Source organism: Poecilia formosa, unplaced genomic scaffold, assembly GCF_000485575.1.
Source record: "Poecilia formosa unplaced genomic scaffold, Poecilia_formosa-5.1.2 Scaffold133, whole genome shotgun sequence".
Classification (NCBI taxonomy): domain Eukaryota; kingdom Metazoa; phylum Chordata; class Actinopteri; order Cyprinodontiformes; family Poeciliidae; genus Poecilia; species Poecilia formosa.
The window spans coordinates 571,347-709,889 of NW_006800072.1; the positions used below are offsets into that span (position 1 = coordinate 571,347).

The 138,543-nt window shown below is 37.7% G+C and overlaps 4 protein-coding genes and 2 long non-coding RNA genes across 10 annotated transcripts; 4 read left to right on the top strand and 2 right to left on the bottom strand.

Annotated features, from left to right (window-relative positions):
• Positions 1-2,014: 2,014 nt before the first annotated feature.
• On the top strand, positions 2,015-34,441 carry shroom1 (shroom family member 1). 4 transcript variants are annotated; one of them, XM_007562033.2, is made up of 9 exons: positions 2,015-2,209; positions 21,696-24,529; positions 24,611-24,797; positions 24,930-24,985; positions 25,651-26,193; positions 26,309-26,881; positions 27,350-27,458; positions 28,629-28,901; positions 31,637-34,441. In XM_007562033.2, the coding sequence occupies exons 2-9, from the start codon at positions 21,906-21,908 to the stop codon at positions 31,889-31,891; spliced, it is 4,620 nt and encodes a 1,539-aa protein (XP_007562095.1). In that variant the 5' UTR covers positions 2,015-2,209; positions 21,696-21,905; the 3' UTR covers positions 31,892-34,441. The 4 variants fall into 4 exon arrangements, with proteins under 4 accessions (XP_007562095.1, XP_007562096.1, XP_007562097.1 ...); XM_007562034.2 differs by having other exon boundaries at positions 26,312-26,881; XM_007562035.2 differs by having other exon boundaries at positions 24,933-24,985.
• Positions 34,442-35,717: 1,276 nt separating this feature from the next.
• Positions 35,718-83,636, top strand: septin8a (septin 8a). Of its 2 annotated transcripts, XM_016676371.1 has the most exons (11): positions 43,104-43,271; positions 54,164-54,278; positions 55,450-55,645; positions 58,327-58,513; positions 62,972-63,133; positions 64,318-64,414; positions 70,199-70,367; positions 70,520-70,652; positions 72,447-72,613; positions 80,787-82,996; positions 83,413-83,636. In XM_016676371.1, exons 1-10 carry the CDS (start codon positions 43,242-43,244, stop codon positions 80,956-80,958), a joined length of 1,428 nt encoding a protein of 475 aa, XP_016531857.1. In that variant the 5' UTR covers positions 43,104-43,241; the 3' UTR covers positions 80,959-82,996; positions 83,413-83,636. The 2 variants fall into 2 exon arrangements, with proteins under 2 accessions (XP_007562099.2, XP_016531857.1); XM_007562037.2 differs by lacking the exons at positions 43,104-43,271; positions 80,787-82,996; positions 83,413-83,636 and adding exons at positions 35,718-35,782; positions 74,912-75,962.
• Positions 38,594-40,756, bottom strand: sowahaa (sosondowah ankyrin repeat domain family member Aa). Its single transcript, XM_016676372.1, has one exon. The coding sequence runs from the start codon at positions 40,532-40,534 to the stop codon at positions 39,185-39,187; it is 1,350 nt and encodes a 449-aa protein (XP_016531858.1). The 5' UTR covers positions 40,535-40,756; the 3' UTR covers positions 38,594-39,184.
• LOC107837312 (uncharacterized) lies at positions 79,498-80,578 on the top strand. Its single transcript, XR_001663324.1, has 2 exons — positions 79,498-79,661; positions 79,830-80,578. It is a non-coding gene; the product is annotated as an uncharacterized LOC107837312 (long non-coding RNA).
• Positions 83,637-83,924: 288 nt separating the features above from the next.
• On the bottom strand, positions 83,925-87,114 carry ccni2 (cyclin I family, member 2). The gene is made up of 5 exons (XM_016676375.1): positions 86,716-87,114; positions 85,560-85,716; positions 84,732-84,866; positions 84,550-84,624; positions 83,925-84,460 (listed from the first exon to the last, which is right to left on the bottom strand). Exons 2-5 carry the CDS (start codon positions 85,671-85,673, stop codon positions 84,131-84,133), a joined length of 654 nt encoding a protein of 217 aa, XP_016531861.1. The 5' UTR covers positions 85,674-85,716; positions 86,716-87,114; the 3' UTR covers positions 83,925-84,130.
• Positions 87,115-100,797: 13,683 nt separating this feature from the next.
• On the top strand, positions 100,798-132,417 carry LOC103144877 (uncharacterized). Its single transcript, XR_476958.2, has 3 exons — positions 100,798-100,859; positions 130,489-130,593; positions 130,735-132,417. It is a non-coding gene; the product is annotated as an uncharacterized LOC103144877 (long non-coding RNA).
• Positions 132,418-138,543: the final 6,126 nt, after the last annotated feature.

The following is a 138,543-nucleotide window of genomic DNA, read 5'->3' on the forward strand; positions in this document are numbered from 1 at the left end:
TGAAGTTTCTGAAGATGTTAAACACTTCACATTACTAAAAATACATCTCAACTCTCCATCAAACATTCAAAACTTCTCTAAATGTCTGATGATCACTGCTTGGACTGCTGCTGTGGAGAGATGGGTTTCAGGAGCAAAATTACTACCATGTTTTCATTTCCTACCTTCCTTCCATTCATTCCTACTTTATCACTACATTCTTGCTTTTATTAGCAGGATTATTAATAATAGGAGGAGAGTTGAGCTGCATTGCATTGAAATAATCACAGCTTGGATTGAAACGGTCCAAAGCACAAATGAATGAAGCGACTGCTTGGGCCACCACACCTGCAGGGGTCCCCCAGGGGCTCCAGGACTGTCAGAGGTCACACTGATACATTTCCTGGAAAGGACTATTGTTTGACTGCGGACTAACTTTCATTTTCTGCTTAGCCAGTATTGACTTATGTGCTCTATGAATTCCTGTTGGGGCCTTTTCTCAACAAACAAATATTTAACATAAATCATGCAGTTGTACAGTCAGTTAACGCACTATAAAGTTTGCTAACTTTGTGCCTAGTTTTACACTTAAAAATTGCTAGTGGGAGGTAATTAACGCACGACATTCAAACATAGATATTAGTTGAACTATTGTGTACAACAGGAGGTGAAAATGCCTGAATCAAATTCTGTTTCTGGCCCCATCAAACCTTGTCAGGATTATTAAGCAGGTTTTAGACTTGAAATGAGTGCAAACGACTCTAAAGAATTTTTAGCTATTTTATCATAGATTGTCACATTTAATGTGGTTTAAAGGTCCATGTTAAATATTTATCAAGCTGTTCTTTTGCAAATGTACAAATTGTTCAGTTCCTAACATTGAAAACAATCCAAATATTTCAGCCTTTCTTGTTTAGTCTATTTTCAAAGAAAAATTTGTGCTCAATTAATCTTCCTATGCATGTAACCACAAAACTATTCAAAGTAGTTTATATAGCTTTGCATTGCAGAGCTTCTTATGAATGATTAGCTTATCTCAGTTCAGTGTGCTGACCTCAAAACTTTAACTCTTAATATGAACTCTAATTGTTTATAACTTTGACTTTTTCTCAGTTTTGTTTTTCTGCTTGGATTTTATTTTATTCATTTATTTTTGGAATAAGCACATTTTCTTTTAAGAGCCATAGACCATTGGTTCCATTTTTATGCTTTTGTCATACTCATTTCACCTTTCATAACAACCATAGCACTCTCTTATGTTACCATTTTGTTTTCTAACCTTGAAACCAATGACTTGGTTTCCAGCACTTCCTATTGTATAAGTACTGAAAAGAGATCTCTGGTTCTTTTCCTTCTTTTGATATATATGGCATTAAGACAACTGAAGGTAACATAGTTACTTAATTGTGCTATAAAAGGCACTTTATGGCCCTGGAAAATACATAATACTGTCGATTTGAAACTTTCTCTTTTGCTGCATAAATTTGGTAATCTTTTTTGTTGCCCTGTAGTTGTTTTGTTTACCGTATGCACCATTTGTTTAAAGATTCAAGACTAGCTTTACTATATTTTTTGTCAGATAATTAATAAAAAGAAAGCAGTGCTACTTTTAATAAATGCATTGTGATATATACTAAACCAGAAACAACAGTCTGTTAAATATGTATAGTTATTTATTTAAGGATAATTTGATGGGGTTTTTTGTCTTTTGATACTTAATCATATGTCTTTTAATGTTAGACAATGCATGCATTAAGAGTTTACTTTATCGGTTTATTGTTAGTTTAATTAAAGAAAACCTAGATGCTACATTGTATCTGGTGTTATTGAAATTTATTCTGTTGGTCTTGTTGATCATTAAAGATGATCCTGTCCTCATTAAAACAGGACAGGGGACATTTTTTTCAGTGGTCTTCCATGAATTATCAACTGACCAATGCAGCTTCCTGCTTTCCAAGGACCCGCCCACCGCGGCATCTGATTGGTCTGATCGTTTCTCCGTTACCTTCCAGCCTATTCTCTCCCCAGGGAAGGGAATAAGGTAAGCTCCCTGCTAGCAGAGGGAAAGGAAAGCTTATTACCAGCCACACCACTCATGGCGCAGGGAAAGGACTTGTTCCTGTGAGGTCATGCTGTTATATTTTCGCTGTTTCTCTCGCTAGGATAGGCGGCTCAGTCGAGGAAAACAAGAAAAGTTATAAGAACCCAAAGTGAGCGGGAATGTTGTCAGGTAAGTGAAATTTCTCGGCAGCAGCAGGTGCATGTCGGTATCGCCCTTACGTCTCAGTTTCGGTTGTCAACATTTGGCTTTTTGTTTAATAATTCACTTATTAAGGGGATATCTATGTGAATAAATATTATTTACTTTTAACACATTTTTGCAGTTATAGTTATTAAAGTTGTACTGTTGGAAAATCGCGTGTCCTTGAGGTGGATCTACAGTTGCTCTCAGTTGTTTTGTCGAATGTGGCAAAACAAATCAATATGTATTTGTCAAAGACTATTATTACTCTTCCTTTACAGTTACAGTTTTTGTTGCCTTTTCTCTCGAAACCTGCTGTGATGACTAGTCGGGCTGCGTTGATTAACTGATTAGAAAACAACAGATAAGAGGCAGGCGAAAACATCTCCACTTTTCGTGATTCATTGTTTTCAAACAACGTGAACCGTAGATAACAATTTAGCCTGATGCAATGGCTGGCGTAAAACACCGGGGACAGCTCTAAATACTGTTATAACACTTCTAATTGCTGTACAGTCTGTGTAGAAGAGGAGGCTACTTTACAAGACAGAAAGAAAGAGAAAAAAACTTCCCTTAAACTGATACCCGTCTCTTGAATTATGCACAAGAGGATCCTTTTTACCAAATGAGTGGGCTATGTTTTATTTAAAGTGGGAACAATGGGCAGCAGTGCTTTGGCCAGGGTTGCTGAGAGGAAACCAGACACTGGGGTTTTGTGCAGCGGCAGAAATTGATGCACTCATGCTGACGGTGCGTTGGTCAGATGGTGTGTGAAGGAGGAGCACACTGAGCTCTGCTGCTGCTCGGATGTGATGCTCAGCCCGCTGGCTGTGCCTCCCCACATGCTGTGATACCTGGCCTGCACAGAGACCCTTTTTATTGGATCTTGGATGTGAAATGCATGTATGTACAGCGTCTTGCAAACGTATACATACATCTTGAACTTTTGTAGCTTGTTGTGGAGATAGAACAGTACGTTTCTATATAATTTACTTGGATTTAATGTGGTAGACCAGTATAAAGCAATGCATAATTAAGAAGTGGGAGGGAAAACTGAAAAGTGTGCAGTGCGTTTGTATTCAACCTCCTTCAGACAATGCTTTAGAGTTTTTGTTAGAGTTAGAACTGCAAGTTTTGCACATCTAGAGGCCGATTGTTTCACAAGATCTTCCTTCAAAATGGCTCAAAGTGAGTCGCACTTGTTGAAGAACTTATTGGTATTGCAGAAGATTCTCAGGTGAACTTTTGTCTGAACTTTACCTGCCATTTCATCTTTGGCAGCCTGCAACAGGTGCGACCTGTTTTTCTCATTTGGCACACATAACATCTTGCATGCGGGTCAAAATGTTTAATTTTGGTTTTAATGTGGACAGGCAACCTCTCTACATGTTTGCTGTGGCTCTTACACAGCCAGCTGCAAACTTCTGGCCTCCTTTGAAACATAACAGTTACTTTCAACTGTTCAAAAAAAGTAAGATTTGTGGAGTACACAACTAATCTTGTTCTTCATGATGCTGTCTGCTCACTAATGTTCTCCAAAATACCTCTGAGGCTTTTTTGAGGGTAAAATCTCCTTATTCTGTGATTAAGCAGATTTTAGCTTTATTAACTAATTAAATTACTTCTGAAGACAGCTTATTGAGCTGGATTCATGTTTCTTTTCAGATTTCTGAGGTATTTTTTTATACAAGACAATGCATATTCAACAGGATGCAGCCAATGGTTACCACAGAAGCACCTGTTGATCCAAGTCTATTCCACAGTTAAAACAACCGATACCCCAGTAATGCAAATCCAGTTTGTGGAAGTGTATGCACATGTTTCGTAATGTCCTGTAGCTGGCGGAGGTGATTAATCCAAGCCTAAGTTGATGTTGTTTTTTTTGTGTTTGCTTTAAGATTAGAGAAGAAAGAGGCGGAAACAAAAGGTGGAAGTAAATAGAAGGTGACGGCTATAGTAAAATAACAGAAGTCTTGTAAACGTAGCCAGTGGGGTGAAACCCGACCTCTTTCGTCAGCCTTGTTTTCAACCATCTCTCTTTATCTAAGGGAAAAAAAAAAAAAAAAAACAGAAAAAATATTTGTTCTGTGTAGCCATGGTGCTAGCTTTAGGCTGAGAGGAAGGGGGACTGTGTGGTGTGGTTTTCAAGCAGTGGAAAATTACTTTTTGTGCATTTGAGTATGAGGCAGAGACTCGGATGTTTACATTCTTTATGTGACCTTTTACTCAGCCCACCTCTGCAGGGATGGCCTGGTCTGGTAATGAGGGATCAGTGGAGATGTGCTGAAATGTTCCCTGATATTTGTCAGGAGCTCTTTCCACTGACAGCTATGGCCGTTGTGTTACTCTGAGCTGAGTAGGATGTATCAGGAAGGTGTCGTAGCTTTAAATCAGTTAACAGTTCGTTAGTTTTTGTTATTCCAACCCTTATGTTGTTCACACCTTCCTGTAATGGAATCCTCTTCTTTTGTACCTGCCTGAAGTTTTCAGGAAATAAACACGTCTTTAAGGTGATAAGGAAGGAGCAGAAGCGGAGCACAACTCAAACTGCCTACAGACATTCAGAATAAATGAATCATTGATCATATTAAGTGTAAACCAGTTCAGTGGGATTAAATTCTGCTGCTGTTATTGCTGGAAGCAGGATACACTGAAATGTTAAATTAAGATTTAGTTAGTGCTTATTTGATAACGTTAAAAGTAAAGAGCTCTTGGCTGATCAAAGTCCTCCAGACACATCAGCAGCATGAAACACACGGGAAGTTTTACCTGCTCATTCTGGGAGATTATGTCATGCAGAAGTTACTCGTTTAGAGCTTTGTGATGCCATGGTGATACTGTCACCTAATAAATAAACACAAGAGAGCACGGAGGTTAGTCATCAGCTTTGATAGCCGTTCATCAGCTGATTGTTTGACGATAACGTCCTTGGAAAAGGCTGATAAAAAGATTGATGCTTGTTGTAGAAGTTAATGAATGCATACGTGTCGTTGCTACAATGTAAGGTGACATCACCTTTGCAGTTGTAACTACTGCAAAGGTCATGTCCAACACTGACAAGAAGAATAAGAGCAGCTTATTTGATTCTGTTGAGAGAGGCCACAGTCCACTGTCGGCTGGCATATTCAGGGTGTAATTTCTCTGCAGGATGAATAAATGATTAAAATACCACGGAAAAGGTTAACCAGCTGGACGAATGGAAACCGTCGTCTTTTTAAGTTTCAAAGGGTTTATTGTTGTGCACTTTGCTCACCCTGTTCTGAGTAGGTTTAAGTTTCCCCTTACTTCCTTCTTCTGCCCATTCACGTCACTAAAATGTGAACTCTCTCTTCTATACAGTCCATTTTTTGTCTTTTTTTCTACATTTCAGGGTCTGTGAAACCTGAGTTTGTTCACTCACTCGCCTGTAACTGTGATCTCTTATGAGACCCTCCCTCTTTTGTCAAGTGAGCAGAAAGGCTCCTTAAGCCCATATATAGCACAAGAATGAGGAACATAAAGAAGAAAAATGGCCGCCAGCGGTTATTTTTGGATGATACAAGAATTCCTCAGGATATTGAGTTTGGTTATGTGTCAGTGCTACCTTGGGCCTCTCCTTCCCTGTTGTTTGGCTATTTTAGGCCCCCATTGTGGTTTGGCAGGATCACACAACACAATAGTGCAAGAATGGGTTAAAAACCACACAATTTTTGATCATTTTACCTACTTTAAAATTTATATGATCTATTTGTCAAGATTTACATTTTTATCCAATTGAGGTAGTTTACATTTGTCTTTACTTTGATTTTTTCCATATATTAGAATTTTTGTCCTGTTTTTATTCGTCAAGTTACAATTTATTCAAAATTACTCTGCGTACCAATTTCCATTATGTCTTTTATTTCTGTTTGTTTTAACGTGCAGACAAATGATTGTATGAAAAGTGCTCTATAAGTAATGGTTGATATATTTATGAACATTTTTAACAGAAATTGTTGAACACAAAACTCAAGAACAGTTATTTTAGTATTGTGTATCTAAAGCAGTGGTAACAGGTATGGATATAGATTATGTTAGTTTTTGATCATGTAATGTGGAGTAAACAAAAACACTACTGCCTGAAAAACATTGCAGTGACTGGCTGACAGGTTGGAGCTTTGACCCCACATTGTTACCACATTACATCAAGGTGCTGATTGACGAGAAGGAGGAAAAAAGCCAGTGTCTTATCAGAATACTGTTTTAGATTTGAATACTCTCGATTCTGATTTTTGCTGCTGCAGCAAGCTGAGATACAAAAAACATTTTTAAAAGCTCCACTGCAGTCAGAAGAGTGTTTTTTTTATCCTAACGGTAGCAAACACGTAGTTTTCATATTAGCACTTTTTACATGCCAGTTTATTAGCTAGGCAATCTTCTTTTCTTTCGTCTGTTTTTTGCCACACCTGTTTTCAAGATGGTGAAACAGCAGGAAATTGTATCAGTTATGACTATTCTTCATAATTGTTCAAAACCAGGAGATGAAGAAAACAGGTATAAATAAGATTCCTGTGGTTTCAAAGCCATAATTTGAATTTTTTTTTAAAATGACATATGAACAACAGTTCTGAAAACTGTTGTTAATGGCAGGTATTTATTATTTTAGTTATAATGCAGAGACTCAAGTAAAAATGTAACATATCTACAAAGTTTTGTAGTAATTTCAATTCCTTATTAAACAGACAAAAAAATATCAATTTTTTTTTTAGGTTAACACAAATAGTCTGCTGCTTATCAGACTTGCTTAGCATGCATATAGCTTTAAGACAGTGCTACATTAATAAGAGTGATGGGTAATGCTCCTTTATTCACACCCAACTCTCCAGTCGTTTTGAAACCATAACTGGTTTTTTCCCTTCATCTAACTTTTCTTTTAATCACATTGTTTCCTGTATTGAATGCACTTCATGGAAAAAGACCAGCAATATATGGAGTTCAGCATTGTTTGCACACTGATGCTTCATGCCAGCAGGGTCTGTTAAAGGTTCCTCTCAGGTTTCACAGATGAAAAGACGCATGTGAGGAGTTATCACTGAAACCTGAACCAGCAGCAGACTCATTAAGTTATGTCGGTAATAAAAAGCATTTACAGCTGTTTGACTTGGCTGGACGTACCAGCTGCAGGTCTAAATGTGCAAGTAGAACCTGAGCAGTGACTCAGTTAAATTAGAGCTTTGGTTGCTTATTTTGTTATGTTGTAATGCCACACTAAACATAGTAAGCATTTTTGTTGTTTTTCAACCAAAGTTCATGTGACAATTCTGGCTTCAGCCCTTGAAAATTCTTATAGTATTTTTTTTTTTTGTAACTGTAAAGAAATTAACTAAATAAAGAATACTACTGAGTAGAATACAAAGCAAAAAGTCAGTTTATATACAAGAAAGCAAAAGTTTTGTTCTTCCCAAGTTGCAAAGTCCAGGATTTGCTTTCTTGTGATGTTTAATCTTTTGATTAATTGTATTAGACCTCCTCTTCACCAACATTACCTTTTCTCCTCCTCCTCCTCTTCCTCTTCCTCCTCCACCTTCGTCTCTCCACAGAGGTGGGAAACATTCATTGGCAGCAGTAAAATGACTCCATTGTGATCTGGTCTCCCAAAATTAACCACGGTGGCAGATGAGGTGCTGCACAATGAAGATTAGAAATCACTTGACTCCTGAATGTGATTATCGGTGCTATTAGGTTGCTGTATTAGTTTCAACAGCAAGACTGTTAAGACTGAGCACCAGGTAATTTAGGTGTCATTTCATCAGACCCAATAGATTTGTAACAAAAGGTGTGGGTGGATTTAGCAATTATTGGCCCATTAGACACACATTTGTTCTTTCTCTCCAATGTCTGTTTTATAAGATGATCTAGATAGAGGTGGGCTGAATAGGAAAAAGTCCATGCTGCAAAATATGAAAGAATGCAAGTATTCTGAATAAAACAACATATTTCTTTGATATTTTTACTTTAAACTTTGTGCAGAATAAAGAATAAACTTTTGAGCCAGATCAGAGAACACTATCTGGAACTACCGTGACTTTTGTTTTCCTAAATAATAAAATAATTTCTGCCTTTGTGCTAAGAATGTTAATGATTCCCTTCACTTGTGACAAAGTTGAAGAAAGTAGGCCATAGGATAAAGGTTATTTTTTTAATTCATCGTCAGTATGTGAGTATTAAAGTCCATTATCATACCCGCTGAGAGCTAAAATCTCTGCACTGTTTTTGCTGAAGCTAAATAATTCATAATTTAGATGTGACACGTAGGGTGAAAGCCAGCACATACCTTACATGATTGAAAATGGAAAACACTTAAGTATGAGGTAATCCTTGGGTTGTACTCTATAATTAATTTCAGATTCTGATGCTAACCTTAAGGTAAAATATACCCACTTAAGGGAGGATTTTCTAAATCTTTTCACACAAACCTAAACACTCAGGCTTTAGAAAAATAGTGAAATGAGATACATAGAGATTTTATCAGGCCACATTTTATTTTAATTGGTCTGCATTTTTCTCATCTCATATTACACTTTAACGAGTAAAAGACCATATGTGACTCCTTTAACAGCTGCTGCGTTTCTTAAAAAATGCAATCCGCAATCATGTACAACATAGCGACTAGGATAAACTCTACTTAGACAGCTGTCAGTGTTTACTTTGATTGCTGTGACGTTTCACAATGTTTTAGAAACTGCAGAAGCAGATGTGCTGCCACATCTTTTTACGCGCTGGAGAAACTTTAAGAAAACACTCGATACATTGTCTGCATCTGACTGGAGGTAACTGATCCTCCTCAGAGGAATGAGTGGGAGGCGGTGGAGATAAGGAGGAAATGGGCTCAGAAAAGTCAGATGATTGGATTTGGAAGAATGATAGGTGGACAGCAGTTTATTTGCTGTAGATCTACTCTGGAAGTAATTTCTTACTTCTAACAATTTCTATTTTTTCATGATCTATCAATCCTTCAGTTATATTCTTAGAGCACTAGAAATTGTCACCACAAATTCATTTGGATCTTTTGTATTTCTTTTTCCATAAATGGGTTTAAAAAGAACATAAGGTTCCAGAAATTTGAGTCTGAAAAGTATCGAGTCTTGATTTGAAAAATGTATAGGAATCCTGACAAGTTGATCTGAATTAATACAAAACTAAAGGGGACATTAGCTTATTTGTAGCTCATATTTTGAAATTTTCAAACTTCCTGGGAACATCTCAGAAGCTAAGCAATCTCTGATCCAATCTGACACGCCTGTTCTCCAGTCTGCTGCTGACTTCTCGGTCAGCCACGTCAGTGGGGTGTGGGAAATGTGAGTGCTAATTGTTAGCTCTTACACTATCTCTGTGTCTGCCTGGTGGATTGGTTTGCAATTCAAATCTCCCATCCAACACTGAGCAAACATTTCCTTGTTGTCCTGAAGGTGCAACCCTAAAGGGCAGCCCATTGTATATATATGGGCTCTCCACTTCCTGCTTCCTAAAGTATCATGGCTGGTGTAAGAAGGCATATTACAGAAATGTCTGATACTTATATCACACCATGTCATATAAACTGTGATTTTTCAGAGCTTATGTTCTTTTCATTCTTTGGTATTTCTCCTATTTGGGCTTTTGTCTGCAAAATACTTGGTTTTGGTTTTGCCAAGTATATCTGCATTTACAGACAATAAGTGTGTGCTGTGTTTATAGTAAAGATGTTGAGATCTGTAGTCAACAACAATCCTTTTTTTTTAACCATAATTGCCCGATGTTAGACCGGTTGAGCCGTGCGAGGAATGTGATTGGACCCCACTTCTACATCTTGTTTTGTTCTGCAAAGAACCAAACAACTCCCCCCGGGGATCCAACAATTACAAGAGGGGAAAAACACCTACTTTCAATAATGTAGAGTGTCCAAGGGGAATTGGATTGAGTGTTGATGTTGAGATTTTAAGATTGTTTCTCTGGATATAAAAAGAGTAAGGTTTCATGTTGGTGTTCTGATTAACTCAAACCTAACAGTGAAATTGTTTTCCTGAAGGGTTTTTAATTAAGGGCAGTGGCTTACAGTTGCAAGTCATGCGCTCATAATTGGTGCTTAGGCATCTGCAAAAATCGCCTGTGGCAAGTCGTTAGGTTGGCACCTCTTCCCTTGCATATTCTTCTCGCTTTGGGATTAAATATGTAATATCATTATATAAGAGGTATTGACTCTAAATCTTTGTGATATAACAACTTCAAGATGGGCTTATTTTTCCAGTCTGGTTGTGGGAGGAGAACTATTTGATGACAAAACAAAACTGAACTATGTTCAAATATGTCTGGGGAAAAGGTGGTTTAGACCAACAGCACTCTCAGGTAGCATTAGAGCTCAGCGGGAATTATTCACTGATATTTAATGCTGTGACTTCATACAGCTGGGTTTGTGCTGCATGCAAATTTTTGTTACATTTGGAAGAGTCCCACTCATTGTTCTTTCATCAGTTATCAATGTAGACTAACAGCAGGTGAGTGGTGAGAACATTGCACAGGTGTCTGTATGAGAACAGTGGTGTACACTGCAAAGGTTATTATAGTTAACTAATGAAAACTGATGGTGAGAAAATATTTTCGTTAACTGAAATAAATAAAAACAGTAATTAATGGGGAAAACCATAACTAACTGAAACTATATTTTGCGTTTATAAAACTAAATAAAACATGCACATTTATGAATATAATTAGCCTTTCAAACTGATGTGAATTTTTTTTTTTCTCCCATCAAGGAGTTTATGTCAGTCGGCAAATTACAGCACTCCATAATTCTCCTGGCTGCGCGTGCGTTGGTCTGCAAAATGGCAAAAGTTGAGAGAAAACGCCACAGTCAGTTATTGTTCAACAATAGTTGAATAAATTTTTTGAAAATGGTATCATTACTCAATTGATGCATACATAGTCACAATGCTACGCTTTGACCTTTTTGAATTCTACACCTAAAAATTACTCAAAGTATGGAAAAAACTAAAACCACTTCTATAACTTATAAAAACTAAACTCAAATCTGAACAATATTTAACTAATAAGTAATAAAAACTAGCAAACACGACTTAAAATTACAAAGAAAACGTTTCAATGAAATAAAACTAAACTAAACTCCAAAACTATTAAAACCTCGCTATCCTATTCTGTGCTTTATTAAGATTTTCTGTGGTAAATCATCATATTGTAAGATGAACATGTCAGGCAGCTCTTGAAATAGAAAGAACCACTTTAACAAATCCAGAAAAACATGGCTGTCCACCAAAAGTGGCAGACCTGATGAGGGGAGCTTTAAGAAAAGCAGACAAGAGACAGAAAGTAACTCTGGAGGAGCTGCAGAGATCCACGTGTTACAGGGGACATGGCCAACATTCAGAAGAAGTTACTTTATTTAGAAAAAACAAACAAAAAACAAGCTTTTGCTTACATGCAAAACACTTAAACATAAAGTCAAAGCTACAAGATAATGATTTAGATCAGAGAATAGACAGGAGCTGGATACACATGCTGGGCACACTTTTCTACAAAATCCCAACAAAATACACGAGTTTATGGCTTTATTGTAACAAATTATGAATTACATCAGGGTTTATGAAAACCACTGTAGGGCACTGTATGTGAGAACACGTTGTCCGACTGAGTGGGGCCATTGTGTAACTGCTAACAGCCCAAAGCTCGGCTGTGTTAGGTAAACAGCAAACACAAGTATGCGAGTGGGGGGCAGGGAGGGTTAATCTTTGAATAATATTTGCATATTTGGTTTTTACCAGTCAAATGGAGGCCTGTGTCCTGATTATGAAAACCTGTTTGCGTTGCCTGCCTTACCTGCTCCACCTGCTTATCCAGCACATTCTTTTTAATGTGCTTCTGCCAAGCCCCCAAACTTTCAGAGATAACACACTAGTCACCATGTTGCCATAAAGTGTTATGTTTGGCCTGCTGATAGATTTTGTTACTCTGTTTGCTTAGCCAGCATAGATAGCACATTGTTTGGCTTTATAGTGCTTATTGTGTCAGATTTTGAAATTGTCTAACAAGCTTATCACAGTTTTTGTCATGGACAATTGTGGAAATGAAACAAAAAAAAGTTTTGTAATGGACATACTGTTTTTGGGAAACAAGGTGTTTTCCACTGGGGGACCATGTGGTTCAGTGGTAGAAACTGAGCACCATTTAAAGAGCCCCTGGTTCTCAATGCCATTGTCCCAGTTTGATTCCCAGTTCAGTCCATTTACTGCATGTCCTAAATATTTAAGACATTGTCTGCATATTTTTAGTAACTTTTTTCGAAGCTGCTGATAATCAGGCAATAACTCAGGCCAGAAAATGGGCGTTTTTGTGTTTTTGGTATAAGATAAATAAACATATAATTTTATTCTGATCTTTATCTTCGGTCTCAAATTACTATCACAGATGTTTTTTTTTTATATGTTTTTTTATATTTTTTCTTAATTTTAAATAGAAAATGAATAGATATTCGTACTGTAACTGAAAAGTATTACATATAGATTATTACAGTTGGGAATAACAAAAACCACAAGAGATTAACGTCCGTCACCCTTTGATTGTGGAAGGATAAGATAGTACAGATTACTGATGACAACCATTATATGTTATTTCAATTTTGATACATAGATGCAGAAATCTAAAGTAAATACCCAACAAAATAATGGATTAGTATTCAGGCACATATTGCGTAGAGTAATAAACCAATTTGACACTGTGCTTTTAGAGTAAAACTGTTAAAAGAAGCTATTAGCCACCACAGTCAGTATTACAGTTATATGACAGATTCCATGTTTTTGATGGTTGGAAATGTTCCTGATTTAATTTTTCATGTCAGCTCAGAAAAACTGTGGTAGTTTTCGTTCAGCCAACTTGTCAGCAGTGTGCAGCAACTGGCTAGGGAGCCCATTGCTGCGTTACTCTATGCTCTGTTCAGCCAGAGAAAACTCCGCTTACACATTTGTTGAGTAGCTGAGCTTCACACACTCGATGAGGCCAAACAGTTACCAGTGTAACTGATGTCCTCCCTTCTTAGAACGCCTGTATGAGGAGGGTTAGCACAAACCTGCTAACCCTCCAGTAAAAATAATTTTAGAATCAGATCAGGGATTTAGTTTCATGTCCTGATTCATAACCGCTTGGGAAAATACTTTTATATGAGGGGGTGTGTATAAGGCTGACATGAAACTGTCATAAACATGACATAACACCTATCAGGAACATGGTGGAGTCTTCATGAATGTTTATGACTGTTGTCATGAAGTGTAATTTGGTAAATAATGACACATTAAGTGCAAAGTTGCATTAAAACTGCTATGTTCTGTGATTTCTGTGTAGTTATTTTTGAGGTTTTCTGTGTTTAGTCCTGTTCCTGTTCTGTCTTCCCTGTTTGCTTCCCAGGTGTGTCTAGTTACCCGTTTACTCTCCCTGTGTATTTGAGCCCACCTGTTGTCTTTGTCTCTTGTCGGGTCCTCGTCTACTGTCGTCGCATGTCAGTTGTTGTGTGTGTCGGCTCTCCAGTTGAACTGAGAAGTCCTGGTCTGCTCAGCTCTCGTTTTCAGTCGTCAGTGTGTCAGTTGCTACCGGTAATTAGCTGTGTGCTATACTCTCTGCCGTGTCACCTGTATTGGACTGTTTGAGCTCTCTTTATTAAATCATCTTCATCATCATCACCATAACCTGGGTCTCAGTGTTAATCCTCACCACCTCTCAAACCACCAAATCTTGACAAAAACTTGCATTAAAAGGGCTTTATAAGTGTCGGCTTTGCATTAAAAGTGTTATTGTCTGTTTATTACTTACATTTCCAGTTGGATTAATTTGTGTTTGAATCATGTTTTAAATCAGTTGGAACTTTTCTGAAAAGCTTTGCATGGATCCTGCAGAGTCACAGAGTCACTTCTGTCGTAGAGGGAGCACAGGGGCCTCTGTGGGTGAGTTTCTTTGTGTCTGTGGTCAGCTGGTCTGAGGGCAGTTCATTGTGCAGCAGGACAGAGATGGCTGCTGGAGCCTGAGCTGCAGCTCTCTGACAGGCAGAATCCTCAGTAGACGTCTCAGTTGATTAGCTTTCAAACTTTAAACAGGAAAATTAATTCATTAACCAGACAAGTTGTAGAAAATGGCTTTCATATCTTTAGTATGTTCTAACCTCATCACCTTTTATTTCTTAAGTTTTAATGGTAAAGATTATAGTTTTAACATCAGATGTCTGAATGAAATAAAGTTTTTAATGTAATTTAGATGTATTTTTGATACAACTATTCACTCAAAAAGAATTTATATGTCTAAAACTGATTAGACTCAAAAAAATGAAAATAAATGAAACTTCACCCCAAATGTAGAAGGATAAAGTTAGCTTATCAACCTCCCTGTTTATTCCTCAGACAAAATGTGTATCCAGCTGATTGGTCAAGGCTAACTAAAGAAAGCACTTGAAACTCTGAATCACAGGGTTTCTAAACTTTTTTCTCAATGATGGAGACTTGCCCGTTTTTAAACAGGAAGTGGGTCAGTTGTTATTATGCCTGCTGTCTCCTGGGCTTCCCTCTGGGGCAGGCTTCTCTTTGCTCTCACTCTTGTTTGTCCAATATATTTTCCATATATATACATGCACCAACCAGGCTTTTCATGATTTCCAAATCAGTGTCTTATGTATTTTAAATTGAAAAAAGAGCCTCAAGGACATGCTATTTGGCATTTAAATGGTGGAAAAAAAGAGAACTTCTTAGCTTTGATGTGTTGGACTTGTTGGGAAACCCCTCAGTTTTTTTCAGTTGACTGCTAACTGAGGCTAATTCTGGTTTCTGGCCACATTTCTAATTTGTTGTGTTTATTCATTTAATTCTGTACATTATGATGTAATTTGTTGTCATGATTTTGAAACACGAACCAAATGTAATAAATGTCACCTTTTAATTAGTATTAGATTTATTTTTTTTAACTCCAAAAGGCGTGCACGTTTACATCTAATGCCCTTCTACACACAAATAAAACCCGGCGTCCTGCAGCTGGGAGCTATTTCAGTACTGAGGAATTTCTGCAGTATCCAGTTAAACTCGCTGTGGTCGGATCAGGTTGCAAACCCCTGGGGGTCCTTAATACAAAAGTAATTGTGTTCGCAGAGGCCGGATGAATGTAATAAGTTTATCATTCACAGAGTCCTGTGCTCATTTCTCAGCAAGGGATAATGTAGTTCCTGGTTAATGGTTGACCAAAGATGATACAGAAAAATGCTATTTATACACTTTTGATTACCCTGTTGTATCGTGATTATGTTGTTATGTAACCATGCTGATGGCACTTTGCATAGCTGCAAAGACAGAAAAAAAACATATTGTCACAGTTAAAAGTTCATGCATTCTGTGAAGTTTTGTAAATATCGCTTTGTCCAGCAACCTGCAGCGACTAAATAAAGTAGAGCAAAGGTCTCTGTTGCTATTTGGGCCAGATCAGGCCAGGAATGCAGAGCTTATTAGACTGTGACAGCTTGTCTTGGTCAGCTAGAGATTTTAGACACTGATGTGAGCACTGCCCAGCAACTGGCAGCCATGGTTTCTCTCTGAAGCATACATGATGCAGACATAATTAAATAAATTTTTTCTGTGTTGACAATGACTTTGGAGGGAAAACTGTTGCAGGTGTTGGTGCCTTTCCCTTTCCACGCTGCCAGAGGCTTTGCTCTGTGAGCGCAACTTCCCACAACTTCCTGCTTTGCTTAACCGGCTTCCTCTGTTTCTGTTGGATTAGGAAAAGGAATTACGTCTTTAAGGGCTTATTGGAAACTTGATGTCAGAAGTAATGTCATAGTTGGACATTTTGAAATTTAAACTGGCTGTTCTAACAGTTTTTTAGTAGGTAAAAGTTTGTGTGAGATCAGCCTCTTATCTGCCAGCAGTCATATAAAGTTCTTTGAATTTCTTCTTTGTTGCTCTTCCTGCTATGATTGTCATCTCCAGAAACTCATGAGTCATGATGACATGATGAGGAGTGTGAGTTTAGATTTACTCTTGTTTTTTTACTTTGTTTCCTCTGCTACGCCTGGCTCCTATTTTCCTTCATGTTTTGCAATTAAGGATCTCCTTTCAGTAGATCTGAAAGGAACTCCAATCCACCCAACTGATGAAATGTATCAGTGAAAAAGAGGTAAAAGTTTCCAACAGCAAATATGACTTTTTCTTTATTCCTGTCGCCTGTCATTCAGAAATCTGATGGGGTGGGGATAATGTTAATGCTTAAAATAAAAAATGTCATTCTGTCTATTATGTTGTTCCTCCTTCCTTACGCCAACTTTGTCTTTTTATCTTTTTTCATGGATTCATTTAGGTAAATTACTCTTCTAACTGGAAACATTTCTTTGCATTATGTAGCGCTAATGACATTAAAACATAGCTGGAGATTTTAAAATGTAAATATTTCATACAGAGGAACTCTGTTTCACAAAACCCCATCTAGTTGCTGCTAGTATTAATTTATTCAACTACATACAGTTTAAAGATTCCCTCCTACTTTTATTTTTTTGTGACAGTATTTTTTGTACCTTTTAAAAAACCATTTGGTGGTAAAGAAGTGTGGTTTACACTGAGAGAGAAGAATACCATAGAGCATGAATTAATACTGCTAAAAGTTTGCATCTCATATCTGTGGTTTAAATGTAAAATTATAGCTGACCTATGATGCATCATATTTATTGCCTTGGGAAACAGAAAGTCGTAGATTACTATTTAACAATTCTCCTTAATTCATTTCCAGTTCATTCCTATTCCTTAAAGCATAAATATAAAAAAAAGATTCAGTTATTTTATTGAAATTGTTTGGGTATGTCTGATAGGTTTTGTTTTTGTAAATATTGTTAAAATCTCATCTCATTTTCACGAACCGTGTCTCATTCAGTCTTGCATCATGAGCTGAATGTGTTATCTTTAATCTTTAAGTTTCTCTCTCCTCCAGGCACCATGATGCATCACTTATCTCGGTGATGTAGTTTCTGCTCTTCTCGTCTCTTCCAAACACATTCAGCTTTCATAAATAAGCATTATGCTGGAGCGGGCCAGAGCCACAAGCAGGACGTGAATGCAGCTGGTTGTTGACACTGTCCTAACAGTAACAAAACCTCTGCATAGCTGAGTACCAGCTTCAACAGCAAGCAATAGGGAAGGCAACAAGGGTCTTTGTTGAACACTAAACGGACACAGGAGTTCAGAAAGCTCATATTGTTATCGAGAGTGGGTTTGAAGCACATTACAGACTGAACAGTGTCCTGTTTGAAGGCAGTGGTTTATGGGATGGTTTAGCTCTGAGTGTAAGAAATTCATGACATTTAAAAGACTAACTAGTGTTTGTTTCAAATGTGTCTCGAGTCAGAAGGAGGCCAGGAATATTGGCATCATTGTATTATTAATTTAAAGGTTTTTTTAAAGGTGCCTTTAAATATTATACATTAGGGATGTAATGAGCACAATATTTCTTGTCAAATTGAAATTTGTCTTGGGAAGAGCTGTATATTTTATGTCAGTCTTACTTTATTAAATGAACTAAATTGAAATTAGAGAATGTTAAGGTGAGTGGTTTTTGCTTGACACTATGTTGTATGTCGACACTTTTATTTTGAAGTATGACAAAAGGCAGCTCTTGAGTTTAGCTGATTAGTTAGCGTTGATCATCCTTATTTTAAGTTCTAAAATACTGGTCAAACCCAAAGTAGATAAATATATCCTTAACAGATCTAAAACACTTGACTGTAGTAGGCAATATTTGAAACTTTGCCAAAGAAACTGGAAGATAGAAAATATTTCTATTTTCAGAGTTTTTTATTTTCTGTCCAATAAGGGTGACGAGCCAATAAATTTGGCCTGTCAATTAAATTTGTCTTTCTACACATGGATGATAAACAATAGTTATCCCACTGTTGCCGACTCATCTTATTTTGTGACTTTTCATACAAAGTAATCGGTATTGGCACTTCAAGCTTTTTAAAGACAAATGGTCTGCCATAAGACTGCAATTTGTGCACCCTTGCTGTATAGTTCTCTAAAAGATCAATTAATTCATTCACATTCATGCATGAATTTAAAGCATGTCTGCTTCTATGTGTTTGTTTTCAACTACTGCAATTTGAGAAGTTAAGCCTGGAAAAGCACAGAATCTTAACGTAAAACGTGCATATAACTGAATTCTTCTCTTTTGTTTGGGGGGTGGGGAGGAGTTGAACCACTTTACAATTAAATAGGTGCAAAACTGCAATACTGGAGTGAATTATTAGAATCTGATTAGGGTTTTTAAAAGACAGATTTAGATCTTTCAAATATTTACTGTATTTATGTAACTCAATATTGTTTTCCATTAAATGTTGCTGAAATCTCCCCCCTCTCATTCCTGTTAACCCATTGCATTTACAAATATTTAGTTTAGATTATTAGGATATGTAAAAGTTCAGCAGTTTTTAGAAACTTTTGAGACACTAACATGAATTGTACAGGAAAACCTTGAGGAACAGAATAAATGAGGATCATTTTGAGGAACAGCTAGTTTTATGACTTTTTTCCCTATGTGGGGTGGAGACTGGAAGGTCACCCATACACCCACTCGCCGTTATCCCCCTCCTCCCTTCCTCAGTCTTCCCTCCTGCCTTGGCTAGTCTCCATGCGCCAGGCTCAGGGCCTTGGGAATGAATGGTGCCCCGGCTCTGCTCCGTCTTTGAAGCCAGCCAGGAATGCGAGGCCTCTCTTTTTTTTCACCCCTTTCTCTCTCTCTCTGTTGTTCGGGCAGCCGGCAGCACTAGCAGCTATCGGCAGCAGTGAAATATTCCCTCTGCTGCGCTCATTGTGCGTCTGAGAGCTGGACGTCATCGGCTGGCCAATCAGTGGCTCCCACTAGGCAGCCTCAGGTCTCTGTGGGGGGAGAAGGGACCCACTTAGAAGTCTTCCCTCTCACACTTGCCTCTCCTGGTAACTTGCTCCGGTCGTACTTTGGAAGAAGGCGGAAATAATTTGGTTCCTCTGGATGCAGGAACCAACAAAAGAAATCTTTCCTTTTCAGACGGTAATGAGGGAAGTCAGTGACTTAACCTTAAAGTTTTGGTGAGTTTTTGTTTCTTGTTTCCATCTTTAACTGCAGCCTGTTGTACACAAACTTTTTATGAAGTTCATTTTGCAAACTGTTGAAATCGAAGCAGCTCCCAGTACGTTTAGCAGTTTGCGTCCATCTGTCCGGTCTCCCGACTTATCTCTGCTCTCTGGCTGTCATTGTTCACTTCTCCTGTCTCTTGTTGTGGTTTGCGTGTGAGAGTATTTGTCTGGGCTGGTCACCCTTTGCCTCACCCTCCCTCCCCCACTTTGCTCCCCTCTGTACATTTTTTCAGTGCCTGTCCCCTCCATCACTTCCACTTGAGCGCTCCTCTGTTTGGTCGCCTCTCTCTGTTCTCAGAGAGGAGAGAGAAAGGCTGGAAACACTCAATCAGAGACACCGCAGATCAGAAGCCTCTTCATAAATTCTTCCAGTTCCCTTTAACACTTTTCTTGGAAGTCTCTCATTATGTGAGTTTTGTGTGTAAGCAAATTGACCACCTTGCATCATGTTTAGTGCAGGTTTGCAGCCTCCACAGAGTTGGCAGATCTTGAAGGAAATACTGATGTTGATATGCATAGCAAGAGTTTTCAGTCAGCAGTTCAGTTAAAGCATAACAGGGAAAACATTTATTTATCATAAACCAGAAAACAAACTAATTCAACTTATTCAGGATGTGAACAAGATGTCTTGTTCCCATCACTAATATAATAATAATATTGATTCTGCTAAGTCACTGTTTGATAACTAGTTGGTGTCTCTTTGTTTTACCAGCAACATTTACTTTTGTACATGCTTGATAAGCATCAAGCTTCAAACGTTTAAACAGCAAGTCATGGGAAGGCATTTGGGTCATGAGAGAGTCCTGTTATTAGAGTCTTAAACCCATCATTAGCTTGCTGGAGCTCATCTCAGTACCAACAATGAGTTCTTTGGATATCTGGTAATGACAGAAGATTTCCATGTGGTGCAATATTGCTTAAGTACTGGCAGCGTTTTAACTAAATTGTGTTTTTATTTGTAAAAATATAAACTTAGCATAGATTTTATACACAAAAAAGTAGTGTTGCCTTTTGTTGCTTTTTTTTCCAGATTAAATGATTAAATTAGACAACTTTGGGTTTTAGTTTGTAAAATTAAAAAATGAATTTTGTACCACTGATGCAATACTTTACATCAGTAAAAATATTGCATCAGTTGAATCAATCAATCAATCAATCAAATTTTATTTGTATAGCACATTTCAGCAGCAAGGCATTTCAAAGTGCTTTACATGATTTTCAAAACATCGTTTGACAAGGAAACAGTGAGAAAGAAAAATAAAAATAAAGTAAAAAGAAAGGATGAAATCATTAAAAAGATTAAAAACATCAAATACGTTGAAAGCATTAATTGCCATAAGCAACTCTAAACAGGTGGGTTTTAAGCTGAGATTTAAAGGCACCCAGTGTTTCAGCTGTTTTACAGTTTTCTGGAAGTTTGTTCCAAATCCCAACTGTTGCATGGTTTTACACTTTGAGTAACTATGACTAATTCCACATTCTCTTTTGTTTTTGCGGTCTGTTGAAATATGAACCACAAAATATTGTTTGTACCTATACTTTTTAAATTGACTCCTTAAGAAAAAAACTTTAGAAATTTGACTTTGTAAAGTTTTGATATGAAGTTTTTTATTGAAATTGTGTTAGAGCTCCATGTAAATCAGAGAAAAGCTGTTTGTGTGAGGGTTCACTAATAAGCATCATGTGCTCAGATATATTAACATTGTATTTGTAATTATTGTCGCAAATATAGATAAATATAGACATAGAAGTTTTAAAAAGCAACAATGTAGTATTTCTTAAAAAATGAGTAATTTCAGAAGTGTTTTTCATGCCACTTTGCTGTATTATATCTGTCATCTGACTAATCCCCAGATATTTCATGTGGGATTCCTGACATTTTTTCATGTTTATTCTGCAGTGTGCTCAACCAGCCTCAGAGCCCTTAATGAGAATGAGAGGCTTTAATGATGCTAAATAGCACATGCCTCCTTTAGCAGGTGGTTAAACCTTTCTGATCCTCAGATCTACATTGGAGACTCAAATATAAAATGCATATGTTTGGAAAAACTCTCAAAAATCTCTTTTAATGTAATTGAAAACATTTTAATGTAGACCAGTGGTTTAACAAAGAACAGAAACAACAGTAAAGCGTGACAACCATAACTAGCTCATGTGTTGTAATCTGATTCAACGCAAACATTTATATTAGTCAATTTTCCTCTTGCAGTTTGAGAACCCATATTTTGCCAAACTATCCCACCCTTGATCTGTGGTTTTTAAACCATATGTATGCCTGAACTGCTTTCTGAGTGAAGATATTAGACTAACAGCATGTTTTGTGTTTATGTTCTCTCCACCAGAAGCTGACTTTTTCAAGAGGCTTTAACTTAACAGAGTGAGGAACATGACCTAATTTGAAATTAATAAGACAACTGGGTGCAGTCACGTTAGTGGTAGCTCCCCAAGTTCCCCCCTCCATCCACAAGACGGACAGATGCATCACTGTACATTCTTATACGTATGATTTACAAGCCCTGCCTTTCCCTTCCTGCCTTTTACCCCAACCCTTCATGGATTCTTACAGCTTGCACTTTGAGAGAATGAGCAACGTGGACCTGCATCCTCTTAGCCTGTCTGTAAGCCGGCTTTCGCCAGCCAAGTCCAACAGCAGTATTGCTGACCATCTAAGCCACCACCAGCACGGCAAAGGAGATTCTGCATACAGCTCCTTCTCTGGTGGGTCCACTGCCCCAGACTACCCATCTCCCTTCCTCCCTGATGACCTGCAGTCCAGCTCCTTCAGCCACTATGCTGACCTTAAATATGTAAAGTCTATCTACCATCCAACCCAGATTCTGCAGTCTGACTCGAAGACCATGGATCAGCTCTACCGCTCTGTCGAAGCCATCTCACAGCAGTATCACAAAAACTCTGATTTGAACTACCATAGCCTCAATGGCAGCGAGAGTTTGCACAACAACGCACACCCTAAAAAAGAGGTGCATTCGAGGACTCCGTCCCAAAGTGGTCAGGCCCCACCGGTACCAGTACGCCTTGATAGTTTTATAGCCACTAAAAACTTGGAGAACAGCAGGGCTCACCTCCATGGTACTGAATTTAAACCCCTGCCCCAACAACCTCAACAACAGATTCGACTCCATGGCCGACCACATTCTCAGAATCTAAATTCCCCAAGGTCAGAGACGGCAATCCTAGATAAGAGCAGCTCAAACCTGAGTTCTGAGCCATTGTACTCTGTTTGGAGAGGCTCTCATGAGATGCAGCAGATCCAGCATCCACCAAGCTACCGGCTGCACCTCCAACTTCACAACCAGACCAGGGTGAACCCAGAAAACCCTTCCATTGTGGACAGCAATGCTGCCGCTGAGCTCCACAGCCAATCACCACCTCACGGTAGAAACCAGCCTGAACATCTGACACCCAAACAGACTTCTAGCATGGTTGGCTGTAATGGAGACCATAAGATTAAATCTGGTGGTCCTTTTCGAAGCGAGCACAAAAGGGCACACTCAGCTCAGGAAGCGCGTGGTTCTTCAGAACTGCAGCGAGCCGACAGTCCCTGGAACGGCAGCCAGAGTTGCCTAAGCAGCAGCATTCAACACAAGGGTCAGTTCTACTTTGTCACAGGGGTGTACAAACCATCCGAACCTGGTGTGAGGACACATTCTGCAACCATATGTGGTACAGAAGCTGCAAGGGAGGTCTCAGCTGCGTTAGAAACCCACCATCAACGAGACAAACCACGATCCCACAGCACTATGGATAACTTTTTCACACCTTTCCATGAGAGTTCGCATACGTCCATGATTCCAGAAGACGAGGAGGTTTTCACTTCTGTGGATCAGGGAATGGTCCAGATGTCCAAGAGCCTGGACCAGGAGAATTACACCCCACCCCACATTTTAAATGTCTTGGACGAAAGTCGCGAGGTTGGCCGCCACACAGCAAGTAACCCAATATTCTACTGCGGACCTGACGGAAAGAGCCCACCGCAGTCAGCCACTCATAAAAATGACGTCAATTTGGTGATGGGCAACAAGTCGCCGAGCCACAACAGAAGAGAAGATCATACCAACAGAGGGAAGTGGCAGCCTTTGGAAGACATTGCTAGTGAGAGGATAAACAAAGAGACAACACCACTGCTGTATCACCTCACTGGAGCCAGTCGAACAGCAATGCAGCCCAATCCAGATCCTGGATTCAGTGGAAGGAAGGATGGTGTCCTTAATAAATCCGTCCAGGAAGAGGTGGCAGTAAATAATAATGAGACACCTGCACAAGGTGACACTAGCCGGAACCACAGAGGAAATGTTCTGTCTGCTGCTTGCGGCACCCTGGATGACTCTTTTAAAAAGTACTACAAAGAGAAACTTAAGGACGCCCAGTGCAAAGTCTTGAGTAAGACGTCATTTAAGAGGCGAGACCTGCAGCTGCCTTGGCCAAATTGTTTGACGCAAAACTCTGAGTGCAGGCCTGCAGTGATTCACTCATTTTCCTCATCACAGGACTCTGAGATATCAACAGACACACTCACCCCATCTTTGACATCCGAGGACACAGAGAAAGGCAGCATAGCAGAGGTCGGGGACATTCAGAAGGAAATTGAAAAATCGTTTGAAATGAAAAATGCGCGGATGGCAAAAGTGGCTCAGCCTCAAGTGGCGCGTATCGGAGGCAGAAAACGACTGACCCCCGAGCAGAAGAAGATGTGCTTCTCCGAGCCAGAGAAGCTCAACGAGCTCGGCAGCACGCCCAAACACTCGGTTTGCCGCTCGTTTGGGAATGAAAGTGAAGGATTGTTTGCAGCTGAGTTTGAAGGAGAGGAGGCGACGCAGCAAGCGGAGCAGGGACTGGTCGCAGCACGGAGGGAGATGTTTGAGTCAAGAGGTCGAGCTCTGTCTGTCTCAAGCGCGTCAAAGACGAACCTAAAGCATGTTCAGCATCAGGCCCTCGTGGAATACATGGAGCGAAAGACGGGCCAGAAAGTGGCCGAGCCACAGCACCCAGCATCTCATTTACCAACTCCATCCAGACAAAGACATTCTCTCGGTGAGAAACCATTTGACTGGAATCCTCGCCCACAATCGTGGAATCATGAGAAACACACGAAGAAGAAACACCATAGACCCCACTCTGCTGGGCGTATTCTTGATTCACCCAGTAGCTCCATCAGGTACTAAAGAATCACACATTAGACTGTTTCTACCTTGACACTCAGATAAATTGAAGATTGTGTTTTAATTTCCCAAAACAGATATGCCCAGTTCTTTTCTGCCCAGTCCTGCTCAGGCCACTATCCTGGCCACCAAAACTCTTCCAGAGCGAGGGAGAGTCACGGTCCACCTCAGGGAAAATCTGCATCTGCAGACAGTCTGTTGGACCAGCGGGAGCCGGACAGTTTCCTCAGGAACAGATCCACATCCACACCACATACATTTCAGGTACATCACTAATAGATTTACTCATTACTTTCCTTATTTTGTTTCTACTTTTAAACTAAATGCATCTTCTCAAAAAGATAAAACAGTAGAAAAATCTGGTAAAATGTACATGTGTATTTTCCATTGGGACAGCAGGCGCATGACAAAGAAGAGAATCCAGAACCAGTCGGCACCATGGAAACCCAGAGGTATGTACCAGTGGCAACAAAAAGGGACATTTTAATTGGTTTTTAGGTCAGGAGAGTATTAGGTCAATGATGTGTTCACCGAGCATAAATCTCATCTTAATTCATTGTGGCACCTAAAACGTTAACACCCACCCACTCCAGTGAACAACATTCTTTTGAAAAGATTTACACAAGCGCCATAGACCAGGAATAAAAGAGCCGGGGTACAGAAGAAAACCATTTAGAGGATGCAAGAGATATGAGACTGGGCCGGTGGTTATTCTTTCAGCATGACAACATCAATAAAAATCCGGCTACAATGGAACCACTTAGATCACAGGATAATCATGTGCTGCAATGGCCCAGTTAAAGCCCAGATGTAAGTCCTATTGAGAAACTCTGATAACAGTTGCTTTTCAGACACTGTCTGTCCAGTCTGACTGACCGCAAACCATGTATCATTTTTCTTCCAATTCACAATTTTCCACTGATTAGTGTTGGTTTTTAAGATCCCACCGAAATACATTGAAGTTTGTAATTGTTATTGAGCAAAATTTGAAAAATTACAAATAGATTGGCAAGACACTTTATTTCTTTTAGTCATTCATATTTAAATCTCCACTTTTCCAGAGCTTGGTTTGAGCTTTTTCCTTCTGTTTTATTCTGAATTTTATCGTCAATTTCAGCTGCCAGAAGAATGAAGCAGAACAGCCATCAGAGAAGCGAGTCCCTGAAGGCCAGCAGCGCTCTCGGAAGGTGGGGCAGAGGGGAAAGTCCATGGAGGAGCTTGGAGCATCCAAGATAACTAAAGTATCGACCCTGAGCAAAAGCTCAGAGCACCTGGATCAGCTGCGGAGGAATTCAGCTGAGCCTGCAGGAGGGAGCAGAAATGACAGGAGTATTTCACACTTTGCTGAAGACGGAGACGCTCGACGGCAGGAAACAAGAAAAGAAGCAGAGTTTGTTGGTCAGAATAACTCTCAGGGACAGAACCAACACCAAACCCAGAAACTTCCTCCCCAGAAGCAAAGCTCTGAGCAGAGGGAGGATGCAACAGGAGAAACAGGCTCTGGTGGATCCGTCTCTCCAGTCTCCGGTGGAGAACCCAGCGAGACATTTTCCAACCCATCTTCCCCCAAAGGTCAAAAGATCAGCGAATGGGAGATCAAATCCTCCTGTTCCACACCCACCCAGACAAAGCGTCCTTGTGAAAGCACACCTGTCTCCAGGTAAGAGGAGACTTTGTCATTCTGTTTTCTGGATGCCAACTGAGGTTCCTAAGTTATTTTATTATGTACCTGGTTCTGCCTCTTCAGTTCTTAATTATGATTATTTTATTTCTAGTAGAAGTGGGACTTCCCCAAGATTAGAGGGGGAGCAAACTGTGGACAAATCAAGTGGCGAGACAAACCACGAAGTGACTCTGAGCTGCGGCGTCACCACTGATCCGTCGCTGTGGATTCTCCCACCAGAAGAAGAGCTCAAAGCGGATCTCCAGAACTCCTTTCAGACAAACAATGTTTCCGACGAGCGTGGCGGCTCCATCGCCACGAAGCAGACAAGCGACTCCTCTGTGTCTCCCTCTACGTCTGCCTCCAAAGCAGAAGTCAGTCACCAGGCAGACGAGCCGAAAGAACCGGATCTGGAAGCTGAGAAGGTGGGACAAAAGGAGGAGACGGAGATGAGGGAAATGCCAGAGGGAGAGACAGACAGCTCAGAAACGTCTGCCAGGAAACCTAAGTGGGAGGAACTTGTAAAGGCGGTGGTTAAAGCTGACCAGTCACTGGCCAGGGTGCTCTGTCCGCTGGCCAGTCGTAAGACTGGCCTGATGCTGATGGAGCAGCTTCTGTCGGAGGACACCCTGCTGATGGAGGAGCACTACAAGAAGAAGCAGGAGCAGAAAGGAGCTGGTGAAAGGTGAATTTAGGGGTATAGCCTGGTTCAAACTTGGATTTGTTTCACACACATTTTGACCTGTCATCCCTCCAAGTGACAAAAACTGAATCTAGTATCAAAAATGACTTTATTCACACATTTGGACAGAGCAGACAAGTTAATCATGACTGCTTGATGAATGTTTCCATGAAACTTTACACTGGCTCCACAGCTGAGCTTTGCCAGTGTTGCATTACATTTTGTTACGCCACATGTGCAGAGACACCTGGTTATTTGCTTAGACTGGGGTGTGTGTCTGGGTAAGCAGATGCATGGAGACAGTGTTCTTCTGTTTCTGCTTTTTGTAATGCCTCTTGGCTTTCCTCAGCGTTCCGCAACATTGACACAGCAAATATGACATTTTTGCCAAATCATGCCTGAACTGCAAAAACAGCAGAGAACGTTTGGATGAATGAAGTTGTATTGACATAAATGTATTTCTGTCTTTAGCAACGAAGCGGGTAAAGGAGCTGAACCATCTCCATGTCCGCCTGATTCAGACAGCGAGAAATCTCAGTGTATGGATGAGCAAAGCCAAGCTGATATCACTGAGATGAAGGTAATTATTAGATTAACAAGCAGCTCAAATAATGAGCTCATTATGAAGAATGAAGTATTGACATGCATAAATGTTTTTCCTGGGTTTTTAGTAAGATAAGTTTAAATATGTCCTAATGTTTTAGACTACTTCAGTGTTTCCTGAATTTGGTGTAAACAGGATGAATGTTGCACAACTGCAGCTTCCTTTGGGTTTCTACTTTTTAACCAAGTCTGGTGATTTTAAATTGATACTACCTGGTTGCTATTTGGCCTTAAGCGGATCCATTTCACTACAGATAGCCATGTCCCTTATCACATTATGTTCTGTCTGCCTCTTATCAGAGTCTCTAGCTTGTGTAATATCTGGCTTTGCAGCTAACTCTCGTTTTTCTTCCTGGCTGCCCTGCAGACTCTCTCCTGTAACTTCATATCTTCATCCTTAATCATTTTCTGTGCCTTGGAATATTATTCATGCATGTTGAACTTTTCCACATTTTATGCTCTGAGAAACACAAACTCCAGTCCATGTGATTGTTGTTTTATTTGAAAGACCAACCTGGACGGAAGAAAAATTACGCACAAATTTAAACTTTTGCAAATACAGATGCAAGTCTGTTAGTATTTCTCTCTACCTGGTTTGGACATTAAATTTGTGCCATTTTGTTTTTGCAAAACACCTCAAGCTCAGCCAGGCTAGACGAGATGATATCGAAAGCATCTGTGAATTGAGGTTCAAGTCTTGTCGGAATGGCCCAGTCAAAGTATGTTTGTAGACAAAATAGTTCCGTTTTGGTTTCATTTGGTAAGAGGTCATCCAGGTCTTTGCTATGTGAGCCAAACTGCTAATGAAGCTTCTGACTTTCTGTCAACAATGATTTTCTTATTGGTGCTTTTGTCAGATTTTTGTGGTATTGTAAAGAATAATATGTGAATTGTATTTAAGGGCAGCAGAGTAAACAAGGTTGGCTACAAATGTTTGCCACACTTTTCAGACTTTAATTGCAATTTTGAAAGTAAAGTCATGTATCTTTTTCCTTCTGTTCCACATTTATGCACTAATTTTTGTTGGTCTACTGCATATTATCTCTAGTAAATATATTAAACTTTTTGCTTGTAGCCATGGCAACAGTGAAAAGATTCAGAGGTTGTGAATTGTTTCTCAAAGCATATTTTTCCGTTGTGTTCGCAGCTTTTGTTAGTTTCTTATATCAACGAGCATCTGCGTTCTCTGGAGGAGTCGCGCGGAGCCCTGCAGACAGAGGTGGAGGAGAACGCGGCCCTCGGGGAGGCGATGAAGCTGCTGGTGGGCGAGCGCTGTCTGCCAGTGGAGCTGGAGAGGTACAACCTGTTCATCGGGGACCTGGAGAGGGTGGTCAACCTGCTGCTGTGCCTTTCTGCCCGGCTGGCCAGGGTGCAAAACGCCCTGAGTGTCGTGGACCAACACACCGACGCTGAGGAGAAGGTAGGAAGCCGGTTTGTTCTTGTTGCTGTTGGAGTTTTGCTGTTTTTAGATTTTCATTTTTGCACTGCTTTGTTGTTATACGATGGGCTAATAGGGCTACATTAATTCAGTTCAGCTCAACTGAGTTAATTTATGGTGCTAATTAACAACAAATGTCATCTCAAGGTGCTTTGCAAAAAAAAAAAAAAGTAATAATATCAATTCAATCAAACATACATTCCAATTGATCCTAGTTATTAAACAGTACAGTATGCTCAATTAATTATTCAAAGTAGATTTAAAAAGAAAAAAAAAGAAAATTGTGAGAATAAAGTCATAGTATTGCCAGAATAATGTTGAAATAATGTATGAAAAAGGTGGCGAGAATAAAGTCATAATATTTCTGGAATAAAGTCATATTTTTACAAGAATAAAATTTTAATATTATGACTATTCTGACAATATTACAACTTTATTCTTGTACTTTTAATTCTCTTGTAAATTAAAAAAAAAATTCTTGTAGCACTTTGACAATTACAAGAGTTTAAAACATATTCTTGCACGCTATGTTTCTTAACATGGCATTAATACTACATTATCTTTTTTGTTTTATTTTTACGAATCTCTAACTAGTTTCGTCTTTGCTGTCTGCATAAAATATAATATACAATAAAGTTAAAAGATTATCAATGAGCGGAAGGTTTGATAATAATCAGCTAATGTCCTCCAAAGCCTACCATCAGCGCTGCATGTTATGTTTTCTTTTACGCTTCTGCCTGTCGCTCCTAATGCTGTTTACACATACACACTAATGCGTGTGAGTAAAAGCAGACAGTCAGCAGGTGGTTCTAAGGACACATTATTTTATGTAACCATGCAGCTCATTCAGAGCGCCTGGATAAACAACAAGCACAAGCGGCTCTGATGCCGTCAGCTTTACGCTGGTTGGGTTTACTTTTGCCAAATCAAACACAGCAGCAGGGAGAAGTTGAAGGGCAGCTCTGATGAAGTCAAGGCTTCTAACTGTGTGGAATGTATAAAATGCTCCTGAGTTTATCTGTATTTAATGACCAAGTTTTCTACCTTATCTGTTTCCAGGACAAACACTTTAATAGACTTTGGAGAATCGATTAACAAATATTATATGCATACTTTTTCTAAACCTTTAGGCTGATTTTTAAAACGAAAAACAAAGACATATTGCTTTTTTTTTTTTAATTAAACTGTCAGCCTTGTTGAGAAACATGAAACTTCCTGTCCCTTATTATCCCTTGTGATGTCATGACACCCCTCCTCCCCGCCCGTTTATTTCAGCTTCAGCTCATGTTTGCATGGATGCATTTGATTTCTAGATTTATTTTGAAAGCACTCATTGTTCATGTGTCTATAAGCTGGACATGACTGCAGAGTGTGCTGCACACACAGGGCTTGTTAGAGCCTCATTTGCTCTCTTGCTGTTATCAGCAACAGTGCTATTTACACTGACTCACCGAAACTCTGGTCCAGTTTCGATGCCATTTGTATCTACCCTGCCCTCTGTTGACATACGGACACACTGCAGCTTCTGACATGTGATGCTGCAACTTCCACATCATCTAGTTCCAATGAGAAAACCGCCTCCACAGTAACATTTTTTATATGGGGTTCTTGTACTGTTATAACTAAAACTTCAGCTTGTTGTATTTTTTTAGTTTTATGTGATATAACAGTTTTTAAATTAAAGAAAAACAACCAAGTTTTAATTTTCTTAAATACATAAGAGTCACAAAAGTGTTGCATGGAATTGATTTCAAGCTCTGGGTTATTATTCTGTCCTGCAATTACAGCTGCAAGGCTTTGGTTTATGAATTTATAGGATGTGCTGTCCTCGCCCTGAGTTTTCAATCTTTTCAGCCGCTAGACAGCCAGACAACGACGCTCCAATAACCAAACTTCTTTCTTTCTTTTTAGTTGTTTATTGAAGAGTGGCCTCTAACCACTACCATCACTTTGGCCATCGTAAAGAACATCAGCGCAGCGCAGCACATAGGATCTGAACATTTTGCTCTTTTGTCTTGTCAAAAAAGCCACCACCAGGTGTTCCCCAGATCCGCTGAATTTATGAGATTAAATCACCTGAAGTTGGACTTTCCTTACTGATAAGATGACTTCTGGAGGCTTCAGAGGTTTCAGAGTAAAATGTCCTGGATACAAATGCATGTCACTCTTTTGCTGCACAGTGTTAGAAAATCTTGCAGTGGCAATATATTAGTTGCGATAATTCCACATTTACCTCACTCCTAACTTTTCTGTTTTGAGTAAGAAACAGCAAGGGACGTTTATTTATGTAGTGAGATTGATACATAACTATAAAGAAACATAAAAGCACTGCAAAAATAATACATTAAGATGTTACAATACAGGCATTAAAAGATACAAACATTCTAATAATCCCTGTAACCTTTGGCGTGTTTGACACTAATCTGTGACAGGTGTGGGTTTCTACTGCAGTGAGACTCCATCAAACAGGTGGAAATTACATATCCATACAAAGTGTGAGCTTATGGCTAGTTGCAGCATTCTGCACAATGCTTTGTGGGATTCATTTTGCATAGTGACACCCCTAAAATATTAGACAGTCTAAAATATTAAATTCCAATAAGATGACAGGATTTAAAATCATTAAACTATATAAACACCTTTACAAATCACAATATAAACCTGGGCAAGGACCTTTGACGGTTTGAAGTCTAATGAGTCTGCTGTGCTCCATGCAGGAGTCTCTGGACAGTCGCCACCGCCTGCTGTGCAAACAGAGGGAGGATGCCAAAGATCTGAAGGATAACCTGGACCGCAGAGAGAACCTGGTCTCCACCTTCCTGTCGCGCCAGCTGTCCGCCGAGCAGCTGCAGGACTACCGGCGCTTCGTCCAGACCAAGGCCTCGCTCCTCATCCGCCAGAAGGACCTGGAGGAGAAGCAGAGGCTGGGAGAGGAGCAGCTGGAGGCGCTTTCCAACAGTCTGAACATGTGAAGGAACATTCACCGTGGCTCTGGTTGTCAGGCTTTTTGGACGTAATCCAATCATGACTCTTTTTTTTTCTCTCCCTCCTTTCAAGACTTTATGGAGGACAGAAATATCTGCTGAGAGTCAAGTGAACTTTTTCCGCCCATCTCGATTTGCACAAGCAGCAGTGTGCATTAAAACATGTCTTAATGTTGTACATTTGTTTTCACTTTAAGCAGAATTGAACTGTTTCAGTGTGCCTTGATATATATTATTGTAGCTGTTGGAACTTTTTATCTTAGAGCTGCTGTGCAGAAACTTGTAGTAATTCAGATACTGTCCTTTTGTTGTCCACTGAGATAATGGCCCTGCAGCCCTGTGCCTGCATCTGTGGAAACTTACGATAAGCTTTAAGACCGTCTCTGAACAGCGACGAGGCTTCAGTGGCCTGACGGAGGGCGGTGTGCTGTTCCAGAAAAATGTACTGTAGATGTAGAAGATTTAATATTCTTCTTTTTGGTTGTCTGTGTTTCTAAATGCATTTCAAATTAAGGTTCTAAAAACCAAAAGAAATAATAAGTTCAATGGAAAAAAAGCACTTTGTAAAGATACATGTATGCACATTAGATCAAACTGGAGTCTAAATAATTTGAAGTGAAAGCCTTACTCCATCCGTTAAAATGTTTTTTTTTCCTCTTCAGTTTAAAGGGCATTTATCATCACTTTTACAACTTTTCCTTTTTAACTTCAGGCTTGTATTCCATGACAGTTGCATTCATTTTCATGTCCGCAACAAATAAGTACATTAAATGCATAGCACAATCTTCACCAGAGGCAAAATTAATGACCGCAAAGTCTCCACAGTGAATATGTTGATAAAATGGAGATAATTAATCCAGTGAGGAGAAAGCGGAAATCTTGTCTCTGTCGGGTAACGTGGAGACATAATATACCGGCACTCATTAAAAACATTCTGTGGTGAACCCAGTCTGACTGTCATTTGTCACAGTTTATGTAATTTCTGCTCCACTTCTGACCAGCATTGTTATTGATCAGCAAACCAATTTCTCCCAACTGTCACCAGTAAAGTGTATGTTAATGAACTGCTTAGTTATTGTTCAAGTCTCACTTTTTTCATATAATCATACGTTTTACTTGTGAGCGTTCAAGAACACAATCTGACACAAACGCCTCGGTGTGTGGCTGTTGACTCTGTGTTGGTTCCAGCTGCATTATTGACTGTATCATGTCCCTTTTTCTGAGCTCTGCAATTTCTTTTACCCATAATTCCAAGAGTTTAATTCCATATAATCCCAGGGAAATTAAGGTTACCAATACATAGAGGGTTAGGTAAAATCCACCCTTCATATCTGTGTTCACTGTAGGATTTTTGTATCAAAAGTTCTTATTTTTTGTGTGTTGCCAATAAGTGACCACACATGCATTTGACACATTTAAATTAAAATGGCCTTTTTGTGTCAGGGAAATAATCCTTTGTATAATTTAAAGATCATTATCCATCTGTAGTAGCACCTTCCTGTTACCCATAAGGTTCTTTTTCTCAGAGACTGACTACCTGCTCTTCACTGCTGTAAAATAATTTAATAATTTGTAGGTGTCCTGACTACAAAACATGAAGAGTCTTGAATATTTCCTTACCCTAACTCACAAAAGCAGTTATCACGGAGTATTTCCTCTTATGTCCTTTTGCAGAAGCGACATCTTATACTTGAAACACTTTAATAGGTTTAATTTACTGCAGGTGTCTTTATTCCCAGCTGTCTTTTGGTACTTGAATCAAACAACCCATCTACATGCATTCGTACTGCATTTAGTTCAGCCATATTTGTGTCTATCAGTGACATCAGAGCTGTTGGATAACTTCCTGAACTCTGTTTTGTTTTATTTTGTCTGTGAGAGATCGTGAGTGTGTTCAGAAACTGATCCCCGTGTTATTTTCCCCTCAGGACGCATACCTGCTGGCTGCATTGTCTCCAATATTTAAATGTAGGAGGAAAAAGCTGAAGCTCTTCTACACTGACAGTTTTTGATTCAGTTTTGCCACCAGAAGACAAAAAAATTCTCTGGAGATTTTTACTTGTGTCCATCAAAGTTTTCTAAACAAACACATTTGTTTTGGTTTTTCTCACAGCTGAAGGCTGAAAAGGCCTTCATGCTGTTTTCTGTAGCTGGTTGGGATTTCTAAATTATGCAAACCTCCAACATTTTGAACAACCAAACAAAAAGACTTGAGGAAAGTCTTTTTGTTTGAAAGGAGGAGCAGTTTTTTCTATATTTTCCAGGTCCAGGCTTGTCCCTTTTAATCAAAACATTTGTTGTGAATATAGTTTAATAACTACAGATCTCTGATGTCAGAATGAAATAAATCTATATAAAAGCCAACTCAGAAAAACATTTTAACCCATGGTGAGATTGATCAGCAAACAATTCAAAATCTGTTTTCTCTGCTTTGTTTCACTTCCATTTTCTCTTGAGAGTTGTTTGTTTGTGCCTGTTTGGGGTTTTAAAAAATCCATGATGTTTGTAATATTGTGAATAAATTAAGGTTTCACTGTTCATCTGTGGGTTTTCATTTTATACTCCCTTCAATTTATATATGTGCTGCTACGACATCCAAACAGAGTAGATATTTATTCCAATGATTTCCCAAACCTTTGAGATAATTTTGCTCCAAACACTAGATAAGCCTTTTTGTACAGTACAAGACGTGCAGATAAATTAACTAACCACGGGTAATATGTGGTTAGTCTGGTTGCCTTTTTGTGTAGGAGGCAGATTTTTCCATAGCAAGGGGAAATGAGACACTCTTCCTGTTACACAAATGACCTTATTAAATTAATGGTATGGCACGGGATATTTGGTTCAGTCAGTCAGCTGGGTAGGACATAGAAAAGAGACAGAGAGGCAAACAAACAACAAAAACTGGTGGTGTTTACTTAATACTGGCAATATTAATAATAAAACATAAACTACATAACTAGAAAGACACCAAATGTGTTCACTGCACCCAAAGCCACATGAGCAGCAAAGAGAGATTTGTTCTACCTGCTGCTGTATGCTTCATGTGTTTTTGTAATTGTGTGTGTTGAATATTTGTGTTTATATGCAACTGTGTATTCATGTATAAGAAAAGTTTGCAGTAAACTGATGACTTAAATCAGAGCTCGCTTCTGCCCTCTGCTGGCAAATCAACACACTGCTTTTTAAAAGAGACTCAGGAAATAAAGTTTCTCATGTACATTTTAGTATTTTATACAATAAGAGGAATCAAACAACAAAATAAAAGAGCATGAAACTTTAAAAAGTAACCATAAAGAAGATCCAGCTGCTTTCAATATATGAACATATTTATAATTGTTCCACTTTTTCACAATAAACCTGAACTTTAATGCAATTTACTCAACTCAAACTTAAGATGATAGATCAACACAAAGTAGCTGCAAAGTGGAAGGGGAATGACTTATGATTTTAAAAGGCTTCACAAATATAATCTGAATTATGTGGCAGGCTTTTTGATTCAGTTCCCTTTACCCTCGTCCCACTAAATAAAATCAACTGCAGCTGCTTTCAGAAGTGAAGCTAATGTAGGAGCTAATTATGTGTGATTTAAGTCACACTTACAGTTTGGCACAAAGAAAGTCGGTGGCATAGCAAATACATGGAAGAAAGTTCTTTCACCAAAATTGACCTTTTGGGTCAACATTTCAAACTCGATGTGTTGAAAACGGATACTCCACATCACCCTGAACATGACTATACGGTGAGGCATAGTGGTGGCAACATCATGCTGTGGGATGTTTGTTTTCAGCAAAAACTGGGATAGCTGGAAAAATGGATGCAGTTGGTCAAATATCAAATCTATTTTTTTGCAGTTATTTTCTCCAAAAGGCTTGGAAAGTAAGTGTATTTCTATAACACCATTCACACATGATGTAAGTGATTTCCATGAAAGTTAAAGGTCACTTTTGTTTCAGGAGGTAAAATGATTAAAGATTTAATGATTTAGTGAGTCAAGTTGAGGAAACTGAATGTTTGAAAACCTCAAAGGTGAAAACAAATCATAAAAAACAAGCCTGTGAACTCCTCCATAAATAGCTACCCGACTGTTTAATACAAAGAGCCGTGCATGCAGGTTAAACAGTGAGATGCAGATAAAATGTGAGGCATGTTGACAGGTATATTGTTGAACTTTGAACAGTCATGGCAGCAGCTTCCGCCTCCCGGTCTGTAAACAGGGCTAATTATCTCCAAGCCCAACCTGAGAGTTCAGTCTGCAGGTTCCATGTAAAATTTCTGTCTTTCCTGCTGCTTTTTTCTGGCCTCACCAAACTGGTAATGAAAAGGAAGAGGAAGGAGGATGAACTGCAAAAGCAACAAAACAACAAAACCTGAAATAACAGTAGCAGTAGAGAAGACAAGGAGCTTAACTGGGGGATTTTTCAAAAACAAGATATTTGTTGGAGTTACAGCCTTGAAAACAAACCACGGGATGAAACCCTAAAGCTGCAGCAGACAAAATATACACAACAGATGATTCAGGTACTCAGATCTGCTTCAAGGCTCAGGTTTCAGTCTGAACTCTGAACTCTCCACCCACAGGAATGTCAGCACACCTTGAGTGAGCCTCCCACCCCTGATAGTCAGTCATTAGTCGCCACACCCAGGAAGATTAACCGAAGATTGTACTCAGACTAAACAAATGTGAAGACGTGGATCAGCAGAAGACAAAACAGCCTGAAAATTCTTCTTTATATTTAGCTTTTGTTTAGCTCTGGTCACGTTTCTTGCCTTGTTGTTAAACTTTGCATCAATCTTTTGCTATTGTTTGTCTGTCTGGAAGTAATTGTGTCTTCTCATGCTTGCTGGATGATGATTTTAAATGATTTTTTGGAAATCCTGGTTGTTTCTGGTTTTCAGTGCCGGCTCAAGATTTAACGGGGGCTTAGGCAGAATTTGATTTTGGGCTCCAATTCTAGTTTACCTTATCTATATTAAAAAAACAAAACAAAAAAACAAACAAACCACTATTTAAGATAGTTCAGAGCAGGTTATTTTTCTGACAGATTCATTGGAAAGACCAATCAGAGTACAACATTTCAGTTGGTAGAGAAGAGCCAATTGCTATTTATGAAATCATTTTGTTCTTTTTGAGAAATCACACATTGAGTCGGCCATGGTGGTTACTTTGGGTCTCATACAGTTTTATTTTACTTCACACTGCTAGAGCCACTTGATATTTATTGTTAACAGGGAACCTTCAGCGTCTGGCTTGCTAGGATAATGGAAAAACCGCAAGCATAGGGGTTACAGTGTTTTTATTATGGCATCACAAAAGGGCAGCTGCTTTGAGCAAGTACAGATAAAATACTTTAAACCAAAAATTCCCTGTCTAAGGCTATTACTGGAAACTTAATGTTCTGGTATATCCTGGTAAAATTTAGAGAAAACACATTTTAGAACAATGTGTCCTCTCTAAATTTGGCCTGAAAAAAGACAGACAATGTTTTAACTCCACTTGCATGTGCTTTTCTATGCATCTCCAATGAAAGTTTGACCAGGAAATTGACTCCCATGAAAAACTCTCTATACCTCAAAACTGCAAATAAAACAAAACTCAAGCGGAACAAAGCAAAACAACTATAAAGCATGACTTGTTTTTCTGAAGGAAAAGCAGAAAAAACTGCTGTACTCCTTCCTGTTAGCATGTCATGAATATCTGTACATGTCCAGCATAAAAATCTGTATATGTGCTTTAGTTTGTTGTTTAGTTTCTGTTTTGGAGCCAGAAAGTTTGAACTTTCCAAAACATTGATAGTAAAATAAAATAAACATGAACTAAATTCAAAATGACCCTAAATATGCAATTATTTATATGATGTGAAATACTGATAGTACATCAGACTCAGTCTATGTTTAGCAGCATCTCTTTTCTGGAAAAAGCCATTTTGATTTTACAACATGAACTCTTTGAGATCAATAGAAAGTACTTCTAGCTCAGTGTTTCTGTGCTCGACTATATGAATTTCCTGAATGAAGCTATGTCTACTCTTCATTTCTATTCCTTAGGAAGTATTCTTGGCTCAGTGTTTCAGTTTAGCTGTGTCCCTTTCCTGATTAAAGTCACTTAAAGATTTTGCGTTCTTATAGAAAGTGTCCCTATCTCAGTGCCACCACTTTTTTTCTGAGAGGAAGCCATTATGAAAATCTTGTTAGGTGCCTTCATATGACATTTGTTGTGGATGGTGCCATTAAAAAAATAAAAAAATCTGTACTCTCAAATGTAAAAATGGTATACCTTCCTTCCCTCATTCTGCTCATCCCAGCTTATTTTTCCTCATAGCTGCCCCAGAAAAGGACATTTACGTAACAAAACCTTCGGGCGAGGAGATGACCTGTCATCTTGACGCAGGAACAATGAAGGCTGCCGGGGAAGTGACATCATAAGTCACAGAAGAGGCAGCAGGGAGGGAGAGGATTTTTCCCCCCTGCAGACTTCTCCGTAGCTCCAGGCTGCTGGCCATAAAGTATGACGATACAGTTAGCTCTGTAGCTTCCAGCTGCACATGAACACACCAAGCCCCAGTCAGCTGCTCATCAGCCTGAATCACAGCTGTCCCAACAAGCCGAACAATATTTCAGAGAAATCTTGGCACCGAGACGCACAACAGATTTGAGGAAAACCCGGGCAGCTTTTAATAAATGACCCGCTTTAAAGCGTTTAGCCAGATTTAATATACTTTACATCAAAATGCTTCAACTCAGTGACTTGGAATATCTTAAATATTATAATTATGTATTTTTTTGTTACAGAGGGAGTTAATATTTTCATGCATTTCACTGACATTTTGATTTATGAGTGAATTTTCTTGCTGATAAAGAGTTGGATTCACACATAAGTCCCACATTTTGATTCTCTCCTTTTGTAATCGCCCCGTTTGTTCATCTCTGACTAAACAATTCAAGAGGCGAAACATGTCAAGTCTTGATTTGCAAATGTTTCTCATGCAAGTAGATTCCAAACGGCAACAACAATTCTTTCTGGAGCTGAAATGATTGCAAACTGATTAAAATATCCACAAAAATAATGTAAAGAGTCTGTAAACACCACCTTAAAGGTTTCTTATTCAGTCATCTTTTGAACAGGACATCCGTTTTTCAGGATATTGCCAAAATTTAGTGATTTCATATCAATAATTGGCTATAGATTGCTTTATTATAACTGTAGTTGTCAATATGTTTCATTGTTTTAGAAGCAGCAGGCTGCTGAAAAATTAAATAAAGTGACGTTTCCATCATTCATCAGCACACAGAAGCGTTAGACGTCAGTCTGTGTCTGAAGCCAGAGGCGTCTTGCTCCTCACTGTTGTCCTCGCTCAGAGAGTAAAGTCCGGACCTCTGATTGGGTTTCTTTTTGTGGCTGATCACCGCTGGCTGGAAGAGACGGCTAATGGAGTACAGACCCCTGGAGAGGTCTGGCAGCACGTCCTGCTCCTCTCTATGGGACAGAGGGTCCGTTGCCTGAGGTTGGGTCGGTGCTTTGGGCTCCATCAGCATCTCCTTGACAATTTTAGAAATGCCCTTGTGCAGGTAGTGGCATGGCCTTTTGCCACAGTTGTCCCTGATCCTGACGTTGGCCCCGAATTCGCCCACCAGCATGGCCATGATGTACTCTTGGTCATGCTGGGCAGCTATGTGTAGAGGAGTGTAACCCCCGTGGGATTTTGCGTTGATGTCGATGGTGACCTTTCCCTCCCGGACCATGTCCAGGACCACAGAGAGCATTTTACTGTTCCCACACTTGGCTGCCCAGTGCAGGACGGTGAACCCCGAGATGAAGTCCTTCTTCTGCGCAAGGTGGCAGTCGCCGAGCAGCAGGCCGTGAACGTGGGTCCAGTGGCCCGCAGCACAGTTCACCAGCCACTCGTGCTCCGTCTGCTCCAGGGGGAACATGGAGGAAATCCTTGAGTCTTTGGGTTCCTCCGTCACCTTGGAGCTCCTTGCTGCCCTCCTCAGCTGGGGCGAACAACTCTCCACCGAGGACGGCTTCCTCTTAGTCTTCGGGGTGTCTGCTTTTTGACTGTAGGGAGGTTCTTCTGGGCTCACCCTCAGTTTTTGGATCTCCACCCTGGTAGAAACAGGTATTCTCAGAGGAAGACCATAAGGTTTGCTCTGGGCCCTGACTTCATCGTTCTCCTTCCTGTTAAAATGAAAATTCATCATCCTTTTAAGCTTGACCTCCTCACATTTGCTCCTCTGCAGAGCCAGCTCTATGGGAGATAAATATGCAGGATTTCCCCCAGAAGCAGCTAATTCTTCTGAGTTGTCAGTCTTTTCATCTTGCACATCTGGAGCCTGCTCCTGCTCCCCTGACACATCTGTATTTCTATCATCATTACCGTTTTCGGTCGTTTGGCTCTCTCCGAGAAAATGCCGGTACGTTTTTCTGAGGATAACGAACCGGGTCCCGTCGATCGCTTTGACGAAGGCGACATTGTTCACTAAAGTCTTGAAGAGCTCTCTGTTCCGATCCTTCTCGGCCGGATCGACACAGTCCACTGAGGATTTAAAGTGTGCCTCCAGATCAGATTTCTTCACTTTGCCCCCCTCAGCCGCTAGCAAAGAAATAATGGATTCCTTTGTTAAATCCATGAATAAAACTCTTAAAGCCAGAACAAAAAGAAGAAACTTGAGTTCCACAGCCGCGCCGTTCAGACACCTGGCTGCTCTGTTCTCCTCCCTCTCTACCTGGGGGAGTTTCTCTATTGGGCAAGGTGTGGACGTGGAAATGATTTGAATAATATACCCAGGTGTTTTCAAAAGAAAGTGAACCGGTAGGACGTTTAATGCTTCATGAGAAGACTAAAACATTAACTAATTTCATGTGAATAAATGTAAAAGGTGGAATTTCTCCTACATAAGAAAAGAATCGATTAAACTTTTCCGCATGGATTGAAGTCTTTTTCCCCCTTGTGTGAAAATCAGCCTACAATATGTCACATGACGGCTTAATTATCCACTGATTGGCTGTAACCAGTTGTAAGCTCAGTCTTTGAACGCATTTGTTCATTTAAACGTAACAATGCATTTCTAGAAAGAATTATTGCACATAAATTAGCCCAAAACATTTTGATAACCTCACATATTTGTGCTGTCATATCATATATCAGCTCCTGCCCTGGCTTGCACTATAATGACATTCCTGAACTGAAAGGGAGGGTCTGATAAGAAGAGGCCATATTGAAACCAATGATGTGCCGCCCGTACCCGAGCCGATTCTTTGTGCTGATTCATTTAACGAAATGAGAAAGAACTCGTGTTCTTTTCAACACAAACTTAAGTTGTACATTTAGTTTTACTGAAAATTTCAATATTCCAGGCCAATAATAATAAAATTCTCACATAGCCATGTTGGCTTAACAAAAAAGCCCACACATGAACTGTGCAATTCAACTTTATTGTTGCTATGCTTCCCCCCCTCACAGGTCTCTGCGGCTGTCTCTTTATCTTTTACATTGTTGTCTGCCAAACATTTCCTTCCACTCAATTTTACTTTCAAATTCACTTTGTGGAAATCTCTGTTTTAATTTGCACAGAGACTACAGATGGAAACTAGATTAAGCTAAATCTGGTGCAAAGTATTTTTTATTAATGTTTTTATCTACACTAAATTATATAGTTCCTATAGTTCAAAGAGCACCAGATTTAAGTAGACAGTTTTGGTGAGCTATATTTCTTTTACACTTGCAAATTACAGTTGGGTGATGTCCATCAACTTCAACGGTTTTAGTCCTTGTCTTCCAATAAAGGAAAATTTACAAAACTTATTGTCTCTAAAAATTATTATAAATCTACTAACATACCCTGAAATGTTTTTTCATTCATTCAATAAACACACATTACATTTAATAATTATGCTCAGCCATGAATGAAAGTTTATACTCTGTCTCCAGGAGGTCAGACAATCATTAGCTCAAGTAATCACATTGAAGGTCATGCAGTCAGTTTCTCTTTCAGTTCCAAGCATTCTGCAAAAGGTGTGTAAATCTTTACCAGCACAGAATTTACAAGACAAAACATGAGATTAAGCAATGTTTCTACCAAGCCATAGCTTTGACATTTAATGGATTTTAAATATCTCAGATTATTAAATAGTACAGAACTCACAGATTGCCTTATAAGGATATGGATTTATTTATTTTTTTTGGCTTAGACCATTCAAAAGTCCAATCCTGGTTCAAAGTAATATTTGTTGTAGAAACTCGTAGCAGTCTATTCTCTCTGGCATTCAACATGTCAACAAACATAGGTTGACTTGTTGCCATGGGTTTAAGAAACTCATTTGTTTTAAGCTGTCAATTTAATTTCTAGCTATATCAAACATAACACAGAATTACTGTGTTCAAATTAGTTTACCAAAGATGGCTTCCACACAAATTACAAGAATTAAATATACAGTCATTTCAATAAATTAGACTGTACATACAAGTCTCATTGTATGTCAGATTACAAGTACATTATGAAATTAACAACCTTTAAGCAGATATTAAACATACTTTTCATCTAGCTTACATTTCTGTTTTTAAAAATCTTTTTTTATTAGTCAGATGTAATATTCTAATTTTAAATGATTTCCTCAGCTGTAAGTGAAAAATCATCATAATTAATAGAAGACTTTAAAAAATACCCAGCTGTGTGTAATTAATCTGTATAATGTATACCCCACAAAAAATAGGTTTGGGAACTGAAGTCGTCTCTTTTTCAGGAGCTAAGCCAAATGATTCGGATCTCTGAACGGAACTGAAATTCCCATCACTAATTGAAACGTGTTCGTCACGAACAAAGATCTAAACTATGTCAAGATAATCACACCCTTTCTTTAAGTTAGGCACAGGTCTTCGTAAACGTTTTAATGCAAAATTAACGATACTCTGTTTTGGACGAGTCGGGGGATGTTGTTATATATATAAAAAACAGGTAAACCCTAAAGCTAATGTAACACACAATAAGCTGTAATATTTGTGACCAGAATATTACTCAAGTGCAAAGCGGATGATTTCAACAATTTGCAAACGGTTCAATTTTACCTTTATTTATCAGATTTTTTTTTATTTAATTTTTTTTAATGTTTTAAGACCGCCTCTCGGGTAAAGATGAATAAAATGACCGATCGACGATCAAACAAGGCAGCAGGGAACCATCTTGTCTCGGTTCGCCTCCGCCTTGTGTCCCTCTGTTCCCATCCCTGTCAGCTCGCCTTCAGTTAGTTTAGCAGGCTAAGTAAGGAGAGAGGAGGGCTGTTCCCTTTCGTCTCTGCTCAGTCTGCTGCTCAGCACGCCGTCAACACACATTCCACACCATGGCTGCCACGGACGTGGACATATTTTCGGTAAGCAGATGTCACTACGCTTCGTGTTTAGTCCTGTCAGAGGAGCAGAAAACAGTAAAAGTGCAGCGTTTAGGAGGAGCGCTTGGTTGGTTGTCGTAAATATACGAGTGTGAAGCTAAGCCTCCCCCGCTTATGGAGCCTGTTCATCAGCGCCTGACGAGATGGTGGAAGTGATTTCTGCGACGGTGACTCAGTGGGTTTGTCGCTGTTAAGTCTAATCAATGTGGCTGCAGTTTTCTACCCATGCATGTTTGGTTTGATGTGCGTTAGTATTATTCTAACATTAACGGTTAAATGAAGTGCCTTCAAACATAACAGCAAGGAAAGAGAGCAACCGACACTGTCAATGTGGATAGTTGCAGATGAAAGTCCTCCCTGTTTTAAATTGGAATTTATTTGCTGCTTTGAATTGTAGACTCATTGGAACCAGGTATGCTCAAAGTGCTTTCAAAAGATTCAGTTTCACCTGAAACTGAATCTTTGCACATAACTTACACAGAGATCATGTATGCAACTTAAAAAAATACTTTATATTTTTATTTAAAGTACTGGCATTAATCTCATAATGGTCAGATTAAACGCCAGTTACTTACCTTAATAGTCCCATATTTTAAGCCTAAAGGTCATGTTCATTTTTCTAGAACATTGTTTCCCAACCTAACCCTGAATGTTTTAGATGTTTCCCTGCTTTAACACACCTGACTCAAACATTGCTGTTCAGCCAAACCTCTTAATGAGCCATTAATTGAAGTCAAGTGTGACTTGAGAACCAGCATTGGGAAACACTGCTGTAGAATGTGAAATTAAATTATTTTAAACAACTTTAGGTAAAGTTTAAAATAAAGTTAATTGTGTTTTTTTTAATTAACAACAGACCTGGTTTGGGCTGGAGAAGTATGTAGTCAATCAAGTCACTTGATTTTATTTTGTATGTTTGTGTCTGAAAATATGAACACCATTTGAATAATACAAAAAAGCTATTATAGGAAGAAGTGTGAAATGTTAAGATGTGTGTGTATAAACCTTTTTTGTTGTGAGAGCTGTCTGCTGTGCTACTTTTAGTACGGACTTTGTTTCAGTTTGTTTATTTGAAGCAATTTTCTGTTTCTATTTGGCAATGTTTGCTTTCCGATACATAGACACCAAAGTTTGAAAGAACTATGGTTTCAAAACTGCTAAAAATGTCTTGTTATGCACTGGAGTTATCTTGGACTGTATGGAAGTAGAGCAGCACAACACTGCCCCTTCTCTACTGTTTGTTGTGCACTGCTGGTTAGCTGGCTTAAAGAAGACTACAAGATGGTTTTGTTGCTTACAGGAAAGACAAATTCAGCAATTACAAAATATTCTGGTTTGAAAAGTAAAGTAATCTAACTAATCCATCTTGTTGTGGCTGAGTTACTGTGCGAGTAGCGCAACAGCAAAAACATGCTCAGACCTGAACCTTCAGAATTGCATAAAGACAATTACAAAAACCCACCTGTTTAGAGTTGCCTTTGATTAGGAGTAACTGGAACATTGATCAATATTTTTAATGCCTATTAGCTTGATAATTTTGATGATGGCATTTGACACAATGTAATGTTTATTGCTTGGTTTATAATTGATGTGTACAATGTTTTTATGATGTAAAGCACTTTGAACTGCCCTGTTGCTGAAATGTGCTATACCAGTGGTCCCCAAACTACGGCCTGATCGGCCCGCCTCCACATTTGGTCCGGCCCCCTGAACAATACCAGAGAGCATTTAGATTTTCTTTTTCATATACCGTATTTTGCGGTCTATAAGCCGCTACTTTTTTCCTAAGCTTTGAATTATGCGGTTTATAGCCCGGTGCAGCTTACATGTGGATTTTTCTTCAACCACCAGGTTGAAGAAAAATCAACCTGGTGGTTGATTTTTCTTTAGCAGAAAGAATCTTCTTTCTGCTAAAGAAGATTCACTTCTTTAGCAGGAAGTGAATCATTGGAAGTTGACATTGGAAATAAAAGAAGAAAGCGCCCATTAAAACGGAATTAGGTTTTAATAGGGAATTGAAATTTGAGAATGTTGATCAGTTAAATAGCATTGAAGGGAAGAAGAAGATTATGAAATAAGAAGGGAGGGGAAGAAGATAAAATAACTAAAGCTGTATTTATCGGTATTATATGTTGTATCTAGTTCAGTTTTTCAATCTGATTTGGTGGCGATAATTTTGTTAATCTAAATAGAAGTTAGATGGCATTACAAATTCTAAATTTTTATAAACAATACAACAAACACATGATCTGTCAGTATCTTACAGAGTAATTTGTACTTATTAATCCAGCTAAATGTAATTTGCATTTAAATCTTGTTGAATAAAAGATACTGTAGTAGACATGAAAATGTTTACTGTATAATTTTTCCATGCACACTCACGCAACGGCTGCCAGTGTAACCATAGGGACTTAACACAATCCTCCAGTAACATACTATAGAACAGTGTTTCCCAACCCTGGTCCTCAAGGAACACTGTCCTACATGGTTTAGAGGTTTCCCTGCTTTAATGTGCCTAATTCAACTGATTGCAGTTCAGCAAACGCCTGTTAATCAGTCATGGATTGAAATCAGCTGGACTGAAGCAAGGAAATACCTAAAACACGCAGGACGGCGTGCCTCGAGGACCAGGGTTGGGAAACACTGCTATAGAATATGCACAGGGTCTCCCATTGGCTTATAGTAGATGCTATTGAAACTTTTCTTCAGTGACACAAAAGAGAGAAAAAATAAATTTCATTCTTTAGTTTAAATTATTACTTAGTAATTTTATGTATGTTTACAGTGTGTAGATATTCTAGTCAGATGCTGAATCACTCAGCCTTTCTCTACAGAGGACATATTTTCAGATTGGGTTGGATCTTGTTTTACGCGGATTGTAATAATGAGCGTTGCCAGTCAGGTGTGACCCAATGGAAACAGCAGCAGGGTGGGACAGTTTATAGAAAACACCAGTAACGCTGTAATAATAGTAGCAGAGAGAATTTCATAGAGTGGCTGGCGCAAACGACCGGGATTTAAACAGTGGGGATTAACTTTTTTGGCAGATGCTTGAAAAGGTTCTTGAATTGGACAGTAAGCAGCACAGAGATCCAGGGATAAAGAGATTAAGTTCACACTCCGGGCCACTCCTACTTAGTGGCTTAGTGGTGCAACACGTCGTCAAAGAAGAAAGGAGCCGATCCAAAAAAGAGAGAACCCGATATTGCTCAATCAGTACTTTTTAATTTAGGTCCAGCACTCGTTCCAGGAGATCTTGCAGACTGGTGATTTTTATAGATGTATATTTTAATGTCTCTCTTGGAATACAAAAGCAGAGGATTGATTGGAGGGAAATGCTGAGAAAGCAGGGGAACAGGCCAGAGTTTGCAGCTGCCTGACTGACTTCCTGTCTGACTTTGAACGAAGTGAGACCACATTGAACAAACTGTCATGCCCTCTTGCCTGACTGCGTAAAGCGAGGGCTGTTAATTATGTGCAGCTATTGATAGAGACATGCGGCTTGTCAGACTGTAGGTCCACATCGACCCCATCTGATGGAAATGGCAACTTTGGGATGAATTTCTGAGCAGGATGCACGGGAGGCGATTGATTGACCCCGACTGACCAGTAACTTTTACTGTTTTCATTTAGTAGCGGCATCTGATTGTGCATCGTATAAATGGTTATGTAATAAAATGCCCCACTACACATCCAGCGTGTACAGTGCTTGCTGACCATGAAGAGCCTTGCCCTGGAGTCTTGCATGCATAAAATAAAATTAGCTTCATTGAGCGCTTAAAGCAAAGAGACAAGGAACAAGGAAGTGTTCATGTGTGCTCTACTTTGAGGTCCATTCTGAAAACTCACTAGTTTTATGCACCAAAACAAGTGGGAAGAAATTTGCTGTATATTTCAGGTCCGATTGTACAACAGATACTGATGTTTGTGGGTTGTTTGTGTTCTTGGCTGCATAGGAAATATAAAATCCAGAGGTTTCCTGAGGCAAATTCATCAACCATCATAACGCTGATGGAGAGTGACAGCCCAGATGTAGCGTCTTTAGTGATGATGAGTACTTACAAATCTGAAGAAAACTCAGGAAATAAGGTCAACATACGTCTTAATATGATGTTGGGAAACATTTAGTGTTTCATGATGTTTCTTCACCTCAGAAGTGAGATTCTATCTGCTCCCATCTGACCCATCATCACTCAGCTGTTTGCATTATTGATGCTTTTATTGATTTTATCAATCAATCAATCAAATTTTATTTGTATAGCACATTTCAGCAGCAAGGCATTTCAAAGTGCTTTACATAATTTTAAACGGTGAGAAAGAAAAAGAAAGTAATAAAAAGATAAAAAGAAAAAAAGAATCTGCCTTTAAGCAGGAATAAAATCCATTTTCTTGGTTATATGAATTATTTCTATGGTGCTTTCATTAGTGTGTTTTTAATTGTGAAAAAGTAATCTTCAGGTTGATTGCTTAGACTGTAAATAATATAACCTATAGATTATTTTTAATACTCTTCCTCTTGAAGTCTTGAAGACTAGCAGTGTGTGTTTTTTATGAGGCCTTGCAGTGTGTTTTAAACTGTAAGCATGCAGGGTGTGTGGACTGTGTGATATTGGGAAAACATGATCCTAAGAATGTATTGATTGCTATAAATGTGTGTGTAATAATTTTCATTTAGTTAATAATGCATTTATTTGCACTGAGTTAGTAGCTCATGGTGATTTTGCTGATTGGAATGTTGATATTTTGGATCAAAACCAAATCATAACTGAGAAATAAATTTGTTGTCGTTGAAATGTGTAATTATTTTTAAGCAAGTACAAGAAATTCTATCACATTGGTAACAGATTTTTGAATCTTTTTTAAAAAATACATTACAATTTTTGATTTACAAGCATATAATTTTGTATAGTGGTGCATATACTGTATTTGTTGGATGGACTCTTAAACTTGAGATGCTAAAACTCCCAGTGTGGTGGATGAAGATGGAGAAAAACTTGTTTCTGTCTCTGGTTCCTTCCTTCCTACCTTCCCTGCTTTCTTCATTTCTGTCTTGTCTTTTCTTCTTCTCTTCTGTCCTAACTCCTTCAAACCGCTTGTCTTTTTTTTCCTTTCTTCATTCCTTCTCCTCTGATTCTGACTTTTCCAGGTTCCATATCAAAAGTCTTTTATTATTCACTATAAAACATTATGGGACCTCTGTAGTCTGGAAAAGGTGGAACTTTTAGGTGCAAGTAGGAACACAACATTATATTTTCCAAAAGCAAAATATATCTACCTCATGAAATCCTTCCTGTCCGTTTCATCACATCTGTGTATTTTTTTTCCTCTCTTCCTGTTGGCATGAATAAAGCGACTCTGTGGTGATACAGTTGATGTGCGTGAGTGATAAATGCCATAAAGAAACTAGTTTTCATTCCTTTGTTGTAGTTAAATTCCTGACTGGAAGCATGACGTTGAAATCTCAACCGTCAACATTTTTTGCCGTTGCAACATCACTGCCGGCCCGAGTTTGTACAGGAGGTTGACGGCATGCTACTCTGAGATGGGTAGGTGTGGTTAGGAGAAACGTCAGGGCAAATAAAAAGTGTTGCTCAATGAATTCATGATTAAAAAAAACCCTTTATCCTACTGACTGAAACTACCCAGCAGCCATCAGACAGGAAAAACCAGTCAGCAGCCACTTGATGTAAGGAGCATAGCCTGTAAGTGTTGGTTTGTTGTTGAGGTTACCATGTGGTCAGATCCCCTCACAAAACCTAAGTTGATTTATAAACCCAGCACTTAGTTCAAAAACCCTCAAACTGACATTTGCACATTCTCAACTTTCTAGACATGATTCATTCTTCAGAAACACTTAAAGGATGTGCAACACAAGTATTTATAGCTATAGAAAGGTTAGATTTTCATACTTGAGACCACTGTTTCTTTTTTTCACTATCGGGTCAACAGTCGCTTTCTGGTGGTTAATGCAGTGACTGTGTGAAATCGTGGTTTCTGCTGGTAGCATTTTCTGTCAGTCTGCAAGTCAAACAACACCAGACTTATTCAAACTTATATTCATAGAGACTGGAAGGATGAAAAAACAAACAAACGTGCACTTCAGCTACTATTGATACAAGTTTTAGAAAATTTAGTAGGAAAACATGACAACTGAGTTCAGATTGTGCAAAGAACAACCGGCATACTCGATGAGCATCAGCTGCAGTGAAGTGTAGCGATCTGTCAGATGACTCAGAGACTCTGTCTTATCAAAAACAAGACAGTCGAGGCAGGTATGGACAGAGGCCTGGAGGGTAAAAGATGACCAAAAAAAAGTAGTGACTAAAACAAAAACAAATGGCGTCTAGAGATGCTACTGTTGGTTTATATCACCTTGTCAGTTGTTATTGCAATATTTGTCACATTTCTCTTTGCTGCTCTACAAAGGCTGAATGAGTGTGGGTTAGGGATGTGTAATAAATCAGTATATAGCGATAGACGTGATCAACATCAATAGATAATATGTCTGATAGACTGTTCAATAATTTCACTGAAGTCTGATCCAGAATCCCACAGCATTCTGGGAGATATAGGCAGAGGAAAGACTTAAGCTGTTCAGTCTGTTGGTGACATCAACTCACTCACTCACTCTTTGGTCACTTAGCAACTCACTCACTCTTTGGTTACCTGGCAACAACCTGTTGAGTAACTTGCGCAGTAGCAGTTGAACTTTTCACCCCTGTTCCTCATAACTGCTTCACAACAAAAAAACAGCATAAAGTGAAAACTGTGGATAAAACAGAAAAGGTCTTACCAGCACGTTACCAGTTTTTTAGATATTTAAAACAAAAATAAATCAATAATAATCTATTATTTATACAAATCCCTTATCTTGATTTCAGTTCAGACATATTTAACAGTGACTCTCATGAACATAGATTGTCCAATGTAGCCCTTAACCAGCAGGCACAATGTGAAGCTAAATCATTGCTTTAATGGGTATTATTCACTCTTCATCAAATACCACTCAGAAAAACAGCACAAGAACTGACAGTTTATTCAGTACTAATACAAAGACGAACTTAACTGGTCAGGAAGGCCAACAGTAACATGAAAGAAGTGACTTCTACATGTCCCTATGTGTGGACTAATGAGAGATGTGTGACAGTGCCCCTTTCTTCCAAAATAATAAATAAATAAAAATTAGATGTCTGACTAAAATCTCCAAAAACCTCAACTTTTGGGATGTAATGCTACATGGCATGTTTGACCCAAAGGCATCAGTAAGATCACCAGAAGTGCATGATATCCACAGTGAAACAAGGTGGTGGCCGTATTGTGATGTAGATTTAGCAAAGGGATTTTATAGCTCAAAGTGAATCCATGCGTTCATCCAAACTTAGAAAAATTACTTTTTGGAATGGCCTAATCAAAGTCGAGAGGAAAAGCTATGCTAAAAGAATCCCACCAGAGAGGACTGAATGTCAAAACTGAATCAAAATGTGTTTCAAACTAGTATCTTTTAAAAATGTTTTATTTTCCCTTTTTAACAGTTATTTGTTTTTGCTGTTGAATTGAACAGGGTAGTTCTCACTCAAAGTTTTGAGATTATTCACAGTCTCCTTTTGTCCACTTTACCTCTTAGTAGCTGTGATCAAAAAATATATTTTTAAACTCTGCATGTTACAAGCCTCCTGTGCTGTAATAACATTGTACTAACTAACCCATAATGTTTGCGCCTCATTTGGCTTTAAAGCGTCTTGGGGCCTCTTCTGTGCATCCGTTTCCTGTTGGCCTGGTGATACGGTGGCCTGGGAGCGTTGTTGTCTCATCACTCTGGGACCTTAAACCAGAAGCTTTTCATTCCTCTCATGCTCCGCGCTGTCTCTCTGCTTTTCCTTTGTCTGTACGAACTCTGGTTTGTGGAATCAGATTCTTCATAGTTGGTCTGATTGTAACTGTTGGTTGAACATCCTGTGTTTCCTGGTGATTCTTCTTGTGGTGCTTAAGTTAAATGTATGCTTTATGTACGCAGAGCTGACAGGCTTGGTGTTTGTTTGAACTTTGTGTACATTTTGTGGGTGCAGCTGGTTCCAACTGAGGGAAGGGTTTTACAGTAGAGTAATAGATAATATACTATATAGAAATACTGGATTTTACCTTTGGAGGAAGTAATTCAGTGTTTTATTGCTATTGATATGGAAAAAGTGAAGAATCTGGGACTGTTGTGATTTAGTCCAGTCTTGACTGACGTGGTTGAGTCCCAGCTGGAGGGCTTTGTGTCCACGTCTGCACTTCTGTTCAGTCTGATCCCAAAAGATAACACTTTTGGTTTTGGTCAGCAGGCTCAGTTTGGAGCATTCAGTCACAAACCCATCTGCTTGTGTGTGTGTGTGTGTGTGTCCACAACATACACTACACAGTCGAGCTCGATGTGATTCAGCGTAGGAGGTTAACCCTAAATTATCACCTGAGTCATTTGTTGTTCTTTTCAATTGTACAGTTTCACTGTCGCACTTTGAGTTTGGAGCAGAAGCAAGATGTAAATGGTGGCTTACCTGCTCATGGCTGATTATGGCTCCTTTAAAAAGTTTCCATACCCCTTGAGCTTTACATGTTATGTTACAACAACATGCTTCAGTGCGTTTTGTTTGGATTTTATGTGACAGACCAACACACTGGGACTGAAATTGTCTCACGATATTCTCTCCCAAAAAGTTGAAGCTTGGTAGCGTATATATGAACATCAGTTATCAAATCTTGCCTCATATTGTCAGTTAAGTTTCGGTCTGGATTTTGAACAATGTTGTAACTTTTAACTTTTTTGTGTTAAATGTTAAAAGTTACAAAAATTCTAAAGTGTACAAGTACTCACCATAGTTTTGAAATGGTAGCCAATGGGCAGGTGCAGGGACAGTGTAATTGTTGCATACCGCCTTGTGCCCACTTCAGTGTGTTAACTATAAACCTAGCTTAATCTGTCTTTAATGTTATTGGTGTGTAAAACAAATCCTATTTAGGACTTAACAACATTTAGCCTGATGGGGGGCCATATAGTCTGGTGGCCCGCTAGGCTTATAACACTCTGGGGGAAACCCTGCAACAGTTCTCTAGGGCCCTTCCAAAGTTACTACTGGCATCCTTAGTAATTCCCCCATCAACTGTTTCCTTTCCTGAGCTGTTGGTTAAAGTGGACAGCCATCTCTTGAGATCGCTTGTGTGTTTTCAGATATAATTATGTGCTTTCCGCATCTTTATTCCTCACCTGTCTGCTGTGTTCCTCCATCTTCATGATGCCGTTTATTCTCTAATAAACTTTTAAGACCTTCAAAATGGCTGGATTTATTCTAATATATATGGATTTACTAATACAGTGACTTTGGAAAGCAGCTTGGTTTTATTTTGGGGTAGCAGAGTAAAGGAGACTGAATACCATGTGCAGAATAAGTGCAGCAAGTCCCAGTTACCTTAGATTTATACTTTGAGCCATCCAGATGGAGGATATGAATTAAGATGAACAAAAAAGGAAGTTTTATGTACTGCGTTTTTAAACAAATATGCTGATGGAAGCATCGTGACATCCTTCATATAGATCATTTCCTCTGTAAATAAGGACTTATGTAACTTCTCCTTTTTGAAAAGTTCCCCTCATGAAGCTTCAGTGTGATTGCACTGGTTTCCTTCCAGGCATCATAGTAGAGCCAGCAGCCTCTCTCTCATCCCTCCTCCTCCTTCTGCAGGAATCTTAGTATCTCTGTAATGTTCAGCCAACCAGCTAAATACCACAGGAAAACATAAAGACTGTAAAACAAGCTCTTAGTTTACAGTGAGCAACAAACAAGGGCTCCTCCTCATTCCTGCAGTCTTTTCCTGGGTTTTGTTTGTGTTGATGGCTGCAGTTAATTCAATTATGGAGAATTCAATAGCTTCCAGCTGACAAATTTTCCACTTAACAAATGACTGGAAAAGTATTGTAAACTTAATGTCTGTGAAGAAATTATCAGGGATTTATTAACAAAAGAGTTTAATTATTGAAACAAATCTGCTGTTAAGATTTTGCAGCATAACAATTTCTTTTGGTATTTTCTTGTGTAAAAGTAGTGCTATAAATTTTGTGCTTCTGCTCAAATTATTTTTCTGTGCTCCTTTTTTTTCTTTATTCACCCTAAAACCTGCAGATCCCTTCTCTCCCACACTGCTCATCCTTCATTGTGAACCTCAGTGAGGTCATTTAGTGATCTGGTGTGTATTGGAAGCCAGTCTCCACCCCCCAGCTGAATGCTTCGGTTGCATTCAGCTGAGCTCTCGTCTTTATTCTGCTCGTGTTGAGTGACATCAGCCTTCAAGTATGCAGCCCGTCGTGGCTGAGCCAGGCGGGATTGGGTGGCTGTATTCATCTCAAGGTGCAGTCTGCTCTCTCTCGACCGCTTCAGTTCAGATAGACGATCAAACACTTCCAGCAGTTTTGCCTGCCAGGTTTAGTTTGTTCTATATTTGAGATCTTTGTCTGTTATGTTCTGGGATGCCCCTATAGACAACAGTATATTGGTTGTGGACTCTCATTTGTTAAAAATAGCATGGGTAACTTAATAGGAACGTTAATGGATCCCATAAGTATGAAACTCTTCATTTTTGAGGATTTTTAACCATTCTCTGTTCACAAGTCTCTTGTCCCTTCATGTGGGAGATTATTCGCGCTCATCCCTGCTGCAGGTGCTGATTAACTAAATCTCGGCACATATAACTGATGGTTTTTACATCTGCACACTGAGCAGAAAATCTTTGATGTTGTATAGAAAAGTGAACGTGTCTTTTTACTTTCAGTTAATATATTTGCCATATGTTTTCCTCCTGACATGCACCAGACGTCTAATGTTTTGTCTCGTGTCGTCCAGAATGAGGAGAAACGTAACCTCAGCCTGGGCGGCCATGTTGGATTCGACAGCCTCCCTGACCAACTGGTCAGTAAATCGGTCACACAGGGTTTTTGCTTCAACATCCTCTGCGTAGGTGAGTAACAAAATGTGTTTGTGTGATGATAAAGTGTGAAATATTGCATGTGCTGCAGACATGGTAACCAGTGGAGATCTGGTGGTGGAAACAACCTGCTGTTGGAAAAACAGTCCTTAGACACAATCATGTCCAAGAGCTTTCTCATGTTTACTTTATTTAACAGGAAGTAAAGTTAAATGTATGAAAATTACAGAGAAGGAAATGAAACGGGGCGTTTAGCTAAAACTAAAACAAAATTTGAAAAAGAACCTACTGGACATAATTTATAGAATAATACATTCTTGGTAGTGAATACACTGATCAGAATTTATTGGTTGATTTCCAATCTAAGCTTTTTGTGTTGTGTTGAAATAAAACTATTATTTTAAATCAAACGTGGAGATGAATTTAATGACTTGGTTTTGATTTATCTTTACCATTTTGATTTAGCAATAGCATAGATGGCATTGCACAATAGTCTGTGTGTATCTCCTACTGAATTGTATCTTCACCTTAACTAATAAAAGGCTGCCCACATTTCCATGACGACAGGATGAAACGCAGTTCATTTCCCAGCATGGTTGATGTACAGTCATGTGGTTCTTGGATGTTCATTTTCACACGCAGCCTCCACGGTCCTTTAGATGGGACTGCTTTCTTGCAAAGCGAAAGGAACTGCAGACATGTGTTGACATGTTGCAGAAAAATAGCTTTCTTCTAAAAGGTTTCGATCAACTGTGCTCTCTTTCTTCATCTTTATTTCTAAAAATCTCATTTATATTGAAAATAACTCAGTAATGGTATCGACACTGAAGGGTGTTATTGTTACCATGGTCTGGTGAGACTTGCATATGGTGAGCTCGTATATCTAGTTTTTGTTTGACTATGAAAACTATCAGCTGTTGATTTTATTTCGCCTCCACTAATTTTGTAATTTCTCACCATCATTTGTTCATGCATTCCGAAGATCTCAGATTTTTTGTTAGCACTTTTATTGTTTTTGTTTTATTGACTTACTTTCAGGCTGCAAGAAGCTCTGGTTCTTTGAAAGTAAAGTGCCAAGAATTCACAGATTTTTGACTAGACTTTTGCACAGTGGTCTCTGCATCATCATGTTGACAAAGATACCCAAGCTATCACTGAATAATTTAGTCACCTAACTTTGTTTTATCCTTTTTTTCTTTCACAGGAGAAACTGGCATTGGCAAATCAACATTAATGAACACACTGTTTAACACCATGTTTGAAAATGAGGAGGCGAGCCACTACCAGAATGGCGTGTATCTGCGGCCGCGAACCTACGACCTCCAGGAGAGCAACGTCCACCTCAAACTAACGATTGTTGATACTGTTGGGTTTGGTGACCAGATCAACAAGGAGGACAGGTAAATTTGATAAAATAGATCGCAGCACTGAAAGATCTTAGTAAATATCAAGTTTTCTGTAAATTACAATTGTTGTAGTTGTTTTTTTTGTTTTGTTTTTTTTCTTTCAAATCCTTGCCTCATCTTTAAATTTCCACTTATAAGATGTTGCTATGCAAATGTTGATGTGGACACCAATGAGAGAAACTGAGTATATCACTCTGGAATTCCACTCATATTTCTTGTGTCTTGTGGGACTAGAAGGGGAGGAGGTGGGAAAAAATAAAGGGGAAGTAGTTTATTTTTTTTTTAAACATTTAGCTGTGGAATGAAGCGTACTCACTGCGGCTCAGCCAGCAAGCTGCACTCTCACGCTCTTTGATAGCAGCATTCTCTGTAGGCCTTATGAACCAACACGCTGAAGGACAGACCCTGCAGCGAGCTGGAAATGAACACAGGGAGCTTCAAAAGGTCAGAGCGTGTGCATACCACTGAGAAGATTGAAGAGAGATGTGAAGGTAGAGGACAGATGACTGTAAACATGGTACTTACTGAGGAAATGGAAAAGATTGTTAACCTCTGTCTCACTATGAGCAATAAAATGTTAGTGATGTGGGACATCCTGTAGTTGAGTAGGAGACAAAATGGCTTAATCGTCACTACTGCATGACACAATTAACAACATTCATCTGCTTTATTATAAGCTTTTCTTGTTAAAATCTTTTGCAACATAAGATTAAAATGATTATTTGAGATCAAACTAAGGAACCGTGTTTAAAGGCTGACTTCATACAGCAGCAGCTTTGCACTTTGGACTCGTTTCTAAGTCTAAATGCTTTGTCTAAAATAAATGTGTAAAAAAAAAAAAATGTGTCGTACATCATAGGTAGAATTTCAAATGTGGTCAAGGCTGGAAGAAATGAGACAGAAATGACTCATGGAAATAAAATAACAGAAGAGCTAATGAGTTGTCAGATGATTTTGTGAAGTTATTGCGACCATTAACAATATGTACTTTTTTAAAATTCATTTTTGATGGAAAGCGCTGTTAGTCTTGGGCTTCTAAGTTTAGCTGAATTGAGTTATTGACTGTCCTGAACTCTGTGTTCCCTTTATTTTTTCACCACAGTGCGTCAGTGTGTTATTTGAGTCTCTTTCCTGGATGGACAGAGCTTTGGCAGCTATTAACTTTTTAAAGTCTTTTTTTTCTTTTCTTAGAAAGTACTCCTGGCTTAATTCTTATTTGTATCGCTGTGTCTCTTTAATGAAGAAAGCCACTGGTTAAGCTGTTGCTGTCACCAGCTCTCTGTTCAATTGGTTTTTCCCTACTCATAGAAAATACCCCCAGCCCAGAGCTTATATTTAGCTTTGCCTCTTTTCAGGTCATTTGACAAACCTATGGCTGCCATTAGTTTTTCTCTGTACACCTACCTGCCTGCAGGTTCTTTGTCCTTAACTGTTTCTCTTTACTGACTGAAGCTATCAATTTGTCTTGCTGAGATTTGCCGGTCCCAAACTTGGGCAACCCTTTTAAAAAATCCTAATTAAAAAACAATTGGACCTTTGTTTTTCTTTCCCATAGAATTTATTAATTAACTTTTCTTCAAGAAGCCGTTAACAAAGCTGTTGCTCCCCTCAAGTCTAGCTACTCTGTGTTTCTTCTTGGTGGAAAAGACTCCTTGCTCGGGGCTTCTGTGTTTTTTCATGACAGACGCCACTTTAACTGTTTTAACTGTTCAGATTATTTGAATTAAATTTGGACCAAACTGTTTGACTTGCAGGTCTTTAAGGAGATTTAACTTGACATTTGTTTCAAATTGTTACATATAAACGTACAAAACTAAGTACATTTTACATATTTACAGGTTGTAGATTTCTACTGAATGCTCGGTGACAAGTGTTGGAGCCAGACTTGGTTTTGGAAAACACAGCATTTAGTGAGATTTGTATACGGAACAAAATGACTTGATCCGGACATCCCAAACAAAGATAGCAACAGAACATAAACAGAGAAAACCCTGGGGCTGAAAAACATCATCTGGTTTAAACAGAAATGACTTTTAATTGTGAGATGTATGCGTGATGAAAAACTGTACATATTATAAGCTGCTGTATTCAAATCAAACAGTTCAAACACATGCGCTGCACTGATTTACCATTTTTGGGGAGAATTTTTTATTTTTTTTTGTCCATGTAATCAAGCAGCTGTGAGCAAGTTGAAGTGTATTTCAGCCATTCTGTTAGTTTTTTCAGTGCCATATTTTACATTTCTCTAAATTTCTTTTGTTGATTAAAGAAACTTCTTCTATGGTGTTAAGAAACATTATGCTGTTGCTGTCTGTTTGTAATGGTGTTTGACTTTTAGAAAAACTCTGGGTTTTATCCACGTCTTTAAATTTCTCATGAGAAAAACATGACCGAAGTGAAGTTTTCATGTTTATATCCCACAGAGAACAGGCTGATTTGTAGCGTTTCAGTCAGATGTCAGTAAGATCATTTTGATCGGAACTAAGCTGTACAAAGCCGAGATCTTGGCATTGAATCAGAACACACAGTAACTGAAAACATAATTCTCCTGGTTTGTTTATTCAGCGACAAGTTCATATTTCCTTACATATTCATTATCAACACATGAATGGGAAGGAAAATATTTAGCTTTAGCAAAAAGGCATAAATCCGGTTGTCTTTGGCTCTGTCCACAGTTACAAGCCAATCGTGGACTACATCGACACCCAGTTTGAAAACTATCTGCAGGAGGAGCTGAAAATCAAACGCTCGCTGTTTAACTACCATGACACCAGGATCCACATCTGCCTTTACTTCATCGCCCCAACAGGACACTCCCTCAAGTCCCTGGACCTGGTCACAATGAAGAAACTGGACAGCAAGGTATACAAAAGTGACATGCACACACTTTTGCCCTATGGCCTAGAAACTAACTCCAGCTTACCTGAAATCCAAGCCTCTCCTTCACTTTGAATGGAGGGGATTTGAATGAACTGCTGGGATTCCTCATCTGTCACTGTCAGGGTGTGGATTCTTTGTCCTGAAAGGAAAAAATCTTAAATTTCCACTTGGTGGTAGGGTTTCAGGAAAAGCTATTTGGAGGTAACGTGAGTTGCTTTTGTTCTTTTTTTGTTTTAAAAATTGACTTTAAAAAAGTGTTTTAGTTTGAGAGCGTGCTGTCTCCAAAAGGCACAATGCAGATTCACGAACATACCAATGTTAGAATTAAACAAAGGATTAGCATCTCTGAAAATATGCAAATATAATAAATTCCTCCAAGTTTAGCTCACAATTTTTTTTTTTTTATTTAATGTACTGTCTCTCATGGTAATTTCTACAAAGTTATTAAAAGATGAAAATTGCTGCCTAAGATGTGAGAAGGAGTTTTGATTTGCTAATATAAGTTTACATGAACCATAAGAAGGTTTTTTAATTCAACCAGGTGGGTTATTATAACAGGTGTGTGACAAAGAGTAGTATGGGTTACTCAGCTCTGCAGTTAAGAAAGATTTCACTATGAATTTAAAATAAAAATGACAACATTGCAAAGCTTTTGAACTGTTGAACATCTTATGTTAGCTACTAGCACAGTTAGCTAATCACAGGGCAAGAATTAGTAGATCCTAACCTTAACTGATATTTCCAAAAGACCTCCAATATCTGCTAATCCTGCATGTTGACACAGAAATGAAATTCTGTAAAGGATAAAACGGCAACTTTTCTGGAAAACGTTGCATGCATTTTTTTCCCTATAGTTTCCTTTTCTAAACCTTCTGATACTTTTTTCCTGTCTTTGACTTCATTACCTCTTTGACTTCAAACTAAAGTTGATAACCGTTGAGTCTTTTTGACTTCATGACAGCTTCTACATGGAGTGTTCATTGATATGGAGAAGGCCGTTTTCTTCCAGTCAGGGTTGCTCAAACATAAATCTGCTTCAAGTCACTGCTGTTTTCTCAGTTCATCTTTCACTCTTTGCTTTTGTTTTGACTGTAATCCAAAAACCTTTTCATAAGAACCTTTAAAAATTGTCCTCTGAGTGGCATGTCTAATACATTTAAGTTTTACTTTGACATGGCTACAGCTGACATGTTTGCAGGTCAATAATCAGCTGTTTTCTAGTCAATAGTCACACTCAAACATATTGATTTCTGACATTTTCATTGCTCTCGTGCAAGTTTTACTACTGACAGTATTGGCATGCAACCCCTGGCATTAGTCCAGCCAGACAATATGATGAAAATATTCTTCTCAAAATAGAGAGAGCTTGAAGTAAATCAGTTTGATTTTTAAAGACATTGTTAGGATCGGAAAAGTAGAACCTGTAGTTTTTTTGCATTTTATTTTTGGTTGGAAATATTTTTACCTGAAATAAGTCAGATTATGGCTACATTGCTATAGCATAATTAATTAATGGGGTGTATATCATGAAAATCTTTTAAAAAGTAATAGGACAGATGGAGACAAAAAAAATGTATAAAAGTTCATTAAATGACTGCAATGCATTAAAACTATTTTTAATGGTTTGAAGACAAAGTTTTTGTAGTTTTATATGATTAACATAAAGTCATAAGACGGTTTCAGTAATCAAACATTTGTTGCATCATCAATTTGATGCACAGTGTCTTGCTCTGAGATGGTTTGCTTGCCACCCCCACAGTGTTTCTTTGTTATGGCTACTGACGGCTCTGCTGCACGAATGACTGAGGGAGTCTTTGAGCCGTTGGTTTTTTTTGCCGGTGCACAAATAATAAATCCTGAATAAACAGATGGAGCTCGTGTAACTAGAACCTTTACCTCTGCCAACCTTCAATTCATGCCTGCCAAATACCTGCCGATACTATTCATAGCACTGACTGCCAGCTTAGCCAAGACTCACTCTCAAGGAACAGAAACTGGATTGTGTTTAGGGAAAACATATAAAATGAATGGTTCAAAAGATAACTTCAGAATTAGTTTAGGTTTTTTATTTATTATGACTTAACCCAATTCACAAAACTTTGGCCGATGTTAAAGCCTTAAAAAGGGAAGCCAGGCTACAATTTTGAGCTAAGACTAAACCTGTTCACACTTCAGATAAAGGGAAGAATAAAGGGAAGAAATATCAGAACTCATGGTGAGTCAGTTGAGCTGACTACTGAGCTTCAGAGCTGTTTAACAGCCAATAGGATGATCAAATCCTGGCACATGACATTTGCCAGCTGTCTACTGACACAATCCAAATAATCACAGCACACATGGCCAAGTCTGTACCTGCTTTTGTGAAAAGAGGATGTCATTTACCTGAGCTAAAGTTTTCTAGATTTTCAAGTTAAAACTGGTGAGCTGTTTACAGTTTGAAGCCTCAGTGCTTTATTCTTGGCTGATTGTGTTTTTAAAAATTAAAGCTCCAACTTATGTTTGTGCTCAGCTTTTGCCTTGAAAATGATTAAAATGAGAGGTAATGTCTCAATGTATTTATATTTTCAAATTCATGAGCACAGCGGTCAGAGACATTACATACACCATCCATACTCCTATCCATCCTGCTGCTCTCGCCTCTACATGTTTACAAGATTTATCTGCTAGCAGGTGATGCAACACACTGAGCACCTTTGTTTAGGTCACTGTCGCTCTGACGGGCTGTAATATTATCATGTTGATGTCAGTTGAGGACATAAAACATGAAATGGTTAGCTTTGTTGCTTTTGTTCACGTATTTTGTATAATTTTGCATTGCTCTTGATATGGATTACCTTTGCTAGATGTACTTCACTGATTCCAACCTGCTTTTATTTTATCATTTAACTTAAAACAGGAGATTCGGTAAAATTTAGTTTTTTTTTGACAGTGCAGAATAACTTGATGGTAAAATAAATTACATTCCATACTGTGTCAGATAAAGTTTAATCTTGAAAACTAAAGAGAATTGATCTGTGTGTGTGTATGTGTGTGTGTGCATATATATATTTGTCTGCCATGTATTCATGTGACAGGTGGGAAAAAGAAAACGTATCAAACTTTTTTTCTTTAAATTTTCATGTCAAACTTGTTACATAAGCAGAAAAAATTATGATCTTATATATAACATAATTTGATATGACATTGTACAGACTGTTAAAAAAGATCAAGACTTTTAATGAAGTTTTCAATTCAAGATTTTTTTCTATATTTGATTATATTACAGTCTCAATTGAGTGAATTATAATTAGTTGTTTTATGCTTTATGACTTGTTTCCTGAATCAACTTCATTATGTTTAGAACTAAATTACACTTATTGAACTTGAGTGGATAAATAATTAATGTATTTTAGTAGCTAAAACATTACATGTAATATATAAAGAATTATTTTCTAGGTATTAAGCTGCTTTGGATGGTTCCCATTGAAAATTAGTTAAAAAGGTCCAATAAGTTCATAACAATACCAAGAATTAAATAACCAATAGCATATCCTCTAAAACTGTTACTAATATTTCCCCACGTTGCTTGTTCAGTATTTTTGTCCACTAAAGGTTCAGTGTGCTGCCATTAATATTCTGCTGGTTTAGGGAGGTCAAAATCGAAAGCGTCACTTATCATTGAATAAAACGCAAAGTGTCTCAAACTGCATCCACGGCTGTTTTTCTAGTGATTTTTCCTACATGTGAACTGAAATGTATTTACAGCTGGTGGTCCTGGTTGTTCACAGCAAGCAGAGCTATTTTGGCTTTCTGGTCAGCTGGGAAAACCCGGCTGTGGGAAGTGAACAAACATCACTGTCCGCTCCTTCCTTGGCCTACATGTCCTCCCAATCTCCTTCAGGAGACGTACAACCCCGTTATCAGTCCTGGGTAGCGATTAGAGAACACGGTTTGTTAAGTAAGTGTGAGAACATGATGCTGGGGTGCCCAGCTGCAGATTAATGATCCAGCAAAGTGTGATGAGATTGTAATTTGACTCCTAATGAGAGCTAGCTTTTGCTCAGAGGCTCACTGTGGGATTGATTTGAGTGGATCTGTGGGAGTTTTCACATCATCCCAGATAGATTTTCAGCGAACCAGCTGTATGGAGGAATGCAGACAAATTATATTTATTTCTGCACATCTGTTGCTGATTCTGCAAGGAATGCAGTTTGTTTTCATAATGGCAGCTTGTTCTATGAATGGCCATCAGTTCTAGCTGAACTTATTTACTGTTTCGCTTTCCTGCCACCTGTGGTAAATATGTGTAAGAGTAATCAAATAACCTCTTTTGCTGGAGGCTTGATGACTCCAACATGGCTCTTTTTTTAGCCCTCAGCTTTGGAGATTTTTTTATTTTTCTTTCCTACGATGCAGCTTTTTCACAGTCTATCCTTTTGGTTGTTTTCATCCTCTCTTTAGGTCAATATAATTCCTATCATTGCCAAAGCGGACACAATCTCCAAGAGCGAGCTTCATAAATTCAAAATCAAGATAATGAGTGAACTCGTGAGCAACGGTGTCCAGATCTATCAGTTCCCGACAGACGATGAAGCCGTTAGTGAGATCAACGCCTCCATGAACGTAAGTCACGTTTTGTTTTGCTTTACAGAAGTTGGATGGTAACATCTGGCAAATTCAGAGATTCTTTTAAGATTGGCATGAAATGTTACCTTAGTGGTGTCATTTTGCAAGCCAACATATTTTTATTTATTTATCTGCAGAGTGACACAGCAAAATGCTATTAGTTGTTACTATGATCCGAATGTATTTTTTTTTCTTTACACAAAAGTAGTAGGCGTAATAGTAGTAGGATAAATACAGAAAAAGGAAATGGATTGTATAAAAATATTTTTCCTACTTTCCTTCATTTATTTACCTGTGTTCCAAGTTGCCATGTCTGCCTTAAATCCATGATAAAATTAGATATTTTGGAACTGAAACTTTGGGAAACTTGAGGGTTGTGCTGTATATTACTGCTGCACTGCATACTGGAGCACCAGTTTCCACATTTAGCTGCAAATATCATTCAACAGATACGTGAGCCTTATATTTTCTATCATCTTTTAAAGGTAACTACAATTTCTGCTATGTTTTCTTTCTATAATAAAAAATGCAAGTAAAACTAATCATTTTACTCCAAAAAACATAATTTTATGACTGTGAAAAAAAAGTCACAAATAATTCCAATGAAATACTGCAAAAGTGTTGAAATAAAACTAGTGGAACTGATTTTCCTGGGAAGGTTTCCATTTTTATTTTAGTTTCTAAATGATGAGATGTTTTCAGTTTACCAACACTCACCCACTTATGTTCAGATGCACAAATGAGAGTGCATTTAATTCAGCGGTTTTATCCTCACTCTCCTGATCTATTTATAGTCCGTTGCATCAGTGCCCACGCCCACCATCTTGTCCCCCTTAGCTTCATCCCAGCTGGTTTCAGCTCGCCATCAAACTGTTGAGGAAGCATGTTGGGTCTGTTTTCCACACGGCCCCCCGCTGTCGGTCCCACAGAGACGCCGTGTCTAAAGGAACAATTAAAATACCTTCATCAGAGGCTTGTGTTTAAATTATCACCTCCAGTAAAGCTGATGCAAAAGATGTTGCATTCAGAAAACCATTTCTGTGGTGTAAATGAGGAAAAGCAAGGAGCATAAAATTGTAACATGGAAGATGTAGGCCGAGTTGGAACCCCCTGGTTATGTCTCTGGTTGCAGCTGGATCTTTTGATCTTTCTAACATTTATGGGCCTTTCTGCCTGTGCAGGCCCACCTGCCATTCGCTGTGGTTGGAAGCGTGGAAGAAGTCAAAGTGGGGAACAAAACAGTGAGGGCCAGACAGTATCCCTGGGGAGTGGTGCAAGGTAAGAGCTGCTCAGTCACAAGAAGGGTGTGTTTGTTTCACATAAGCAAACAGGACTGTGCTGAATGCTTGTCCTGTTGGAGATCATACGGATGGAGTACCAGACTAGGGTTGGTCTAAATACCAATGAGTTTAATTAACATTTCATTCATAGTTTCTTGAAGCAAAAGTTGACTAGATGCCTCAAACACCCAAAAACAACTAAACAAAAGCATTTACAATATCAACATTTATTTTTATTGTCTAGTTTTGTTTAAATTTGGGTTGTGCATTTCAGGTCAGATTTGGTAGCTTTTTCCTGTAGTTATTTCCAGTCATGAAGTTATGAACTACGTAATACTTTAAAGGAATATTTTGTCTTCACCATTACAAAGAGTAGGTCAAATTGTTATATTCAAAATATTTCATAAGTTGTTTAACATTCTGATCAACCTTAAAGTAGATGTGAATCACCAGTATGTGCAATTTATAGGAATTCCTAAGATTACAATTAACCAGTTTTTATTTTCTTTGCTGAGAAAATTAGTCACATTAAATGTTTTTTTTTTTGCTGGTGAAAATGTTTTATTCTCTAATAAGAATATGATTATTGAATAAACGGATCAGGATGCTGTAGCTACTGGTAATATTGTGAAACACTGGATGTAAAATATTAGGACAACAGCGACTCGCATGTATCCTGAAAAGAAATAAGTTCAGACATTTTGCAACTGTTTTGTAATATGTAGAATGAGTGTCACCATTTACTTGGTTTACATTTGTGAAATGTTAATTTGCTCATATTGCTGTGGGGTTCTTGTCTTTTCATGGTAAAAGCAGAACCAAAATTTAAGATTTAGTAAGTACATTAAAAGTAAGTTTTTGAGTTTGCACTCAGTTAAACTCAAAAACTGTTCTTTTTTTGAGTCTTTTGGTTTTTGAGACTTTCTTTTTCTTTCTTTTTTTTACTGTTTTTTTTTATACATTTGGCCAAGGTAAAGCAATAGATTCTTACTGGAACTTAAATAATCTTAGCATTTTCCTTTTTTATCCCTTGTTCATTTGTCTATTTTTCAAAATATCTTCGTCTTTGTTCAAAGACTAAGCAACTTTAACATTGAGTTCTGCTTTAGCTGTGTGTTTTTTAGTGTCTAGTTGCAGTTGAGCACATATCTGTGTCAACGGTGATAAACTGCCTGTGGCAAAGTGTGAACTGCACACTTTGTTGGCCGATTTATTTCTACTCGCCCTGTTAATGTTCCACGTGTGATTTCCTGTGGGGGAAAACATAGTGAAAGGGCAGAAGGGTAAATGGCTTCCTTTATGAAGTTGCTAATATTTGCTGGTATCTGTTAGTTTTCGATCTGTATGGCTTTCTGTGTGTCTGTGGCTTTTTACCTGGAACATGTTTTTATAGAGATGTCACCTCTAGTGTCTGCTTTCTTGGGAGTTTTCTTCTTCCACTCCTCATTCCTCAGTGTTTGTCAGTGCTGGTAAACAGTTTAATTTAATAACGTGACAGAGATGCACAGTGAGAATGTTACTGCTCATGTGGGAGCGCCTCTCAGGAACTGGCTCCCTCCTCTCCTCCTCGGTTTACTGCTCTCTCTGGCTGAACCCCTCTTCCCATTATGCTCTGACCATTCTCATTCTCCAACCCTCAGAGGATGCTCGCTGGTTATTTATGAAGCTTTTTGTGTTCTTCCTGGGGGACAGATTTTGTTTGTTCTGGAGTCACAACAAAGCAACAGCTCAGGAACAGATTAACAGCAGTTGAAAACGGCCTACTTTCACTTTTAAGCTGGACATTTTCTACATTTACGATGTTGGAAAGTATGAATCTCAGTTAAAAGGTGGCTAATAAAACTTTTATTTACCCTTAATTTGGCCTTTAACAGTTGTTTAGCTAAGAAGCTAATGACACTTTGTAGAAAGCAATTAGATTAGATTTTTGTTTTTCTGCCACTATTCATCCATTTCTGCTGAGCATGAAACGGCTAAATTCAAAGTGATATAAGATTCACTTTTTTGTATTTTTCTGAAAAATGTATCACATTTATTTAATTATTATTCTTTGAACACATTTTTAGGCGAATGTAAAGCCAGGAGGTGCAGAACAGCAGGCCTCTGTTTTCTCTCTGTTGGCTGAAATGAGGAGCTCCATCAGAGAAAACTGTTAGTTCATGCCAGATGTCATATAGATTGGTTGTGTAGCCTCTTGAAAAGAGCCATGAGAAATTTCCATCTCCTTGAAGAGACAGAGGAAGGACTGTGCTGTGACAAAAACAGAGTAATTGTAGGGAGCTCAGTGAGTGTGTGCTTGTCTTCCCTCAGGATCTCATGGCTCCGTTATCTCTGTGCTTCCTGACTTGTGTGACATAGGGCAGAGCTTTGGTATTTCTGCTCTGAAGCCTGATGGTCGAGTGTTTGTTATGCTGCAAAAACATTTCCAAGTGCTTTGTGTGAAAATGGATGTCTGGAAGCAACACATGCATGCAAAGAATGCATTTCATTCTCAGTCATCATGTTGCAATGCTGTCGGGTTGGGAATGTCAGACAGTTGATATGTGGGTTATAGATGTTTAAAATGCATTTAATGACATGAACATTATGAGTACTTAGATGTTCTTGATTCACCGGAACCCCATTTATTCATATACACTCCAATAAACTCTCTTATACCATTAGGTTAAAAATGAACGTCTACTTTTGATGATCATAAATTTCTTATTCAGTTTTGGGTTTCTAATTATTTTAAATCATTCTTTCTCCAGTGCAGTCTTATTATTAAACTGGAACTATTATTCTTGATTGTTCAACAGGATTTGGGGTGTAAAGTTTAAATTACAAACGTATATAGACCCTCATTAAGATGCTCCAGAAGGACCAGAAGCTTTTGTAGCTTTCAGGAAGATCCTGTAAACTATAAACTGGATCGTTGACCACCTTCTTCTTCTTTTTATAATAATAAATGGTAGTGCTCAAATAATAACTTTGCCTACAAACTATTCTTCATTAAATCCAAACAGCTCAACCTTTATCTCCTCTGATGCAGCCAACTTTATTCAAATGTCAAAATGTAGATATTTTTTAAATTTATTTTTTATTCCTTAGTTAACACACTCTGTCTTGGTGTTGATGTAAAGTCGTCTCGGTTTGAGGTTTGGCGTTTCTGCTCCAGCAGTTTTAAGTTCAGTTCAGCTTTGAATTTGGTGCTTTCTAGATTGTTCTTGATCATCCTAACTAGGATCTGTTCTGGATAAAAACTTTGGTCAGATGGGTAAAAAAATTGGACTGAATGGGATGTTTCAACAGAATGTTCCCAAACACACATTACAATTATTATCATTATTTTTTTAAACAAGTAACACTACAACCTCAGTGCTGTTTAAAATCTGAGTCTGTGCCTGGAAACCAACCAGTTTAAATGAGCCTCACTAAAGTCATCATTAAAAGGCCAGGATTAGATTATTTCCTGTATTTTGTAGCTTCTGTTATCAGACCAGTCAGGCGGCTTGCTGCACCAGGACACACCTCAGTTAAAAGTTTTCCCTACTTCTGATTACTTGAATTGTTGAAATGTTCCATGATCCAAAAAATTTGGCTCAAGTGGCATTTGTAACTCCAGAATCTGAGAGTCACAGCGGTCGAATCGTTCATAATTTAAGTGTAGTCGTTTCATTGTATCGTTTCCATGTAGTTACTGGGGCAACACTCAGTCACAACACTGGTTCCTGTGACTGCGGAGAAAAAAATCACATGCATTTATCAGCTTGTTAGTGAAGGCGCAGTGTGGATTCTCTGTTCAGCTTTTTCAGACTGAATATTAATTAGACCAAATGAAAACAAAACGCAATCAAATATATTATTATTTGCATTTTAAAAATCGATGGTTAAAAATAGGACAGGATTTTATTTTATATATTTTTTTTTACCCTAACAGTTGAAATGACAGATGATGTAAATTGTAGCCCAGCCTCTCCTCAGGATGCCTGCTGGCACCAGGATTCAGCCTCTCCGCTGTCAGCAGATTTCCTTGCTCTGCTCCCTGCGGGCTGAGGTCTGCCGTCAGTCACAGGGTTGGGCTTTCTCTCAGCAGGAGGCCAGAACAGGGAGGAGATTAGGAACCCAATGAGCAGGCAGCTCCTGAACTGAACGCACTGGTTTCTTTTTTTTACCACGCTTCTCCTGATGGGTTATTAGGCGTCTTCTTAAAGATGTTTTAAAAATAAATGTAGAGTTTCTGGGATTGTTTATTTGCTCTCTTTTGCCTTGACTAATATGGAAATTTTATTCTGCTTAGCTGACATGTTTGAGTTGTCATTTTTCACCAGTCAGGCTGCTTTGAAAGTCACATGGTGGTTTTTGCATTTTAAAGTCTTGCAGCCTGTTGTGGCATTTAAACACCCGCCTTCCCCCACCCCCTCGCTGCCATGTGTGGGGTCATGACCCGTGTAGTCCATGTACTTTCAGTCTGCACATGCCCCTTGGGTAAAGATGGGATTGTACTTTGATTTCAATTCAACAAAGCTTTGTAGATTTTCCTCTTACTTACGGAGCTAAAAGCAGGCATTTGATGGTCCCAAAAACCTCAGAAGTTGTTTTTTCTTGTCCACCTTGTGGGTCTGTTGGGATTCTTTTCATGGACCTTTACAAAAATGGGAACATTAAATTTTATTCCATGAAATGTCTGAAATATTTTCCTTTTGAAATAAATGCTTTCTGCCACTTAATATGTGGTTCCTCTGCTCTCACACAGCGTCCATGTTTTTCATAAGCTGAGCTCAAACTAACAGGAGGAGGCGACTTCTCCAGAACTGTTCATATCGTTTGGCTTCAGCAGAACAGAAATGATTCCTAGAGCAGCATAAACACCTCTTTGTCTGTCAGTCAGGAAACACGTCCTGCTGTTTTCCTGAAGTAATCTGACTCGGAGCAACTCACTAAGACTTAAAAATTAAACGGTTATTAGTTTTGGCTTGAAATCAAAACTTGGTGCTTTATAAAAGATTTTATGTTCCCTGAAATTTTCCACTTTTTTTGTAAAGCTATAAATATTAATGAATTCTGAGTTGTTAGGGGACTGCCCAATAGAAAAGATGTTTTATAAATAAATGTTTATTTGGCCTGTTGCCTTTAAAAGAATCCTAAATAGTGAATAGAATCAACCTTTTTCATTTCACATTATGAAGATCACATTAACAGTTTTTGGAGTAGGCTTCCAAGAATTAAATATATTAAAATATTACACCATCTCCACTTGGAGACCTGGCGGTGGCAGCATCATGCTGTGGGGATGTTTTTCCTCAGCCATGGAGGGGAATCTGGTCAGAGCTGATGGGAATGTGGTTGGAGTTGAACAAAAAGATGTCTAGGAATAAAATCTGTTTTAATGCCAGTTCAGCTTGAGCTTTTTGTTGTTTTTTTAAAGAATAGACATGAATTTCAGTATCTATATGTGTGAAGCTGATGGTGACATACAGCAGCCTGCAGCTATAAACACAGATGCGTCCCACACTTTCTAGATTTTTATTTGACAGAAAGTTTGAAAACCGTTTCTCCTCTTCCGTCCACTTAGCAGTCATTATAACCGTGGCCTGTTAGTTGATGAACACCTAATAAAGTTTATTGTTCTCACAACAAAGTTTGAACGAGTTCAGTATAAATATTTTTTTTGTAGTAATGTATTGATGATATAAAGTGAGCTAAACGGAAGCTCAGAGGATTTATGGGGATTTGATTTGAAAAGTGAGCAACACTGCAAATTTCAGATCTAATTATAATGTGTGTTTGTTTTCTCTTTTAGTTGAGAACGAGAGCCACTGTGACTTTGTAAAACTCCGAGAGATGCTGATCCGGGTCAACATGGAGGATCTGAGGGAGCAGACGCACGCCCGCCACTACGAGCTGTACCGGCGCTGCAAACTGGAGGAGATGGGCTTTAAAGACACAGACCCAGACAGCCAGCCCTTTAGGTAGACTGAGAACCTCACTCAGTCCACTGGGATGGACAGAGTGCAGAACCACACAACTGCTCAAATGCCAACGTCAGAAAACAATCTCTATTGTTTGGCAACAATAACTTTCTCTATTTTTAACTCTTTTCTGTCTCGTTTCATTCCTGCAGTCTTCAAGAAACATACGAAGCCAAGAGGAAAGAGTTCTTAGGGGATCTGCAACGTAAAGAAGAAGAAATGAGGCAAATGTTCGTAAACAAAGTAAAAGAAACCGAAGCAGAACTCAAAGAAAAGGAACGAGAGGTAAGTGAGAAATAAGTTGCTTTACATGATCTGGACCTTAGTTTTCCTTAGAATCATCTGACAGTTCCTGTTTTAACCAGCAGCAAAGATAGAAATATAATAGAAATGTAAGATCCCATGATGTAGATTATGATGACAAATTTTAGTTAAGACAGCTAAGAAAACTCAGAGCTGGTCTTGTTAACCGACAGAACAGCAACAGTTCTGGGTAATGGCAGCTCAGCTCAAACTTCCTAACAATTAAGAAATAAAAATATTCTTTAGTTAGTATCTCATCCACAAGTTTGATTTAGGTGCGAATGTTTTTGAAGTTGGGATTGGGTTTAGTTTTTGTGATCATTTGCCACCAGAAGACGTCTCAGTCTGAACTGAGACGTCTTCAGCCTCTACCAAGGCAGCCTTACTGTTTTAAACCGGAGATCATGATCTGAAACAAACTGTAAGAAGTTTTTCCTTTCTCCACGCTCCACCTCTTCTCTGGTTTTTCTTTTGATAGAATCAGCCGTGGTTCTTTGGTTCTTTGCTCGTTGGCCTCTCTGGTGTATGAACATTCATTCATGGATATTGTTTCAGAGTTCTATAGTATTGCATCGATTTCCCAGGATGTTAAACACTGCAGGCTGTATTAGAATAAAGTTGAACGTTTATACAAAATGCTGTGTTGACATTTTTAGGGTCAGATCATTCCGTTCATTTCAGATGTGGATTTAAATCTAGAAGTATTTACGGTGCCATAGATGATGTTTGGAATTTGGATAAACATCTCCAAAATAAAATGCCTTTACTTATTGCTAATATTGTTTGCCATTTTACTTGTGCTTTGGCTTATATAGTGCACTATTCTGAACATGATTTGTAAAATTACTTTTTTGCACTTCTGTCTACAATATGATCACTTTTGGCAGAGTGTCGATTTACAAACTTGCAGAGAGTTTTCAATGTCATGTTGTATTCTTCATAAACATTTTGTTAAAGTTTTGGTGTAATATGAGAGTGAAAAAAAGCATTTATTGTGTCCTGAAAAACAGGAAAATGTGCACACAGTTATCTGTCAGGTTTGGTGGACTGAGTTTTATTTTAGAGGAGCTGAACTCATCAGATGCTTGTGGGATAATTAGCACACCACAGTGAGGGGGTTGTCAAATACTAAAAGAAGATATGAATTTAAAGCATGTACTTTGTGGATAGTGGCTCCAATTTTATTATTTATTTTTTGAAGATATCCATCCATTCATCCTTTGGTCTCTCAATATGCTGGTCTGGTTGTTAATTCATCTGTTTTTTGATGCATTTGGTGATTCCTTCCAGTCATTCTCTGGTTATGGCAGCATCCATGTTAAGGCCTGACTACTGCAGAAATATTGAGCCTGAATTCACAGTGCTTCATCACTTTTGTTAATAATAAATTTGGATACACGAGAACTGAGTCTGGAAAAGTCAGAACATTTGATACGAAGCTGGAGAAGAATGAACCAATGTAGAGTCAAATACAGAACTGAAGTTTAATGCAGAACAGTTACCTGTGTGGGGTAAAGCTTTGTCTAGTTTAGTTTTAATATTTTTTAGCACATTAACTTCCTCCACAACAGTGAGAGAGAAGTTGCAGTTGCTGAATCTACAATAAAACAAGAACGGAAATCTGAAACTTTTTTAGAGACACAAAAAATTTGGTTGCAATTTCTTTCACCTTTAACTTAAAAGGTTTTATTTCACATAAACTTGTGATCCACATTTGAATATTAAATGTAGCCATGACACATAAAAATGCAAACTTTTGTTTTTGTTTCGGCTCAGCTCCATGAAAAGTTTGAGCAGCTGAAGCGGATGCACCAGGATGAGAAGAGGAAGGTGGAGGAGAAGCGGAAGGAGCTGGAGGACGAGATGAATGCCTTCAACAGGAGGAAGGTGGCATGTGAGACGCTCTCATCTCAACCCCTCAAGAAAGACAAGGACAAGAAAAAGTAAGGCAGTCCTTCCTCTTAATCACCCACTTCCTGTATTCTTCTTCTAATAACAGGACGCTTCGTTTTCCAAGCCTCCTAATTTCTTTCAGCAACTCTTCTTCCTTCCATTGTGTGCCTCAGAGTTGAAACGCTGTCCGCTGGTAGATGTGCTGCAGTTTTTCTTTCTTATTTTGCTGTTTAACTCTTACTTCGAAGCAGGAAGTGCACATTCTGCCATGTCCAGCAGCAAACCCTTTCATTAATGACTTTGTGAAGGAGTGAGCTCTGCTGTTGTGGAATCATCTCCAAAACATAAAGCACTTTAGCGTTTTTTTAAGGACCTGGCAAGTGTGAAGGAAACGTCTTCCCTTTTTTTTCTTCCCAAGTTGAACGTTTCCTGTGCTTTCACTCTTTCCTTTCGTTTCGCTCTAATTATTCAGGATACTCGGGGTGGAGGCAGTCAGCGCGCTCTCAGGCAGCAAAAAGCTCTGAAAACTGATGCAGTGTTTAGCCAAGAAACAGCTACACTTGTTCAAATTACAGATGTGCTAGTGCAGTTCAAGTGCCGCACATTTTTATTTCAAACTACTTTCAGTTCACACTCACAACAATAACTATTGTAAAGTGGATTTAAAGTAACATTATATAGTAAACATAAATCAGTCAGTCTCATAAGTGATTTTTTTTCAGAGAGCTGCATACAACTCACTAAATAAATATATAAAATATAATAAATTGTGAGATGTTGCTCTCAGAAGACCAAAACGTGTCAGACATCAGCAGTGACCCGTCTATGAAGAAGCTCCATTATTGAATTTTGTATTACTCATCTATTTCCATAATCATAATCAAGGAATCTTGAAAATTTAAACACATATTATTAAATTTAATCCAGGCCTTTCCTGGTCTGTTCAGTTTTTCCACTTGTTCGCACAAAATGTGTTGCTTAAAAGTGCCTGCTTCCAGAAAAAGGCTTCTTTCCCCCCACCCTCCCCAAATTTACCCAAATCAAGGACCAATTATAGCTTCATGTTTATAGTTCCAGTGAAATATTTCCACTAAATTTACACTTAAGATGAGCTACCAGTAGTTCATGTTAATTAATGGGAAGCATTAATTATACTGATTGTCACTGCAAAGCATTTCCACCCTGTTAACCTTTTTAATCACATCAACTGCAGTTTTATGTAGCCGAATACTCAGTAAAGATGTTTTCATTTCCATATGTTTATGATCTAATTGAGAAAGTAACTTAAGTTTGAAATTGGATAATTTTGCCTATTTGCACTATGATTTTAATTAGTCGCTTTTAAAGCCTCTACAAAGATGTTGATCAAAATTCTGAATTTGTCGGCTGATGAAATAATCCGTTGCGACATCTCTGCTGGTATTTTGACTTTACTTGGCTATATTATAGTAAGAAAAGTCAAAAGTGACAGATTTGATTTGCTGTAGACAGAGAAGAGATTGAGATATTCATTTATAATTTTTGATTGCTGAGGCATAAGTCTTTGGTTCTGATTATGTTTAAAGGGAGAGGAGCCCAGTTATCAATAACAGGTTGCAGCAGAAAAGGTAACATTTGTACTTAACAGCTTAAATTGTGTGTGTGCCCACAAACCTCATCTTTCTTTCACTTCCTGTTTAATGACTTCAGGGAGAGCTGTGCTCAGTTCAAGTTCATCACGTAAAAAACAATCCAAAGTTTTAAAACATTAACCCTGCTCATTTGAAAGTGTCCATGCACAAACTGAATTAACAAAGTGTATAAAAACACATGAAATCAGTGGGTTTTTTGTCAACTTCTCACCGTTTCGCATATTTTAGTGAATATCTCCATTAACAGAAAGTTGCAGGATGTTTGTCTTGCAAATAAATTTGGGTAATTGTTTCGAGAATTAACAAGTTTCAACTAAAGCTACTTTTTAGCTACTTTTTCTTCAGCTGGTTATTATTCGTTTCTGTGTGGTTTGAATTGTGAAAGTTTAAAAGTAGAGAAGTGGCTCCCTCTTGTGGCTGCTCATGCACACTGTCTGTGGCCGTATGAAACAGTCTTCCATTTTGTGGATTTGTTAAAGTTCTTCCTAATCTTCTCAGATTAAATTCCTCAAATTAAATGTGGCATTTTATAACAGAGGTGATTGTACAGATTGTACAGGCAAGCTTTATTTATTTTACCCCCTGTCACTAACGCTTGATTTTTATTTTTTTTTATTTTGCTCCAACTTCTATATTTCACTGTTTTTATTTAAAATTTCAAAAACCCAGTCAGCCATTGATTCACTTTATTTTCTTTATTGTTTCATTGTTTTTCAGTTAATTTTTGAGGCGCAGCACACCCATCCACACACGACCATGGATTTGTCCTCCATCACCATAGCAACGACCACATCTGTGTTTTTTTTTGTTTGTTTGTTTGTTTTTCTTTGTCTTGTTTTGACATTCCATCTTGACATTGTGCACATGGACCAAAGACACTGAGGATGATGATGATGGTGAAGCCACAGGAGAGAAAAAGAGTGAAAGATGGTGAGAGAGAGAAATATTCACGTCCATCAGTGGCCATCTCATTGATTCAGGATCTTTCTATGTGATCTTTGGACTTTTTTTTTTTATAAATATATCTGTTTATTTTAATTTCTTTGTTGTTTTAAATATTTTCTGTATCTTTTCTTTCCTCATTAGCCATCCAAGCTGATTAAATCTTGTCAAGCATTGTCATTTCGTGGTACTACAATTTTGGAAATATGGGCAAAATATGTATTTAAAGAAAATATAAAATATAAGGGGCACCCAGTTTTTATAGGCCCGACGTTCAAATCGAAGATTAAAAGGTCCTCAACTTTTTAAAAAATGTATGAGCCATTTAAAATATTCAGAGGTAATTTGTCTTTTTGTAACCCTGAGGAATTAGTTTAGTATAATCAGTCCCTCATTAGTGAATAATGCATTAAAATCTTAGCGTGTCAAGCAATAACTGAGTACCTGCATTTAGAGGTACTGACAACATGTAGTCCTACGTCTTAAAATCTATGCAATATTCTAATGCTGTAAGTCAGTTAATGTATGTGAATATTTTCTCGAGCTTACCAAGCTTCCAGTAATATGCAAATGTGTACTAATTTTTAATATGATTAATGAATCTGATGTAAGAAGCCCATAAGAGGGTGTACATTATTTGTGAGTGACTTAACTATATTGTAAACCCTGCGTGATCATTTTGTTACGCCAGTGGAATCACGCCTATGAAGCCAGTAAACATTTAAGCCTCAACTCGCTGTAGGAGAGTTTACGCTCAGACATGGAGAAGAGAGCAGCTGTATTTACTGTCTGTTGATGCAAATAAATGCAAACCCTCCCTCCGAAATGTGAAGCCTCTCTGTGCTCTGATTTGTTTGTCTGCTTTTGCTCCTGGGAGATGAGGACGGTGGTGAAACACGGGCAGGTAAAGACGCACTCATCGTGTCTGCAGCCTAAACAGCTGTCAGATGGAGGCGATTTGGAACTGAAGCAGCTGCACTGTTTGCTCAGTGTGTTGCTGTTTCTAAGTCAACACTGTGTTAGACTCTGTGGTTTCTCTGTTTGCTAAAGGTGGAGTGCAGTAGTGAAAAGGAGAAGTACAGTGCCTTGACAAACTGAGTGTGTTTTGTCACTTATTTCACTGTATGTTCTACATTTATAATGGTTTTTTCAGATAAGTCTGAAATACATGGCATGCATTTGTATTCAGTTTGTAAAACCATCTGTAGGTTTCTGTCAGCGTTGCACATCTAAAGAATGACACTTTTGCCCATTCTTTGCAAAGTAGCTCTAGCTCATTTTGTGAACATCAATTTTAAGATCTTGCCACAGATTCTCTATTACATTGTAGCTTGAACTTTAACTGGACATTAATGTGCTTTGAATTAAATAGTCTCTTGTTGCTCCAGGGTATATTTAAGGACTTTGTCCTGCTAAATGGTGAACCTTTACCCCATTTTAAGACTAGAAGGTTTTTACTTCCGTGTTCCCATAAACCCTGCCCAGTTTCCTTGTGGTTTTAGGCATGGTGCTTCCACCACCATTTGTCTCGTTGACTGCAAAACTATTCTGCAGTTTCAAGATCCTCTCCCATTAGGAATAAAAATGTGCCTTGCTATTCATTTTTATCAGCATGATCTGTAAAACCAATTTTTAAGTGCTTGATTTTGTGCGAAGATCTTTTTCAGTTTTAGAAACTCTTTGGGATATCTCTGATTCGCTCTGTGTCTCCACCTGGAGTACTTCAGTAATTCTTTAAAACAGACTGAGGAAGTCGCACCACAGTAATACAGATTCTCTGTTTATGCGAATCCCTTGCCAAGTCTATTATTCTGTGCACCACCTGCAGGGCTGACTGGATCTCTTCCAGCAGCACAATATGTTCGCAGCTCTACGTCGTGTCCTTTAAAGCACCAGGACACTGTGCTAACAAAGCTGAGTGATAATCACTGACGTTATACAGCAGCTGCTGCTTTCTGCTGCCATGACGCGTTTCATGGTTCACTGCAAAATGGAAAGTTAATCCCAGGTGAAGCCACATCTACGCGTTTCAGACCACAATTAACTTGATAAAATACCTTAAGGAAAAAAAAATTAAATACCTTAAGAAAAGCTATAAAACTTTTTAAACTTTCTGATTACTTTGTAAAGGACCGTTTTTTTTAAACTCTTATTGTAAAGGGAATCATAAGAACTTTTTTGATTTTTATTTTATGATATAACAGTCATGGGGCTGGTGGCTAAACCCCAGTTCATAATCAATCCAATAACTTTTAAAGCAGCATTTGGTCAGTAAAAAGGAGAAGCAGGAAAAAAAAAATAGGTTTGGCCTTAAATAGTTTATCACTTACTGTATGTCTATTCACTAGTGCAGCCAGTCTTTTTTATTACAGAGTATTGTAATTTAATATGGCTGTACACACAGAGCTCTGATTTATACATTCCTATTCTGCTGTAAAGGGCTGACAGTTTGACAGTGTTTTGTTGGACTCATTTTGATCATCTCCAGTTTGAAAGTTTAATTTACTTAAACTGGTCAGCCCTGAAATTAAATAATTTAAACTATTTAAAATTTCTGAAGAGCATTTAAACTTTGGAATTAAAGTCCATTAGGTAAAGTCAGTAAATTTGCAATTGTTGAAGATTAAAAGTGTCATTCGTGCAAAAACCATCACTACTCTGAACCTGCTACTTTAACTTCCTGCAGCAGCCAGCTGTGCTGCAGTTCTAATGCTAGCTTAAAAGTGAACTTGGAAAAAGCTGATATTTGGAATCCACTGTCACTTTTTCTGTCTCATAGCATAGAAGCTAACGTTTTTATTTCAATTTGCTGATGAAAACAAAAACTAGTTCAGAATGGAAACATTTATAGAAAAATGGAGTGAAATCCCCCATTGAGGAATTGCCAAACTCTTAAGTATTAAGAAACTGACTAAATATTAATCATAAATTACACCATAACTGTACCATTAGTTATATTACTTTAAATAGGACCATTCCATTCCTGAACACCGGCTGGGAGGAATCAATTGAGTTTGATTTTCTTCAAATTTATACGATGGTGGTAGCATGTAAGCCCTTTCAACCCACTTCCATTCTTTGAGATCGACAAACCAAACATTAGACCCTTCAAATTTTTAAAAGTTGTAGTTTATTTGTGGTAAAAAACAAAACAAACAAAAAAAACGTATGATATAGCTGCCTTAGCACACAAATAAAAATATGAAACATCTTTAAGGTTTAGAAAACAGAAATTAGTTCACATTGCAGACATTATTGCTGTGAGTATTCAGTGTCTTTGAGCTTCAGAGCTTTGGCAGTGGAGACACGATGTGCATTCAGAAACATAAGATGTTGCTCAAATGGCTGCATTTTTCATCATACTTTGATAAAGTAAAACTCATGGCACTGGCTAATCTCTGCCTGATTAAATCAAAACATGTCGCCTTGATCCCAAACTTCAGTCTCGCATTACTTGTGCTCTCACACTGAATGCACTTACAAAATACTGAAAATAAAATACCATAAGATTAATCCCCTTTTGTCAATCTAGTGTTGAACTAATCTCCCAAAAGGTGCTCATATTTGATATGCAACGACAGTTGCATGAAGGAAATACATGTTGCAGCATAAAATACTAAAAAATTTTTTGCATAATTTAGTAAAACAAAGTAAAGCTTATAAGAAAAAAAGCGCCTGTGTAAAAAAAAGAAAAAAAAAAAACAAAGAAAAAACAAGTTTTATATATACACAAAACTAAGGCTGGAAAAATATATTTGCAAAAAGTTTAACTTTATCTTAAAGTGCTTTGTGGCTCTGGAGAGAAACCTGAGCACCAAGATACCTCACATTAAAAACCTAAAACAGGATTAAGACAAAACTGAAAATAAAACTCCTTACATCCAACGTATTGAAACAGTTCGGCTGATGAGCAAAAACAAACCTCTCTGAAGAGAAACATTTCCGTTTCTTTACAGTTGAGCTTATTAAATTCTCCTTAGTTGTCACAGCAAAATAAGAGTGAGCTGGTACCCAAATCCACATTCAATGTGGCTGAACATAAAAGCAGAAGAGGAGCTAAAACTAAATAGCTTGTAAATCAATAACCTCTGGAATCATGAAGCCTATTAAAAGCTGGATTGTGACTGATGTCCTGCTAGTTGCCAGCAGGGTGCAGCGGCGGGCAGGGAGACACACCTTTCTGCTCAAATTCAAACATTTCCTCGATATCACTCTCCTCGTTATACAAATGCCTGAAACCGTCATAGTAGTCATCCAAATCCGCTTGCTCACTGGCGCCACGCCCCCTTCTTGCCGCCGTGTGGCGCTGCGAGGGGCTCCAGACCTGCTGCTGCTGCTTTTCCTGGATCTGGGAGCCGTCCAGGATGTACACAGCGTTGGCGGGCAGAGAGAACTCCATGCTGTGTAGAAACTCGTCTACAATCTCTTTGCAGTGGATGAACTCGGCACTGTCAACCTGGGAGGAGCAACACGACTGGATCAGGTTGAATGACGGCTCGGAGGTGATTTCTAAGCGGCATCATGTGTGGGTTTTTATTTTTCAATTTAATTGGCCTCAGAAATAAAATACTAGGCTTCTACGCCTCCATTTAAATAAACTTAACTATTTTTCTGGGTTAATTACAGAGGGTGGAGCTGCAGAGGAGGCTGTTTTAACCATATATTTCATTTTGTTTTGTTGTTTTTTAAACAGGAAAGAACATCTCTTCCATCTGGATGCACCAAATTGTGCCTCCTTATAAAAGATGAGCAGCAGACCTGCACATTATTTGACAACAATACTGTTAAATATTGCGATAAAAGGCGTGACGTACGGGTCCGTTTTTCTTTTCCTTTCATTACATGTGATTCCTGCACTCTGGGGCCTTTGGCATTTTGGACAATGTCTTTTGTAACCAGTTTTAGCATCCACTGACATGAGACTGTTTAACTGGCTCGACATTAAAAACGCACTTGCAGTGCATTAAATAATTTCACTCCAAACAGTCCTTTGCAATATTAATATTGCGATTACGATACATTTGGGATTTATTGTACGGCCCCAATGGCAGAACCATCTGCTATTATTAGCACCTGTGGTAATGATGTGCAAAAATGGCTTTTATTCTAATAGCATAATTTTATAAAAATGTTTTAGAAAAATCCAGCCTTTAGATTTTATTATGATGGAAACAAAACATCTACATTGAATTTTCTACCAAGTCTTTCACAGCACGTATGACGTAAATGATGCCAATTTCTCTTATCCTTCCCTTCCTTTAAAATGGGAAAGACAGGTGAACATGATGTCAAATGACGTAAATATGTGTTAATCTTTAAAAGATAAAGCAAGAAAATAGCAACTTGGCTAAATTGTCCCAAATCTACTGCTGTGGCACTCTACAAAGTAAAGACAGTTGTCATTAAATTAAATAGAGGGCGCTCCATTTCCTTAACTTCAATAAAAAATAAAGCTAAAGTGTTTCTAAAACACTGAATTTCCTACAAATTGAAGTGTCAGATTCTGCACTATTAATTATTTTATAATTTAATCAAGTTTTTCTGAAACTCAGCTCAATATTTAAACACATTCCTGAGAGCGGCAACGATTTACACCATGGATTAATCTCCCAGTGGGCCTCAGCTGCTCTCTTACCTGCGCTTTTTTCAGTAGGTCGGTGAAGACAGAGAACCAGTCCGGAGTGAGCGCCTCCAGCTCCAAAGTGATGATGGCCAAGGCCAGCGTGGAGCCCTTGAACTGCCAGAGCTGGTGGCAGGCCATACAGTGCTGCACCTGCCTGGTCCACAACGCCGCCTGGAAGCCTGAGGGGGGCGTCTTCTGATGCCCGGGCTTCACAGGGATTGCACCGGCAATCGCCCCGGAGTCCGAACCGAGACCAAAGGACGGAGCCAGGTGGGGATGGCCGGAGACGAGGAGGGCATGGAACTGGGAGCAACGAGGAGAAACAAGGCCAAAATGTTAGCATTATGCCACTTTCAGTCCTTTTGCCACCTCATTTTGTTTATTACTTTAAAAACCCTTTGATCCAGTCAGCCTAATCTTAAATCTCCTGTCGGTTTACAGTTGGGGATTTCGTAGTCCTCCCAAATTGTTTGTAGAGGTTCAGTCCGGAAACTGTTCACCGCGCCCCTTCAGAAACCTCCCATTCTGTCTCAAGGCCATCCTGTTTGTTTTGTGTTGTCTGTGCAGTGCTTCTCTGTGTTTGCGATTGTGTGCAGACAGTATAAAACCTAACCTTGTTGGGATCATAGTGTAAAAAGAAAATTCTCCATTTGCTCAGTGAGTCACAAAGAGCTTGGGTAACATTTCTTTCAAGCAAAAGGATTGGAACTCATTTGGTTTACAAGAGAGTTTTTGTTTCTCATATCCTGTCTTTCCTTTACTTATACATTCATGTTGTGCTATAGTTTGTCTCTAGCAGAAATAAGCCATGTTTTTAAGAGAAAGTGGAGTTGCACTGGGAGGTAAATTCAGTATCGTGCCAAATGAAATGAAGCTGAACTATCTGAAAATCCTCCATTTCTGATTAAATATAAACATTTTCGATAGATTTGGCTTTACAAGATTCATCCACCATTCAGCTGAACGGACCTCTGATTTTATTTAAATGCACATCAACTTTAATGGCGAATCTGTGAATCTCTGTAAATTTATCCCTATCAACATGTCATGGTGGAGAGTCTGTGACAAATCGCTGTTTTGTAGATAAAAGAAAATAACTGTTCAGTATTTAAAAAGGGAATGCAAAGTAATTTCTTCAGGGCAGATGTTTACAGTATTGATGTGAAATATTTAAAGTAAAAGTTATTTAAAATATATTTATTTAAAGTAAAAGAGAAAAACATCTTTATTTTATTATAGTTTTGTTATGTTATGGCTCTTTATTTTAGAAGTCCTGGATTTTGTATTACCCACAATAACTCAAATTCAGATCCTGATAATGTAACGGAGGGGGTTTGGAGTTTGGGAGATGGTTTCGCTTCTTGATGAAAGGTTTTACGGTTTGTGGCTTTATGGAAAAATATGAGAGTTTGCAGACAAATCCAGCGTTAGTGCTGAAGGAATGTAGGTTTTCCCTGTTGGAGAATGAGACTGAAACTAACTGGGAATGACGAGGTTGATTTTGCAGAAGATGGTAATCAAGATTTTTTTATCAAAAGGAGTCATCTCATTGTAGCACAGTGTGGTTACAAACTGGCCTGTGTTCATAAAGCATTCAGCATTGGGCTCAAAGCTGTTTCACTCTCTGGGTAATTTAAGGTGCCTTGCAGAAGTATTCATATCACTTGAACTTCAACGTATGTTATTGGGATTCTATGTGACTGCATATGAGGAAATGACTACTTTCAATGTAAAGTCTAATAGTGAAGATGAAGGAAAATTATGGGTTGCAGTTACAGCTGTAACTATATTATGCATCTACCAACTTTGCAAATCTGACATTTCTGCCTGTTCTTCTTTGCTAAACAGTCAAAGACCAGCCGGTTTAGTGTCTAGCTAAAAATGATCAAATAGATTTAGTGTTGGACTGAATTGGCCGTAATTTAGGTTTTATTCACAGTTTCAGGTCTGTTGAAGCCTCCAGCTGGTTTTCTTCTAGAACTGGCCTGTATTATTCAGTTTCCCTTCCCCCACTGAAGAAAAAAAGCAGCCCACACCCAGCATGATGCTGCCACCTCTATGTTTCACAGTTTAGACAGTATGTTGAGGCTGGTGTTCAGGGTTAGATAGTGGTTTGCATGTAAATAACGTGTTTGAGAGTTTAGGTGTAAAATGTACTTTTATTAGTTCTTTAGTTATTAATTATTGATTCTGTTGATCAATACATGCAATCCAGAAAAACAATATAAAGTTCAAGGGTAACACTTTATTTGAAGGGGGGTGAATAAGACTGTCATGACACTGTCATAAACATGACGTAACACATGTCATGCACATGAATATTTATGACTGTTGTCATAAAGCGTCATTTGGTAAATTATGACACTTTTAATACAAGGTTGACATTATTCAAAATGTCTTTGTTATGACAACTTGACATTAACCAAGAAATCATTACTGATATAAATTTGTTCTAAAAGTATTAATGATTGCACTTTAAAAATTAGGTAACCATAAGATTAAAAGTGTCATAATTTACCGAATGAAGCTTTATGACAACAGTCAAATATTCATGAAGGCTTATTCATGTTCATGACAGGTGTTATGTTATGTTTATGACAGTGTCATGACAGTCTTATTCACCCCCCTTCAAATAAAGTGTTACCAGTTCAAGTAATAAGGACACTTTTGCAAGGCTCTGCCTTTATCTTGAACTCAAAGTAAGAAGTTGTGCTCACTGTTAACCATCTTCAGATTAATTCTGTTTAACCTTAAAAGCCTTATGAATACAGCAGCAGGCCCAGGTGTGTTTGTATGTTGGTAACTCAATCAGTGGGTTCTGCGTTGGGCAATGATTTTTAGATGATGGTGTACAGATCCAAGCTGTAGACCTAAAAAAGTAAACTCAGTAAAACCACACTATGTTGTAAACTGCAGCGTTTGTGCTGCTTGAGGTCTGAAAGCCCAGACAACATCGGCTCATCCAACCTGCCATCTGGTGGCAACAGGGTTTATGTTTCCACAATATGGCTGCAGAAAAGTCAAAAGTGCCTTGGCCCAATGCGCAGCATGCATGCTTTGTTGGTAGCTTGCAAATGCACTCTTGAAATTTGGAACAAATTGTTTTGCTGCATCCATTTGGTATTAAAAGAATACACCGTTTCTGCAAGAAGTTGTTATTGTGTCAGAAAACAGATTTGCTGGTTTTTTATACCAACAAGTGTTTGCTTTTGCGACTGACACAATTAAAACCCGTTTTTACTTGAAGTTATAATTCATCAGAAGATGGGAAATCTAACAATCTCCCATCAGATTTTCTGACTTGAAGTTTGCATATCAATCAGAACTAGAAATGTAGTTTGTAATTCTAATCACAGGCACATGAAGTCCAGTTAAATAAATGCACAATGTAACCCAGGACCAACCCTTAAATGTGGAACAGAGAATCTTGAAGCATGATGGTTTGCAATGTCTGCTTTTTGTACTGCTTGTGTTTCACTGTAAGACAACAAGTAACTGAGATGCTGAGGTCTAATGGGAAAAAAAGAACTGTTAATTAATCTGCTGTTCTGTAAACTCACGATGTGAATGAAGTCGACCGGTGTCGCCGTGTACAGATCCCAGTGCAGCTTGTCCAGAATGATCCGCTCCATGCGAAGAATCTCCGCTGTCGAAAAGTTGCATCCACTCCGCACCACCAGGTCTTTAACAGAACCAATAACCTGTTGCAAACAGATACCAACAGAAGCCAAATAAACATATTGTTTTGAAAATGTGTGAAGTGTTTCTGTGTGTCTATGAAAGAGGCTACCTCGTCTTCCTCGTTGATTTTGGCAGCCAGGACCAGGGAGGTAAAAGCGATGCATTTTAGATATTTTCTCTGAGCCTTGGGGAAAAGAAAAGTGTTCATCTGGCTGTAGCTGCTGCCAAATGTGAAAATAATTGGGCAAAAACAAAATGTACGACCCCGTACACAAGGCTGCAGCCATTTACCTTGACAGTGGACAGCAGGCGGTTAAGGACACACACTCCCAGTGCAAAAGTTTCTGGACAGAAGTGAAACAGCCGGTTCATTTCTCCAATCCAAACAATCATTTGCTGGTGTTGGGACAAGGAGATGTCAGCACCCTGCCAGATAAAGAAAGGACAAGTGTTGATCATTAACTGACAGGAAGGGAAAGATTGGTCGCCATGACAATGGCCAGATCTCATGCATTCTTTCACATGCAGTAAAAAGAAAAGGCAACAAAAAACTAAAAGTGTAGCCTTGGTATAGCAGAAGTAAAGGGAATGCTCTTGAAAAGCAAATGGAAAGAAAAAGTCAAATCACCCAAACAATGAGTTCTTACAATAGTAATTGCTGGCTTTTTTACTTGTAACTTCATCATTTATTCACAAATTGTACATGTCCACCTCTGGTTTTCATGTTTGCTTATTTAAATACTATATTGTTACAATTTTTGATTGTTTTAAACTTTAAAAATTGATAAATCCATGCTGTACATGTACAACAAAAAATGTCAGATTGATAATTATGTGGTAATTTATTGCCACCAGTTAAATTTTTAATCCACTAGTTTTTTGAGCTGAGATTGTTGACAAATTCATCTTCCTGACTGAACTAAATCTGTATCAACACACTGCTAGTAATGGCTGGTGTTCAGTAAGCCTAACAGGACGTCGGCCTCCAAGTCACATTCTCCTTAAGGCCCCCAACATCCTTGGGCTGATCTTGCTGACTGGAACTAAAATTCAGTTCCTTGCATGTCTCAACCAGAAACAATTGGATCTTTCCCAAATCCGTCCTAATTATTAGCTCACCTGAATGCATCCGTCTTTGAAGAGCGGGACCTTCCACAGTCGAGCCTCTCTGAGCAGAGCAGCCTCCAGCAGGCCGAGCAGCCGGCGGCTCTCTGCAACCACCGGGTTCTTCATCCCCTCCACAGCACAGGCCAGCCTGCACCCAGCGCTCACACACCTGACAAACATTTACTTACAGTGAACACAACCCTGTCCATGGCAAAATAAAGAGTCACATTTTTGATGGCAACGGTAATTAATGCAATAAATTCATTTTCAAATTGTGTTAGTTTTCATATAAACATTAATAATTTATTAAATAAATACTTAAATGATTTGAATTACTACATTAAATTATATTCTAAAATTCTATGCAATAAAAAAATAATTTAATAAATCTGCTACCATCAAATAAGGAGGCTCTGCAGAGCTAACTGTCCGACAGGCAGCATCATTTTTAGATATGCACATTAAATAAATAAATAGTAAAATTACCAGTTGAGCTTTGCACTTTGTGAAAAATAGAAACATTCATATTCATTTAACTTAATGAATTTGTTATTTTAGCTGTCCGTATAATTAAACTATTATTCAATTTGATTAAAATGTTTAATAATTTTATAGATGAATGCATTTATTTACTACAATAATTTCCGATTTTATTTAAATTATAAAGATTTAACACCTGATTATATATTGAACTGATGTACTTTTGGCCTCCAGCAAATCTCTACAACACCAAAAGCATTACTACATCCATTGTCTGAGCTGCACCTTTCTTTCCACGTAAACATTGATTTTAATGCAGTTTGCAAACGCAAGAACTGAGAGTTGACTCTTTGGAAGAATCATTGTGTATTTATATGTTCCATTATTGTAAAAAATTGTGTAAATATAAATTGTTAACTCTTCAAAACATCAACGTATGCAGCAGGAAATAATATGAGCGCTTACTTTGTTCAAAAACAACGCCATTTTCAGACTCTGCAGGCAGACATGAAACGATGAAGCAACATTAAAACCCACATTTAAGGGACAAAATTAACCTAAATGCATCACAACGCGACTGAATTCTGGCGGAATAATAAAGTGCAGCTGCTGCAACTTCCTGCACAGTTACTCCTGCAAACAAAAGCATTTAGTTTCCTGTTATTTAGTTGCACTCAGACAGTCTTACCTCTTTGATTTCAGAAGCAGGCAGTGTCTTGGACGGCGGTTGCATTTATACGGTATTTTTTTATCAATCCATATTCACCGAAGACAACAAACCAGCAGTCAACAACAGTGAGATGGATCTGTTCGGGAAAATAATCTCGGAACAAAATGTATCTCGGAGAGCAGCTGCATTATATCTTTATAATAACAAAAGAAAAACAAAGAATAAAAGCGCAATAAAGTTTCACAAAGCAGATGATACAAATAAAGAACGGGAAAATAAAAAAGAGCGCAAAAGAGGCAGGAAGCGAAGATCAGGAAGGATTGGGGACAAGCTGTGTTTTGAACGCTGCAGACTCCACCCCCTTATGACGTCTCGTGAGCAGATCTGTGTTAGTGGGTCAGACGTGCGGGGCTTCACGCACAAAATGGTCGAGCTTTGTCTGGAAATGGAAGATCTCAGCAGTCTGTGCTTCTTTTGAAGCTGTTTGTTCAGATGCTGTTTTACGGATAAACGCTGTTGTGACGCAGGCTGCGCGCAGCGGCTGTTCTTCCTGTCAGAAAACCCAAACACTAAAAACTTGTTCTTAATCATTTGCAATTGTTTAGGTTGGCATGACCTTTTCACAGCCATGGAAACAAAGAAGTCAACAATTTCACCATATCACAACATGCAAAACACATAATCTGTTTCTTTTGAAGTTCTGAAATTATTTAATCTTAAGAGTATGAAGATGGCTGATAGTTTCCTTTCTCATTATTCATTAAACAAAGATGTTGCTGTGATGCACCTAAAAATATACCACCACAGTATTTTTTTTCATATATGTAATTTTTAAATATGTTAATGTAAAATTAATTATATTTCCTAAAAAAATTAAACTACATTTTGTTTGCAGCTTGGCATGTTAATCTGCCTGCATTTATCGTGCTTTCCTGAAGTGGGGACGGGAGCGGTAGAGGTGAAGCGGAACCTTTGTTTAGGGGGCGTTGCTTCCAGGTTGGTTTTGGGATGGACTTCCGGTTTGCCTGAAACGCAATCTGAATGCTAACGGCAGCGCTACGGTCGTCATTGCTGACTTCTGTTTATTTGTCCCTCAGGTCAGTATACGGTAAACAAAACAAAAAAAAAAACAAACAAACACAAAAACTACCCTGTAAGATTCTTACATGTTAGTCGACCAGAATATATCACTGAGTTACGGTTTCTGTGCACCGTTTTGCCAATAGTTGCCAGTTTTATCAGAAGAGGGTAACGTTGGCATTATGCCAGCTCGCTCCGAGGGCCGTTATATCTTAACGTCTCCATGTTGGAGGAGTTCTATTTTGCTTTGTTTGAATAATATTCAGTTAAAATCAGTGTCCATTCTAGTGCTTGATGCAGTAAAGCTTTGTGGCAGTTGATTTGTCCTGTCTGGTGCACGTACCGTGGTTGTCTGCGTGGGGGATGAAGGTGTGAGGGTGATGATGACGTGTGAGGTTCATTGTTGCCTGTGATGGAAGTAGACCAAGTTTATAAGACAGTGGTGATGTAAAACATTACTGTACACTGTAAAATGTTTGTATGTTAACGAATAATAAAAACAAACAATCTGCTAACGGCAGCGCTACTGTCGTAATTGCTGACTTCCTTTTATTTGTGTTTCAGATTGTGTCATCACTGTTAAATCAGTCCTGACCTGTAACAAAGCCAAATAGTGAAAACATACAGCGCTAATAAAATGATAATAATACTTCTTAAACCTTTTCATATTTTATTCATGATGCAGTCAAAAACCTAAATTTATCTATATGTATGCACCATGAAGAATAAACAAGATTCCTTGGTAACTAGAACTCAGTCATTACTTCATGCTGTAGATTTGCTGCTGTGCTTTGGGTCATGATCCTGCTGATGACCCAGTTTGCACAAGCTTTCTTTTGTCTAGATTATATTTTGGAACACAAAAAAGTTCATGGTCAATCAAAACTAACTGCTAAACAAGCCCAAATCATCAGCCTACCTCCACCATGCTTTGTTTTGCTGATCTACTGTGTTTCCTTGTGATAGGCATGTAGTTTTGAGCTGATTGCAATGTCTCCAAACGTTGCAACATCTGACCTTATGGTGAATTTGCTGGAATGTGCACTCCACTGAAACTTGTCAGCTGTCCTGTTTGTAGCTACTCTGTTACAGAATGATTACCTTTGGATTGTTTCAATCAATTAATCAATCAAGTCTATTTGTTTAACACAATTCAGCAGCAAGGCAGTTCAAAGTGCTTTACATCATAAAGACATAAAAATACAAAGTTGTAAAAATTCAAAATTAAAGTAAAAATTATAAATGAAAATATTGATGAGATATTCTTTCTTCTGGATTTCTTTCAGGGTCATAATTCTCTCCTGTTTCCCACTTTGCCAATTCATATCCCTGTTTCTTAGTCACCCATTCCTATTTAATTCCTTCTTATTTTCATTTTGTACCTAAAGATTATTTTGCACCTAATGCATTGAACAGGTTTATATTTTTAATGAGTTCCTTCCAATCAATACATTAAATGTGATTATTTAGAAGTATGTCTCTACCAGCCTTGCACATCTAGAGACAAAGATTGTTGCCCATTTTTTGCTACGTTTTTCAAGTTGAGTCAGATTAGATGGAGAGCATTCATTGGGTATACACTGTTATAAGCTATAAACTGTTTGCCAGTTTAGCGACTTCTCAAGGCAGTTGGATGTACTTGGTTTTACGTAGTGGTATTTGAGTAAAGAGAACTGAATACAAATGGTTTTCTTTATGGTGAGAAATGTTTGAAATCTTTATTTTTTACTTTAAATTTCTAAATTACTTTGTCTTAAACTTGTTCATAAAAACAAAAATAAAACACATTGAAATTATCAGGTATAACAAAGTAAAAGTTTAAAGGGTTAGGGTAAGTAGGGTTGTGTCTACGCCTGTAATTGAATGACAAATCGCATTGGAGCCAAATTGTTGCATTAGGCTTGTTTGTCATGAAGCTTCTTTCATCAACAGATTTTCTGAGTTTTCTGGCGCAACACATCAAACAAACAGAAGAAAAGATTGCTGCTAGATTGGATCGGTTCTGTTGTCAGTAATAAACCTGCTCTTATCCTAAACCTCAATCACATCCCTGCTGCTCTTATCTCTCTGGCTTCATTCAATTTAGCACCAGCTCTAAGAAAAGAGACGACAGATGGTTGATTAGACTTTGAAAACACCACGACTACAAATGGATGCTTGATTAATGCTGGAAAATACAATTTTAAACCCTTTCTTATTCAGCCATCAACAAACTTTCTTAGTGTTTTGTCTCTTCTTTAGCTTTGCAATGAAAGCTGCCACAGTAGATGACGATGAATATGCCCTTTGGCACAAAATGTTTATGGATGCCTGCATAATTCATGTTTAGAATAAATGAACATTTTTATGAGCAAATGTATTCATATTTTAAGCAGAATAGTAGGACCTCAGAGCTTGTCTGTACACAGTGAAACCTTCAATGTGGCCTAACTTTCTCTTTTCCTGGTGCTGTATAATTTCTTAGCCATGTAGGCAATAATAGGTTGCAGCGGCAATCTCAATTGAGCAAGTAATTTAAAGCTAAATAGTAAATCACTACGTTTTGTTTTTCAGTTCAATGTTTTAGTCCTGTGAATGGCTTTGGACATTGGCTGTTATTATCGCTCATAATGTACAACTGAGATTGTGTAATTTAGGTTGATTCCAGCCCTTTGGATGGAGTGAAAGACTTGTCCATAATTGCTGTAACTCAGATTTATGTTAATATAGATCAATCTCAATAATTAGAATGTCATTGAAAAGCTAATTTGCAATTGAAAGTATTGACTTTTTCTTTTTTTATTACACTTAAGTGTTTCCAATCATTATTTACAGACAAATAGGACTATTTGCAGATGTTTTGTTGGGTTATGTAGCAGGACAGGGATCCAAAGCATTCTAGCAAGTTCACCGCTGAATGGCTGCATAAACAAAAGCAAAATTATGTTTTTGAGTGACCTAGTTAAAGATGTCATGACCGTACGCAACCTGTTCATGTTTCAGTACGTTCCGATGTGGTAGAATTAAAATGACTCTGTAAAGTGGAGTGAGCCAAAATTCTTCCACATTAATGTTAAAGACAGAAAGCCACAGACAGTTTTTACCCAAACTGAGCAACAGTCTTAAAGTGTCAAAGTTTGACTAATATCTGATGAATTCAAGCTATTCAAACTGAACTCAGTGTGGTAGAGGAAGACATTAGCATGTTCATTTCCTCACTGTGTGCCTGCAAGCATCATCAGAGATAAATATTCAGAAAAGGATCAGATTCCAATTATAGTGTTAAAATATATCACATAACGTGAGAAAGTATTTGCTTCCACTCTCAGCTGAAATTCACTTTAAAAAAAAAGAGCTGCAACACATTGTGTGTGAGCGGAGGTCATGGTGGGAATGCTGATAAGAAACGACGGTCGCAGCAGGCAGCAGCAGATCTGCGTGTTGACAGAGTGCAAAAAGCAGTGGGAACACACTGATTATGTTTCCGCATGAGGTCAAGTTGTGTTTGACTAAAAGAAAACTTGTTTGTTCTTTACGCTCTGAGTCACTGGGATAGGACAGGTTTGTGTACACCATTTAGGCTCAAAAGGTTGTATAAACATATTGTGAGAGTTTTCTCCTTCCTTGTGCATATTCTCTCTATTTTTCAATTTTCTGCATCACCTCTGACCCATACAATGTTGTATATTAGGTTTTCTCACTGGTTCTGGTAATTAAAAATGTCAGTACTTTTCTGCACTGTGTGAAAATGAACTGAAAGGGAAACTGTTGGCATTAAAGGACAGGGTGGTAAAGCTCATCTTTACTGTCATTTTTAAATTTTGTATTGTGATTATGTTCTCTACAGATTTCAGAAAAAAAAAGTCATGTTCTCATTTTGACTCTCAATATCTTGGATTTGGATGAAATTGTGTCCAATTCCAAATAATTATTTTTATTTATATCCTACATAAGAGAGTTGAGTTTAACACTAATTTATTGGAAACGTGAATAAAAAAATGAGTAAAACTTATCAGCTAAAATAAAATTGCAAAAGGACAAAAATCCAAACTTAATATATTCTTTAGTTAGCACTCTATTCACACTTTGTTTGAAATATCAGAAATCAATGACAAAATGTGGTAACATGTCTAACTCATAATCAAAATATCAATTTTCCCACAGGACCCGTGTCTTGTGTGCAGTGAGGTCGGAGTATCCGCGAGGCAGCGGAGTCTGAGATGAGAACACTCGCATAGCCTCAGGGTCCCTCTGCTGTCTCGGTGTGAAGCTCTGAGAGAGAATCTACATGTTAAACTTTTCTCAGTGAAGGCTGGAGGATCAGTCTGCTCCGATCAGTTTAACAGGAGCATACAGAGCATCTGCGGTTCCCCTGGCTCCTTCAGTCTCTTCATGTGTCCGCTCTCCATCACATCGTAAATTAATGTCAGCCCTTAACCAACTTTGTCCTGTCAGGAGTGCTTTGTGCACTTGGCCGAGCACATTATGTTCCCAAAGTCACATCTAATCTCTGACTTTGATAACTGCCTGTTGGGCCAAACTGAAATGGATTTTCTTTCCCTTTTTATCTTTTGAGGCCCCTTGTGAACTTTTACATATTTTAGGGACTCGGTGTTTAGATGGAATTAGGCTCCATTGGTATCTGCTCATAAAGCTGTAAATGCATGTTCTGTAATCACATTTGACAAGACCATGGTCAATGTAATCTGCATTTTAAGTCATTATGGGAGTGAAAAGTAATTTTATATTTAGGATTTTAATTATTAATATGAACTGCTCTTTTTTGTAGTGTGATGTTTAAAGAACCTACAACTTTAATCATTTTTTTAAACAATTCAGTGCACAAGTTGTAGTTTATTCTTGATATTCTTCAATATACATTTTAAAAGATTCAAACTCCTGTTAATTCTTCAAAAAGAGCTTTCCAGAACCTTGGTTAGTGTGATTTATCCATTCCACAATCATTTCTAATGTGAGTTTTGGAGAGTCCCCTGAGCACCCATGTATCTTCATGTTGTTCGATGAAAGGAGCTTAGGTAGGATGTTCAAGAACAACACAAGAACTACAACGACTCAAGCTGATAGTAAACTGGAAGTTACAGAAAAAACAAATTAAGTCAGTTTTGAATTAGTTGGATCTTCTGGAGACAAAGACTGAGCAATTTGCCCACAAAAAGAATGTTTGGAGGAGTCAAGATGGTTTTTCAACCTAAAGACACTAAGCATGGTGCTGATAGCGTCATGCTGAGGTGTTTTTCACTCCTAGAGGTCCAGGTGCTTTGCACAAAATGGGTAGAATAATGAAGATGGAGGATTACATCTAAATATTTTAACTTCGTAACACAGTAATCCGTAAATGAATGTTCCTGAAAGACTTCGATCCCAGTCACACATGAAAACATTATAGATTTTACAATAGATAAAACAAGATACATTAAGTTTCTGAAAGGGCCCTAGTTACAACCACATTTAAAAAATGTATAGACTGCACTTAAATACCAGTTCCATTCCAGAAAACCAACCATTTTTAATAAGAAATGTGGTCAAGTATCCAGCAATAGACTTGGCAGAAAGCTGTTCCTGTGTCCTCAGAGTTATTCACATATTAGGCTGTCAGTAAACATTTGACCCAGTTAGAGAAAATTCACAATGTATTGAAACAAACTTGCATACTTGTTTATTCATACATTTGAAAACCTCATCTTGATCACTCTAATCATTTCTCTAAAACTTTTGTTAAATTGCTCAATCTTTGTCCTATCAAGCATAATAACTAGGATGTCCTGGAATTGGATTGTTACCCAGAAAAAACACTGGATTGATTCCAGCCAACTCTGGCTTTTTACACTTTGAGTAAAAATGGTTCAGAAAGCATCGCATGTTTTATCCCTTATCTTTCTTATCGGGTCGTAGCTAACGCTCTGAGGACGTTCATGTTACAAGATTTAAAAACTTGCTTGTTCCAAAATGTTGTGATAATTTAATCATACAAAACCTTTATTCAAATGCATTCAATTGTCTTACCAATGCCTCCAATTCCTGCTTAACATAACATAATTTAACACAAAAATTCTAAAGACATATGCATTATGAATTCAATCAAACTAAGTAAGTCTATTTAAATCTGACATAATGTTCCTATTTGCAAATGATGACACTGCAGTAAGGCATGTTTAAAAATGTCATTATTCCTGCCCAACTAGAAGCATTTACTGCCTATGCAAAGTAAGGAAACATAAACAGATCAGCAGATGCTTCCTGTAATTGTTGCACTTATCCATCGACCTCCTATAATGCATATAAGAGAGGAGTGACTGGAAAACTGGCCATCAAAATGCTGCTGGAATCACTATCCAGGCTGATTGGTCCATTTCCTGCCCAGCTTACATTTAAATGAACACGAAAATCTAGATGCATCTGCTGCCGGCCACTGGAGGGAGACAAAGGCCAGCTCATGCAAACGAACACATCTAAGGCTTCATTAACTTTAGCAGATTTTCTTCATCATTTTTATTGCCTCCTTGATTTAAAATAGCTGAAAAAGTAGACTGAACATCCATTATTTAGTTATTTTAAAAATACATGTTTCTTTTTGTCTTTTTTCCCCCTCCTCCCAAGGCAAGCTTTTCCTATTTTGAGCCCCACAGATGACAGATTTCACCCTTGCCTGCCTTGAAAAGCACCAGTGCATCATTTCCAGAGGGAGAGACTTCACATTATTGGAGATGAAAGAAAGTGCTGAAGAAGAGGTGGGAACAGGGAAGTGCCCCGAGTTTGACCGTCATTGCTAAGCCGGCGTGAATAGCTCAAAAACATGTTCTTTTCTCATCGTTTGCACACTGAAGGTGAAAAACATCAAGATAACAGGAACAAGGCCAACTCAATCAACGTCACAGTGTGTTTTAATTTAGAGGTGACTATATTTTTCAGAGACAAAATGTCTGGATAGAGATGTGACAGTAGGAGGTTACATAAGTCTGTGTCTTATTAAACCCCAAGCAGAGGCTTTAAATTAAAACCAAATCTCATAGGATGTGGTATTTATAAACCTCTTCTGAAGGTGACTACAGAGTGCTTTGTGAAAACCTTTTAAGCTTTTGCACATTTTATCACTTTGCAACTCCAAATGTTAACACTCCCAACACAAATCAGTGCATAATTGTGATGTGGAAAGAGAAATATCTATATTTATCAGCAACTAAAAATCTTAAAAGTGTGGTGTGCTTTTATATATTTATTTTTATATTTTTGACCAAAATAACTAAAGGAGTCTTACTGCAAATTATCAACTATATTTTCATTTTAACTTTGACCTTGCCATTTAAAAAACAATGTACGCCATGTTAGCTCAAGTTTACTGAACAATGAATCAAGTCTCAGGTCTTTTGCTAACTTGAGATGGGGGCCATTGTGCCATATGCTTTTCTATTTGATATGATTAATTGAACAGCTCTCTGTGAGAAGTTTAAAGCCTTTGATGTTCTATAATGTTCTCCAACAGTCCTGTGAGGTTTTCACTGAATAGCTGGACTTGTACTGTAATATAGAAATATACACAGGCGGACTCTTTCTGGTTGACTTCTGAAAAAAAATTAAGTGTCAGTGGATTTTATTTAGGTGAATCACATTAAAGCTACACCACACTCTTCATTTTTTATTTAAAAATAATGTATTGTGCATGTTTTTAATTCTACATTTATATTATGCTCTATGTTATATTAGTTTATCAAATGTAATCTCTGCAAAATATTTTAAAATTTGCAGTATAATGCAAAAAAATGTGGAAAAAGTTCAAAAATTCCATATTTGTCATTTCTGTCATATAATAATGAAACAGCTTTTGTGATTCATGACTAGTTTCTCCCAGTGACTTTAAAAAGTGTTTGAATCCAGTTTTTAAAATGCTGTGATTGACAGCATCTGTGAGTCTGTGCATGACTTTCCATTGATTTGTATAACTTTGCAATTTATCTTTATGGGAGTTTGATATATTTTTTACACATGTAGAGATTGATGAAATATATCCCACCGTAGGCCAATTATATATCCCACCATAGGAATTTAGAGACCACAAAGTGTTTTGCTGTTCCCATCCTAGATCAATAGGGGGCAGTGTGATCTCATAGGAGCAGAGTCATTTTTCAGTGAGCAAAGCCTCTAAGTACAAAAGCAGGAAAATATTATATAATGAAATTATCCTGGGAGCAGAGCAGCAGTCGCTGAAGAATTTCTGGAAACTCAATAACTTTTATTGTCGGAGTTAGAGTTCCAACCTGATTCTTGTGTCGTCTTCTGCCTTTCAAGCTCATATTAGAGCCATCCTGATGCTGTGAAAACCTTTTCATTTTATTACTGTTTAGTTTTGTGTTTGCCGTCTTTCTCCTGCTATTTGACTCAGTAATCAGACTTGCATTTTTATCCTCTCCCTTCCTGAGCATGTGTGCCGCTCAATTTGAAAGCAGAATCGATAATTTACTGTGTCGAAACAGTTTATTAATCTAATCACATATATCCAATGTCACAGTCTCTTCTTTTTTCACAGCTCAAGTGGAAATGGATTTGTTCTCAGTTCCCTTTCTGATTGACTAAGTCCCCGGTGGAGCCTTTTTTAAAATACCTGTTAACTTTGAAATTAAATTCTAATCATCAGTCTCATGCATAAACTGGAATAAGCAAATTTCCATTTAAATCACTTTTCTCTTGTATAGCACCTCTGGTGGAGAATTGTATTTAAGACTAATCGGTACTGAGTGTGGGTTTACTTCAGGCATTAAACAAATTAAAATTTATGCTATAAGATTGCTTTGCTGGAACCACCCACTGTATAATAATCATTACTGCACAGCTAATCTTCCACTGCTGTACATATTATACCATACCTGCAAGGCTCAGATTGAAAGGGGAAATTATGCATTTGTGGGAACAATTAGCAGTTTTATAATCTACACAGGACAATGCATCTGCAATCAAAATGAACACAACATATAAAATCCAGCATGCTTGCTTTATTTTGCAAGCTCCCCTTTCGGAGAGCAGCTCTGTTACCACGCTGAAATATCAAAGTGTCTTCTGATCTAATTTAACCTGGGTGAAGGAGGAGATGCAGCTGCTGATTTTTCAAACTGCACACCCAACTCCTCCAACTGTTTCTCGTCAGCTTGCTTTTCTCTAATTATGTTATATAAGAAGCGAGCTGCAGTCCTTTGGAAGTCTGGGAATCTAAGACGCTGCTCTTTTTGAGGTGGGATTGCAGAAGTTTCGGCTAAGTGAGTAGAAACTTCCTGAGTTGCACTGATCAGTGGGTCAGATCACCATTTTGCCTCTGACAGTACAAATGATATTTTGTGAAGGTATTTATTCTAAAAAGTAAATCATCCTTTTTACTTCTAGTGTTAGCTAAAATGTATCGACTTGCTCATTAGAGTTATATCTTCATTTCATCTGTATGAATTTGCAGGCAAAACCTTAATATAGATGAGAAGTGTATCAAAATAAAAATGACAGCTAGAGTTATTTGTGAGACTAGTTTGTCACATTTTACGACATTACGACCACAAACTTGAATGTATTTTATACAACAGAGAACAAATTGTTGACTTAAAGGAGGTAAATACAACTGAACCTGGAATCTGGACTGACATCAGAAGAAAAGTACATGCAAAAGAGCTTGAGAACTATTACGAACTTTTATTAAAACCATTCAGAATTGAACAAAAGTTAAATAAAATTTTGACACACTATGGAGTGGCTAACTTTTGTTAAACTGGAATAAGGAGAAACACTGCCTGAAAAAAAACAAAAAACTGAGCCCCCTACTGGATAGTTGATGCATGTATTTAAATTACTTAATCTCATGATACACAGTGCAAGAGCTCTTTTTGCGTTGAAGACTGGAGTGACAAAAACGGCGGCAGACTTGTACGTGTTATTTTATTTATTCAGCTAAGAAATATTTTACAACTTGGACTCTCATAGGCTGTATTTAAGTACAGTTTTCAAAGAGGAACTTATTCCTTTTGGGAGGACCACGGTTGTCTTCATGCTGCAAACACTCTAGGAAGTCTGAATTCATTTTGATTTTGATATGGTAAATTTAAACCAAAACTACTTAGGAAACTGGACATTTTTTAAAAAGAAAATGTATCTTCTAGTCACTTCTTGTTTCCTTTAAAGAATCTCAAAGTTCCCATTTGGCATCAAACGCTGCAGTGGCTAACTGCTGCCTGTCTCTGAAACAACAACAACAACAACAACAAAACTAATTCAGAGCAGTTAAACATAATTACTGATTGCTTCACAGGAGCTATTGTCTAAAACACACAAACATCCACAATTCTTTGCAAAGATTATGGCTCAGAAGATTTCATCTGAGATTCTTGCCAAAAACTTTCTGAGTATTTCTGAGACAGATTTAATTAACTGCTTCATTTTTTAGCCACATTCTAAACTGTCATTGGCTGGAGTCTCCACTATCTCTGCCTATTTGCTCCAGCCAAGAACGCACTCCCCACGTACAACACAGAAAAAGGAAAAAAACAAGTGAAATACAGACACGACAATGAGGATCAGAAATACCAACATTCATTCCTACTATGTTATGAGACATGATTGGGAAAGATTATTTTGATACAGGTTTTATAATTGCCGGCAGAGAGAAAGAAAATAGTTTTATTGTTGGTTTTGTCCCATCATTATCCCTTTAATCTTACTGTGACCTGAAAAAGTCATCATTTCCACCCGGAGGAGGTTTGCCCTCCAGGTTGAGAACAATAAATCACTAAAATGTTGAAAAGAGTTTTCAATTCTTCTATGAAAACAATGTCCGAATATCCTCCCCCTGCAGTACAGATGGAACAGCACGTAAAAGCCCTGCTGCTGGAATCTAAAAACGATCAAAAACCCAGTGGCGATGTCTCTTCTCATTGGAGAATGTCTGGTGGGGATATGCATCAGAGAAAGTGACTGTGTAGGTGCAGGAGGAGGTGCACAGCATACAAACCTATCAATGGAGGAAAAAACCCACCTGAAATACAAAACAAATTCAGAAAAGTTTGGCTTTTTATCTTAAAGGTGATAAACTAAAAGAGACATGCGAGTTACTGGTTTGTTTATTTTCTAATTAGAAATTTTTGGTTGCCACCATCATTTCCCATCTCTGAGGAAAGGAAAGCACCAGTCCTCATCACATCAACCTGTCTAGAAAATGCTCATTAAAAAGTGGCACACACACATAAGCACACACAGCTCTGCCGCCATCTGAGGGGAAGAAGAGGAAGAAGAAGAAGAAGAAGAAGAAGAAGAAGAAGAAGAAGAAAAGTTACGTCTGCAGAGGACAGTGATGAAAAGATCCAGCCAGCCAGATCTCTGAAATGTTAGCATGCTGTGCAAACAGAACAGCAGCAGAATTCCTCACCTTCTGCATGAAGCTGCTCTGTTTGGGTTGGACCCAGCCTGCAGCAGGATGCCTGTTGCACTGCCGGACCCAGAACCGGGCCTGGGCATCCAGTCTGCAGAACCAGGCCTGCAGAACAAGAAGCAGGCAATGGTAAAGCTAAAGAGTTAAAAATGAACAGGAATAATTTGGATAATTACCTTCAAAATTGACTGCTTGTACTTATTTTTTTCTCACTATTGGCTACACATTGAACTTTGTCATGAATGTTATTATGAATGTTTTTTAATCTCTTCCATCAACCTGCTGGGGGACTACAGATGACAACCTCTTTGGCTAAATCTGGTACACTTACGTGATGTATTCATGTTGATTACATTGTCCCCTTCACGGCTGTTGTAAACATCATTTTAGCAATCAAGTAATCTACCAGTTATTCTGACGACTAATCGAGTAATCAAATAAAAATTTGATAATGTAAAATATTGGTAACAGTATTAATATCAAATCAACAAAGGCCCAAATTTTGATATCTGCGCACCACTATCTTGCTTTCTTGTAGCTTAGAAAATGGACCTGTAACAATAATAGAACACTTTTAAAGAAAACCTGAACAAAAGTTATACAAAAATTCGAAATGTACATAAAACCATCATATTTTATTAAGTTAATATAATCAATAAGGTCAAGACTGAGGTGGCTGTTGATATGGATGGAAAGCCAGATTGTGTTTGACTCATTAGTTTATATAAACCTGTTTTTAATCTTGTTGGGTGCGTAGCGTAGCCGACACAGAAAGCGAGAAAAAAATGTGCCTGCCTTATTTCCCTTTGCTGTGGCGCACTGCACTAAATCAATTCTACTGCGGCAGCGGGGCGATGCATGGCATGTCTTTCCAGAGTCCACAGCATCGTCCTGCCCAGCATCTGTTCGCCCTGCTGCCATTTTATTGCAAATCAAACTGTCTTCTTATGTGTTTTGACTGTTTGTTTATAAAATTATTTAAGAAAAGCTGTACTACTAATTTCATTGAATTGCTTACTGTACAATGACAATAAATATATCTAAATTGAAGAATAGTATTTTGCCCTCCAGCATGTTGTGCGTCAACAATAACATGCAACGTGTCTATATGGAAAAAAAACATGTTAAAGATAATTTATAAATAGCACGTGCTTATAATATGCTTACGCCAAATCTGGATTACATAAGTAACTCCCGTACAATGGTGCGCATGTGAATGTGTACATAAATCGGCAGGTGTAGAACATACCTGAGATGTCAGTGAGTGTGCAATCCGTCCATATGGATTTAGGTATGTTTCTGATCCAGGCATCGCGTCACTTGTGGTCATGAGTTAAAATCTTTAAATAGCGGCTCGCGTTTAATAATCGGCACAGCCTGGAATCTTCAGCACATGCGCATTCGAGCTAATGATATAGGTCGCACTTCCGGTTTAAGACACGTAGCACGCTGGAAACACGCCGGTAGCTGCTGGGTAGGCAACTGACGATGATTACCACTTCCAGGAGTAGAGAGGGAGACGAAAAAAAAAGAAAATAAGAAGAAACAGTCATCTATCTAAGATCCAAAGTCGAGTGACGTAGCTTCACCGAGCTTGACCGAATGCCGCCGATGCAGCTCGAACAAAGCTAGCTAACGCTAGGTATCGGTGAAGGAAATTCCTCTCCTCCAGTGCCAGCCGCTAATGGTAAGCAAGAACCTGATCCAGTTCTCCAGCCATTTCAGGACCCAAGATATTTCAGGACCCAAGATGCGAGCCACCAGGCAATTTATTATGAATCATTTTTCCAGGCCAACCAATCAGGGTCAAACTGCTAGATTTTTCCAAAGAGTTATTGATTTCTATTTAAGAGGCAGACGTAGGAGGCCCACGGGAGAGCAAAACGGGGGATCCAGGAGAGTCAGACAGGTTTTAGTTTTTTTAGCATAAGTGTTGCTGTAATTTTTGTGATGATTAGTTTCCTAAAATTCAGTTCTCAGGCAGTGAGTGCTATGTAGTCTCCTTACAGGAGAGTAAGGCTCAGAAAGATGGAAATAGTTGTATTCTATTGTAGACTTAAGATATATTTAAAAAGGCCATAAATTATTATGTGGCATTGTTTACTTTTTGTCATGTAAACCGCAATAGAAATCAAATAAAATTTGGGGATAAAATTTTTTTTCAGGTCACGTTTACAAGTGAGCATGTGAGTATAGCAAAATAAAGTACATGACGTCTGTTGAAATTATTCATTTGAACTATCAACTGGAAAAGATGTTTTCCAGCTTTTAAGTGGAAAACGGAGAAATATGTCTGAAATTCCTGCCATGGCTTTGTCTAAAAATGTGTTTGTTGCATGAAAAAAAATGAAATAGTTACACAAACATTATTTCCCACAGCTACAAGTGAAACTAGAGGAAATTGTGGTAAATTATTATTGTGTAAACCCAAGAGATGGGGATAAATGAGCAAAAACCCTGAAAGGCAACTGAAGTTGGACACTGACTGGGCAGTGCAATTTCTGTCAGTCGACCTTGATGTGAAAATGTCTCTATTATGAGCCTCCATCTGGTGCAAAAATCTATTGGTGGTCCTGGAGCAAGTTTATCTAAAGAGTCCAGAAGACAAAAAATGGCTCTTCTTTCAGCAGGTGGCGAATGCTTCTGTTAGTGCAAGATAATGCTGGATTTTCCAGGCCAACAAAAAAAAACCTTCCTTTTTTTTTGAAATGAGCAAATTATAATGTTTTTTTTTTTAAAAACACATTGTCCTCTGTTGCTTTCTGATTGTCTAAATATTTCCCTATTTTGTGTATGGCATCTGTAAACACATATGTGAGAGAATTGAAGTCAAATCTTTGGATTAGAAAATTATTTTAATAATATAAATGAGCATAATGAGTAATATCATGTAAACATTCCTGCACATAGTATGAAGGGACAGCGCTGGCCACCGCTGCGTTCCTCTGGTAGATTGTGATTCCTGCTTATGTGATTTCTGCGCCTCGTTTTTCTCAGCTGCGTTGCTTCAGGACATACATGTTGGGGTTCTGCTCAAGTCCCATTTTATCCATCTCTTTTAAATGACTTGCTTCCAGCAGTGACAACGTAAACACTACTGTGTGAAAATAAAGGTGGGAAGCATTTATCATCTGTAACTGTATGTGCATTTGCAGTATCCAAAATAAAGAAGATGTATAAACATCTTCTAAACCAGTGGCCAATAAAACTACATTTAAAAATAAGCTCTTATGACTTTACGATTAACAACCAAATAAATTGGATCTATAAACTTATTTTATGCACACACTCTAACTGATGATCTTTTAAAGTGTTTTTATTATCAATGCATTAAATTGTTATAGTTTATAAGCATCCTTTAAGAGTCTCATCATCACCTCTGTATAATCAGCGAACATGGATTTCCAGCTCATACACCAGCTGAGCCCTTTATAATGATGCACTACACATCAACAGAACAATAGCTAGTTGATTTTTCACTGGGATATTTCATACCTGCATTGTGTGATGTCCAAATTACAAGGAACCATAAAGCATAACTTTATCACAAGCATTTAAATAGTTATTATATAATCATACAATATAATAATATGTTATGTTCTGTCCTTCCCTTATAATCAGCCAGAACAGTTTGATGACTGACGACACTTTGTCTTGAATCAATTCTTTATTCCTTTCTGGTTCTGTTTGTCGTTATTTTAAAACGGCATCCATTTCCCCTCTGTGGAAAAGTTCTTCTCTCAGATAGTTTTGAGCCAAACTTCCCTTTCTTCTTTTCAATGTTTTATTAAAGATTGTTGCTGATCGGTTTATTGCATTGCCTTTTCTGGTACAATGTTTACACTACTTTATATATTTATTAGTGTGTTTGTTATTTGTCTGCCATTTTCTTTCAGGACAATCTGGGGAGTACCTCAGTAGTCCATCATTGGAACAACTCTATTTTCTTTCAGCATTTTAACAAAGCTGACAAAATGATTCAAACATTGATCAGTTTTGTCATAATAACAAAAGCGTATATTTCTTTTTCATAAAGTTACTATAAGTTCTGTTGAAAACATATTGTCAAACAAAAGTAAACAAGCTGGGCTTAATATTCTGAATGTAAAGTTGTTAAAAACTGTAGAAAATATACTTATAACATCCTATTTGTCATGTGTTTAATTTGAGTTTGGAGAATGGAGAATTTCCAGCAGCATGAGAAATAGCAAAGATAATACTGTTCCCAAAGATCACAAGTATTCCTTCTCCTGCTCCAAATACTCATCTAAATAGTCTTTTACCTGCAATAAGTAAAATCATGGAAACAGTGGTGTATTTTCCATGTTTCCATGGAAAATACACCACTTTGTATTAAGAAATACAAAGTTATTTTTTTGAAAATAATTTTAAGATTATCATTATGCCATCAAGACCAGGTTGCATTACTGAAACTGCTTTGATTCAGATAACTTATGATTGCCACAGAGAAATTGATAACTGATTATTGTGTATTATCAGATTTCTCTACTGCCTTTGATATAATAAACTACATTTTAATTGAGGAAATACATACTATACATGCAGTCATCGGGTAGAGAACTATTTAATAAATTGGAAACGGACAGTGTTCTCTTAGGGTACCTTCTTGTAAATAAAATCTGTTTCTTGCAGAATTTCTTAAGGTCAGGTCCATTACTGTTTCAATGTTTCAAGTTATTTTCTACTTTGATTAAAAAAATTCAACAGCTGTTGTTTATGCAGATAACTCCATGACATATATTATTAAAGTTGTGAAAAACTCTCAAATATCTTAAATCATGATGCTGATGATGTGAAGTTGTAAATAGCTAAAGTCTTTAAATTAAATACTCAAAGTTTTGCTCAATGGCACAGAACTCAGACCATTTTTGGGCTCCAATGTACCTGAAGCATAAAGTACATAACATGTTCTTATTGTCTGTACAGTTCATCCATTACTATGTAAGACCTCAATATGATTTCAGACAATGTGAATTTAGTTGCTTGCAAGTTTCATGCAGCTGAAATGACCCAGCAAAGTCATTTTGATTTTATAAAAAATAGTTATTGACAGTTAGTTATGCAATAGCAATGTTAGCTATATTCTTTGTTTGATGAGCAGTGCTGCAGAAAAATGCATTCATGAGTTTTCTCATGAATGTTAGGACTTAAATGCACACCCTTAGCTGCAGTTTATCTTTTATATGTGAGATAATTGCAGTAAAAATAAAACATGAAATATTAATTTCAAAATAAGACTTTGAGTGTACTATAAAACAAGGTGTTTATCTAACCAGATCACCATTATACAGAATACCCAGATTGTTCCCATATTTTGCCTTCAGTCAAGCTGCAGCATAATTTGTATAGAATTAAAAGACTCCGGCATTACTGTTTAATGGCCCTGAACCAAATTAAACATTTAAAAGGTTCCACCATCAAAGTGATGTAAAGGGAAATAAATATTAATGAATGAACCATCACTTGGTTCAAAGAGCTAGAAGCTGGAGAAATTAAAAGGGCCCAAGTAAGGAGGAATTCTCACAGTAGTGCATTAAAGGGCCACTAAAGGGGTCACATTTTTCATGTGACCACATGCAAACCAATGCATAGGTTCTGCTGTGAGGCAAATACAATAAACGGTAAACTTTACCTCTGATGCTGAGATTATTGCAAGTACTAGATCATAAAAACATTTGCATATATGTTGGAAAAAAATAAATCCCAAACTTTTGGAAATTTTAATAGATAATATTGCAGAACAATGATTAAAAAATTTTATCTTAGCACTGAAATTACAAAATTATATTTATTTCCTGTGAATCAAACTTGAGAACTTCATTGCGCTAAAACTTTTTTTAAATGCTACCAAAAGAGCCCATTTCTAACAACTGAGGCAGGAACACCGCGCGTGCACCCACGTCAAACCGCGTGGGTGCATGAGGTTCGTCAGTACGTACAACTTGAATCATCATTTATAACTGTAGCTAGTTTTGAATGTATATTTTTTCCCTCCATCTCTTGAAACAGAATTGCCATCATTGTCTGTGCCCTCAGGAGTTCTGATCCCTGACCATGTGATAAGGTAATGGTGAAGAGGCCGGATTATTTTTCATCTTCGAAATTTTTCAGCATTTGTGGCAGCCCAGGGAGGTGTAGGCAAAATGGGCTACTCATCATGGCAGGATGACAAGTGTGTGGGTGTAAACTTGACCAAAAGAGCTGAGAAAGTGAAGACTAACGACTCATTTTTTTTTTCTTCCTTGGGGCAAAACGTTACACGTTTATGTGTGAGGATTCCATGTTGCCCACTGGCAGAAATAGTGATGTTCTTCATAATGCAGTATTGTATTGTAATGAGTCGGTGTCAGCATGCCACAGTTTGACATTATTAATATAGTTGGAGAAATATAAACTTAAACTAACTTAAACAAATCCTGAATATATATATATAATGATGACTGTCAGTGTCAAATCAGCTAAACCCTAAGTTTAAATCCTGAAAAGAAAGAAAGAAAAAATGTGTGATTTTTCAATGTGTGAGCCATGGTCAAATCACAATGCAAACAGAAACACATACAAGACAAGACACAATTTAGAAATCCTCAATAAACCTCAATTTTTTTTTATGTTTGCTGTAATTGCGAGCAATTGGATACCAGGATGGGTTTAATATAACAGGAGTTGCAGATTTTCTGTTCTACTTGTACTATGGAAAGTTACATAAAATTTTCTCATCATGAGCAAATTTCTCCATGTTTGGTTTCTTGACAAAATCATTCCTAAGACTGATGTTTGAGAATGTCTCATCATTATTTTCTTCCTGTTTGTTTTCCTACCAGAACTTGAAAATATCTGCCAACTATCTGGCAAGCAAGTTTCAGCTCACAGGCTATGTGCTTGCATTTTAAATAGTCCATAACTTTCACTCGTCTATCTCCAAGGCCCCAGAAAAGCAGCAGAAGAAATGCTGTGCTATTCTAAAAGAAGCATCCAGGGAGTATTTGTGTTTGACGGAACGCTCTGCTGCCATTTAATTAAGGCTTACATGACGAGGTTTCAAGATGAACTGCACTCATTTAGTTTGAGCACAGAGTCTCTAGTGTGGGCTTGTATAACTTGGTTTCAGACAGTGTGTTTATATTTTTAGATTGTATTTGTGTTTTGCTTTCAGTCAGTATTGAAATAGCGGTTTCTGTGAGCTTTTTTGATGAACACGTTATCTTATTTAACTTATCGCTGTTACAGAATTTCTTTTACTTGCATAACAGAACTGGAAAAAATAAAATATGACAAAATGATACTCTGTGGGATAGATGCACAGTGCAAAAAATGAAATAACAATGTGTTTTTGATGCCATTAAACTCACCATAAAAAGGGGAAAGAAAAGCTCGGTAAGATCTGCCATCTCTCAGAATATTAAACTGCATATGAGCCCATTTGAATGAATAATTCAAAGAGATGAAATGAAGCATGCGCAGGCTGCTAAAATGCATGGATTTATTTTGCATAGCTTTGAGGCTGTTACTACTGTGAGTAGGGCTGGTTGCACTGCCTCATTCGCCATGATTGATTGTGAATTTTCTAATTTGATTCTGTGCTCCCTCTGATAAAAATGAGTTTACACCACACTGAAGATCTGTTTGAAAGCAAAAAAAAAGAAAGTAGCTTCCTGGCTGACAGTCAAGAATTAATAAGACATAAGGCAAAGATGTCCTTAGAACATAGTGAATATCTGTATTACAAGGCACACAAATGTGTTAGGACATTGTGATTTCTTTGCAGGGTAATAATTACTGAAGTTTGCTATCAACCAGTTATTATTGGAGTTTGCAAAAAGTATTCAGGACCTCCTACACTCTGTGACATTACAACCAGAAGCTTCAGTGTGTTATTTGGGTATTTCATGTGACAGACAAACAAAAAGCAGAGCACAATCTTCAGCAGAAGGAAAGGATTATCATTTTAAAATAGTTTTTACAAATGAAAGCCTGAAAACCATGGATTCCATTTGTACTCAGCTCCTGTCTGCCAACATTTTGTACAACTACCTACAAAATTGAAACGGGTTTTTGAGCAAGTTACTACCAGCTTTCGCCCATTTTTCTTTGCAAATTTGCTCAAGATCTTTCAGACTGGTTTGAAGTGTCTTGATCAGCAATTTTCAAGTTTTGCCACAGATTCAAATATTTTTTTCTGACATTGACTGGAAGACTGAAACACTTGAAAACATTAATCTAAGCAATTTTTTGGTCGCTCCAGGTTTGTGTTTTGGTTTGTTGTCTTATTGAAACATTAACCTCTTTTCTCACAACTGAGAATTTCTTCACGGATTGTCCTGTATTTAGCTCTATCCATCTTCCTATCAGGTTTGACCATCTTCTTTGTTCCTGCTGAGAAATTGCATTCCTGTACATTGAATGTGATTTTATAACCTAACTCTGCTTAGAAATTCTGTTTTTTTTTGTTGTTTTTTTTCTCTGTCTGGTATGTTCCTTTCTTCATGATGCTGTTAGTCCACTATTGTTGTCAATTTTCTTAAGAACTTAACAGGCAATTCTTTTCTCATTCTAATTTGTCACTTTGGTTTGGCTACTATGTCCCAGGACTTTGAGAAGTAGTTCTTCTCAAAGGAAGGGGGCTTCTTTTTTAGTGTATAAAGTTATACACTAAAAACGTTATACATTTCAGTGCATAAAGTTTTTCTTAAGTTACAGTTAATCCTCCTTATGCCTTTGGGTCATAACAATCTGAAATTGAGTTTAAAAACGGACAAGAAAATCCTAGTTTATATCTTTTCAACTAGAAATTTTGATGACTTGTTCTAATTTGATCTCAGGAGAAAAAAATTAATGTTACCTTTTTTTCATATTCGCTTGTAAGCTGTTCAAAAACAGTTACAAATGTTACCTTTGGATCATTTTGCCCCAATAGTTATACTGTGTTGAAATCACAACCATGGAGTCAATTACACACCACAAAGATGTGAAAATGCTTCAGTTCTATCTAAGATTTATTAGGAGAAGACAACAAAATGAAAAGACGTGTGATCTTCTCCAGCAGAGTGCTCTGCCTCACTCTGCCTGGATTTGGCAGCCAAGTAGGTCGAACTATAGATGAGGGTGTTTAGAAATGTGGGAACATATGGAATCTCATGACTGAAATTGAACAATATTGCCACCTGCTCAGAATGTGTCCCAGAGGGCAGAAAGAGCGGGAAAGCAGTGTGGGAAAGTACAGGTTCTCGTGATTGAAATTTAACAATATTGCCACCTATACAAAAAAATAATACAATAAACATCGTCATAGAAACAAGTGGTATCTCCAGAATAAATGCAATCTTTCTGCCATGTCAAGAAGACAAAATCACTCAATTTGTGGTGAGTGGCAAGTTGTTCCTTCAGGCAAAATATATTTTAAAAAAATCATGCTTAAGATTCAGTTAAGCTATTTATATTGGGATCTACTTAAGCCAGATCATTATGACCTGGAGCACTGAATATGAGGAACACAGCGGGGTTAAGGCATTCTGTTCACTGCTATGGGGAAGCTCTATGTAGGCCAAGTGACAATGAAACCAATATTCTCTGTTGTCTCAAAAATGTTTGCATGGTTGTGTCAAACACAAAATAAGATTGCAAAGATGCCAAAATCGTAATCCATTCATTTTCTAACAACCTGTTTCAGCTGAAGCAAGGCACAGCATGTCACTGGTCCTCTATCTGTGACAGGACTAGATAAAAAAAACCCCACAAAACAACATCAACTGTGTACCAAAATGTCATACATATATATTTTTAAACCTGTTAGAAAACTGGAATACACAGTTTGTGGAAGAGACTGTTCAAATTCCAACCAAGACTCAAACCAGTCCTGTTGTTTCAGAAACCTGACATGCTGAATTTAACATTATAGAGAAGTTAGTAAAAAAAAGTCTTCTATCGAGACTGTATTTTTACTATTTAAGTTTTTTCAGAAATCAATCTTGTTGCACAAAATTTGAGGCATTGCTGCATTAAGATTGTGTTGTGGAAGTCAGTTTAAAACCAAAAACTACTGTCTTCGAACTCAGTTTGGTGCTACATAGGCAAATGAAAGTCAAAAGTGACTCAATCAAGCTGGACTAAGACAAAGTAGAAAGCTGTACAGCAGACAGACAAATCTAATTTGTTTCTTTTTATCTTTTGTTTGGAAACCTTGTCTCCTCTGGGCCAAGAGAAGATGAATCATCTGGCTTGTTTGGGGGGCCAATTTCAAAGTAAGCATTCATGATGGTAATGCCTTTTTACTGAAAGTCCTATTAAATGTGAATAATATAAAAAAGCTTTTGGAGCAAAACATACCATAAATGCAAGACCTCATTTATTGCTCAAGATAAAAAAAAAAAAAAAAAACCTTCTGGCCTGACTACACCACAGTTTAGTAATATTTCTTACTGAGTGCTGAATTTGTCTGCCTTTATTAATGACCCACCATGTATGGAAACAGGGGAGATGTAAACGGTACTGATGCTTAGTAACTCAGACAGGAGATGTTGGATAAAATGGCACTGAAGTAGGGGATTTGTTGGAGCAGTCAGTTTTACAGGGCAAATATGCATAGCACAGCAAAACGAAGGAATAACAACATCAGGCTGAGTTGAAGGTAAATAACTGCTTGTCAGTTAATAGTGGCTGTGTAGTCTGATGGTTACTGGGAGAGAGGATCTCCTGTGGTGTTCGTTGTTTTCATTTATGACAGCAGAATGTTAGTAGTTGCTCCCGTGCTCATTTAGAAATGTGTTGAGTGGGTATGAGGCAGTGATCTCCCTAGTGGACTGTCTGGTACTTGTAGTCCTCAGCTACCACTGCTAAATCCATCCCTTTGATGAGGGCAAGTGACAGCAGGATTCTTTTCTCTCTTGAATTCTCCCCTGCCAGCCTCTTCTTTTCTTTGTGACATTGAGCTGCAGGTTGTTCAGGCCTCACTGTGCAACAGACCCACATCCCTGCCGGTGCATCCTACAGTCCCAGTCATCCGAGAGTTTACTATTATGTCTGACATCTGAGGTTTTGGAGGAAAATCGTCAGGAAGGCAGGTCTGTCCACTGGGAAGTTGCACTGCTTCCCAGTAAATACCTAACATACATGTGAAGCATTTCATGCCAGACCTGATGTAAAAACAGGCAGATTTTTCCTGCTCTTTGCTCTATTCAAAAAAGCTTGGAACCCAAGGTGAGCTGCAGGATTACATTGCATCTAATTAGGCATGCAGCAACAAAACTGTCTATGCATGTTTGCTGCTATTTTGTTGTTGTCTTTAAATGTCCAGATTTTAAAGTGATTACAAACATATGAAATACAGCTTCACTGACACAGTAAACACACCTGCATCCCACCTGGGTCTTCCATGTATGCATTTCTGTTACATCGCTCTTAGGAGCTTTCTAGCTTCTAAATCTGCACAATTTTCCATAAATCAGCGTAATATATTGTGGTCTCGTGTGTGAAATAAGGGGGAGCTTGAGAAAGCTGCCCGAGGGTCATGGTTACTGAGCAAATGAAAATTATGTTAATTGCTATACACACTGCAGAAACACAATTTAGTTTTGAATGAAGCCAAAATGTGCTCACCCGGACACACATTATGTGAAGTCAAGAGTTTTGAAGATACGCTTGCACCTACATGTACTGTAAAAAGTATACAAAAGAACTTTTCATTTTCCCCCGGGCCTTTCTAACCTTCAATGTTTTGCCCTATTGATCTGGTTGCAGTTGCAGTGCATTAAGCTTTGCCTTGTGGGATTCTATGCTCTTGGTGCTCTTTACAGAGTTACTGCAAAGTTTTCCACATTCAATATGGATTCTTCCACAACTTCCTGTAATGCAGTACTTAAGTATTTTGATTCACATTTAAACTTATTGGACGGAGAATCTTTATGGCAGGGAGTCTCTTTTTAAAAGGCACATGCAGTTCTGGACAAAAGTGTGTATATATATATATATATACTCCCATTCGTACAAAGGATGTAGTAATGTTTGCCGTTTAATTATTTACAGTGTGCTGAAAAAGCATTTTCCCCTTTACCAATTTCTTCCATCAGTTTGTGACCTTAAACTCAAGCTCACTTGGTTTATGAACCATAGTGAGAGTCGTTATTCAAAGATCATTGCTGGCCAAAAACAACACAAAGACCCATCTCACTTCTACCAAAAAAGTCTAGAGAAAGACTTTTGAGATAATATTCTTTGCACTAAGATAAAAGTTAAACATTTTTGATGGCGTGCATCATGTTGCATTGATCACCTGGCATAAAACTAACATATCAATCCATTGTTACAGCTTCTTGTCCTTGCAGGATCAGGCAGGGCTGGTTCCTGTCTCTAGTGGTCAGTGTGAGATAGGTGGGCAACACACACACACACGCACACACACACACACACACACACACACACACACACACAGGCACATACACCTGATCAGACAAGTTAACCTGAAAATCATGTTTTTGACAAGCTGAAGTACCCTGAAAGAATCCATGCATGCAGCATGCTAACTCTATGAGGATCTTCTTGTTGCAAGGCTGCTCCACTATGCAGATAAAATAAAGTAAAGGATTGTCTGCAATTCTTTCAAACTTTGAATTCAGTGCTACAGATATCTATGCATACCAGCTGTGACAGATTTCTCTACTGTGATTAATACTCCAGCTGTATTCCTCCATCCCTATTTGAAGTTGTATTCATGTATTAACAGTGGTCTGCAAAATGTCACTGTTGTATGACATGTATCGACATGAAATTGTCTGCTCCAAACCATAAATCATGACATGGGTATTAATTTGATGTGTTCCAGTTTATTAGCATCTGCTGCATAACTGATGTGACTTAAGGAGGGCAGACATTGTGTTAGTTCATCATATTTAACTTGCCAACCTACATGGCAAAGGACTGTAACTAATGCTCACTTTCTACAGCTAGTCCCATTATCCCCAGCTGGTTTTAAGCCTCGGCCTCTTCAAGTCTGTCCAACCAATAAAACTGAAGCAGTATGTTTCTGAAAAAGTTGGTTAATAAAGGAAGTTTCTCAGTTTTTAGAGTTAATGTTCAGAGTGTGCAGTTATATAGATAAATTGAGATGACTGACTCGAAATCTGGGTAAACTTGTTGGATGTCCAACACTTGGATGATAGACAACAATACAATATCTGTTCACGACATTGTCCTAACATTTTTTGTTTCAGATTGTGTTAAACATCACATTAACACATGGAAAGTTATCTGCAATAATGCCTGCTTTCCTAGAAGTGACCATACATGAAAACATGAAAAGCTGTCTTCTCAATGAAAACAGGCATTAATCCAGATTAGTTGTTCATCATCACCTTAATCTGCATCTTAATGCTCATAGTTCTATTGGAAATTGGAAATTGTACTGTTCTGTAATTTATTTTGGTGCATGACATTGTGTAATATGATCTTATATTTTCTCATATTAAGGCCTGGAAACTATTATATTGTTTATTTCAAAGGTAAGTAGTTCCATTGTCCTACATGTTTTAGATCTCTCCAAAACACACCTGAATCGCCCAAAAGACATAATCTAAGCTCTGCTGAGTTTACTGCTCTGTCCTGATATATTTTATGCTCAGAATGTTGAGGTTAGATTACACTTTATGAAAATTGTTCCTCTCAATCTGGAAGCAGCGGAAGAACACGCTGTCTGTTTTGTATTCGGTCCATTAAAGAACATTGAGATAATGCTTTATAACTTAACTGTGCAGGTGACCAAATCAATTTTAAGCAATAATTTAAAGTCCATTTTAATATAATGACAGCTTCTTTGTGTGCTCAAACTGTGTGAAACTTCTATAAAATCTAAAAGTTTCAGTCTTTACACAATTAAATAAAAGGTTTAATTCCCCAAGCCAATTTAACCAAGTTAGAGGACAAATTACATGAGTAATGAAAAGTAATTGGGCATCCTGTAAATGAAAGAAAGACAAACGGGCCTGTCACCTCCACTTCTACTCAGCATTTTGCCTTATTCAGCTTTTAATTCCCCCATTTCTCAAACACTGACATCCAATCTACAGTTCCAAATATGTAAAGGCACTAAAGACCTCTGACAACAAAAGAGTTTACAAAGCAAGGCAAACTCACTGCTTTGTGCCTACAATTAGTTTTATTTTCCACTGTATTCATAAAGAAGACGACCATCAAGTCCAGAAGATAAAAACAATTTGCTCCTATTTTGTGCTGAACTGCAGTTATTCCGTCGCCAGTCACAGATGTAAGGAGTTGCAGTGATCAAAGAAAATGGGGTGGGAAGAAATGTATGTTTTTCTGTTTTGTATTTTATATTTCAGAAAATTTCTGGTCTTGATCTGAGGAATCTTCTCTTAACATATGATCGGATGGACCACCTTTCAATATTTACATCAAAAAGTGATATGGATGCTTTTGATGCATTTCAACTGCTTCATCTGGAGATTAAAATCACTGACGGTAACAGAAATGTGATGTGTGACATCAAAACCCATAATTAAAAAAAAATAAAACAATTTTATATTTAAAAAATAAAAAAAAAAAACATCACAAACACCTTAGTGGGAAGAGAGGATAAATTCCACATTCAGTGACATCGCTCACCCATTTTTTTTCTTTAAACTAGCAGTGTGACAACTGTCCCATTTGGTTCTCCTGCTTCAAAATTGCCAAAAGTTTGTAATTCTAATTCTCTAACAGGTTAGATGGGATTTATTGCCAGGTATCTAAGTGCAACACAGCTGTATTTTTATATGACTGTAGGATTTTAATGGTTTGAAAACTGAAAACTTGCTGTTGGTTCTCTGTCTCTGTTGAGCTGTTGTGTTTATACCTCCCATCCTTTTATATTCCCTGTGCACCGATTAGGCTGTACTGAATTGACTGTCTGTTGCTCTTCAATGAAAATGACTCCTAATGGGCCTCACTAAATGGCCAGATCCAAGGCAGTGGAGGAGAAACTAGGGGTTTCTGCACAAAACAGTCGACACAGCATCAGTAAAAAGACAGAAAAGTCAGTGTGGATTGAGCAAGAGAGCTGCTTGCTGTACTAAGGGGCTCCAAATGTCGGTGAAATGCAGTTAACGAGCCTGACCTGGCAGGGAACCAGAGGGTAGGTGGCTGTCAAGTAGAGCCTGGCATTTTGGGCTTGTTTGAGTGTGCTTGCTGGCCAGCGAGTGCCTTGTGTGTTTGTTTATTTGTTTGGCTCAGGCACCCAGCAGGCAAAATAATTGAGTTCACTTGTCGATAAGGTCTTTAAACATTAGCTTTGCCATGGCAGCCACAACTGGGCCATAATAACCTTAATAATTGGTTTTTAGATGTCACTTCTAGTCTAAATTGGATATTAATTGCGATGTTGATTTAGCATGACAAGCATGCACGCCAACAAATATACAACTACCTGAAAAATATGTTTACTGTTTCAAAACCAGTTGATTGCCGTGAATTGCAATTATCCTTCATTTGTGCAAACGGAATGTGGAAATTAGAAGATTTTACCATCAAGTCGATGATTTTAAAAGTCAACACACTTTGCTCTTTCAACCATCACTTTAGAAAAGATGGGTAATTTTTGACTAACAAAATATATTTAAATATTTTCACACACATACTTTTAGTCTCTAACAAATTTGGTGCCTACTCGATTCCTTTAACATAAAATGATCACAGTGTACTTCAACATATGGCCTGTTACCATATTGAACTTTGGAAGTTTACAAGTAAATGTCTAAGTGTGTAGCTCAAGATGCTTCAAGAGAAGCTATTGATGGTAAATAATTCTTATTCTATATGAATCCAAATTAGTTGATTCTGGAGCCTAATGCTAATTGATGCTCCAAACACCAGCAGTTTGCATTAGACTCTGTACACATTATACCCAGGAAGATCATCGGTGGCACACAACCTCAATCTGCACATCACATTTAAAGGGTGGAAAGTAAAGCAACGACAGCAATGATTTATAGAAATACATTTATGATTTTCTCTTTACACTAAAGCTTTTAATACATTTCCTGTGGGGATATTTTCTCCTATGTTTTCTTCCAGTTTGTTAGCATATTTAAATCAAAGTTTTCCAATCGTTACCGTGCACCTGTATACTCACAAAACTGCTGTTAACACTGAACATAGCTGAAAATGTTAATGAGATGGAAAACATATGCAGCTCCATTTATTTACAGCACAACAATTATTTTTGATGCGCATCCATCTGACATAAGTAAACACATATAATTGCAGACATGCTCAAACATGTAACAAATGCTCCATGAACAGCCTACTCACAAGCCTGTTGTATTTGCCCAAGAAAACAATTAACCTTGAGCAGAGCGAATGGATTTTGGAGGCAAAGGATTGAAAGATGAATGCTAAGTAGGCAGTTCCTGCTGCTCAGTGACAGGCACAGAATGCACAGATATGGAGCTATACTATAAAAAACATTGTTTTCAATGCTAAAAAATGTCTGTGCTTATATTCTTGCATGTTTATATATGAGTCATATGTCGATGGATGGGAATTTTGCGTCTGGCTGTATGTGTGGACTTTATGCGTCTGCTGGGTTTTAAAAATCCTTAAGCTTTCACAAAGATGCAGAGATGAGAGCTGGACACAACTCAATCATTTGAAAAAGAAGGATGACTTTGAGGCTATTTTGTGATGATAAATGAATCATTCCTGTGTCATCAGATAACAGTTTGTTTCAACAAATCACACAGGAAAACCAACCTGAAGGTCAACTATCAAGCCAACCAACCAAAGAACAAACTAAATCTATTCCACCCAGTCACCCAGCTATAAAACAAAACAATCATCCAACCACAACCAAGCCAGCATATTGGTCAACCAACTGAACGACCAACCAATCAGCAATCAAGAAGCCAACTACTAAAAAATAGCCAGAAAACCAGAGAGCATCTTCAAACGCTAAAACTAAAACAACCAACCAACCAACCAACCCAGTAACCAGATACCCAATGAGTCAACCAACCAGTACCAACTAGCCATAAAATACCGCAAAGCACCTGAATTATAACTTTGGGTTTGAAAAGCATTTTGTTTGCTTAGATATTGAAACTAGTCTCAAAAAAGCAATAGCAGTCTTTCTAGGAAAGGTAGGTGATCATTTTGCATCTACATTGCTTTTTAAATCCACTTTATATCAAGATTTATAGTTATTTATAAGGTTTAAAAATTTGTTGCCAATAACTGTTAACAGAATCTGAACATATTGGAAATATATATTTATTGACATTGTATCTAAGATCAGCCAGAGTCCTGCCCTGAATTGTGTCATTGCGTTTACACTAAGGTGAATTTCTAAAATGTTGTGGTAACTTTTTATAACAAAACTTAGCAGCATTGCAATGGTAGTACCTAAAATGCATACAAATAATGTAGAAAAGAATATTACTATTGCATTTGATTTTTACATCCTAAGCTGTGCACCAAATTGTGAATAAAATTAAACCAAAGATGTTTCCTCCTTTAAACTTGAGGTTCACAACATGCACCGACAATTGTCATCTCATGAGACAGAGACCTAAAAATGACAGCCGTCTGTTGGAAGGTCACAACCTGTGCACTACAAATCCATTTGAGCTTTTTGGCATGGCGATCTGCTATTATAATGGACACCCAGAGGGGAAGTGCCTAGATGGATGGAGCTTTTTTAATCTCAGAAAAGCAAACCTCTATGACCTTGTCAGGAGGTGTCCTAGGTCCAGGTGACTGACGAGACTCCCCACTGGCTTGGCACATAGCAGGAAGCAAAACCGCTGGGTAGAGAAAGATGAGACGGGGAGTCTGTAGAAATCTCATGGCAGACTTAGATAAAAGACAAGTGTTTAGTGGCTGCAGAGAGATGAGAGATGGGGTTGGTATTTGTCAGAAAGAAAACAGTAATTATTGGAGCCCCTCTTCCATGTGGAGCCTGTTAGAAGTAGAATGTCAATCTTTGTTTTTTTTTTACCAACTCTAAATCTTTCTTTGTAAGAGCTGCTTCACTTTGCTGAAATGATTAAACAGATAGGGACAATGCAGCAGAAATATTCATCTTAAATTCATTTGTTTACGAAGCTAAATGACCTGAGCTTCATGATTCCTTTCTCAGGTTTATTGAAATCAGTTTGTTGCTGAATGACTCTTGACTAAATAACCGAAGATCTTTATAAAGAATCAGGACAACACAAGACAAAAAATTATAATCATTGTGAGGATATACTCAGGCTTTCAGAGAGGGCAAAAACTCATGTAGCAAAGAATTTGGGAAGAAATTAGCTACATAACCAAACTCATAATCCAACTGTATACTCATGAAGAAGTAAATATATCTACTAATCTATTTTAAACCTACCTGGCCTCTGAATGTCCTGGATAGCCTGTCAAGTCCTCTACTGGGACATTACAGCCGTGCAGATGCCGTCTTGCCTTATTTGGCTGCAGGCTATTTCATTAAAAAATTAGTAAGTGGAGTGCAGAATGGATAAAAGGGTACTTTTTTAAAAAAAATAAAAAATCTGACTGATTCTGAAAAAAAGTGACTGATAACTGGGATGAGCAAAAAGCCAAACAGTTTAACTGGGTAGCAGCCGGTCACATGAGATGACCTACGAGAAATTTATTTTACACAAGTCAGGGATTATGAGCAGTCTCTGTGAAAGTGTTTAGGCTTTTAATGCCTGTGTTTCTGTTGACAGTTTACAGTGATGGCTTTGGGTGGGATGGAGGAATTTGTAAGTATATGTAAGAAACGTTTCTGCTAATTTAGAAAGTTAAATAAAACATTTTAATTTTGTATGACAAAACATCCAGTCTTTTCCTGCAAGATTGTTTATCAAAGGGAGATATTCAGATATTTCTGTGGTTTACACATGCTTACAGAGTTAAAAAAAAAAAAAATAAATCTCAAAATCGTCACCCAAAGAAATATGGAATTAATGTGGTTGCGATAATGAAATATTTTAGAGTTTTATCTTTACTGTGAATAATGCCTTTTTTCAAAGGAGACAATATGGAAATTTTAACCATACTCATACAGGTGCGTCTTGATGAATTGGAATATTATTGAAAAGTTAATTTCTTGAGAACTTCATTAAAACCTACCAGACTGATAAACTTCTGAGCCAGGTCAAATTGAAGCAGTTATGTGTGCAAAGCAAATCGTGACAAAATACTGAGGTTTTCATTACATTTCTGTAATAAAATAGTTCTCCATAGGATTTTTAATAATTATAAGGACAAATTATTAAAATTAGCACAAATAAGCAATTGACATATTTTGCTGTGTGTGATATGATTCGATGAGCTTCACTTTCCTTAATTGAACTTCTGAAATGAATTAACTTTTCAATAATATTTGAGCTTAATATGGTGCACCTAATAACTACTGCTTGAAAAAAAATTGGATTACAGCTTTACCTTTGCCCACATGTACCTTACTCCTGAGTAAACAGAAAAGAGGTTGTCAGTCATCAGCTCATTCAAATCTTCAGGTTTATTAAAGCACAAGGGAAACTCTATAAAACTAATTTACACTCACTGATGAAATCCAGAATACTGGGGAATAATCTTGCAGGCCAGTGTTACTTTTATTTATTAAAAACATGTAAACCTTTTTCTCATGTGGTTACCAGCCTAATCGCTTCTCAGTCTTGCGCTTGAGCATATTTTTGCATAAACTAAGTGAAAATAAGGGTTTTATCAGGGCCATGTTGTGGGGGTCAACACATTTATACTCCATTCACACCTATGAGTGATTATGTGTGTTTAATGAACATGACGGTGAAAATACCACAGGGAGAAGATTAAGAGACAAAATGCAAGTAAACTTGTCTCTCCTTATTGTGAAGTCCCATGCTAAATAACAATGTGTGGAAATTAGTTTCATCTATGAAATCCAATTTAATTTTGTGCTGTTTATCATAAACAGATAAACATTTACCAATTTGTAAACAGAACTTAATAAACATAGCTTATTAAGTGGAATAAATAGATGCAGAGGGCTGTTTTCATAGCAGGTTTTTTGAGCGTTAAAGTGAAAGAAATGCGTGATAATATTTTGAAATGTAGAATGTAATAGATCATAATTTAAAATAGCAGATAGGCCGGTATTTAATGATGTTTTGCATCTTTTAATAACACTGTTCACCTTTAGTTGGTGTTTGGAGGTTTGTGGCATTTAACCAAACCAGCTGCAAAGATTGGGATGCAGTCTAGTTAAAGTATAGACAGCCAAACGTTTCATACAAACACAGCTGCCAAAAATGGAATTCAAGCCTTATTATATTGCTTGCTGGTGTGTTAGTGAGTTTTGTTCAGCACTTGAGTCGCTGTGGGATTAAGAGGGCAACCTAGCTAAAGTACCGTGGAGTGCTCCAGCGTTTCTCCAGACATCAATTATTTTCTTCTTAGGTTTAAAACTAAAGTTTGCTCTTTTTTTTTCAAAACTGACAAACTAACAATAACAAAAACTCCACAATTTCCTATGATGCTTCACTTCATGGCTTCTCCATAAAAATCCTATTTTTCATCAGCCATAAACAATTCAAATGAAAGGCATAAGGAAACTTATGTTACAATTTCTAATGAATTTATCAGACTATCTTAAAGTCGTCACATTATGGTAACATGAATTATTAAAAAATAAAGGTAGTTTTTGTTGTCTGTAGAACACTCCTAAACCATTTGCATCAGTGTTACAAAATGTAAAGTTCTCCATACATTTTGGCTTCAAATACAACAATTTTTAGAACACTGTAAAAAAGATCTTCGAAGCTGATTCAAGATATTTATAAACTCTGGTTGCCATGCTGACATGCAGAGAGTGGAAAATCTGTCTTTTTTTGGAAACGGTTATGCAGACACCCACATGGTGCCTTGTTGGGTCTATCAGTCACTGAATGTGTCAAATCATTGTGAGCTGTGCTTGGATAGAAAGAAATTCTCTCTCTATGTGAGACAAAAACATTTATCACAAAGGAATTGGTCAGTCTTAGCTATTTAACAGATAATCCTTAAGTTATTATTTGGTTGGCACACAGATACAAGTTAAAAACCCGTTCACTAGTCAATTATTCTCCAACCTGAACAATTTTCCAATGCAGTTTCCTCTTTAAGTTGTTTTTCTCTCCTATTTTATGTTTGTTGCAAATTTACTTTTTATGCATTTAGGATTAGCCTTTGCTACCTGGAGCCTTTCAATATATCTACCTGCATAAAAGTTTGTAGGATTATATTTAAATCCTTCTTTTAATGTGAGTTTCTTTATATTGTTCAAACTATAAGCAGCGCATTGACCTTTTCTCCCCTGCTACAAAAAAATGAAACCTTAAGTAATCACAAAGCTTAAGCAATTTTGACAATGCACTGTAAGAAATGCTTTTTATTTGGTTTGTATGCAAAACACCAGAAAAAGGGCATACGTGTAACATGAAAGAAAAATAAACATACTGCCAGAGCAAAACGGAAATGGTTTAGATCAAAATGTTCTAAAGTTCCTGTCAAACCCTAAATCCAACTAGACATTTATAACAAGATAAGGAAACTGATGTTTAGATACTTTGCATGTCTAAGCCTGAGCTGTTTTACAAAGAATTGGCAAACATTTTATGATGTAAAAAGCTTATTGAGATACCATAAAAGTACAAATATATTCTGTTAAATACTTTACTAAATCTACCAATTATTCATTTGTTTTCTTTAGATTTTCTCAAATATATCTTACAACTCCTGTGCATAATTTTCCCTGCCTTTGTTTTTGTCTCCAGAGTTTATACTTAACTTACATCATATGTTATCTAAGCTGTTGAGGAAAGAAGTTTGTGTCTGTTTCCCTGAGCTGAAAGGAACTCAGGATTTAACGCGGATTGGACACGAGGAAATTTGACGATCTAATATGCGTGCAATGACAGTGTCATGCCCGTGAGGATATAAACACTGTCAGAAGGGTTGCCAAAGCCCAGACAGCATGTTCCCGCAGGGTTGGTGGACCAAGGCTGGATTTGTTAGGGGATGAATTGGAGTGTGCACACACACACACATTCAAATACAGGCAGATGCACACAATGCATCTAATTGGCAGAAGACAGCTGCTGCCGACCAGAAAACGCATGTGAAAGTATACTCATCACTCTCTGGCCCGTGGGCAGCCACGCCACACTTAACAATTTCCCCCTTCTTGTAATGAGCACAAATGTGCAGCGAATTAATTTCCTGTCCAAAGTGTTTTATTTACACATCATGTGGCAGCACAAGGGCTAACAACCTTTGATTGTCATAATCTTCTCATCAAAGATGCAAGATAACGTCTGGACTATAACTCAGTAATTCATTAGAGCTGCATTAAGTTGATGCGTCTCGTTTTTAAACAGTTTATAGTTTTATTGTGGTCCATTCAAGTTTATAGCATAGTTATACGCATATGTGGGCTCTCCTCACAAAAAAATATCTCACACTAAAAGAAACTGAGATTTTTACTTTGCCATACTGAAAATGCAGGATCTTCATAGTTAGAAAAATAAAGTATAGATATGGAAAACAACAATACAAAAAGATGATGTTGCTTATTTAAGTGTATTTATTATAAAAATGCATGCTTTAAGAAATCCATGTTTATGTTTGTCTGATAAATTCACTACCAAAGTCCTTCATTTGGGTTTTTGTTTGATGAAGTTGTCTTATCTTATCTTTTTAAAGGAAGATTTTACGATAACTCTAACGTCTTGCAGAGTGACACTAAAATCCCTACAGTTTAGAGTTGCTTTTGAACCATAATAAATGGAACCTTAATCAATATATTTGATGTGTATTGATTATTTTAATAATGCAACTTGACAAAATGTATTATTGTTTTCCCAGTTGCTGACTGTGTTTTTGTATGTCTTCATGATGTAAAGCAGTTTAAACTGCCTTGTTGCTGAAATGTGCCATAAAAACAGACTTGATTGACTGAGTTTGACTGATGATGCATGTAACACTTCCAGCAGCTGAAAGTTTTTGTGTTGAAAATTTGACTTAGATTGAAAAAGATATGTTTTCTTCCTCTTTATTCAAGGTCGGGTTAAATAAATGGTAAGAAGCCCCAGGAAAGAAGTGCCGATATCTTTCTCTCTAGCAGCATTCAGCTGTTTCTGGGAGGATTCAGAGACATTCCAAGGGCAGAAGAGTTTTTTAGGCCTGCCAAGGTCCAGTATGCCAGAGTACCGGATATGACCCAGTGTGACATGTCTGGATAATCTTTAACTACAGATGTCTGTACATATGATTCAACAGAATCTGTTTGAGTCGATGGCGGGTGATTAAGTGTGATGGAGCTCCTCACCATCTGAAATTAACACTTCTTTGTCTGAAGGAAAATAAATTTAACATAAAGCATACCAAACTCATATTCAATCAATTAGAATATGCATTCCAGTGAGGCTCATTCGTCAGATCAAAACTGTTTGAAAATGGACGACCTTTAAGCAGGTATTAAACATAGTTTTCATAATTTGTATTAAAAATGTTTTTTTATTAGTCTGAAATAATATTATAATTCTAAATGTTATGTTTTTACTAACCATACGCAGAAAATAATTAACACAAATAAAGGCCTTCAAATATCCTGTGTAAATAATCTTTATGTGTTTCACTTATCTGTAAAGTTCCCAAAGTAAATATCATTTATTGAAGGAGTCTGTATGTATATACTCTCTTTTGTTATTTGTAGTTGCTATGCTGACTGTTATGCACTTCAGCAAGAGCTCTACTCAGCTCAATGTGTAAAAATGATAGATAACAAAAGGGATTCTATAATGCATCAAAGTCTGGCAATCTACCATTATATCATTATCTAACTAACTGAAATATCTACTTTGTCTACTTAGTAGGTTACGAACTGGATTAAAAATCCAGCAATATATAAATACAGCAGGCCAATAATTGTATAATTTACATACCTTTTCCTCCCGTATTTCAGACTGCTGCTTCTCTTCTTGCTGTTGAAGTAAAGCAGAAGAGCAAAGTAGACCTGTAAGGTTCGGAGCTCTGGTTTCCTCTCACAGAGCAGTCTGACTGCCTAACGGGCCTCATGGTCTCTTTCTGTTGACTGACCACCAGGGAATGAATGTGAGCTCAACAATTCAGTTATATTTAAATATACTGCATGCAGTAGAGAAGCAGATACTTGTGAAAGTATGGGATTGGCTGAATGTAAAATAGAAATGCATATATATTCTATTAAGATACATAAATAATGATGGCATTCTGCATGACTATTTTCTTAAAATATAAGAATTATGTTGGTCATTACTCATGCCAACCCAGCTGTTTACTTCCTTCCTCTGTTAAACTGTGTGGCAAGTTGCTTTTCTGTACATGTTCATGTAATATTTATGACACAGCTGATATTATAGCTATGGACTCAGCTGTGGAACAGTGACAACGTATTGTGATGAAAACCTTTGTTTTTTGGAAAGAAGGTGGTTTCTACTCAGAAGCCAAACGTATCACATATGCAAACTCAAACCAGGCAGAAACTAAAGAGTTTTTTTCTCTTATCAGTGAATGCACCACACATATGCGCTACCAGATCATCCTAACTCAAGCAAAAAGATTGTGCTACTTCCAATAACATTTTATAAATAAATTCAGAACAACTTGGAACGGTTTTGAATTAATAATAATAATAATAAAAAAGATCTTGTGATATGGCCCACCTCCAGATTTTAATGCTCCAAAGAGGAAAGAAATGTTACTCAGCTACAGTCCCATTTGTGAAACAGTGATTATGATGTAATTAGTTTGACAGAGAGAGACAGGTTTTTAACTTTGGGTTGCCTGAGAAATTTCATTTTGTTTTACTCTGATCATTTTTCCATTAAGCTGCAGTCGCAGTGTTTCCCATCGACCATGTTTGAAGTACAGTATCTGTGTTGCCTTTGGTGCCCTCTCTTTCGGAATAGTGCATGTACATGTGTATTGGGATCAAGGGTGCTCTTCTGCATTTTTACAAATATGCAACTATATGAATAAGAAATAAATAAGATAATTAATAGCTGAATCAAGGAGAAAGTAGAGCGTGACATTCGTTTGGGCTTCATACATCCTGAATCCCAAGGCAAGTAAAGCACAGCATGACTTTCATCATTTTGTCATTGCTGTAATATTTGATCTGTAGGGTTGCCATTTCTCTACAGAACAGATACCTTTAAGAGCTGATCAATGCTTTTTGGTATTCCAAAAGAATCTTTGGCGACCCGGCTTATGAGGTGATCAGACTGTGGATGGTGTATTGTGTAGCTGTGTGGGAACATTATTATCCAACGGTATCATATACTCCTATGTCATCAAAATAAAAGAGAAGATACATTATAATTTCACAGAAGATTGTAAAATGTTCAAATCATTGGGAAAGTAGAAGAAAGTATTTTTTTGCCATTTAAAACTTAAACATAAAATTGACAAAATTTGTGACTGGTAGGTCAGAGCTTTATACAATCTATATTAGGAAAGTGGACACATCATCGACCGTTGCATCTGCAGTTAGAATTAACATAATAATCTGGATCTTTGTGCCCTTGTTGGCCTTTGTTGTGGAGATGATAGAGGGCATCTATCTGAATGGATGTGGAGAGGCTGAGCAGCTCACATCCCACAATGGGCCTATGATTCACATTTACTATTGTCATATATTGATCTGGTTAGCCAGAATTGTCACAGTGAATGAATTGTAGGAGTATTTATGCCCAGTTATTGAAGAGAGAGGGCATCAGTTATAGCTGAGGCAATATTTATGCATTAGAGGAGCCATTTAGGGTGTGTGTGAAAGGGTTACATTTGAGTAGAAGAAACAAATGGTTTGATTGTTAACAAAGCTGAACAATAGTTGTCACAAGTTATATGCATAGCTGTTTTTTTTCTTTTGCTGTCATTTAGATAAATTAGCTAATGCAACAGATGCCCCTCCCTAGTCCTTCTCTCATTTCTCTCACTTACATATCATCTATGCCCTGTAGATGGAAGCAAAGTCCCGTGGACAGAGAGAGAAATTTGGGTTGATGTAAGTTTTTCCACACGATGAGTGGCACACTTGAAGCTTCTCTGCTGGCAGACAGGTCCTTTAAACTCTCTTCAATCAAGTTTCCATAAAGGCAGAAAGTGACCCAGTTCTCCTTACGATGGGGGGGCGTCGCATGAGCATCATTCTGAAGTGACAGATATCGCAGTTTCAGATCCAATCGACCACAAGCCTGACAGGGAGAGCAGAAGTAGGGGAGAAAATAGCCTTGGAGAGAGGGAAAATGAGAAGGAGGGCACTGGTACTGAGAGGCTACAGATTTGATTAGCAAATGCAGTTTACCAGAAACCCTGAGGTCTTGAAAACACAAATGAAATAAAAGCAGATGGTTGACTCAGGCTTTCTGTGCAACTTTCCCCCTCCTGGACTCCTTGATCAAACTGTGAACTTGGAGTTTAATGCCTTAGGTGCATGCGACTCCGGCTCTTTCTTGTTCTCTCCATCGCTCCATCTCCCTCTCTAATTAATGCTTAGCTATGTGAACCCAGGATTAGATCAGGCCAGGGAAATCAATGCCTGACAGCACACAAAAGATGAGGGGAGCCATAGGCATGCTGTCACGTTTTAATCAGGGTGGGTATGGACAGGAGAGGGGTGATAGTTACTCTAAGTGTGTCACGTCAATGCTTATTTGTGTCCACACATGTAAGCAGGCTTTTAGGGACGTTGTCTGTGGGAGAGTTTGGACCCTGAAGTTCCCACTAATCCAGCTGATCCCTGAAAGTCTTGAAAGCGCTCGTGGCTGTGGTGGCTAAGCAGGAGTGTGACCTCAGCAGCAGTAGTCGTGGGAATGGAAGGTACAAGAATATGTGAATCTAGGACAGCAGCTTCCCGTTTTGATTTATTAACTGTTGTTGCAAAACTGTATGAAGAAAAACATTGAATATGTTTGAGAGCCCCCTCATTTTTCATCATAAGGTTGTTTTCCAGTCTTCCAGTGTTTCACCCTAACTCAGAATGTTGTAAAGCTAAATGATATCAAAGTCCAACGCTGTGACCTATAAGTTCTTATGGAAGTTCTTGAGAGTGACTATGCTTTGCAAAAGTATGTATACCCCTTAAACTTTTTCATATTATCATATTCAGACTTGAATGTTGCATAGTCTGATCTTATGCACTGCAATTATGTGTCATAAAGCAACACAAATTAATTCATAAACGTGAAGAGGAAAGACACTGGTACATTATTTTCAAAACATTTTACAAATAAAATTCTGAAAATTGTGGCATCCATTTGTATGTTGCCTCTGTTACTCTGATTCCCCTAAATAAAAATCTAACACAACCAAATTAAAAAAGCCAGGGTTCAACATTGTGTAATTTATTCTCAGTTTAAACACTTGCCTACAGAAGGAGTGAGGTATTTTTTACAGAACATTAGTGGATTAGTGAACAAATAGGGTCATAGAGTTTGAAAACGATGCATCATTTTCCTTCCACTTAAGAGCGCTGCACTACTTGGTATTGGTTTATCAAATAAAATCACAACAAAAGGCAATTAAGTTTGTGGTTGCTATGTGTCAACATTTTGATGGTAGATCAAAATAAAAGGTAAAAAAAAGCAAACATTCAAACTCCTACATTTGAGACTGAAAAGAGAAAAATACAGTGGCTTACAGTCTGAGTCGTGAGTGTGATTCAGACTATGAGACTAAGTTGAATGTAGAGTCTTGAATTAGATGAGACATTATTATAATAAAATAAGGCAATGCGTCACTAACAGGGAACTAGGAAATTCAAACAGGTAGCAAGTTGAAACCTAAATCAAAACTACAAAGAGGTGGTGAGTTAAAACAAGAAGGGATGCTGATGGAGGAGTGATGGATATTCTGGAAGGAGGGAAACTGAGGGAAGCAAATGAAAGAATATGGCAGGACTAACAATAAGGGAAAATAACACTATTAAAAAAATGTAACATAAACCAACATAAATATCCATCTAAAAATAATTTAAAGTGGAACGCAAAAACTAAAATACAAACCTTTGCAGTCAACGCAAAAACCAGGGATTTTTTACTATTCACCTTCAATGAAGATGGTTGTAAATAAGTTTGGCGTTCCTTTCCTTTAAAGAGAAATATTTTCCAAGTCGTGTTTGCTCCTGCGTTTGACTGAATGTCCTCGGCCTCATGCTGCCAGCACCAACTTTTTAAGAGAAGACTCCTGAGAGAAGCAACTGCCTTTACAATTAGCAGTAATGTCCAATCATTTATTGTGTGATTTAATGCCAGCCAATAAATGTAGCAAGGCCCTTGAGGACAACCGTAAGGCAAAGCACTATGCTAAAATGGTGGTGCACTTTTACATGAAAGATTTACATTGATTTTGGAAGGAGTTTGCAAAGTGTGTGTGTGTGTGTGTGTGTGTGTGTGTGTGTCCACACATATGCGGACGCGAGTGCGTCCGTATATATGTAGACCATCACAGAGATGGAAATTCAAAAACATTTGGCAAAATTTGAAATAAATATCAAATTTATTTGATATTTGTTCAAGCTTAGTGCAGGTTTACGTTTTAAAAAATGTACACAGTATGTGTACATCATCCCAAATGATGCAAATCTGAGCTGGTAATGGATTTCTGTTTTTAAACTGAAAATAGAAATGCTGGTTACTAAACACACACACACACTGCCCTCACCTCGTCTCTCAAGTCCAAGGGACAAAAAACAGACAGAGGCAGGATGGAATGGGTTTTTCTCAGTACTTCTGAGTGTTTTGTTTTTTCCACAGCTCCTGAAGAAAAATTCAGAACAAGAGAGCTCACATTCCCTTCATTGGTTTCCACTTCACTGAGACTGAATGTGACTGTTAGAGGCATGATTCTGCAGTATTTTATTGAAATAAACAGCCCAGCAGGCCTTTCTCCAACGATTTGAGACTAATCAGAACCTGCTATCAGTGGACCTGAAGGTACCATCTGCCCCAAATACAACAAGCTTTGACCGGACAGATGTTGGAGGATGTGCATAGCTAATGGATCAGAGAGGAAGACAGGAAGGGGAAATGGGAAAAGATCAGGTGTGATAATAAATGAAGAGGGAATATAAATTGGAATTTGCATATAGAATTGAGACTAAAATTAAACAATAAGATTGAATGGAGAGTAGTACTCACCTGAAAATGAATTTTCATATTTTTTTAAATATTAAAATATATTACATGTCTACTGGGAAAGGACACTGCTTTGATGTGAATATGCACAAGTCCCTGGCAGTCTTACCAGTTCAGTTCACTAGTATGTTTAACATGTGTGAGTCTGAGCTGAATGATGATACACAGAAATGAGACAACTCAGCATTCATACATTCCCATGAATAAAAAAATCCTTCTTTACAGATTTGATCACTTGGAGAACTTGACATCTAAAGATTTAAAACTGTGTTTGAGGCATAAAATGTAAAATCTTATGCAATAAATAACTTATTCAATGGAGGGAAAATATGAAAAAGCAAAAAGCTGTAATTACATGTTGGTTAAGTCTTATTAAGGTAACGGTTGCTACTACACAAACTTCCCCTGAAATACAATCACAAATGTGAAATACAATTTAGCTATCCTGAACCTTAATCCAAGCCAGGAAAAAATATGGATCTACTAGATATGATCTAGTAGAAGAAAATGTTAAACTGTGGTGAGGCCAAACGTAACGTTGCCATTTTGGTCATATCCAACTCTGTGCATCACTAAAAGAACATCATCCACATATGGATGATTAATTTTGGCAAAAGAAAAAAAAGTGGGTTCAAAAATATATCCAGATCAAAGAATAATCTCAATTACAGGGAAAATTAAAGTATCAGTAATTGGCTAATTGGACTATATGTTTTCAACTGAAATAATTGTTTAGATTTTATTTGTATTGTACAGGATACTTATTATTTGGGAGAAATATTTTGAAACTATTCAACACAGAACCTTTTTCTACATAACCAAAAATATCCCTTTTACCTGGGGTGGAATCACTTTTGAGAGTTTCTGTGGAAGCATACTCAGATGATTATTAATGTGGGAACAATCAAGTCTATAACAGCTGCTGAAAGAAAACCAGCTGCAGCATACTTCCTTCTGCTAAGAAGAAAAAACAAAATCAAAAGGTCAAATGAGATGACAAAGTTATTAGAGGACACATACTGCACAAGTGTTTCTCTCTCTCTTTTATTTTCAGTGAGAACAGATAATCTTGGCTGAGCATCAGTAGCAACTGAGATTTAAAAATAGGTTCCCCCTTAAAGTATCAGTGGGGGTAGATGGTCCTACATATTCTTCTGAAATGCTTTATTCTAATAAGGGCCTAACTGGAGCATTCAACAGAGAAATTAAACAATGCTCAAAAGCAAATGGGATAGTAGTACACTGCCTTTTAGATGTAGTTCTGATTTGGTTAAATTATTTGGAGTGTTAGAACATAAAGGCTTAGGAGGGTTTGTCAAATGTGCAGTAAGGCAATTTTGGTATTTGGCTGAATTTGAGTCATTTTCTTTGCCTGCTGAACAGAACCATCTTTTGGTCTGGGACTTCTGTCAATGCATTAGCAAGTGGAGTAAAAATATGTGAACAGACACAAACTGTAACATGGGTGGCACCAGAATATTCAGCAAACGTGGTAAACGTAAAAAAGGGAGTTCATGTTCTATCTAAGCTGTCTATGTCAGTGTCAGCCTCAGTATTCAAAATTCACACTAAACTGTGACACTCTTATATCATTTTATTGGTTCCATTTTAATATTTTTAAGAATGTTTTTAAATTTTTCAGTCATTTATTAGTTTTGTCATTTTATCTTTTTTATCAGTAGGTGAGAGTTACTAGATTAGTGAGTTTGTTGGATAACGTATTTAAATGTACAGTTGAAGTCTTATTAAATTCTTATATAATATAGAGAAGTTGTCTGTATTTATTCCATACTCATCTGCATTATCTTGTTTATCAAAGAATGTCAGTGATGCTCTTATATCTTCATCTATAACTTTTAAACCTAAGATTTATCAGGTTGGTTTTATAGACAGAGACTGAGCTATTTGATCATTATCCTCCTGATCATCAGGTGGTGCCTCAACTTTGTAATTTTAATCTACATCACAGGGAATATTTTGTTATCCATAGTCAAGACTAGACTTTTACTGTCACAACAATGTGCATAACTATATATCTCATAGAAAAGAATTGCCAGGTTCTGCTGTGTAAGTGTGTATGTTGTGTGAGTGCAAACCTCTGACTCTGTTCCCGTTTGGCAGCTGGTGTGTCTGGGCTGCTGCCTCCTGCACACCTGCAGGAGATTCCCTCATTTGATGGAGACACTAAAACCTACAGAATGTCTTCTCTTCGCCTGATGATTCCTGGTAAACCTTTGCCAACATTTCTCTTAGATTCTACCAGAGTTACCTTCACATCTCTAGTGCTTTTTCTGAAAATGTTTTTGCCATTTTTGTGAAAACCCCTTTTGCTCTGCTGACTTTGTTCCTTCTAATTTGATTACTCAGGTGACTGATCACTTAGAGGTTCCACCTCCATCTGCCCTCAGAGAATCTCCTTGCACTATCTGTCACGAACGCTGACTGCAGTTTCTCGCTCTCTGTCACGGCTTGCCCGCCCGCTCCCCAACACTCCACGCCCACCTGCTAAATGCTTCCAGCTTCTGGCTCATATAACCTGGATTCTTTCAGCACACTCACCTTCAGGATCTACAGACTCCTCCAAACAATCTCCTTTGACAAAGTTAGCTCCTTCCCCCCTGCCATGCATTACCATCCACCTGTGTGACTGGATCTAACTTCATCTCACTCTTAAAGTTGCCATGGATTCAGTTCATTACCCAATCAAGTTAGGACAAAGTCAGGCTAGATATACCAGCAGCTACCTCCATAAAGTGACTTAATGACCTTAGCATCAGCTAGGAAAAAGCATGATGAGAACCACAGGTCTGGAAACCCAGACAGGTTTGCTGAGAGTTGACAACCAGATGTGGACTACTCTGAGGAGTTTTGCTTCTGATCTGGCACTTTCCTGGTTGTTGTTGGTAAAACTGACAGACACAAAAACCCCAAATTACACTCCACAGAAGTTATGAACCTATTAAAGTCAATAGGAGCATCGGCACTGGCTCCACAGTGCTGTGCTGCACCTCCGCACCATCATCTGGCAAAATTAGTACCGAGTCTATTTTTACCGGATGCCAAAACAAGTGCAGAGTCCATCTAAAACAATCACACCGCACTAATAGGAAAATGAATGAGCATTTTTAAATGATTCCCAAAAGACAGACGAGATCTTCTTAAAATCTTAGTTATATTAGTAAATATGGGGAAATATTTAAACATACATGCTTTCGAAATTGGTCATTGGAGTAGAGCGCAGTCACATGCAGTGTAAATCTGCATGTCACATGCAGAGTTTGCAACCTTTAAGTTCTCTCGTTTTTCTCACATATAATTTTGCCTGAAATTACTGTCCAGCATTCAATTAATTAATTAATTCATAATTAATTCATAATTGGACAATAAAAAATAAATTGATGCGCTCAGATGCTAAAATCAAAGTGCAACATTTGCTTTTATTTATTTTTTTATTTTTTACAATGATATCACAGTAATTAGTCAAACCAATAATAATTAAATAGCCTTGCCAGTAAATGATCACACTTGTTAGTGAGGGTGAAGACCTTGGTCATATAATGGACAAAGTATTTTAAATGTAATGGAAAAAGTCTTCTAAAAAACATTTAAATGTCTTTTGAAGTCAAATGACAGAGGAAGTTAAGGCACAAAGATTAGTGTTGAAAAAAGGGAGTAAGACAGGAAGAGTGGGGGGCAGAGGGGAGTTAAGATGACAGAAAAGAAACAAATATTGGAGAGAAGCACCAGCGGAGCATGAGATGAGATGAAGAGTGTGAAAACTTGGCTGAGAAGTGAGACAGACCACTTAGAGAACTAAAGAAATAACTGAACACGAAGTAAAGCTGTGTGATATGGTCAGCAAATTTACAGATCAAAACAACATGATGACTTACTCACAAAACTCATCTTAAAGTGACAGATATCTCTGGGAATAAATCTTATTTCTCTTATTTCCTTGAACTGTTTAATAAAGACGTGTTGCTATGAGAGTGGCCTCCTGTAAAAAAGTGAAGGATGACACTTTTCAAATAAATAAATGTGCGTAAAGCATCATTTATGTTGATTTGCATTTCTCTTAGAGCTTCTTAAATCTGTTCGCATGTTCATTTACACACCCAAGCTCTTCATCTACTTATTTGTCAAAGTCTTGCACAGCATTTACATGCATTGCCAAACACAGATGAATATTATGATACAAAAGCAAGATGTTTTTGTTGCCATGATTTTTCAAAATAACTTTTTCAATATAATACTCCAGAGCACCAGCACCTTCAATAAAACCAGCTAACATGTGGACTTTATTGCAGCCGTTTATCACTTGAGGGTGGATGTCTGTCCCTCATAGTTGAAGCTTAATTAACTGAGTAAGACTGGAGTCGCAGTAGAAGATGCAGTTGTTCAACTTCTGCTGGTTTTGGTTGAAGAGATTCTACAAATCAGAATAAACTGCAGAACAATAGCTAATACAATAAAACAGACAATACTCAATCAGGACTGCTGTAAGAACAAAACGATCTGATGTACCAAAGTTAACATAAAAAAATAGCTTCAACTTTAAGATAAAAGTTTGTAATAAAGTTACACAAAAAAATAAAACACTCTGCTCACAAAGACCTTGTTAAAGGACTTTCTGATTTTTATCTTGAAATGAGCTATATAAATAAAGTTTAATGCTCCTGGTTTTAACTTTTTAGTTGTAACAGCAGGAAATAGTTTTTCAGCAGAAGCACTACAACAAAAATTGTTAGCTGATAGCACCAACAATATGTGTACAGTATGTCTCCATGCTTGGTTCTGGTTCTGGGGATGCAGAGCAGAACCAGAACCAGAAGACCTGAGTGATCTGGAGGGTTGATAGAGCAATAGCAGGTGTTTAATGTATTTTGGTGCTAAGCCTTTTCAGTGCTTTATAAACTAACAGAAGTATTTTAAAATCAGTTTTCTGGGAGCCAGTGTAAGGGCTTTCAAACTTCCTGGTTTTAGTGAGAATGCAAGCAGTAGAAAGAAAAACTCATAACATGGTTGTTTCTTGCAGAACAGCTATGTTATAAGCTCTCTGCTGCCCAGCCACTAATGCAAAACATGCTGCATTATGAGCATGCTCAGTGCAATTATCAACAACTCTGTAATGTAACAAATGGATTATATCTCTGACAGGCAAATAGTAGGTTAATAATAATAATACTCAAGGTTACACAATTTTGTCAGAAAGAAAAGGAAAATCAATAATTTTCTTTTCTACATTTAGTGCACAAAATGCATGACAAACTAACCAGCCTTTGAGGATTCATTTCTTTATCCTGAAGAAAAGGCTTTACAAGCTTATGGCTGCTTGACCAGAGTTGTTTTGTTTCTAATTAGTCTGACCTTATATATGTTTTTGCTGACATGACGCTTTGTATTTTACACAGACAACTCATGATAAAGGCTGCTTTAAACTGGTAAGGCAAACAGAAGTTTTCAGTTTCAGTTGTGTGCATAAAACTATTGCTAATGTTTTCTTTGAAGAACTTTTTAATAGTCGTCTTACAAACGCGTACATAAAGTCTCCAATTATTTTGGAGGTCTAGTATGCCTGTACAAAACAAAAAATATATAGTTTTTGGAGCAGAGGTCTTACAATGACTGGAGGTTTAATTTAAGCTTTGTGTGTGATTAGAATGTGTAAAATTGTTGGAGCGTGTTAATTACAACCATTTCTGCAGATGTTTCACTGCAAACATCAAGTAGAGTCTCAAAGGTCAAAGCTATAAAAAGGATCACATATTAATCTCCAAAAAAACTGCTCCCCTGTGTAGTGTAAACTTGATGCAATGATTAGAAAATGAGGCTGCCATTTTCTTTTCTTTCTTACCTGCTCAGTGGAGGTTGTCTGATTTCAGCCAGCCGTGCTGTTAAGAGAGATTCTCCAACATCCATATACTGAAGTGCATCTCAGTGCATCCATTATTTTTATGGTCTGTGAAACTAAACTAATAAAACCCTCATTTAGAGTATTAAAAATGAGTCACCTTATCCTTCTGAGTCTCTGCTGAATCAGCACTGTCGTAATCAGCCGGAGACTCACCTCCTTCTGCATCTCATGCCAAGCTGCAATCAATTCTCTTTTCGTCAGAAATACACAACGAAGAAATGGTGAGCCTGAAGTATGTTTTATTCTTACTATTTATAGAAGGAGGGAATACACATTGTTGAGCTCCCATAAATGTTCTCCAGTTATTTATAATTATTATATGCGTCAGGCATAAGCAGCGTTTTGATGTTAATGACAATAAGACATATCATTTAATAAATATAAATCTGTTTTTTGCTTGGTGCATCTATCTTTTAACTGACTTTGAAGATGAAGCAGAAATGTTCTTTATTTTCTGACATTTTCAAATGTGATCAATGAATACATCGCTGTTTATACCACTATACATCATCAGTGCAGCTCTAGCAAATATTTTAAGACATAGTGAAAGGTGAAAATAGAGGGTTGATGCTTGACATAAATAAAAACACGTACATGTAATTGCTGACAAACATAGTATCTTGAGAAATAAAGGTAAATATAAAATCTGAGCTCTTCTTCTCATAGTCTCACAAAACAAGATTTCCTCATGTAAACAAATAATAGTAAAGACAAATTAAAATAAAAGTAAAACTAGAGAATGATGAATAATGATGAATGAATAATCAAAACGATTTAACTCGCCGTTCAAATTGAATGGTGTTTTAATTACTTAATCTTAAAAGGATTCAATCAATGCAAGATGTTTAGAAAGTCTAATAAGTAAAAAGGAGTCCAAACTCAGCCTGCAATTTAATAAGGAGCAAATAATTCATCACACAGAGAGCCAACTGTGGCAGGAATGACCTTCAACAGAAACCAGTTGGTTCCTTTTTCAGCACTAACTTCCGACTGAGTAAATTACTATTCCAATTAGGTATTACTTTATAATCGCTTACAGGTGAAGGGAAATAAACTGATTATATATTCATCATTACATTTTTTAGTATGTGGAATAATATTAAGCAGCAAGGGAGCATTTTATTCTGAAAGTTGATGTGCTGGAAGCAGAAGAAATGGTTTAGCAGAAGGATTTGACCTGATGATGGTACCATGGGTCAAAGCATTCCCAAAGCTGAAACGTTTGGCTTGTACCGAATCAGCTGTGGTCAGTATCTATCAAAAACAGTCCAAAAAGGGAACAGATTACTCAGGGTGATGCCTTTCTACTCAAGTAGAACAAAAAATAGGCACATGAGCAACAAATGAGGTGCCCTGATCCGATGAAGCATTTTTTTCTTTTACATGGATGTATGTCACTCACTTGGGGAACTCAAGGCACCAGGCGGCACTATGAGACAAAGGCAGGCCAGCGGAGTCGCTGTGTTGCTTTGGCTGCTGCCTTGTTGGGAATTTTTGGGTGCCGCCATCTATTTGGATGTTACATTCACTCATGTCCCCTATGTTTTACAGACCATGCACACCCTTATGAGAACTGTATTCCCTGATGGCGCACAATGCATTCAGAAGCACGGTGCACTGTGCTATAAGGAAAAATAGTTTTGGATTAGTCTGAGGGTCCTGTAACAGATTTGAGGTTTTGACTTGGTATGAACCAATGTTAGATTTTCAGTCTAGTTTGCTATCATGGCAAACAAACTTCCAGTAATCAGTCATTCTACACACCACTTCTGGCATTTTTCTGATAACTGTAATTCATTTAAGATAATGAAATAATTGACTTCACGTACATTGGTTTAAAAGAAAAACATTGCTTATAGTCCTTATAGTTTTGCTTATGATTATTTGCAGCCGATTTGTTTTGGCCCACAGGATCATCTGTGTAATGTGGCCAACAAAAAGTCCCTCAATCTCCTAGTAAGTCAGCCCTATGTCACAGTCTGACATCTCTTAACACCTTTAGCTGACCATCAATCAACAGGTGCTGTTGCTGTTTGAGCAGAGCTATAGTTTAATTAACAGCTCTGATTTTCATTGGGGTATTCATCTATTGGTCTATAGATGACCTCTATTGGGACTAATTTTGTGTGAAAAGGTTTTCATTCATCTCTTAACCCCTATGTGATCTGGTGATATGAAGACAGCACGACAAAAATAAGGTTAAAACGGGTTTAAATTTTACCCAACTTAGTGGCCTTCTGAGTTTATGCCTTCAATTGACAAGAGACTCAACCAGACATAATAAACTTTACTGCAGAGTGGCAAGCATTTGTTTTGCGTCTTTACTCTGCTTCCCTCCTCTGATGCTTTAAATAGTCTGAGCAATCACATCGACAGCCCCGGAGACCACAAACCCACTGCAGAGCCCGAGACTCATGGCATTTAAATAAATAAAAACCAGGCAAACGAAGAAAGCGATGTTTGATAATGCAGGGAGAGGATGAAGGAGTGCAGGAGATTAGCTGGAGATATGCTGTATGCTGATGGGGAAGAAATGTGGTGTGCACCAAGCAAGAGGAATAAATAAGAGAGGAACCACCTCGGGTTTAGAGCTGATGATGGGCTGGGAGGAGATTTAATGCAGATAAGGTATTTCATCTTCTCTGGAGCTAACTAGCACAAAGCTTTATTAGTGTGACATTTTTTTAAACTCCTGTAAACTTACTGACACACTGCTTCCTATCTTTGAACATTTATTGGTTTTTCATTTTTTAGACAGTAAGGCCTGTCATGTATTTGACGTATTTGTGCTACTTTTAATATTTTCCCCTATTGCATTTGTCTTGGGACAATCAGTGCAGAATCCACAGTTTTTAATTGTGCCAGAATGGTGTACATTATTTTTTATTTTTCTGTAACATCACTGTCTTGCTTCATTTATTTTTTTCTAGATTTAGAGATCAATTGATCAAGATCTGCTGATAAATGTCCCTCATTCTTTTCTGATTAATTTATTAGCTATGTTAATAAAAAAATAAAGGGAAACCATCTATTCAGCATGTCCAGATGTCTGAAAGCATCTTCATTATTATTTTAGGGTCACTGCTGAGTGTTGGGTAGCACATCTAAAAAAACTACCATTCAAAGAAGGTAGTGAATCTAAATGCCTAATTCAATTCATTTTAACATTTTACTTAGTACAGAAAATATCATCTAAAGTCACTTTACAGAAAGAAGAAAAAAAAATCCAACACATCAAAACAAATTCACAATCAGGTACATTCCAATTCTGCATCAAACAATGAAGTCATGTTAAGTTTTTTTCAAGGAATCCCAATAGATTGGATCATTTCACTGACCTGTGGCCAATGCGCCTCCTGGATGAGCAAATGCTGGACAGTAGATTTTATCAGATTGTTCACTTTATAGCAACCCATCACTCTAAGCGTGCATGTAGTGACAGCAGACAGGAAACTCCCCTTTAACAAGAAGAAACCTCCAGCAGAACCTGGTGACAAGCAGGTCAATGAGAAAATACCGTAACATGTTAACATTAAGCCAAACATAAGCAGAAGGTCCAGAGCAGAGCCAGCCACGACTATATGCAATATAGGCAAAGACTGGGCGCAGTGGATTTATAGGGGTGCACTAAGGGCAAGTTTTTTTCACGCTGACAACCAACACTGCTCTGTGTACTATTATTTTGTGATATTACCAAAACCCACTAGAGCATATATGAAGCATCATTCAAAAGGAACACCCTTCAGCAGTGCGCAGTCTTCTGCTGGCCAGACAGCATACAGAGAACACAGCTCAGTTTAACGAGCGAGCAGGCAGCCAGCCCAACAGACAGTGATGGCTCTGGCTTTAAGCACACACCAACCAGCCAGCCTCGGTCATCAATCTACAGCATATTTACAGTAAAAAAAGTTAACATGACATCATGTCAAAATGCCAAAGCTGTCAGATGCTCAGGAAGAAAGACAAGAAAAGAGGAGGCAAAACAGGAGAAACACAGATAATTCAAGTGTTTGTTGTTGAAAGTTAATGCTTAATGTTGTATTTCTAGCTAGCTTTACTGAAGCAGAAGATTGAGAGAGCTCAGTGTTACCTGCAGCAGGTTGATTAGCTAAATATAGTTCACTTTGGAGGATAATGGAGTAAACATTGCTAATTAAGCAATGTTTACTCCAATGGATGGAAAGATAATAGCAAGAGCTATCAACAGTGACTCCCACCTTAGGGGAGGTTAGAAAGTATTCTGGCGTAGGAATAGCCGAATT

What these genes read in the sequence shown, in the direction of transcription:
- shroom1 (XM_007562033.2), top strand. Translation starts at nt 21,906, where the DNA reads ATGGATTCTTACAGCTTGCACTTTGAGAGAATGAGCAACGTGGACCTG. An exon ending in CTGATATCACTGAGATGAAG is followed by an intron (nt 27,459 to 28,628) that starts GTAATTATTAGA and finishes TTGTGTTCGCAG; the next exon opens with CTTTTGTTAGTTTCTTATAT. An exon ending in ACACCGACGCTGAGGAGAAG is followed by an intron (nt 28,902 to 31,636) that starts GTAGGAAGCCGG and finishes TGCTCCATGCAG; the next exon opens with GAGTCTCTGGACAGTCGCCA.
- sowahaa (XM_016676372.1), bottom strand. Translation starts at nt 40,534, where the DNA reads ATGGATTTAACAAAGGAATCCATTATTTCTTTGCTAGCGGCTGAGGGG.
- septin8a (XM_016676371.1), top strand. Translation starts at nt 43,242, where the DNA reads ATGGCTGCCACGGACGTGGACATATTTTCG. An exon ending in CAGATCAACAAGGAGGACAG is followed by an intron (nt 55,646 to 58,326) that starts GTAAATTTGATA and finishes CTCTGTCCACAG; the next exon opens with TTACAAGCCAATCGTGGACT. An exon ending in TCAAAGAAAAGGAACGAGAG is followed by an intron (nt 70,653 to 72,446) that starts GTAAGTGAGAAA and finishes GTTTCGGCTCAG; the next exon opens with CTCCATGAAAAGTTTGAGCA.
- ccni2 (XM_016676375.1), bottom strand. Translation starts at nt 85,673, where the DNA reads ATGAAGAACCCGGTGGTTGCAGAGAGCCGCCGGCTGCTCGGCCTGCTG. An exon ending in GCCTGCTGTCCACTGTCAAG is followed by an intron (nt 84,625 to 84,731) that starts GTAAATGGCTGC and finishes CTTTTCCCCAAG; the next exon opens with GCTCAGAGAAAATATCTAAA. An exon ending in AAATCAACGAGGAAGACGAG is followed by an intron (nt 84,461 to 84,549) that starts GTAGCCTCTTTC and finishes TGTTTGCAACAG; the next exon opens with GTTATTGGTTCTGTTAAAGA.